At 39.2% G+C, this 126545-nt stretch overlaps 3 protein-coding genes across 4 annotated transcripts in view; 1 reads left to right on the forward strand and 2 right to left on the reverse strand.

Moving 5' to 3' along the window:
• crtc3 (CREB regulated transcription coactivator 3) overlaps positions 1 to 31007 on the reverse strand; it is a 60339-nt gene extending 29332 nt beyond the window's left edge. The window contains exons 1-4 of the mRNA XM_084724242.1: positions 29745 to 31007; positions 24967 to 25077; positions 20082 to 20210; positions 11615 to 11676 (exon numbers count right to left, since the gene is read on the reverse strand). Coding sequence (XP_084580368.1) covers positions 11615 to 11676; positions 20082 to 20210; positions 24967 to 25077; positions 29745 to 29876 — 434 coding nt within the window. The 5' untranslated portion in view covers positions 29877 to 31007. The remainder of the gene's footprint in view (positions 1 to 11614; positions 11677 to 20081; positions 20211 to 24966; positions 25078 to 29744) is intronic.
• Positions 31008 to 36039: 5032 nt separating this feature from the next.
• Positions 36040 to 102797, reverse strand: iqgap1 (IQ motif containing GTPase activating protein 1). Its single transcript, XM_084724369.1, has 37 exons — positions 102534 to 102797; positions 100108 to 100210; positions 74224 to 74380; positions 73008 to 73085; positions 71340 to 71416; positions 68299 to 68366; positions 67710 to 67823; positions 65994 to 66172; positions 64925 to 65012; positions 64667 to 64824; positions 64496 to 64580; positions 63675 to 63838; positions 60892 to 61052; positions 60667 to 60791; positions 60123 to 60286; positions 50934 to 51024; positions 50651 to 50818; positions 49071 to 49213; positions 48820 to 48990; positions 48145 to 48228; positions 47977 to 48048; positions 47557 to 47626; positions 47114 to 47478; positions 46244 to 46407; positions 45912 to 46136; positions 45542 to 45682; positions 45348 to 45432; positions 43806 to 44038; positions 43555 to 43687; positions 43316 to 43418; positions 42091 to 42226; positions 41921 to 42008; positions 40383 to 40592; positions 40104 to 40270; positions 38474 to 38596; positions 37265 to 37373; positions 36040 to 36620 (listed from the first exon to the last, which is right to left on the reverse strand). The coding sequence occupies exons 1-37, from the start codon at positions 102577 to 102579 to the stop codon at positions 36507 to 36509; spliced, it is 4962 nt and encodes a 1653-aa protein (XP_084580495.1). The 5' UTR covers positions 102580 to 102797; the 3' UTR covers positions 36040 to 36506.
• Positions 102798 to 105350: 2553 nt separating this feature from the next.
• On the forward strand, positions 105351 to 109782 carry cartl (cocaine- and amphetamine-regulated transcript-like). 2 transcript variants are annotated; one of them, XM_084723230.1, is made up of 4 exons: positions 105351 to 105491; positions 105670 to 106215; positions 107694 to 107771; positions 109426 to 109782. In XM_084723230.1, the coding sequence occupies exons 2-4, from the start codon at positions 106078 to 106080 to the stop codon at positions 109531 to 109533; spliced, it is 324 nt and encodes a 107-aa protein (XP_084579356.1). In that variant the 5' UTR covers positions 105351 to 105491; positions 105670 to 106077; the 3' UTR covers positions 109534 to 109782. The 2 variants fall into 2 exon arrangements, with proteins under 2 accessions (XP_084579356.1, XP_084579364.1); XM_084723238.1 differs by having other exon boundaries at positions 105366 to 105491; positions 105686 to 106215.
• Positions 109783 to 126545: the final 16763 nt, after the last annotated feature.

The following is a 126545-nucleotide window of genomic DNA, read 5'->3' on the forward strand; positions in this document are numbered from 1 at the left end:
TAGGCTGAAAGTACATAGAAGAAGCAACCACCGCTTTTTAAACCAGTACAACTAGTCTTCTACAGATACAAATGGTGCACAAAGAGCTTTCCTATTAGTACTAGACCATCAGTCTTCTCAGCCATAATGGTGGTCATATTCTTTGCCAGTAAGTAATTTTTTTTAAATTCAGCTTTAATTCAAGAATTGTATGGCGGTTCCTTCATTCAAAAAGTTGCATGACACTTATGTTTAAAGAATCATTTCAGCTGGGGTCTTACGTGATAGCACTGGTTATCATTTCTTTTGGTCGGGATAACGTTGTGCTCAAAATAATTGCTGAGATCTAGGAACACTGTGACATCTCTAGAATGAAGTCAGATGAGTCAAGAAACGCAAGATGTCAAATGATCAGACAAGTTGTTAAAAAAAAGACAAGAGTGATGTTACCGCAACTCCACATCTCTGCAGTTAACTTGGTGACTACAATGTTATTATGACTGAGAGAAATGTAGGACAACAGGGCTGGTTAACCAGCTAGAGGAGCCTGAAACCAAAATTAGTCCTTTCCTCACTCTCTGTGCATTAGTGTTTATGTATCATGTTGCCTTCAATTACCCATCAGCTACATACTCATTTCATTTTGTCACTGTGCCCTAGAAAGAGTAACGCCCCAGTGCAGCATAATAACCACCGAACCAGCGGCCATTAATGCATTGTATGTTCATGGAACCTTAAACAACCTGGGCAGCAGGAATCCATGAAACAGACAAGTGAATGTTATAAAACATCAGTGTGATGTGTTGCATTTTATGGTGTGTGAAGTGGTGATTCAGCATTGTTTCCTCACAGCATGATGGTCCTGGATTCAAATCCAAGTGTGCATGTTCTCCCCTTGTTTGCGAGTGTTTCCTCTGGGTGCCCTGTTTTCCCCCTCCATCATAACATGTATGTTAGTCCAATTATCTTGTCAGTGCCCTTGACCAAGACTGACCAAGAGGCTTAGAACTGGAGTTGTTCCCTGGGCACTGCACAATTTTCCTACAGGGACCAACAGAGGATAACTTAGCTTAAAGTACAGAAAGTTTTGCGTAACTCAACAAATCACTTAAACTGTAAGATTTTTGAAGGGGGACTTTCTACCTGTGTGAAATGACTCTCTTTTATCCTTTACTATTTTTGGAAAATAGCCTTTTATTAATCAGTAGTTCCCTTTACATGTTTACTGTTAATAAATTATACAAACCAGTGTAGGAGTTTGTTAAATATCTCTAACCATCACACAATAGCAGGGACGATATGTGCGGCGCCAACTGCCTTGCGACAACAAAGTGGTGGAAAATAGATGATTCACTACTGTTGTGCGTAACAGACTTCACAAACCAGCTTCATTGTCCTGTATCTTGCCTCAAGCCCCAGAAACCAACCAGGAGTCCTATGCTACCTGACCCCATGTTTTCTGTGTCAGTTTGTTTAAACATAAATATACTTGCAAAGGACCAGGCAAGATACCATAAAAATGAAATGATTAAGGAATTGAAACTAGATTTTGACACAAGGCTCCTCTAAAAAACATAAGAACACACATTATTCAAATTAAGAGTTTAATTAATTAAGCAGTAAATCATACCTTTTCCAGGGTCACTATATTCAGGATTTTGGTGCTATTGCCTCACTTGATCTGGTATAACCAGTAGCTTATTGTGGCAAACTTCAGATAGACACAGCTGTGCAGCTGACATCAGTTCACTCTTCTCTGCTTATGCTACACTTACAGCACTTTCTTCACATTTACCATTATTGTTGCTCATAGTCACAGTTGCTGTTAATCAGTAAACAGTTATGCTTTCTGAAAAGCTTTGAAACACTTTTGTATAATTGTACACATGCTGGATGGTTACAATAAAAACAAGACTTAAACTAAGGCTTTAATATGATTCAACATTAAAGCCTGTAGGCCTGCAGTCATACTACAGGGGGCCATCTCTGACATAGAAGTGTCTTTTCATGCACAGTGACAATCAATGAGCAGTGTAAAAACAAAAGTAAACAAACCACAAAACCTCCATGTGTGTCACATCACCTGGTTTAGCCTCTATGCTTGTGGCTGTAGGGTGTAATGGATCATATTTATTTTTAGATAAATTGTATGATGTAGGCAATGGAATGCAGATGAGCCCTGGCACTCCACCCATCCAAATAGTCTGACACAGGCATGTTGATTTTATTTTTCTTTGTTACTGCCATGATTTTTCAAACTGGATCCTGAACACATTACACTGCTAAGATGTTGGCAAACAGGCATACAGTCTAAAATCTAGAAATAAGGCCAGGCTTCTTTTATCAGCCAAAATAGTACAACATTAAAAATTAAACACAAACAGACAGACTGATGGTCAACTGGGGTGAACCAGCCGAGTATTATGCAAAGATGATGAATACGTGGCTTTGTAAATCTGATGCAGACCAATGCTTTTGATCAACAGTCTGTGCCTCACTTGTAAGGGCACCGAATTTGTGATGTAATTTTAGGGTGAGAAAGAAGTTTGTGTTTACGAGCAGAAACACTGGTCTTTTTAATTTAAGTGCAGCAATCAGACCACCTAGGTGGAGGATAAAAGCCCTTGAGAATTGTCTTCCAAAGAGGACATTTTAAGATCCCTACTCTGGAAAGCCTTTCTACAGAGCAATCTACAGGGAGCTGGGTCTGAGATTTCATCCCGAGAGAGGCTGGTACAGGAATAGCCGGCCAAAGATGGGTGAATGGAAGAGGAGGAGGGCGTGGGACTGGATCAAGGCTCTGACCCTGAAACAGATGGTCTCCGAAGGGACGCATCAAGGGCTGTACTCAGGTCTGATGCCTGAAGACCCCAGGAACCAATCCCAGATAAGAAATGCTCATCCAAGACACCAGCGGACAGCAATATTCTTTGACACAACACATTTATGAATAATGCTGTCCCTATACGAGAATTTTAAACTTTGATTCAATATTTGTTAAGAAAACTCATCATGGCAAAATGTGATCCTGGAGACACTTACTGTTTGTGAACAACCATAGAAAAGGTTTTGAGTACTTTGCCAGCTGCTTATCTGTTTGTCAATGTGATAACATCACAACTGAGCAAGATTCAGTCATGAAACTTCAGATATGTGTAGCTGAGATTAAAATTAACACCAAGTTTGAACATGGGTGCGGTCTGAGCAAGAGTGCCAGAAGTAGGGGCGTATGAATCATAGTCATTGCCACCTACTGGCAACAGGAAATTACAAGGCTTAAATTCTTATAGAATTATTCCTAGCAGAGTCTTAAGACCTTAATGATGCTAGATGCTGAAGCTTTTCAGTTTTCATCAAATGCCATTTTCATGATGATGCATTACTCGCCATGAAACAGGAAGTTGTTGTAATTTAAGTGTATGGTTTTGCTGTTTTGTTTTTTTTTAACCTTGTACGTCTGTTTGTCTGTGTCATCATGGCAGAATGTGGCCCTGGAGACACTCTAGTGGAATCGATGACAGAAGCAGTTTGGAGTTTGGCAGGTGTTTCTGTGTCTGTCTGTGGACAGATTTCATCAACGTGAGAATCACAACCATGCAAGACAACTACTCATGTAATAATGTAGTAATGACTACTAAGAACTCATTGCAGCTCATGTGACCATAGATGTATAAAAGAACCTAGCAAGGGCACTGTCACTCAGTCTTGCCTCCAATTTTTCCCAGTGGCCGCTGGCAATATTGCAGTAAAAAAGCAAAAGGTATTTTAGCCACAAGTCACCATTATAAAAGAGACGTCTTTAAAACTGGTGACATGACACATCAGACTGCAAAAAACGCCAATTATGCTTCTATCTATTAAGCAATTTTGATCCATCAAGGTTTTATATTTGTAAAACTTTCCTCAAGCCAAGAGGCAATTTAAAAATCTGTGACAACATCACAATGTGAAGTCTATGGGCTGAGAGGGGAATTTGTGGGTGGGGACAGCAGGGAAACACTACAATGCATATTCAAGTAAACACGGAAGGTAAAAAAAATTTTTTGGCATATGCACCAGGCCAGCAATTCTCATTAGACAGAATTGGCACCATCTCTGCAGCTGGTAAACAGTTCTAAACAGTACATCGATGGGTGTGATCCTAACATAAGATGCAAGCCAAATTTCAGGCAGGACAATAAAGATGAAAAATGAATGAGCTCTTCAATATTTTTTTATAGCCTTGGTACTTTCTATTAGGGCTGGACAATAGGCCTATATTGATATTATATCAATATTGTGATATGAGACTAGATATTAAAGGCTGAATTACAGTAAAGTGATGTCATTGTCTCTGTTCTTCTATGTTCTATTATTTGCTTTTAACCACTTAGTCATTATATCCAGATTCCTGATGGCTATTTATCAAAAATCTCATTGTGTTAATATTTTGTGAAATTACCAACAGTCATCTCTACAATACTGTCACAATATGGATAAATATTGACAGAAGAAAAAAAAATTAGTGATATTTTATTTTGTCCATGATGCCCAGCCTTACTTTTGATACTACTGAATGGATTAATCAAGAGATTGTATTGTTTATCACATATTATATTGAGTGTGTTGAACTTTCCAATACGTTTGACAACCTTATTTCCGAACAAGCACTAAACTCTGAGTAAACTCTATAGGACAGATGGTAGACATAAAAAGTCATGGCCTGACTCGCTACAGATGGACAAAGTTGGGAAATCGCTACTTGAAAAAAACTGCCTCAGAGAGATGATAAAATCTGTTGGCCAGACTGCTGGTCATAGAGCGGTTAAAGGCTATGTGAACAGCTCTGTTCCCCAGCATTTCTGTCATGCCGGACGATCCCTTAGCACTGGCCCACTGCTTCCAAGTCTTGATCTAAAAGAGGCTGGGAAGCTTGGCATGAGTAATCTCAATACAAACACACAGCAGTAAAAATATAATCTAACTGCAACTGAGACAAATGGCACTTTTCAAAATGTACATGCACATCTCTCTGTCCCCTTGTTGTCAGGCATCAGTGCTCGGGAGGCTGGGTGTACTGCAGATAGCTCCGATCAATGTTGCAGTAGTTAAAGCACTGAAACAGTTAAAGAGCTCTGTGGCTCTTCTCCATAGCTGACTGGCGGTAATGCAGTGCAGATGTGGTTGGCGTTGTAAACACTTACCGCCCCACTCTCCCCTGAGACGGACAAGCAGGGAATCTGCCTCTCACAGCAACAACATAAGAGCCTAAGACCATTACCATGGATGGATATTAAGTTAATGCACTGATTTGTTTTTTGGACAAGAGGAAAATGGTTTTAACTTTTAATCAGAGTATATTAACAGTAAGGGAGTGCAACAAAAGAGAATTTTCTTCAATGAGATTTCCCAACAGGCTACTGCAAGAAGAGCCTCCCTAATCTGGATAGACTTCAATCCAGACTCTGATTTCCCATTTCCCTTCCAATAGATTGTTATGTCTTTAGTTAAACACAACACTGATTGTTAAAACAAAGTTTATGTACCATTATTTCACTTTGGCCACATATACAGCTTACAGGACAAGGACACTCTTGCGAAATAGTGATGAAATGACAGTAATCGTGATATAATTTGTGAAACATCTGTTTTGAGTATAACCCTGACAAGTGGTGAAATTATTCTCCTGAGTCCAAGACTTTAATAAAAATCCTACATGACAATTCACAATTAGTGCAAACAACAAAAATTAGATCATTAAATTACAGAGTTTGAATCCAGTGGTCTACTCAGGAATTTTACAGCTATCATACTCTGATGAGGTTATGCTACCATATTATGTATGCTAAAATTGGATGTGAATATCCACAGACATCCTATTTTAGAAGTATAATGATTGTGCTGCAATGGTGCGGTACCGCTGTCTAATGAAATGTGCGCACCTCTGATGTGCACAGATCACTCTGCATGGTTTGGCAGATGAAAATACAGCAGTACTGCTGCTGTTACTTTTTAAAGTAACAATTCCTTAAATCTCTGAGTGCCATGTGGCATCAGCTGATGTCAAAGCGGCTGCTTTCACCTGTGAAATCCTGTAGAGCTGTGTCTCTGAGATATCACTTAGAAACTGGGCTATTCATGGTTTTCAGTCACAAGACATGCACGGTGACCTAGAGGGCAAAAACAATGGGCCAACAAGGCAGCTCACACTGGACTGTCCGTAGAGACGCAGCACAAGGCACTAACATTTCCCTCTGTTTCACATCACAAATATTTGGATCACCTCATAAACTAAAGAAAAACAAAGATATGACAACAAACTACAAGTTTTGGGCACTTGCGATCCATAAATAGCACCCGCTGCTAAATATGAGTCACTTAAGTACCAGCTAGAGCTCCACTTCGGCGATGTTTACATCTGTCTTGTGGAGAATCCCTCACCTTACACTGCTGATGTGGATGAAAACGTACAAAAGTACAGACAATTATGTGTATTTTTGATCTGAATGGGTCAATAATGCTGCCATTTAAGCAAAGGTGAGTACTAATTAACTAACATTAACTATCTAATATGAACTCATGGGTTTTACTTAGTTTCAGGGTCATTGTGGTCAGTATTGTGGGGCAGTAATGACAAAGCAGTATCATTTCATAAGGTTAACATATCTTATCTTGTGATATAAATCTAATTAACACTTTGGTAAAGTGTTCGTTGTAAATATGTGTGTACTCTGACAGCTGCCACCATTTGTCCTCCCCGGGGACAGAGACACATTTAATGGCACAAATCCACAATCTCCTCCTTTGTCTGTTTTCTTTGTCGGACAGGATTCTGTAGAAACACAGCCCAGGTTTGTCTCATCATCGGTTAGTGCATCTGATCGCACAACAACTATCTGAAACAACAGAGACCATTCAGTTTATAAGCTGGTGGGCAGTGGAAGATGGCACCGTTTAGCCCTGCAAGGGGGCGTTCCTATACAGACGTGATGTCACATGAAAACTATGAATTACTTGTGACCTTTAACCAATCAGATAATGCTGTGGGCAGGACACTGAGCAAGACTACAGAGTGTAGTATTATGGATCAATGTATTAAAAAAAAAAAATCTAATTGCCATTACTTTGATATGATTTGGAATATTAGATGTAATTATTTTTACATCATACACCATATTGTGATTTTGAAAAAAAAAATCCATCAGTTGTTCAGCTCTACTGTATTGTACATAATTCTAATCTACAGAATAATAGCATAACTTAAGACAGTATAGTGGAGTGCCGTAATTAGGGCTGGGTAATATGGCCCTAAAATAATATCACAGTATTTTAGGGCATTCTGCCATAATGATACTCTTTTGTTTTTAATTTTGTTACACTACTTGCACATCTTACATATTACGGTGGTTTATTATCTGATCTTTTGTAACCAAACCATTTCAACAATACTGAAGTTGCCTCCCTTTTTGGAACTAACTCCTCTACTGTAATATTCCCATTATCACAATATATTTTTTACATGGTTAAAAACTAAAATTATATATTGTGAATGATACAATATGGCACACCCCTAACAGTATTATTAAATAATGTAGTATTATTATCATTACATTCACCATTACTGCAGTGGTGAGTACAGACAATGAGAAGCAGCTACATGAGAGCCAAGCATATTTTAAAGTTAATTTAACCTTCCCACTGATCTGAAAAATGATCTGATCTGTGACTCAAAACAAAGATTTAATCTGAACTATGAGTTTTGTGATCCGTTGCACCTCTAGTACAGTATGTGTAGCAGCATTGTCCAGTTTTTTAGGGGAAATCCAGGATTGTTTTTCTATGTGACCTTTCACTTCAAATGTCCTACAATGCTTTCTACAATGGTACTTGTTGTTAGAAATGTGGAATTCTTGTCTCATCTGTAAGGGTGTTCTGGTTTGATTTTCAGGAGATGAGGAACTTGTCTGCTGCATGAATCTAAAATTACACCTCAATTAAGACGTGCTCTTCAACTACATCTACCTGACATTCATCTCAATCTTCTTTTTTTATTCTACTCTTTCACAAGCTCCGGGAAAACCGGAGTCTGTAAATCAACCACAAATCAGAAAAATCTAATTCAGTCATAACATCCTGCCAGATCCTGATAGGCAAAGTTTCAGCAGGGTTTACTTGCCAGCTTTTTTACATAACAGTGAACACTGAACTACTAGAAATAAGAACAAGCAGCCAGGAGCACCGATGTTTGTCTTGGCTTAAAGACGCAGGCCAAATATGTGTATGAAACATCTAGATTAAATCAGAACATTGTTTTAAAAGTGAGCTGGTCATACGCCTAACTAAACCACGGTTAATACATTACAATACCAAAAGACAATTGAACAAAACTTAAAAGCAGATGGTTGTGGGGTTTCTCCAAGCTTTCAGATTCTTGCCTATTCAAACACAGTCAGTTTAGGCCAGTGCTAAGGGGAAACTTCTATTATCTCTGCCTGTGGCGGTGAAGTGGGCCAAAATCCACTGCTGAGGGGGAAGTTTATCCATGTTACACACTGTGACGACAATCTGCTGCAGGTTGGAGCAGGAGGCTCGACCTGGCCTGCAGAGACTTGACAGAGCTGATGCCAATCACGTATACAGGACTGTTGGTGGGGAATGATGGAAGAGAAGAAGAATCGAAGGGTAAGAAGAGCACGAGAAAAATAAAATAAGAGATACATTTTAGGCCATCTCACAAGGGCACATGAATGTATTTTTGTTCATGTAATCATGTTTGTTTAACATCTTTAAAAACAAGAACGTTGTGACTGTAACAGTTCAAAAATTCGATTTAACAGTCTGTAATGTCCACAGAGATCATGGTAATCAATATAAAATAATTTTTGCCCATCACTTGTTACAGCATGTAACAAACCGGTCTACTCTACAGAAAGATCCACTTCTCATAGAGCAGGTCTATCCAGCTGGTGGCCCGTGGTCCAAATCTGGGCCTTGACTGACCTCAATCCAACTCTTTGATGATTTATAAACTTGAAAAAATAAAATAAAATAAAAGATATAATTGTGATTTTATCTAAATAACCAGCAAATATTAAGAGTTATTAAAAGTTTATGGGGGTTTACATTGTTTATTAGAAGATAATCTTTTTATTAGTAAGCTAATTAGCTGATTCATTGGTTATACATGATGTTAAAGGGACAGTTATCCTCAAAATAAAAAATACATATTCTTCCCCTGGCCCGTAGTGCTATTTGTCCATTTCGTGTTTTCAGTGCGAGTTGCAGACTTTTGAAGATACTGGCTGTCAAGATGTCTTCATCATCTTAAAGACCAAATGACACCCAGTTTGTGCTGCTCAAAACACCAAAAAATACATTTCAAAACTTTAAAACCAGTGTCTCTTTCCAGAAATCATAAATCATGATGCAGTTACTCAAGATAATCTACAGACCTTGTGGCCAATTCCATGTCCGAACTATTTTCTTTTTCTTAAGATAGGTAGTTTCAGAAAGTAGTTTTTCACACACATGCACTGGCTTGGCTTGACTTGGTTTAACTCGGCATGTAAAGCCCAACATGGCAGGAATTTGCATCTCCATTACAATAGGGCTACCCACATATGTGTCTTTTAACTGATGATGATCTTAGCTTGAGTCGAGTGTCTGTAAATTGGCAAAGATTTTATTTTCTATAAATTCAGGAGATGTTCATTTTTCATCAGCAGTAACTTAACATGATTCCTATATGGCTGAAAGCCAACATGTACAATAAAGCAGACAGGATGTATAAACAGTCACGTTGGAAAGAAACTAAACTTCAAACCACAGAGATTCTGTGAGAAGCTCTTAGAGCTGAACACAGAGACTTTTAACAACCTGTTTCTCTTTGGTCTCCTGCACACACATGATTTCACTCTCAGGGGGTCAGGCTCACCTTGGTCTCACTCCAGAGAATCTCAGGTGTGACCCGTCACAGCTCGGCATGTTAAAAGTGGTAATGGAATTGCAAAGCAGTGCAGTACGGCTTAACTCGTAACAACGGCAAAGCCCCATAAAGAAGTTCCGGGTCATGACTTCTGCGGTGAGTTTTTCAAATATATTTTTAGCGGTTTAAGCACCAAAAGTAGACTGCCTTATGGTCCCATCATATTGAAGAAAAGGCAGACATCTCTACGGCTCCAAAACTCGAGCAATTGCAAAGCTCACCAAAAAAAAACAAAAAAACAAACTAGATAGATAGAAGGAATGTAGGAGAGTCGAGCTGAATGAAAAAGATGTTAAATGCAACATGTTTGTTCTAATCTAGAATTTACCAAGGTGCATTTTTCTATCACATTTGTACATAAGATTTCTTTTCCAATAGGCAAAAATAATAACGTGAGAAGGTGCACCGTTTTATTTATTGTTGTTCATTTGAATTCCTAAATTTGCAGATAAGACAAGGGAAAAGTAAACATCTGGCCTCTTGGCACTTTACGTTTTTCCAATCTGGTCCTTGTTTAAAAAAAAAACATAAATAAATAATTGAATAGGCCTGATGACTGATAGGTCTACTAGCCAAACCTGCATGTGCCATCCTGACAGATAATGTATTTTTTTTATTAAATGAAAATTGGTTGTCATTTTAATACTCTTAACTTTAGATGACATGATGCTCAACATTTCATTGAGAAAAAATGTGGAACAAAACAGCGCTGCGTAAAATCAAACATGATCTGTGTTCAGTGGTTTGTGCCACATGGCTCTCCCACAAACACACCCACTCTGAGAGCACTGACGTCTGGCTACTCCGTGAGGACGTTTGTCAGCCAACCTGTTTTGTGCTGTCAACAATGACGAGAGGGCGTGGGCCTTATTCATTTCTACAGTACAAGCTGTTATAGTACGTTCAGCACGCAGCCTGGTGAATGTCTGTGTCGGCGCTGTGGAAGAGGACGAGGCAGGGTGACTGGCAGGCGGCCAAACCAGCATACAAAACACAAGTGTGGAGACAGAGCAAGAGTGAAAGAGAGTGAGTGGGGAGGAGCTTGGCTGAGCTTTTTTATCACAGGGCCATAATTCACTGCCTTGTAAACACTGAGGAAAAGCTGTCGACCAATACACCGCCTGCTGTACGTGGGCACAACCAGAGCTGGAAAAAGGGATCTTGCAGCTCACATCGAGGCCAGCCAGTGTGGCATAGTTTTCCAGCAGGTATTGTTCCTGAATTTCTGTTAAGGTGGAGATTCTGCACCACAGGGCAGTGGTGCTGTGACAACATAAAATCCCTAAACAGTAGGACGACAGCTGTTGGGCATGACCTTTAAAGCAAAAGGCTACCTGTCAAACACCTTTAGGTAGACACAGCCTTCCCAGGGCTAACAGCATCGTGACACTTGAAACGTGTGCAGAAACAATGAAGGCCAACAACTCCACCCTGCTTCAGTTCTGATCTGAACATCCATTAATTATATACATTTCTGATTATGATTTGTGTTTGATAGAGGCGACTGGTGGCCGGTTATACAAAAACAACACTAGCAGGCAGGCGCAGAGAGGCTTGATACAGGAAACAGACTGGCAAGAGGAAACAGTTCCTGTTGTAAAATAATCTAGTTAGAGGAAGAAGAGAACACAATAACCATTCTTTCAGCAACTCAACAGATGTGCTACTCACCTTCTCCAGTTGTTGTCCAGAGGTGGGGACAGGTACACAGCTCCATATGGTGAGCTCTCTATGTAGGTTTTAGTTAAGAAAATTACTGGCACAGAAACAAAAACATCATCACTCATACTTAGTGAATCTTATGTCATATTACGACCCAGAAAAATAAGTAAGGCAAGTAGAATACAACACATTTCCAATATGACTTTAACTCCAAAGTACAGAGGGAACAATTACAGGTGTCACGAGAAAACTAATTTCTGATAATTAGTGTTATATCTCAAATTTTAATTTTTAATTTTTCAATTTTCATTAAAACAGTGTTTGCGGGGCTCAACAATAAGGATTGCCTGCTTGTCTCATGCTAGTAAATCAAGCAGCTCACTTAAAAAATAATAATAATAATTAAGCAAATAAACTTTGAATTTCAGTGAATTGTTAAAGTAATTTTTCATGAAAAGGGGCAGGAAATGACACTCTTAGCCTCTCAAATATGGAAATTTCCAATTTTTTTGTTTATTATCATATTAAACTGAATATCTTTGGTTTTGGACTGACAAAATACGACATTTAAAGACATCACCTTGGACTTTGAGAGGCTGGGATGGACATTTTTCGCAATTTTCTGACAGTTTGACAGATTAACTGATTATAAAATAATGGGCAGATTAATCAATATTCAAAATAACTGTTAGTTGCAGCACTAGATTAAACACTACGGTCAACTTTAGTCTTTGTTGTTATTTGTTAACTGGTAATAAGAAAGCCAATTTGTACAGGGTACACAAGTGTAAACTGACTTCGGGCAAGTAGATTTCTGACCCACTTGCCCAACTGTGCAAGTGAAAAAAATCATTAACATTGAACCCTGGTTTGACTACTGCACTTTGAAAACTCACAGTAAATACTGTCCAGCATCAACCAGCATTAGCGACAGTCGCACAGATGCAGGCGCAGCAGCAAAATAGGTTGGTTTCCATCAACAAAGATACTGACATAGCAAAGGACACAATGTTATTTCAAAGACTCAGTGGAATGACTTCAGTGCCCTTCCTAATTTTGGTCACTGTACTTGTAAAAATCTACAAATTTTCATACCCTTTCATCTCTGCTCCCAAGTATAACAGAGTCTCCTTCCCTCTGACTTTTTGATTTAAAAATGAAAACAAGGATCAGATCCGACTATAGCTCCCAGCTCAAATGATGACGTAAAATCTTAGAGGATGACAGTTTCACATGTTCAAAGAGAAAAGAAAGCATTCATGTTGTGAGCACATTCTCATCAAAGTGTTACTGTGCTGAAAGACAAGTGTGAACAATAGAGCTGCCTTTTTCAAATACTTAATGAAACAATGACAGCCTTATTTGATTTACTACGAAAGGCAGAGTCAGAGTTCCTGGCATTGTCTGTGAAAGGGCAGGACTGCAGAAGGGTGGTGTTTTGTCTTGCCGACAGTCACTGTTTTAGTGTTTGCAAGTCAAGCTCTTCTAAAACAGCCCGGGTTGTTGTTCAGAAAGGGGTGTCCAAAATGCGGACTGATCAGATCAACAAAAACAAATTAAAGCAGAGACTTGGTGCCACACAAGGACAACCACTGCTCTGCACAGCATCTGTTTTGGCCTTGGACAAATTATTATCAGTATTGGGACAGATTTACACAGGCTGGAGCCCTGCTATCGCTCATCACCCCTTACACACAATATGGGATAAGCCCCTTTTCAAAACATACACAAATACAACTAACTGGAAAGGACACTACTGCGGTTTCTCCAGACCTAGAAGAGGGAAGGGAACAATCTCGTCAAACTGGTTATTTGACTGGTTCATGTGCTCTTACTTAACACCTTTCAACAACTATAATGTAACTGTAGATGGCACGCTTACGTTACATGTCCAGTATGTACAAACTACACACTACTACTCTACACACTACTATGAGACAACCACTGACTATAAAATTAGGATATAATTCAGAAATGGCCCTTCATTTATTGAACCAATTGGAGCCACAAACCACTTTTCCATTTTCAGAATATGACACCATGATTGGATAAACCAGACCCACAAACCACACTACACAGTTTACTAGTTTTCAAGATGCTGCGCTGCTCACAGTCGCCATCATTTAAACCACTCTCCAGAGCAGATGATGGTGTAGTCTGCGGCTGCCAGGCTCAACTCATTCTCAGTGGAGGCAATATTTCCTAACCAATACTTTTTTCAATACCTTACTTTGTGGAAGATGTGTTGTTTTTCTACAGATTTTTTTTAAATCATTTAAGATGAGATGTCAAACTTTTCAACATACATAAAATCTGTTATATTATGTTCCAATCAGTAAATATCTAAATTGGACGATGGCAGTGAAACACTGCAATGGATGCTGATTTCATTGTTGTATTACTGTTACATGCTTCAACGATAAAGCCATAAAAAGATAGATATAAAAATAATTTTGATTTGTCTATATTAACATGTGATTTCACTGGCTAGTAAATAGTGTGATTATATAAGCTTTTTTTCCTTTAACAAGTCAGGTGCAAGGAGCTATAGCCAAATAATCATTTGAATAATAAACCTTAATTTTTGTGTTCTCTGGCTGACACTCCTTATTCATTTCATTGCATTCTCAGCAAAAAGATTTCACTCAACAAATGGAAATTTTTCCCACATTTGGCTTTTGCTGGGTTTTAATTTTGGACGCTGTTTTTCCTGACCTTGTGTGGCTTCTAAATGACGAAGTTAGGACAGTCATCGATCTCAGTGGTCATAGACAATAGATAGACAATGGCATCATCCACCAGCCCAACCCTAATCTGCATAAAGAATAATTAAACCATAAGCTAAATGTGACCAGATATTTGCTGACACATTATGACGGTCTCTATGGTAACAAAAGAAACATTTTGAGCTCTACTTGACAATACATACTAGGGCTGGGACGATCACAGATTAAATCATATATTGGCGATTGGAAGGTTGCCAGGCGATTTGCTGTTTATCAAGGCGATTTTGAAAAAAAAAAAAAAAAACGGCGCTCTACTGTGCATTAAGAGATGTTTCTGGAGGAAATACATGACTGTTAGAGAAGCCCCATTTACAAACAGACCTACAATCCACATTCTCTCTTCTCTTCTCTCCTCTCCTCTCAGCGCAGGGTACACCGTCAGCCAGCCCTGTGACAGCGACAGGGCGCATCTCTTTGATTCGAACTGACACAGCCCGTTTGCTCATGCTTCGGGGTCGTTCAACAGAGTAGGCTAATTGCAAATAAATATTGTTTTAATGTGTAACTACTGAAATGTTCACACAAGGGCTTTCATAAATTCCTACAGTGTTGCGGCACTGCCGCCTTTGCAGGTTAAAATTAATGACAGCGACTTGAAGCGAGGAGGAGCAACACATCTCCGGCTTGTCAGCACAGCGGTGTCACTCACTTTTGCATGTGATGCAAAACATTAAAAATAACGTCATTATAACAAAAAATATAAACCTGCAGTGCTTGAAGTGCTAGCTTGGGGGATCGGGAGTTTTGTGGCTTCAGCAGGATGATGAAGACGAAGGTGCGCAAATAAATTGGTTGTCTGAACATTTTTCACGGACACACACTTGTTGCATATTTTGCAGATAGGCTTTGTTGTGTCCGTCGGCTCACCTCTGGCATCTGGGATAAACCCAAACTCCCACCAAAGCCACAGCGGTGTCAGTGTTGGCAGTGTTGCTGACTGGTAGCGATCAACATAAGACACGTGCCGCCCCTGCCCCCTTGCCAATTTAATCGTGTATTGGCAATCTAGAGCAATGACAATCTACAATTGGAAATTTAGAGGCAATCGCACAGCCCTAATACATACATATAGATACATATTTACTGCCCTTTGAGTGGTTTCAATGTTGAAAATATGAGCAATAATAGGATGATCACAAAAATTTAGCAAAAGAGCAAACAATTTGGCATCTATGATAAAATAAAACAAAACACTTTGTTTTGAATCATGCATTGTACATTTGTTGTGATATTAATGTTACAAAAGCGGAGAAACAAGGAAAGTGGTTCAGACGTAAATATGAGCCCTAAAGCTTAAAATTACCCAGGGTCCCAAAAAAACCTACATGCGTCACTACATCAGTACAGAATCACATTGTTTTTACTGGGCAGCCTTGAAGTATTTATAGCCTACTAAGGAAAGTGAATGAAGGATTGTGGAAGTGGACCCTTTCTTCTTACAACGGGCTGTCAAGCTTAAGTTCCAGGATCTGTATTTAGAAACTCCTTGATACTTACAGTATGGATTACATCAAGATAGACGTAGAGAACATGAACCTGTTCTTTAGTCTACTTCGGTGGGAAAAGTTACAGAGAAATTGAATACTTAAATACTATCATATTTTCACCAAACAAGAAATCATTTCATGTAGGGTATAACTGATCAAATGATGTGTTTATTAAATTGGGTTTGGTGGTTGGCTGCAACTGAAGGGGGAAATAAATAAAGTAATTAATTAAAATGAAAGAAATTATAAACAAATACATATTATATAGAGTAAAAATACATTTTTGACTGTCAGTCTGTGTTTGTGTAAAACAGAAAAAGTTAAAGACCAACAACTGTCCCATATGACCTACAGACTAGACCTCTTCAGGTCTTGTACTGGTTTTCTGTGTCAGATTTTGCTCTGGCCATTTTACTACCGTGACTCCTGACCTCTTCTGTAACGCAAACACCTGCTCAAACAAATGCACTGTTTTCTATAAGAACACAAAGACACTAACAGAAGGCCCAGAAGGTCGAGATTAATGGGTTAGTGAGGTATGTTGAGTCTAGAGATGTCACGAAAAACAACATTTTGGTACCAAGTCACTGCCAGCATTTTTAAAATGTGTCGGTACTGTTTTGTTTACAGTAACAGAGGCACAAGAGATGCAATTCTTCAGGACAGAAAAGGGACAGCATAAATGATTACAAGTGCTGTAGTCTGCTGTTAAATGCCAGCGGAAAGAGAAGGACGCCTACCATCACTGAAGAACAACAACTACACATTAGAGATAACAGCATGTGCTGCTGCAGCAACAGCTCCGCTTTGACTTGAAAGTAATAAGTTATAAGTATTAATAACTTCCAGAAATATTGTGTGTCAGTCCTTCTTCCACCTTCCATTGCCTCTCTCTGTCCCCCTCTCAGTCAAACACACACACACGCTGGCTGAAGCGGTGCACACAGCGGCGCATCCAGTGCATCCTGTTAGCTCAGCTGATTGGTGTTCAAAGTACGACAAAATCCTGAAACTGTGGCCTCCGTTATTTTTCAACACGATCCAGCCAAACACCAGCCTGCAAAATACAGTATAGAGCTACAGATGTGTACTACTATTCTGTTAAAATTCACTGTTAAAAGAAGATGTGAAAAAGAGCGAGAGGATGAGACTGAAAAAGCAACAGGTTTATCTGCCTGTCTGAGCAGAAATCACTTTTGCATTACTTTCCAGACATGGCAGCGTACTCCCCTGGCAGTAATCTGTGGAAGGTTCAGTAAATCTCCCCCTCAGTCTTGTGCTCTAGAAACTCAGAAGAGTTTTCATTTCAGTTGGCAAAAAACAACAACAATGGCTGAATTTTATTCTTGTGGAAACTGACTTGTATTAGTATCAACTACTAAATTTCTGGTACTGTGACATCCCTGGTTGAATCTAAAGTTGAGCTGAGTTTTCAATGTCACAAAGGTGGCTCACGTTTAACCTGGCTGGATCAAGATGGTAACCAACCTGCTCCAGAGAAGGTTATGTTCAGAGTTTCAGATTAAATCAGATGGAAAAAAGTGCCAGTTCTTTTCCTGATGATATTCTTTCGGAGTGTTACAGACTCTCAGCTGAGTTGCTGAGCTGTACATTTGTAATGACACAGAACACAGCTGTGTAATTTAATTACAAACTCTATGCATCGCATTGCCAAAGATAATTGAGCTGGTGACACAGAAATTTGCTTTATGTCATATTAACATAATTTTGCTCAGCGTATAATTTATACACTATCAGAATAATTAGGCTACAGACAGTCTGAATGATGTTTTTATTCTTGATCCTGATTCACTGCCAAGTCTGCTGATATTGAGTGATTGTGTGATTTGTACTTCTCTTTCATGACCAGCCCATTTTGTGCAGAAGCAGAGTCAAATGATGTACCAAGCATCTCCTTTTATGGGAAGGTGCACACAGCCTAATGTTAGGGTTAGGGTTATGGTTAGGTTATGGTTACTAAAGTTAGCCAAGAAGGTTGATAACCACAACTGTGATACCAGTTATCTCTGAGCGGAGCTTTAGGTTTTGTCAAGCCAGCTAATGCAAAGAAATCCTGACTATGTTAAGCTTCCTTCTTAGTACAGCCCTTAGCTTCAGCGCTCATCAGTCCCCTCTGCTGAGATTTTAAGACTGATGAATATGTCTATTTTGGCAACAACAACAATCTCTTTCACCAGCAACCTACAACATTTTGAGCAGACAATCCCTACACATTCAGGACACATGCATGCACAGTATGTAGATGTGCGGAATCAACACAACACCACCCACCAAATACAAACGGGCCAACTGCTTCTTTTTTGATACTAACAAGAGCAGACGTCTATAGGAGGGCCTACACACAGGCTGTATACATTACAACACATATTCATAATAAACAAGAAAATTGAAGACCACAGAGCTTTCTTATAGTGTATAAATTAGTCTAAATTACACTATTGATCCATCAAGAACACTTTGAAACAGTCCCTGCCCACATAATGGAAAATATGCATAACTATACACACTGTAATGCTGTACTGACAATGACAGAAAAACTAACATGGATCTGTTGAATGTTTTCCTCAATGTACTGAATACATCCAAATGACCACTACGTTATGTATCGGTTCTGATTGTTCTACGTGGAAATATACACTGGTATGACATCACATGCTGGGACACAAGATAAACTCCTCTCCAACTATCACACACCATAGTGACAGGCCACTGAATCATCTCTGTCCCCAGGCAGGAAATAAACAGATCCGCTTACCAAAACACTATGAGGAGGGGGTGTGCTGATGGATCAGCGGGCTAAGTGGTGTTTCATGTAAATGCGACATATTGGGTGTGAATCCAGATCAGGAAATTTAATTCATGTCCTGTATCGCTTCACTACAAATATCCCATTAACTATATATCATCTTTTAAACAAAATCTTCTTAATTTTTTGCTCATTATTTTGCTTTTTATTTTGCCATTCTTCTGGACGTTTGTGGGCATCAACCTTCAGGCCGAGCTGTGTGGGACCCAGAGATTAACAGATTAACACAAGGTTTGAGGTTGCGACTGTATGAAAACATAGCAACTGACGGTTACTTTGCTGTCTCTGTCTCTCTTTTCCCAGCTCTCTGTCTGCAAGAGCTGCAGAGAGAGATACACACACCTACACACACGCAGACAAAACAAACTGAGGACACAGCAACAGGATGAAAAATCGCTTTGGCTGCAGGAATTCAAAATCCAGTGTTGTGTGGGTTTGTCTATTTGCGTTTTAAAACACAACTGCTGAGAAAAAAAATCTGAAAATAACATTTTATTTTTATTTTTATGTAGCGCTAGTGCACAGTGGCTGATTTAATTAATCTGGAGATATGATGCCTTTCCTTTTCCCATTGACCAACTGACTGGTTGAAGACTTGGTAGCATTTCAGTTGTCCAAGATTTTCTTTGGTTGACCACAGCCCTACTAATTTCATGTGTCTATTCTGTACGATATGAGAGACCACCACAGCTTGGATGAATTCTGACACACACGCTGCACATGTAATAGCTGACTGGTGACGACATTAATGGTGATTAGCTGTGCATTGTAAATGGGAGCAGCTAATATAATGCAATCTGATGACTACAAATGAAGGAATCTGTTATCAAAATAGCAGCAAAATCATGCAGAAATAAACAGATTTTTCTGCTCTTTCTCCCTCAAAGACGATGGAAACTGATTTTAAAGAGTGTTGGTCAAAGTTTAAATGCAACACTCACTCCTCTGTTCCTCATTCTTAGTACTGTCACGATTACAAACGGACAGCAGTTTCCTTGTAAAAATCCCATCTGCTGCTACACTCGTGTCCACGTGTGCAAAACACACACATGGACATACATCCTGAGTGGGCATTCATAGTACGCTGAGTATTTCCTACTGTCAATGTCCATTAGGCATAAGTAAAGCGCACTGTCTCTGCGTCACATTTCAAATTAGCATAATGACTAATTCAGTTCCTGAGGCTGCAAAACAGCTGCCTACACTGGTAAGTGTCGTCACGCTTGAAACCACACCACAAACACAAACCGCCATAAAGAAAAAAAAAAAAAAACAACAACAATGAAGACCAACCACCTGGAAGCCACAACACTTCCACATCACTGATTTACCCTTTGAGATCTCCTACTGTCAATGATTTAGGCTTGGAAGGATATCTGCCGTCCGTGCTTGTCGATGGGTCGGCGGTGGGGAGAGTTGATGCGGTTGCGGTCCCTGTGGACACGCTCGACCAGCCCATGGTGACGGGTCCCTCTGACTGAGTCCAAACCTGACTGGAAGCCACCCTGAGAAAGAGACATCAGACACATCACATGATGGACAAGGGGCATCTGACAATCACTTTGACAAATGTGATTTTGATCTATGTTCAGTTGAATCTGGATGCAGTGTTTTGCTCCATTTTTGTTCACTAAGCAAATGCAAAGATATTGTTTGTATTCACACCTAAACAAAAGTCTAAATCCATTTTGCTAAACTGTATTGAAACAATCATTCAATCAACTCAGTCATATGGTGACTAGTAGCAGGGTTCATACACATATTCCATTTCAAAATTCCATACTTTCATTGACACCAATTTCCAGACTTCTCAGTAGATTTTTCAGACCATATTCGACATTTATCCTTTTTTCCAATCTGGAATCCTTGGGAATGTCAAACCAGCTGTTATAAATAAGAACCAAAGGAGTTGAGAAAGAGAGAACTATTCACTGTCTCCATGGAAACAACAACAAATATAATAATTAATTAATTCGTTCATTGATTACGTCCATAAGCTTCTGTGCGACATGCAACATACTGGATGGATCAATGCAGCACTTTCAGTGGATTTTCACGGGTATTTTCCATTTTCTGAAGTAGTCTGTCTGATGAGGATGTCCTCATTAGTCCTGTGACGTATATCCAGTGAAGTCTGCACACAATGCCACTGCAGGGCATGGCTGACGGTTAATTTGGGAAGCACATGATTTGATGGGCAGCAGAATTTTTTATGAACAGGGCATGCATTTCAAACATCCACACTGCTGTTGATCACATTCATTCAATTTTGAGAAACCAAAATCGTGATGGGGATTAATGCTACATTAATTGTCCCACGCTAATTAGAATAAAACACTTTACTCGGATTCAACCCTCAAACATAGTCACTTTAAGGACACGGCACCAGTCAGAGTAAATAGGAGAATGCAGAGGGACGAATTACATAAATTTCTTGGCTTTTATTGTTTAAACAAGTGTACATTGAAAAGGAAAACTAACTCACACTTATATTGCGAGTTTAAAGCACCCGTCCTTTGATGCCCTGCTAATACCAACTGTCAGAGACCATATGGTTCACATGTTTTGCTGCTGATAAAATCAGCAACATCTGAATTTTAATATATGATCAACATTTGAATGTTGGTTTTACTTGGACCACACACCAATGCAGATTGGGGATTAAATTGAATTTTTTCTGTGAGTTTTAGTGAGCTCAGAGCCAGCTACATTACATTCTCTTCATTCATTTAATTTAAGTAGGGCTAAAATACACGGTTATCATCAAGTGGAATCTAGAAGCACTAATCTAGTAGAGGTTTTGTTCTCAGAATAGAGGGTGAATGGACTCCATAAGTGAGAGGGGCTTTCTCACTCTGTGTGGGGATTGATTTCTGGACCTGGCCGCAGTGTTGCAATTACTGCTCTACCTCAAAGGGCCATTCTTTCAACTAACAAGGGCACTTTCACCTGGACCCTCTGTATCCCAGCATAACCCGTTCCTTGGAGAGCTGACACAGATACAGGTCCAGTGCTGCAGAGAAGCACGGCTGTATCATATACAGCTCTGAACCAGGAACTGAGCAACTACTGCACAGATCTTCTATTCTGTATTTCATCAAGCAAGCAGCTAAATTATTTAATGCTCTCAAGAGAAGCTTGTTTGTACCTCTGAAGGTCCACCACAGTGTTTTTCTGTTTTTGCAGTTGAACTAGACCATTGCCTTTAGAAAGAGCCAAGGGTGGTTGAGGATTCATCACACCATTGCTCATTTAGAAGGGGAAAAAAGATAATTAATATCCAAATCACCGTATTAAAAACTGCTTCATATGATAACTCACAGTTTCTGGTTGTTGTAGTTACACAGTACGCTTCCCAGAGGACCTCAGCAGTCACAAAAATAGTGACCATTTGAGAAGTGATGGGAAGATTTCACATGGTAAAAAGAGCTCAAAGAACTGCTGATACAACTCAGCTGGAGTTCTGAGCCAACCAAGAAAACTAAAATCAGACTTAACACTACTTGGCTAACGGACAAGTTTTGGCTGCTTGCGGGAAACGGATATCCACTATTGTCCAGCACATTTATTGCGGTAGTGTGCTTTCCCATCATCATGTACAGGACCTTACAAAAAATCAATAGGGATTTTAAACGGGACAAGCAGATAAACTCGTTGGTAAAATCTAGATTGTTCCAGCTGAGGCTTTTTATCTAAGGTCAAGTCCTTTTTATCTTTTAGTGATTTTGATATGGGTGGAACAGATCATTGCTGGTCTGTGGTCCATATGGTTCACCCCCCATGGTTTGGCCTGCATGTGATCGCGGGACTAAATGAAACCATCATAGTATCAAACACATTTATACGGCCGCTGTTACTTTTTACAGCAATAATTCCCTGAATCTCAATGCGGAGTTGCAGTAAAAAGACAAAACAGATGTGTTCTGTGTTTTCCTCTGCAGAGTCTAAAACAGAAAAAGATTTAAAAGCCATCAGATTGCCTCTATCAAGTGAAATCCTGACCATGACTTCACTTGTGTGACTGGGAACCTTGGCATACTTAGAAATAGGTCATAAGATTGTGATGTTTATTGTAACTCTGGCAATATCTGCTGTCTTTACTTCTATACACAGCTCTGCTCAGCTCACCGGTGCAGCTCTGTGTCTGTCTGTCTGTGACACAAGCGTCAATGTTGATTGACTATTACTAGTGACCTCTAACCAACCAGATAGTGCTGTGGGTGGGACACTGAGCCAGACTACAGAGCATAGCATGTGTACTATAGTATAATACAGTATAGCATAGAATATGAGTGCTATTATGATTTTTACATCATTATTATTATTGCTGTTGTTACTTTTCTGTGGTGATGACTGCTGACAGAGAGAGATCTAAGGATGTGCCAACCTTTTTTCCCCTTTTCTGACGATCCGAAAAATTATCTGATCTGTGACTCAGAACTGTGATACGATCTGAACCAATCTGCTTTTGTGGTTTTTATATTTTTATTGGGTTATTTTACAGTGTTGTGTTTATAGCTTTCACCCTATTTGATTGTACAGCACTTTGGCCAACTGTTGTTGTTTTTAAATGTCCTCTTAAAATAAATTTGGACTGGATGTGTGTGATCTGGCTCCCTCATCCCTTGTATACATGAAACTAAGACTGGAAACCACCTATTCATAGAATTAGACCTGTGGCTTGTGATCTCTCTCCCAACATCATCAAGAGTAAGCAACAGCAGTCGCTTATTTACCATTAAAATACCTGAAAACTTCTCTTAATATTAACATTATCTCATGTTAATTTGGAAGAAAATTACAGAAATATATTAACATATTACTATATTCAATTGTATTCACTGTTCATTTTAAGTGATATATCTATCTGTATATTGCATAGCAGTTGTTGGCTTTTAATCTTAATGGCTGAGAATGGTTCTATATTATTCAACTTAATATTGAGAACACGAATGTAATAGTAATATATGACATTGTTAACACTGATAACCATCAGTGTACATATGTGCATGTCATATTGCGTGTTGGGTGGCTCAGGGTGCCATGACAGAGCACTTCCTTTGAAGAGGTGCTGTAGTGTAAAAAAATTTTGGGAACCACTGGAGAAGCCAACATGAGAATCAGGGATGTTCTTGGTCAGGCCTTGAAAACCTCAGCATGTGAACAAGACCTTGACTTTGGTAGACGGTAATCCCAAGGTAAGCTGGGTTTCAAGAAAATATTCATGTTTAGTTTTATACAAAACATCTTTTGAGAACATTGGAGTACAGTCACACAAAATAAATTCAATTAATTTAAAACACCTGTACATCTGAAATCCTGTTCAGAGTGACACACTATCTTTGTGAAAATATGACGCATCCTCATTCATTGGAAACAGACTGTTGTATTGGCACAGCTGGGGTGCTCCTGCAGAGACAAAAAAATACCCTCGCAGCCAGCCAAAAAGTTGATCCTGGATCAATTTAGCTACATGGCAATGGGCAGGAGTGGTGCAATATCACGATATATAGTGTGTGACACTCGAGAAAAATCATTTCATATTAAGCTCTACTGTTTATTTCATTGTGTCACATGTTGCACACTTTAAGACAATAGTATTCATCATTTAGACGACACTTTACGCTCTTCCGCACAGCAGCAGGGATGCAGGCAGGATATTTGAAGAGTGAGAGTGATAGAGTGAATGTAACAAAGAACAGAGTGATTCTGATGAGGAGAAAGAATGTGACCAAACAAGACAAAAGGAGGAACAACTTTTCCTTTACAACTATCGTTAAAAATATTTTCTGTTTGCCGTTGTATAGTTAATACATTAATTCTTTATTTTGTGTGACATGGTCAATTGAAATTTGCACAAAAGTTCTACGTTTAAGGAGAAAAACTGTCAAATATGGAAAATCCCCTTTATTTGTCGAGTATGCAGTAAAATTCAAAATATAAAACTAAGCCTTTCCATGTGTTCATTTTATATAAACTATTTATTCATGGAATTTGCAGAAAATTTCATGATATGTATGATTATCTAGATATGAAATTACGTGTATCAGGATAGGGGAGTTATTTTATATAAATGGATATACTGTTGTTAAACCAAAATCAGTGAGTTGCTACCTGAGATCTAAATCCTGAGGATTTAATGTGACATGCGCATGTGTTTGAGAAATGTTTAATTTTACCAACTGTCTCAGAGAGATACACTCTGAATAAGTATTTTGTGGTGCTGTGGTGTTGTATATTTAGATTGTTGTGACCTCTTACCTGAAATTCAGTGCTGGTGTTGCCAATCTGATTGACGTTTGGCAGAGAGCCTCCATAGTACGGCGCCCGTGACTGAGACAAACGAAGCTGCTGGATCTTCTGAAACTGCACCTGTCAGACAAAAGGGCAACAAAAACAAAACACAACTGTCAGGGTTTATGAATTCTGGACATGTAAAGAACATATTGCTTCAGGGTGAAAATTACAACCTGTGCAGATTGGGGCTTTGATCTGTCACTACTGTCATGGTTAAAACCAGAGATCAGCTCTCTGGTTCTTTTCCTTTCTCTTCAACATACTTTTCAGTGCTCTTAAAATTGCCATTTTCATTTTTCTGTGTATACTTCTTCACACAAAACTGTAGATGTCATATTTTGACGTAAGCAGCTACTCCGTAACTCCATATTCCATTATAACTACTATTTGGGTAGCCTACATTTAGGCCTGCGTGCAAAACAAACCAATGACTCAAACGCTTTTACTCTTTGATGGAGCACAGAAGTACAATTGCATCCAGAATACATGATAAAAAATGCAGTAATATTTGCAATTTATGGGACACAAGTACACACACTCTAGGAAATGGGCAGCTTGGCCTCCAAACCAGCACCCTACCAAGAGACGCCACAACGATTACCTCGCAGAAAACAGAAGGCAGCTTGTTCTGCCAAGGTAAGGTAAACAGATCCAATCATCAACTGTGATCAGGAATAGGCAAATCAGAGGGGCATTTCTTCCTTAGACTGCTGAAAGGGCAAAATTTGAATCTCAAAGACTGACCTTGCTTGATTTTATCAATACATTTACACAGAATGGAGAGAGATTTCTCAAAGAGATTCTGAATATGACAAGATATTAGGGAAGGGCTTGGAAAATGTGACCAAAAACCTTATGATGCACTATTTGTCAGTTTGTGTGTGTCAACTACATCATGTTCATTTTAACAGTGGTGGGTGGATTTATCATTTTTCATCATTTCAGCTCATCATCATTCATGGCAGGGAAGGTAATTAACTTTTGAAAATGTGAACAGCCACTGAACAGCCACTCAATAGTTAATCATTATTTTTTGCCAGAAATCTACCAGCCACTTAGATGTTACCACCATTTAGCTGGTGCTAACATTCCAGTCTGATTCATGGACATCAATGGCCAGTCAGCAGAAACAAAAAGTAGCTGAATGAACTTAAACAATAGTGTCTTACCCTGAAAGATGCTAAAACAACCCTTCCAGCTGTTGAAGTAAAAGCAAAATACTGATAAAACATAGGCCTGGGCCTACTGATGTTTAGTGAAGTTTAGTTAAGTTTCGCATCAGTTGATGTTGATAATTATTGATCATGTAGGTTGGGAATGACAACATGTTGTGTACTCCAAGGGGTGGAAGCGGCTAAGGTGATCAAATGAGTTGGTCGTAATTTTACTGGGTGATGTAGACGAAATCAAATATCTGTTGGTGCTTTCAAAAAATATTAATGAGATTTGAGAAGTGGGTAAGCCTTTAAAACCATGAAAAGACGTCACTCATCACACTCATAATTACAACAATAGCTTTGAATATTGGCGGGTAATATTCACTGAAGCTTTAAAGACCCAAAAATTGTATTTGGGACAGCCCTAGCAGTAACTGTGGTCAATGAACGTTAGATTACAACTGTTCCAGCTGTCCAAAGCAGACAACCATATTACAGACATTATTGTGATTAACTTGGATTACCCACAAGTAACATTTAATTTTCAATCTGGGACAAATGGGGAAAAAAATGAAATATTTAAAAAATAAATCCTCATTTAAACCTCTTACTCCTGTGTTGGTGTCAGCTGTTATATAACATCAAACATGGAGACTTTACACATATATGATTCACAGAGATGTCAAGTCCTTGCAGCACAACAGCTGAGAGAAGCCTGCAGTCTGTCTGTGCACTCAGGTACCATGTACAGTTCCTCAGAGCGCCTCGGGAGGTTTATATTCAGTCATTTGGTCACTGGTGTAAATGTTGAAGCAGCTACTTCTTCTAATTCCAGCTGTTTGCTGGCAGTGTGTCCTGTGCTCTGGCCAGCCGCAGGCTCGCTGACTGGGCTTTTCTGTCTCACAGGGGTCAGCGACAGTTCATACCTTATGGCAAACTTCATTCAGTGCCGCCTCAAAACCACATCCTCTTTGACTGGCCATTCAGGACTCTCCCACTCATAGAAAGAGCGCATTATGGACCAATGAGAATAACGTGAAAAGAGGCTTTATATCCTCTCAGGGGTCACTATTTTTAATATGTGCAGTGTACAGTATATACTCGAAATTATCATGAGATGGAGAAAAAAAAGCATGTGACTAATTAAGATAAGATAATCCTCTGTCTACTCTGAGTCCATCAATGACATCTAGAACACTAAGTACAAGGCAGCTGGAGACCTGAGGAAGCATCTTGAATGAGTGGTGCCCAAATGTCCTCAGTAAGCCTTGTGGCTCTGACATCGTAAATCCAAGTCACACCTACCAAGGATCAGTACAGTTAGAAGGCAACTAAGACTGTTGGCATCAATATTCATTTTTCCTTATAATTATCAGCTGCTTTTTAATAAACACTGCTATGTTACTTTTTCTAGTCATAATTTAACTTTTCTATCTTACACACGGCCATCAGATGCGTCACTCCTTTTTATGTCTGCAACTGATGATCAAGCCAATTTTTTATTGTTGATACTTAATATTTGTGTGCTTCTCCATCACAATTTCACTGTATCTAAGGTGATATTTTGTGTTTACAAGAATATACAGTGTGACAAAGAAGAACAGCAAATACTTAAATTAAGATGCTAGAGCCAAAGCATTTTTTTTAAACATACTGCCTTAAAAATTATTTAGAAATGACCAAAATAGCTGCAGATGCTTTTAATGCTTTGTCGAGTCAAGAAAAATAAAACAAGTCATCTGTCAACACATATGGGTTTTTTGTTATACTGTAAAGTGGAGCTGAAGTGATTACTAATGGATAAATCAACCAAAAATTAATTGGTAGCTATTTTGCTTCATGATCAATAGTTTCAGTCATTTGTCACCTTTGCATTTTGGATGACTGGTTAAACAAAACAAGGCATCTGAAGATGTTAGCTTGGACTATAGGAACTTGTGATGGACAGTTATGAATATTTTCTGGCATTTAAAAGTCTATTGATGATTATGATAATTAAAAATGATTAAGATATTATTGTTGTACAGCACTAAGGCTTTTCATGTTACACTGCTGCTGAGAAAAAAAACTCCAACACCCACTGCAGATATAAACAGCTCATTCTAAGGCAACAACAATAACAACAATTCCTATTTTCTTCCAGGGACTGCAGGTGAAAAATAGCCTCTTGGCCAACTCCGGCACATTAACAGCAATATTTATGAATCTACACTGTCCCCATTTAATGAATCAATCAATAAAGAAATACATTTTCAGGTAATTATACACTAATGAAAACATATTTATGAATGTTACTTTTCTGCCATATTCTACCAATAAATCACAGTAAATATTACACACTGGAGCTTAAAGTCTGACATACAATTTCATTGAGCTAAATGTTATAATAAATTGGAAATGCAAATATAAAGCACAGTTTTACTTACAAAAGTACATAAGCATATATATTATATATACCTTTATACCACAGATGAATAGAAGCACTGTCAGATACAAAAAAAATAGTGTATATGACCGATGTAGCCAAATTATAAACCAACCTCTTTGCCTGAGTCTGTCCACAGTGCCCAGGATGCAGGATGCACTTCAGGTTTTACCCGTAGGAACACATTAAATATTAAGGATGCACAATATAGATATTTATTCAAAAAAGGCTCAGATGTAATCAGCAAAGATGAATGATTTAAGATTCCACAGCTCTGACTAAACCAAACCTAACAGACATCATTATTACAATTATTTTTCTAGACATTGCAGCCACGGATTAAGCATGACAGTTAACTTTAGTCTTTGTTGTTATTTGATTACCACTAAAAATAAAAGAATTTGCACCAGGGCAAGTAAAAATTGACTTTGGGTGAGTAGATTTCTGACCCACTTCCCTGACTGGGCAAGTGCAAAAAAAGAAATTAAAGTTGAATCCATAAAAGTACATCAAAAACCTTCAGATATATTTTGTTTATATGGAGCTTTTGTCTCCTAAGAATTCAAATAAAATAGTTTGACATAATCAAATATTATAGCCGATATTTACCTGAATATTTATTGTGCATCCCTATTAAATATGATAGAGTGACATTATGCAAACAGCAGTCTGAAGACATGCACACTGTATCTTATCAGGCAACACTGCTGCCTTTGGGTGCTGTACTTGTAGTGCAAGCAGGGAAACTTTTGGCGGGTGGTGCAGATGGAGAGGAGCCACTTTCCCATTTCCTGTTTCACTGCTGATTACAATCAAAAACAGGACTTGTACGGTTTATGTAAATGATCGCACCCCGGATGGCCAATTTGTAATGTACTGTTCCAATTTATTGCATTGGTACACTTAGGATTTGAATTTTTATTGTTTGTTGTTTTTTTCTATTGCAACAAATATGGTTTACCACAGCTGAATGAATGCATGTAAAAAAAACGAGACGTACTTGTTGAATACCAGAAATCTCAGTCAATCAGGCAGCCAGCAGACAGCTCATTCCAGCCCGAGTGTGAAAAGAGGGAGCTTTGTCCTTGATTACAATGAACGCATTCGTGCAAAAGAGACCCCTGATCAAAGATAATTAGCTGAAAATGAAGCGCACTTACTCTTGAGACAGTGAGGTCTGTCATCAGCTGTTCAAAGGCCCGCGTCTCCTCTGCTTGCTTCTGGTTGTGCAGCGCTATCTTCTCGCTGAACTTCCTGGGGTTGGAGCCACCTGTACCCGGGGAGCCGGACATTGTGCGGGCCGCAGTTTCACAACTTCAGCTACTTGGAAAAAGTGGAAGACGGTGCTGGGAGTTTATAAGTCTGCAAAGTCTCTCAGTGAGCGCTGCAGTGAACCCATCAGTGTTTTAAAAACATGGCACACATTACTGGTTGAGCAAAAGTTAATTCAGAGTTGCTGGCTGCAGTGTCAGAGCTCAGTCTCGTACGTTACTGTAAGCCGAGTTAGCAGCTAACGTAGCTAAGCTAACGATAAAGCTCCCGTTAATAAAAGTTGTCTTGTTATGCCTACAGAGAAAATATATTAAAGCTTTTATGTATTATGTATGTTTGCAAGTTGACTGTAATAACTTCCAAAAAGAATCGCGTGTATTACAAGAAGTTAACAGTAAAGTATAACTTCATATTGACACATTTCCAGCGAACCACTTGTTTGAATCTAACGTTAACATAACGTTAGCTGTCATTGCTAACATAACAGCTGCAGCTAGCCGAGTTAGCTAAGCTGCTGTCAGTGACATCTCAACGGTTTTGACCAACGCACTTTGTCAACTTGTCGACACTCGGTCAACACCTAACAGACTCGCATCAGAAGCAGTTTGTACCAAAAGATTCAGCGCTGCTGGTGACAGAGAAAGTTGTTAGCCTCGTTAGCTAAATGTCGCTAGCACAGCTCAGGAACGGTTGGGCAAAGGTTTTGCTCGGTAAATTGTTATTTCAACAAGTGTCCGCTGGGTCCTCTCCCGGACTTCACTGAATTTTGAGTTTATGATACCCCGCAAACTGTTGAACAGGCAACCTCCAAAAAAACGCAAATATTCACACGTGATGCAGGAGCATAATCCACAGTTTGACACTTAGATTGATATCAGAGCGCTCCTGAGTCGAGTCTTGTGTTAATCCACGGACAGCAGAGAGATTTCAGACAAACTCCAGTCCGACGACTCCATGAAAGATAAACAAACAACGGCGACAGAAAAAGGCTCGTTTCTTCGTCGCTGCTGAACCAGAAGTCTTATGACGAATTTGGTGCAAATGTTTTCAGTTTATTAGCCGTCGGTTTACAGGGCTTGTAACCGCAACTCAGATCCGCTGGCTTGTTATCCTCCTCACACTACTGCGAGACAAACATTACCTCGTTAAACACCGTCAATACTCACAGTGTCCACAGGGCGGCGACAAACTCACCACTTCACCCTGGATATTCAACTGACTATGACCAGGAGCCCAGGGGCCAGTTCATGAACAAACATACTAAAATATATAACATGAATAAACATTAAAATACCCATAACTCTGTCCAGTAATTAAACTGTGCACTACTGACCTAGAATTACAATAATTTATGCAATAATTGAACAGTGCAATACAAACATTGTTATGTATGTCATAGTATATTGAAGTGTGGTTCACATTTTTGTGCACAATTCTTATAGTTATCGTTTTATTATTTAATATTTCCTCTAAAATCCAGTACCATCAGACCCTCATAAAAAAATATTTATTCATTCATACATCCTACTATAATATAATAAAACTATATATCTATATAAATAACGAGAGTGCTACATTGACCAATATTCTTTATACAGATCATATTATATAAAATATAGAATATATGCATAGAAACATATTTTGCAATGATTCCTCAAAAGTGGTTTTGACAAAGATGGAGGCAGGATATTTTATATATAAGGTTATTATTATTAAAATAGTTTATTATTATATATTGTAAAAATAAGGCACTTTGTTTTACCTAGTTCTTATTTATATACTTTTTTGTTATATATTTTTTTTTATTGTATTGTATTAGAATGTATGAATGAATTTATATTTTTATTAGGGTCCGACAGACACTAGATTTTGGGGGGCTGATAACAATATTAAGGTGAAAAAAAATATTGAGACTGATATATCGGCCGATGTTGTTTATACAGAAAATAATATATAGAATATAGGATATATATACATAGAAACACGTGTTTTACAATGATTACTCAGAGTGATTAACATATCTTACAAGTTAACATGAAACTTAACTGTCCAAAATAACATCAGGTCACTGGAATAATACATTTTTACAAGTATTTTAAAAATATATTAAGAACCATAAATAAAAGAGCAAACAAAAACTTGTTTATATTGAACCTAGATTAAGAAAAAAGATCAAATATACATGATGCCGCCTATAGAGATAAAAAAAAAAAAAACGGTTCTGTTAAAAAAAGCTTTATATATAATTTGTCTATGGTTATATATTTTCTGCTCTGGTGTGGGACCATCCTGTAACATGACCAATATCCCCCCGAGTATCAATAAAGTGTTTCTGATTCTGAACTCATCTTTCTTTGAAATTCTTTATTTTCAAATGAACTTTACTCTACCAGCTGAGGTGCCTGCAGTCCTTTGTCATAACTCACAGGTGTTTTATTCCATTATTCCATTTTTTTCATGACTTTGAAAATCAAGCATCAAATTCTGCCCATGCAGTTTTAATAGATAGAACCTTTCATTGATTTGCTCATCTTTTATTGATTAGTTCATGTTTGCAGTTGGTCCAGATTTAAAGTATCACACACTATCAGGGGACAGGAGCACGTCAGTCACTTTGAAGGAGACGGACAGAATTCATCATGTGTTCTGTCTATTTTCATTTTAGACAACGTGCAAACTAACTGTGACTTTCCTAAAATAACAGATGTTTTTCACAGCAGCCATCTTGACATGAAATCTTGATTTAAACACAGGTGTTATCGATTATATTAATTAAGGTTCCCTTCCGTTCAGGTCAAACAGAGTCAGGGTTGTTAATGCGCATTCTGGCTCACTGGAGAGGCTCTGATTCACTAAATGGAATGAGACCTTAATTAGTGTAATTGGTAACACCTGTATTTACCGTATTGTTTCATATCAAAATGCCTGCAGTGACAACAGTATTAATTACATAATTAATGGTTTGAGAGAAAAAAGAGAAGAATTAAGTTCACATTTTGCTATGATGGTTGTTTCCTACAGCAGATTATTGTTGGTGTCACTGGAGCCCACGAGAGAAATGACTTCATTTATTAACTAAATTAACTTGGTACAAGGATTGACACAAGGCCTGAAGATAAGATAAGATATTTTACTGCATATGTATATATATACAGATTAAACATAGCTGGATGTTCTTCCATCATGGATCATTCAAATATTCGAAAGAGTCATAAACATAAACCAAACACAGGAATGACTCCTACCAGGAACAGAATGAGGAACATATTTAAGTTCTTGTTATGTGTGTTGGCTAATATGCAACTTTCCAAGTAACAGCCAAGAGACATTTATGAACAGTTACTAATTCATGTAAACAAACAAACAAAAATCCCAGTGCAAATCAAATGTTTTTCATTGTGAGAATAAAGTGAAGGAGGATGCAGCGATTAATCATTTCTGTCATCTCTGGGTTCAAATCACATCCTGGATCTGACACGTAGAGGCCCTGCCAGCTCTGTGGTTTTCCTCCCAGTGGAGGAAGTCAAATCGAATCGGGTTAAGTAAAATATCCTTATTCATTTTAGACATTATGAAAACCTGCTCATGCACTACTGGATTGTTTTGCACTGTAGTGGCTTACATGTGTCAGCTTTATTTTTGAAGCAACCTTTATAAACTTTTATGGAAGAATTCCATAAAGTATTCAATTCCATTACATTAAGTACACAAAAGTAAAACTGAAGTATTACCAGCAAAACATACTTTATCAAAAGTATTTGTTATGCAGCAATGTGCCTCCTGTGAATGTTTTGTTTTATATTTATGTATTTTTAACCATTCAATTATTAATATGTAAGCAATATTTGAATGTTTGTCTTTAATTCTTGAGCATTTCTATATAATTTCCCATAAACCAGTCCCACAGATGAATTTCTGTTTTATATGAATAATAAACACTGAAGAAATCTGAATCTGAACATGTTAGCTGGTTGAGAAGGAGCTGCTTTTAACTAACTACTGTTGAGTAATTAAATTATTTTACAGAGTAATCATGTGTTTTGAATGTAAAATCTTCTGTAACTAGTCTTCAAATAAGGTTCAGTAAAAGTGAAATATTTCCCTGTGCTGTAGAAGTACAGAGCAGCATAAAATAGAAATTCTCAGATTAAGACCCTCCAAAGTACTTGAGTCGATGGCCTCTGTAGATCTTTATTCTAAAACAGATAAAATACATTTAATGGACTGTGAAAGAGAGAAAATAATGTACACAGAGAGAGAGAGAGAGAGAGTCTCCTCCATTTCAAATAACAGTGTCAACCTCTGATCACGGCGACTTTACATGAGACAGAAAATCAACATCTAGTTCAATCAGGTCTGCATGAAATCTCAATTTAAGGCTTCTTGTTATGAGTCGATCTCTGATACAATAAACACTAAAAACTGGATGTAGAGTGACCTCTACTGGACCCACGCGTCTAGTTACTGTAATACTGCACATTCTCAGGCTCACTTGCATGATCTGTCAAATACAGTATGATGTGGACAACATAAAGTATAAATAAAGGCGATTTTGTTGGATTATTTTCAACAAAACATTATAAAAATCTCTGTATTCAATGTCCAGCTTACACTTGCATGTGTTACAGACTGACTTGCATAATGTTGTGTTCACTGAATTATTTTTTAATCTGTGTTTCAGTTATAGATAAACAGCCCATGACACATATAAAGATACTTTTCCAGTAAGTCATCTTAGAGGCCAATGAGTGAGCACATCTGCACACAGCTGTGTGTGCGCCACGTCTCTCCTGCTCACGAAAGCCGGAGCCAAAAGCAGAAAACGCGCTGCGGGTCAGGTCTGAGCACCGGGGGCTGCAGTCACGGCCAGCTCAGCTCTGTCCAGTCCAACACAAACCAACATCCTGACATGTTGAGAAAGATGTGAAATACTACAGAGCCTGCTTGCTGCCAGCACACACTGGATCCAAGTGTTATAATGTAACAAATTCAACACTTTTTGTGTTCAACAGCTCAATATGAGCATGGCGTTTTTTTGTTTTCTGTAATTATTGTCAAATACCACGTGTGACTCCACCTTCTCTTTGCAGAGATATCAGAATATTTACATGTCTAGGATGGGCTGAGGTGGGTCAAATCAAAAGAGTCAGGAGAGAGTTTAATCATATTACTTGTAAAGGGACAGTTCACCCCAAAATCTCTTACCTGTAGTGGCATTTATCCATCTAGACAGTTTTGGTGTGAGTTGCAGGGTTTTGGAGAGTTTTCTGTCCTCTCTCCAATATAATGGAGATGTCACTTGGCTTGTGGTGCTCAAAAAGACGAAAAAAAAAAAATGCATTTGAAAAACAGCAATGTCTCTTTACAGATCGTGTTGAGAGCATTTTCATGCAGGACCTATTTTTCTACTTAACTACACTTGTCAAACCGAATCACCGGGGCAGCAGTGCCTACATTTACCAGGATGGTAACTATAGCTACTACTTTGTTAACCAGAAGATGCCTTTAGGTGACCAAAATACGCATCTAGCACGTCCCCTGACAGAGACTAAAAAAACCCAAGATGAAATAGCCTGCAGTTCTTCAGGTTCACCTGAATCTGTTCTTGCAGAACTCTCTTACTTTAATTTACTGTCTGCTCATTTTGTTCAAAATCAATCTGTTATCTTAAATCAATAACGGCTCACATTTAAAGCAAAAAACACATTCCACAGATTTTCATTTCAGATCAACACAGAAAACGGTACAATAACATTAACGAGCTTCTCCTCCATGACTAGATGCACACGGCGGGTGTAGTTCAGTAGAAAGACAATAGTTTCCACATGAAACTGCTCATAAGCCACTTGAATTATCTTCAGTAACTGGGTGGTGATTTCTGTAAAGAGAGTTTTGCAAAAACTGTTTTGGGCTTTTTGAGCCACACAAGCAGAACACCATCTAGTTCCATTATATTTGAGAGAGAGAAGACGTCTCTGAAACTCAGCAACCAAAAATAGCACTACAGGTTAGGAGAAAAATGTATTTTTGATTATGGTGTGAAATGTCCCTTTAACTACAGTGTTTTCAAAAATAAAATATGGTTGAAGAAGGAGGGAGGAGGGCATTTTGTTTCATTCCCCCACAACTATTTCAGTTTTTCCTACATGTCCTACAGCCCTGCTGAGAAATACGCTGGCACTTTGGTGTTGGCAGAGATGTTTATCAGTCAGGTGAGTAAATAAACTAACAGCTAAGAAAGACACAAAAAACGTGATCTCTTTACATAAAACATACATTTTTTTATAATTAATCAAAGCCCATGCACAAGATATTCATAATATAAAGCAAAACATACAAATCTTAAACCTCTGACCGAGCTGCAGTAACACACGATAAAGACAGTAAGAAAAAAAGACTCCAGCAAGTTCCTGCAGTGTGCTGGCTCGAGTCGCACAATGGAGTGTTCCATTAAGAATAAAGCACTTATGGTGATCCACATAATAAAAAATAATGCACATTAATTGCATAGGCACATGAGAGAAGTGCAGTAGGGAATGTGTATGAAAGCCGGGATAGTTCAGGTCAGGGCTTTCTGCAACCCTCACAGTGGGTTTTGTGGTTTACATCAGTGTCTGTAGCCCTTTTATCCTTTTCTTTGTTTTTTTTTTCTATTTCCCATAAAATTTCTTGTTGAGCAGGAAAATGAGCAGGTTGACGTTGATGGTCGCCCGATCGAAGAGCTTCATCACCGCCACGCCTTCATACTGCAGCTGGAGGAGATCCTGTCACACAAACAGAGAAAACATCAGAAACAATAAATCAGTGATGGAGGAAGTACTCAAAAAATACTCCACTACAAGTAAAAGTACTGCACTGACACCTTAAGTAAAATTTGAAAATATTATCAGCAAAATTTACTTAAAGTCTCAAAAGTAAAAGAAGTCGAGTAATAAAATGTTCCCTGTTAGTGTTTTACTTTTGTTTTTGGATTAATATCACTGCTGCGTTTATGTGTATGTTGCATTTTACAGCTGAAGATGTTTAAGGTTGAGCTCATTTTAAGTACTTTATTACTTTACTTTATTTAGCTTAAGAAGTAGGAGGATTTTCTCAACCCATAAAGGAATGCTAAGGTTTTCACTGAACAGAAAGGGTATGAAAATTGTAATCTGAAAAGTAACTAGTAACTAAAGTTGTCAGACAAATGTAGTGGAATAAAAAGTACATTTACCTCTAAAAGGTTAAGTTACATAAAAATGAAATAATCCGGAAAAGTACAATTACCTCGACTTTGTACTGAAGTACAGTACTTGAGTAAAAGTACTTGGTCACATTCCACCACTGGAATAAATCAATCATAGCTAACTGCCTCTATGTCAACCAATATTTCTGTGTAATGTATGAAAAAAAAAAAAAAAATCCATACCTGATATTCTAACTGTAACGTCTCCAAGTGCACGCCCATTAACTTGGCCTTCACTTCGAAAACTCCAACAGCCTCAGCAGGAGAAATCTCAAAAATAACATTCTTGAACCTGTGAAGAGAGAAGAGTGAAAAGGAGGGACAAGCTCATTAATGTGGAGGAACTGTACGACAAGAAACTGGTCAATAAAAGCCGACTGGTTCTTAAAATATCATGAACTAATTTAAGATGAAGGTGGATATGTCATGCTTTGGTATTTAAAGCTACCACATGGAGTTTTAACTGGTTATGAAGCCGTGTCGAGTTATTACTGATGTGTCTATATGACCTACGTAAGCAAACGAGACCATCACTGAGTAGATCATCTGTTTCTGTCTGGGTATTTTTAGTGCCTGCCTCCAGGTTGCACTCTCCTTAAAATCAGATGAAACAAGACTGTTGTTACATTTTTCCGGGCTTTTTAGTGACGTTGTATGTTAGCCAGCTAATAAGGAGCAGTAGATTTTTATTCAGATAATTAGATTTTTGCAATTTTATTTTGGACAGAGTTGCCGCTTTTGTCCACAGGGGTCTCCAAAATCAACAAAATATGAAAGTTCCTTACAGCAGCTTTAACTTTGCATAAAATAAGAGGGTTGAGCAGCTTAACAGGCAGCTAAACAACAGCTCAGTTTCATTACAGCAGCCAGTTCAACTACAACAACAGTTAAAAACAGCAGAAATCTGAAGCATTCACAGTTACTGCCTCTAAAATACACTGGCCAGAATGTCAGGAAAGAACCAAGCCTGGGCAATAAAACAATAACAAGACAGTAGTTTGAGAAAATGTTCAATAGTTTCACTAAAATGCATTAAATGCAAACCACCATGAAAGTACATACAGTACACTGGGTCATAAAGAGCCTGTCCTGTCCCATACAACTGACACACAATCAGCAAATTATTTAACAGGTAATGTTGTTTGGTGGCACCATCGACATGTGACACAAATTGTTAATAAAAAAGGACCGGTGTGCCTTGATAAATAAAGTGGTTAAATTTAAAGTAAGGCAAAATAAATTAGTTGCATTTTTCTCCTGTATCTTTTATCACTCAGGCCTGGTAAGAAATATTGATCTTTCTGGAAAATAAACACTTTTAATCCAGACTTCAGTGTCCGGCAGGTGTGAATTTTGAACCTTGGTTTCTAGTTTAATTAAAGCTGAACTCACTGGTTGGGCTGCAGATCCTCTATGGCGATCAGCACGCCCTTCTCATGCAGGCGAGAGGCGGTGTATTTCTGTGAAACCTGTTTACTCTTCTTGGCCTTGTTGTCACCTGGTTTCTTTGACAGCCTGAGAGGAGAGAGAGACAAAGACAGCATTTCATATTATTCTTAGAAAGACTTCTGTGTAGCTTTGTTGGCAAGAGTTAACGTCCATCATGTGGGTGGAGGAGATTCATTCGTATTCATCAATATGTTTGGGAAATGAAGGTGCATTTGACACTAAGGAAATAAACAAATCATTTTTTTTCTGGTGTTTGTTCACTGCATGCATAAACCTGTTTCAAATTTATGTGATTCGATGACACAGAATAATTTTCCCCTCTGACTAACAAACACCTCACATTAAATGGAGGAGGATCTCTGCTCTGGTGGTTTGGATCCTGGTCCTCGGGACCCTCAGTTTTCTCCCTGACCAGGCAGCATCTGTGCTGAACCGCATTCTGCTCTCCCGGAGTAAAACAGCTCCTGATTTTAAGTCCTAAATGAAAACCAGCAGGAGTCTGAGGATCAACGCTGTGACCCACTGCCTGCTACAAGTGACCCACTTCTGATTTTTGCACACGTGAGGCACAATTCAGAGATGTGCTCTGAACACGTGAAGAGGGAGACGAGACAGGATGTGAGATCTGGTGCTCAGTTTTGAGGCTCATTCATACTAAAGCTGCAATTAAAGATTATTTTCATTGTTGATTGAGCTGACGATTATTTTCACACAGCAAGTCGGGCCGATGAACGTCCATCATGATCCTCATGTTTAAGAAGCTGGAACCAGCAAATGTGAAAAATGACTGAAACTGAAAGAGCTGGCAACTAATTTTTCTTCTCCAAACTTAAAAATTCGTTTCATTGCAGGGATCAGGGTCTAAATTAAGTTTCTGGGACGTCATTTTACTCCCTAAGAAGTCCCCAGGAACTTTGGGGGTGGGGCTTAGTGTGCTGAACATTTCTGATTGGTCGAGTAATCAAGCATTTTATTTCACCCACTTTAAACAAAACCTGCATTCACAAACCACTTTGTTTTTTGTTCATTGTGCTTCGACACATAAATCACTTTCTCACACGTCGGCAGACTAATTCATCTTATCTCTGTGGGTCTCCACACCAGTGTTTCCCAAACTTTTATTCTTAGGATCCACTTTTTGAAAATGATAAACCTAAAAGGTCCAGGTACTTTAGGGTGAAAATGCAAACTAGGGGGACTACAGGTCCCTCCCACTGCCTCGGCCCAGTCTGTCCAGCCCTAAACCTGGGATGTAAACGCTTACCCCAACCCCCGCTAAACCCTCCACCTTGAAACATAATTCCTGTCTTGAATGAACAGAGCGCCATACAGACGGCAGAGTAACTTTGTTACCAGGTAAGGCTTCTGTCTGCAGTTTAATCATGTGCACATGTGGGTTGTTTGGTGTGTAAACAGAAATCCTATATGACTTACCTTTGAAGATACATGTCAACAAAATAAAATCTGATATAGGTTCAAGCTTCAGTGCACTACAGAGCATCTGTAAGTGATGACTGATATGAGAGGACAGAAAAGAGAAATGTGAATATTAAAAAATGAAAAGGTCACTCACTTGCCCTTGCTGGCCAGGTTGTCCATGCACGTTTTGATATACTGATTGTAAGAATCAATCTGAACGTTGTAAAAATTGGTCTTTGAATTCAGGGCGGCATTGGTCTGCTGGAGTCTGACCAGCTCGGCTTTCCGACGCTGACGATACCGCCTCTGATTTCTGATGTCCTGTAACACACACACGTCACGTTTAAATAAAACACTGAGCAGACTGTTGTTTTAATTTTCCACTTCCAGAGATACTCTGGTCTGTTTTTTTGTTGTTGTTGTTTTTTTTTACCTTGGCGATGTCGTTGATGAGGTCCTGGTAGCGGTTCTGGGGGTCAACCTTCCCCAGCTCTGCCAGCCTCTGCAGGTTGCTCTTGATCTTGTCCTTCTTGCCCTGCAGCGTCAGGCTGTCGTCCACCACCGGTTTCACCTGCTTCATCTTCTCTGGGGTCTTGGCGTCCCTGATGGCTCTCCTCTGCATGGCTCGCTGGTATTCTGCCTCCTGTCAGCCACCAAAACAAGATGCATCATGGAAATTATAGTTTTGCTTAAACATTTTGTCTGAAGAAAGCTCCAAGCCTCTATTCAACTACATAAGCCATATTTGTTATCTGTTTTAAAGACTAAGTTTAATTTTTTTTACATAGGTGTCACATTTAGAAAAAATAACCTCTTCCACACAGCAGGGGATCTTGAGGATATAGCAGGTCAACAGAATGAGCAGATAGAAGTGGTATAGATGATGTGAAACACAGGCATAAATTTAAGATGCAGCTCAGCACCCTGTGTAAAGTTATTCTAGTCATACATCTGTAATAAACACTGTGTTTTGGGTAAGTGCTTATTCAAATTTTGAATGGTTCGAGTGTATAAGGGCTTCTAACCTTATGGTGGAAATAAATGACGGAAATTCCCATGATGCTTTATTATGTCTCATAAGTTGTTGCAGCAGTTTTTGGGTTGATAACATTTGTTACACAGATCTAATGCAAAATTTAACCATTTTTGACAGCTGGAGAACTGATAAAAAGTGTCAAAAAACCTCCAAAATATTACATTGAGACATCGAGACCTTGAGGAACATCTTAGAAAAATTCATGCTGCGATTTGATAGAAGGATTTCTGTAAGAATTTTATTTTTTAGCAACTGTTCTGGGAATTGCTCCCCTTATTATCACGACACGTGGGAAAGCCACACATCCCAACCAGACAAAATTTTGTCTGAAAGACAGCACTGCTGGCCGGAGACATAAACACTCCTGCAGAATTGAAGAATTTAATTCTGAGGTGTGATTTTGAAAAGATACTGAATTTTTTCTTCCTTCAGTGTCACATCTGTTATGATTTTTTAACTGTCTGCTGAAACAGTTAATAAATAAGACAGTGATGAAGAGAAATGTTACACCTCCAGTATCTGCAGCTTTAAAGGTTCAGTTATTTACTGTTCAGCATTTTGCTGCTGCTTCTGTTGCAAAGAGGATGTTGTGAGAGAGAAGGCAGACACAAGTTGTCACTTTTTTAAAAAATCAGTTAGCAGCCCACAAGATAAAGGTAAGCCTCTTTGAAAAGGAAGTACGCCACCCTCTTCCTGTTTTGTATCATAAAGCAGTCCAGCAGCGCTTTACCCAGATGAAATCTGCAGCCGACATAAACCTACTGGCTGACTGTCTTGTAATGAGGGTCTCATTTGTTTACTGTAATTACAGCTACAAATTACTGATGCTCAGAGCATAAACATACAGTAGCACCTTTAACTGTTTTTAGATTGTGAGTACAAATCATAAGCAGTGTTCTGGATCAGCTTTGTTGGCTCTAAATCTTATTCCTGACCTGTTCTGTGCTTGCTGTTGAGTCCAGGATCTCAGTCAGAGTCTCTCCAGGCTGGAACCTGATCACATCCACAATGAGCCTCTTGGTGCTGAAAAGAAACAATAAAGAACATTAAGAAACCATAACATTTTCTGAAACGCCCATATTAACGAATAATTAAAATTACTTACTTGAGCAGGAGAGTCTTGGCGTCCATCTCGGCGTTGGCCTCGCCGGGGACGTCAAACTTGTTGGTGAGAGTGAGTGAAACTTCAGTTTTCCCCATCAGCTCTTTGTTGGGGTCGTCAGGAGGAAGAGGATTCTCACCTGAATGAGACAGAGAGCCAATCAGATGAGGGAACGCTGCATTCAAAGGATCAGATGATAATATGATCGAATTCTTTTGATGATGGCTGAAATCTGTAGAATAAATAGTGGACGGGTCTGAAAAGTGAAGCCGGTGCGGAAATACGCTGGTTTATAAAAAGAGGTCTGTGAAGTCTATGAGAAAATGTCCCCACTTCTCACTTGTTTTATGAACTCAGTAAAAAGTTTTCTAATGGGTTTATGGCCTCAATCACTAGTTTAGAGTCTTCCTCTATCCAGCATGATGTCCATTTTGTTAATTATGGTCCCGTTTAGCGTAAAACAGACAATAAAGCAGTGTATGTTTTATGGCAGGGCGATTCTGTGATTGAGGTTATCTCAGTGAGTCTGTCCAGTGCAACACACGGGGCTCAAAAAACTGTCAAAACAGTTTTTCTCATCTAAAATGTAATGTAACATATTTTGGTAGCTGTTTAGTTGTAACACAAGAAACTTTGTGGCGAGGCAGGCCGCCATTATTTTCTGCTGCATTATTCTGCATTATTTATTTTTCTGCTGAACAGACGAGCCAAAACCAGCCACCTGCTCCACTGCTCTCGTCCAAATCCAGTCACTTCTGGTTCCAAAAAAAAAAAAACTACGATGGCGACGGCCTGAATGCCAAACTCAGGCTTCATAATGGCAGTCCAGGTCCACAATCCAAAAAGATAGACTCTGCAAGTGACAGACTCAGCCTGTTTTCCAATTTTTTTGAATTTGTTTAATTCTTATGATAGTGAAGGACAGTCATTCCCAGAGACTGGATCGTGACCCCACAGGTGGATCACAGGGAAAAAAACAAGTCTGTTAATTCCACATAAATGCAATTATCCTGCGTCATTTGTCAAGCAGGCTAAAATGTCCTATACTGTAAAAATGAAAAAGCTGAGAAAACTCAAAGTCTTAAGTTTGAGTTGGGCTTTTACCAACTAATAAGTTTTGTTAAGATAATTTACTTTTCTTCTTTAGATAAACTTGAATCTTTGACTTTCAGAAAAGAAGTTTGTGAAACACTGGTATAATAAGCCCTCCATGTCTCCCTCCACTCACCGATGAGAGACTCTACTGTAGGAACCTCTCCCAGGTCCTCCAGCAGCTCATGGATGGGGTCATTGTGCTCCGGAGCGATGGCGTCCTGATGGTCCAGCAGCAGCTGACGGGACAGAAGTACAGCACGTTAGTCACACCGCAGAAGACAACAACTGGACAACTGGGGTACCGACTGACAGGAAAAGGCAGGAGGAGTGATATGAGACACTAAAAGCAAACATGAGGTGGTCCAAACTCACTGTGTGAGTGTTGATGATTTCTCCAATGGAGATGTAGATGACAGGTTTGGTGACGGTGACCAAGTCAGAGTACTGATCCACGTTGAACTTATCTTCCAGTGAGGGAACGTCACACGCTGCCAGGAAGAAACGCCTGTGATGGAAGACGAAAGCAACGACAAAGAGCTTTAAACAACAAATACTGAAAAATTATTAACATGTCCCTCAAGTAACTGACTTCTCCTTTTGACAAGTCAAAGACGGCGTCAGACCTGAACTTCTGGTAGGAGGCACTGAGATATTCATTGATGGGGTTGAGGTGGGCGTTGTCTCCCAGGAACATCTTGTTGGAGGCGGCGTGCTGCAGCATCTTGGCGACAGAGCCCAGGTTTCGTCGCTGCTCGGTGGTCAGCTGGCCCCCAGCCGACACCTCGATGATGTCAAAGGCATCGGGCGCCACGATGGCCGGGTTCATGTAGCGGTAATACAAGAGATTCCCCACGATCTGAGTCAAGTCAAAGTTAAATGACTCAGTTAGTTACGATTATTATGATTGAAATTATGTGTTTTGAGCCCTTTTTTTAAGCAGGAAAAATATTAACATAAGTCACACTAATATATTGAAGCTCTTAGAATTGGCGATCATTAAAGGGATAGTGAACTTTTACTGCAAAATACATGAACATGTACTACTTAAAGCTACTACAAAGAGTTTTTAACAGTTATTCTCTCTGTATGACTTACAGAAGTTAAAAAGACCATCTGCAGAAGACTGGCTATTTCAATATTATTCTTAATGTCTGCCACCAGGTTGAATTCTTCTTGAAATCAGATAAAATAAGCCAGTGTTGTGCAGAGTTACGGTGAGTTGTATGTTAACCAGTTAAAAAAGAAGCAGGAGGACATTTTTATTTAGATAATATCATTTTTGACTAAATATTTTGTGGTTATTACTGTGGAAACACTACTGCTTTTGTCCACAGGCAGCCTTCAAAAATAACACAATATGATACTTCCATGTAGTAGCTTTAAACGTTTGCTTTAACTGTTCAGACAGAAATTAAGTTATACTCAAAGGTGCTGTGGGATTTAGCCCTTAACATAAATACTAGTATTTTCAGCGCTGAACTGAAACAACAAACTACGAGGGGCAGACTTCAATCTTTCTGGAGAATGTATTTTGATATCATACAAGAAGAAGCTGCCAATTGCATCTTAATTAGCATCGTGAGGTGATATTTAAGAGGTCTGATAGGTGTTACTGCAAAATGAAGAAAGATCCTTAAACACACAGCTCATGCAGGAAGAGAAGGAGAGCAGCACAACTCGCCTTGATGTCAGCAGACAGAGAGAAAGAGGACACCTCCACCCTGACAGAGAGGCTGCTGCTGGATGGAAAGGTGGGAAAAGCAGCAGAAGAAAGAGAAGCAAGAAAGATGAATGTAAGAAACAGGGAAATGAGAGCAAGGTAGAAGATGAGAAGAAAGAAAGTGCTTTCAATGAGGAGGCCAGAGAAGAAGAGCTCCGGTTATCCAACTCACCAGCATGAAAGGGTCAGTTTTCAAAAGAAATTTCTATCACAGCATGAGTGCAAAACTATCTATGTGCAGAAACATGAGGTGGTCAAAGGCTGTGGCTGACACAATACAATGTGCCACAAATCAAAAGCCTTTTATCTCGGTTGTGTTGGGGTTGTAGCACAAGTGTCAATGTCAGAAATCTTAGTTATCTGCATGGTTAGATACCACTGTGGAAAATGGGAAAATGTTTTGTGTGAACTGACCCTTTAAAGACAGTGTCAAACAGATACGAACCTTGAGCAGCTCATCCTCTGTAGCATCTGGGAACTTCTCATGGAGGGTGTCCTTCAGCACTTTGGAGATGAAACGCATCCCGTACCTGACAGACGGCATGAGACAGACAGACAGACAGACAGACAGACGAGGTTAGACAGGGGAAATAAAAAAGTGACCCACGCAGACGGAAATGTTTTAAGTGAAGGACGTACGGGATTTTGTCCACTGAGACAATAATGGCGGACAGGAATTTGTCGGTGATCGTCTTCATGTTCTTGATGGAAGCTTCCAGTCTGGTCCTCACCTCCTCGTGGGCCATCGCCTGCTCAGGAGTCACGTCATAAGGAAGCTTACTGTTGAGGACAGGACAGAAAAAGATGGAGAAAAGGAGGAACCATCAGTGTTAATCATAACCTCTGAAGCTTAAACTTCGTGTGCAGTTCTGCAGCCATGCTGTCATCGCCTGAATCTGTTTTTTTTTTGGTTTTTTTGTTTTTTTATATAAGATGATACTTAAGCTCTCAGAGGGAGCTGACATCACTGTCGTAACGCAGGTATAAGACACCCTCACGTCCAGCTCACCTGGCCTCTCCAGTCTGCGTCTCCATCTGGTTCACCCAGCTCTTATAAATGTCCACCGGGTCCGTCTTGATGTTTAGCGTCTTGTCATCCATGATCTCCTTGACGACCGGTGCCAGGATCTGCCGCAGCGCGTTCTGCCCCCGCGCGCCTCGGTGGAAACTCACCACCATCTTGATGACTGTTGGGTTCCCTGTGACGATCTCCTTCATCTGGTCCACTTTTGACCTGTGGACGGGTGTTAAAGGAAACGTGTTACCGTGTAGTCATGAACGAGGCCTCATCTGATTTGCTCATAAATGACTGTCAACTGGGTTTCAGCGTCTGTTTCTCACTTGATCTCCTCCTGCAGGGCTGTTTTGAAGAGCTTGAGCAGCAGGTACTCCTCTCTCTGGTTGGAGGCGTAGTTATACAGGGTGAAGATCACAGAGTCCATGAATTTTGTGGATTTATTCTGGGGCATCTGGAAGATCAGCTTGGCCAGATACGTGGGGTTGGTCTGAAAGGAAGCAGAAATTTGGTTAAATATTATTATCGACTGGTAAGACCACTGCACCTGCCAGGATCTTAAACCTCGACCCCATTTACACCTGATATTAAAATGTTATCTGTATCTGGACACATTATCTGGATGAGGAAAAATGCCTGTTAATGCATAACGTGGATACAGATATGTGTTTTTAGCTAACATAAAACATAGGTTGCTCAAACTTTGAGAGCAAACAAGCAAGAAGGCTGGAAGAGACACGTCTTCAATTACTGATTATATATCTTTCTTTTCTGTGCCATGAGAGTGACACAAGATGCATTATTTAACAGAACTACATGAAAAATTAAAACAATATGCATGAGAAATGAATGATGCACAGTAAGAAATAAGTGTGTGCGATGGTATGCAAGCATTCGTCATAGATAAAGATGCACCAATTCATCGGCGGGTGTCCGGAATTAGCCGGTTTCAGCTCGATCAGCCATGTTTCCTCAAACTCAACAACTCACAAAACTGTTTTCAAAATCCTCATAGACCTCAATTAGGATGAAGAACATTAAAAACACCAGGTGTAAAATCAAAGGCACGTATCTGGATTCAGATCCCGTTTTAATACCAGGTGTAAATGGACTGTAAGATTCTGTTGTACGTTAAGTCACCAGCATCAGAATATGACAGATCAGTCAAAGAACAGAGCTATGAACTGTGACGTTACCTGTAACAGGTAGAAGAGGAACTGGTATGCCTCCAGTTTGACCCTCTTCTCCTTGCTGAGGGCCTTCAGGCCTCCCCTCTGCTTGTTCATCATCATCATGTCAGACAGCTGACCCTTGTTCTTCTTGGTCAGCTTCTTGCTGTGGGACACCACCTCCTGCAGCGTGATCTTGTTCTTCACCAGCAGGCCGATCTTGATGTCCATCAGGTTCAGGTCATTCTCCAGCTGCTGGTTGGAGCGGATGTTGGTGACCACCTCCTCGCGGAGCCGCATCAGCTCCAGCTCCTCCTGGAAGTCCTGGTCGCTGTGGTCCAGCAGGTGGACGAACTTCCTCACCACCGCCATCGGAGGGTTGTCTGCGCTGACTGTGAGTGAAGGGAAGAGTCAAACGACTGCAAAAACCAATTCATAGCACAAAAAATGTCTGTTGGGATGCTACTCACTCAGCGTCTTGTAGTCATCTCTGGCCTTGTTGGCTCTAATGAAAGCCTGAATCTTCACCACATCATTGATCTGCAGTAAAAAAAAAACAGCAATCAGTTGGCTGATCAATATCCTTCATTATGAATGAACCACAGGAATCTGCAGTGAGTCAGAGTGGAAATGACTTCACACATGTCAGAGTGTTAAATGAGCCATCTGCCTCGCTCAAACCCCACAGGACACGGAGTAAATGTCAGCGGATGTGTCAGGGGACATTTATGCAGAGTGATTTAAAGCTTTTATTAGAGAACACTGTCATTTGTTTACTTTAAACCCTAATCTTTGCGACAGAAAATTTACACTGCCTTATCTTGGTTCTGTCAAATTGTCCAATTTGCAGCTAATTTTATGTAACGAGGTTACAGACTCCCAATACTCACGTGATCTTTGAAGTACTTCAGACGATCCCTGTACTTCTTGCGAGCTTGGTGCATCCGGACCATGGACTGAATCTGAGAAAGACAAACACAAATCATTTCGTCTTAACTGCATTTACACCCCTGGCAACGGTACAGAAAATATACGTAGACATCGCACGGTTATTTTACCTTGACAGCCTCCTCAGTGTGGTCTTTGAGATACTGCTTACGATCCTTGAACTTCCTCCTCTGTTTGTAGCCTTTCCAATGAGCCTGAAAACAAATATTGTGAATCAGTGATTCCAAGGAGAATCCAACTCAGTGGCAGCTTCAAGAACAACTACATAGAAACAGCCAATCTCAGCAGATGGTCTTGTTTACTTATATTTTTATAACCAGTTAAAAACTTCTTCTAAGATGCATAGAATAGTGTAATATTGTTGTGTTCTGAGTTCACCTTACTATATAATAAGAAAACAATAATAATTGGATCATAAAAATGAACGAGGTAAGTGTTTTTTTTAGCCTCGCCGTCATCGATGTCTCGTGGTCTTTATCAGCTGGTTTTGTTTGGCGTTCAGAGTGGAAGGCAAAAGAGGAATTTCATTGTACAGGGGAGCTTGTTTTTAACTGTGCATATGAAAAGAAACGCTTCGAACTTGAAGAGGAGAGACGAGTCAACAGTCAGTATGAAACAGAAAGGTGAATACAATGCATTTGTCAAAGTTTTTCAAAAATTGTGAGCATAAAACCATAAATGTGCACAAAAAATATTATGCAAGGTGGACATAATAAGTCTTGATAGTAGATAAAAAAAATCTACATATAAACTCAGGATGATGCCTGTATATATGTCTGTCTCACCTGTATGCATGTAACAGCTGGGTCTTGGGATTTCAGGAAGTTGAGACGCTCCTTTAGGCCCTTTCTCACCAGGTAGCCACGGCAACGAGCTTGCAGCTTGCCAATGAGAGTCTCGTTGGCCAGCCAGAGCTGCTCCCGATTGTAGGCCGTGGTCACCCCAGAAACCACCGACTGACGGGGAGAGTGAAACCAGTTTAGTGTGGTGTTAAAAAGCCACGGTCATGCAGCGCTGCACAGTAACAGTCACCCACCTGGATGTCCTCTTTGTTGAGCTGGGTGCTGTTCTGTACGAAGCCCTCTGGCTCCACCCAGGTGCCCTCCTTGGAGTTCAGATTGTAGTAGTAGTTGTGTCCTCCCTTCACCCAGTGTTTCACCCAATCACTGCCATTATCACCTGGACAAACAGCATCGCATCATATTTTCATTCTAGATTTATTTCAGGGATGCAGTGCAGCAGGTAAAGACCTTCATATTTCATATTTGTTCATTTTTGCAGGGGCTGCGCACAATTATACAATAAATACAAGGCAATCACTGGTGGAGACACACTGATTTTCACCAAAGCTCAAGGCATGTCTCTAATGTCTGTGTGTGGACTTCCACTTCCTTGTTACGTTAATGGAGAAAGCAGGCATCCTCTAAGAGGACGGGGTGTGAGACTATGAAAAATTTTAAACATCAGGCATGCATCAAGCAAAATAAGAACGTGACAAAATTATATTTTTCACGACATCCTTTTTTGTGTTTTCTTTTGTTCACAGAGTGAGAGCACAGGTTTGCACGTCTGTGACCAGGTTGTTATGCAGTAAGACAGGCGGGGAAAAAAATCATCCTCATATTCATAGTTTGGAATATGATTTTTAATAACAATATTAATGGATGAAAAAGCAGGTAATTTCGGGTTACAAGTAGTTATATAGTAATAGTAGAAGTGCATGTTTGCAGGAGGTTTCACGTGTATCAGACACAAAGTGTTCCAACATTCAGAGTACCACATTTGTAAATTAAAATCTACTCACAAGGCCAAATAATGCAACCTTAAAAACACTTTAAACCTCTGAAAAGATGCATCATTCCTCTGAGAATTACTGACAAGTACAGTGATCTCATGAGAAAGTGTGGAAATTTAAAACCGCTTTAAGGACTTTTCCCGTGTCAAGTCTACATTTAAAGCTTTTTTACGTGTCATTGAAGGCAGTCATCTCTGCACAAGTCAGTGCAGACTGAATGGCAGAAAATGACATGCGAAAATCAAAAAAGGTGTTGTGATAGAGCGCGAAATGACTCGAGACCCCGGCCTGTTACTCATTCACCTTATGGTGAGACCGGGGGCCGGTTTCACAGAGACATCTGAGACTAGACTGTGGTGTAGATTAGTCTACTGCAAGTTAGACCATTTCACAGAAATAAAGACTAACTGTAAACCAAAAAAACATTAGACATCTTACCCCAAGGCTGACTCAGACTTAAGACCCATGTTACCATGGTAGTGATTAGTAACACCCAAAATAGCTGATAATTTGTGGTTTGCTGACATTTTCTCCATATCAGACTTTTCTTTTTTTCAATTTTGTTAAACTTTTCATCCCTGTAACTGTCGGGTTCCTCACATATATTCTGTTGGGGAAAAACGAGCTGGGCATCGGCCATTTTTTAATTGTGAAAAGGATCTTAATTTATCCAGAATTCATTGCATCATATCTGTTATTTCTAAGCCACAGTCAAAGTCCATCTTTGTGAAACTGTCCCCAGGTTGGATTGTCACTTCTTTGATGGCGTTACAGTAACTTCAAAGTGGTGATATATACATTCCTGTTCTTCATCAACTCACCTTCTTCCTTTTTCTTGGCTTTGACCTTGGACAGGTCGTCCTGGTAGGTCTGAGCACACTCAGAGGTGACACCGTACAGTCCTGCCCCGGGGTTACGCAGAGCACCCAACGTCTGAGCCGGATCGCCGCTGTCAACTGCCTCATTGATGGCCTGGATGGACTGAGAGACTGCGGACACAAACACAAACATCAGGCTTCACTGATCTTCATACCGTCCCAAATGTTTTACATGTTACATACAACATGTGTCCATTAAACTGTGTTAATGAGTGTGTGTTCTTACACTGTAAGGCCTCCTGTGTGTCCTGGTTGGCCTTCAGAATGGCATCCTGGATCTCATCCAGCCACAACACAGCAGACGGGTCTTGGGTCTCCTGGAAGGACGCAGGAAAATATGTTCAGACGCTAGCAGTGCACACACACTTACACACACACACATACACACCATCTGTCCTCTGACTGATCATCGCCAGTCTGTGTTTACGCCTCCAAATGCTGGAGCTTCATATCAAAACTGCACTGTTAAAATTCATGCAAAATAACAAGAGCAAGACAAAATATAAAACTAACAGAGTAAGAATACAACAAATGTCATTCTAAGAAAGAGCAGTAACTGCACAAACGCAGTGTTTGGTTTGGTTTATTACCAACAGTGTAATATATTCATAAAATACAACATATCAGACTTTGTTGGGAATAGAACAATAAAGTCCTGGATCCAAATATTCAGCTCAAGGAGGCAGAGACAATTCGTTCATTAATTGCCTTTTTGTTCTTGTGAATATGGTCAATTAAATAACAAATGCTCACATTTTCCTGGCAGGAAGCTTCAGTCTCATGTTGACTCATTTTAATTCTATTTTAAAAAATCAACAGTCGTGTGTTTCACAAATTATCCCTGCCAGTTCTTACAGAAACCACACTCCTATAACGTGTGATAACTACAGTATGTCTTTTTTTAAACTTTGTTTTGGATTAAGGATTTCAATATGTTCTAAAAAAGACAACACATCAGACTTTGTCAGGGATGGAAGAATTAAGTCCTGAACTTTATCATTCAAAGTCTGTTAATTCAGCTGTGGGTTATGAAGTTATGCACTGATCATCAGTAACAACAAGTTACAGAAACAGTGAGCATCACTTTTAATACGCTGTGAAAGAGTGAAAACACCAAAAAGGGGGAAAAGATCAAAGTATCACATGTGGAGGAAAATTTATGATAAGATCAAGTTACAAAAAATCTGGGATTTTACTTAAGGCTCTTGTCCGAGATAAGACAGTTTTGTCTTTGGCATCATCCATCCAAACCCCTGGAAGTTCAGCGCTAACAACACGGAGATAAACACTGAGATTTGGTGACAATACGTGGAACACTTAAACAAAATGCTAACTGACACATCGCTGACATATCTTGAGCAATGAACTGCTCCTGTTGCTGTTGTCATATGGGGTGCAACTAATTATATATTGTCAAATTTTTAATTAATTTTTTAGTTGATAAATTGTCAAAAAATTATGAAAAATGGTGATCACAATTCCCCACAGCCCAAAGCGCCGTCTAGCTTCTTTTGTCCAACCAAGTGTCCAAAATCGACTGATCAGTGCAGCTCGAAACTCAACCAGTGACTAAAAGAATAATGAAAACTGATCGTGGCCAAACACCAAAGGTAATGAGTGAGTCAATCCCATCATGTGAGTTACTGAAACAAAGTTATTAAGCCACATTTACTATGTAGGATGAAAAAAAGAAACTTCAATTGTGGACAATGGTTATAAAGTTTGGGACAGCTGCAGGACACTGAGGAGAAAAAAGTTCATTTCAAACCCTGACTTCATTATCAATTAATCTGCTGATTACTTTCCACGATTAATCGATTAATCATAAATCTATAAAATGCAATAAAATGTGAAAAATGCTCATCAAAATTTCACAGAATGCCTCTTTTGTCCACACTCTTCATTTACTTTCATCGACAAACACTTTTGCATGAAAATTGACTGAAAAAATTAATCAGTTATCAAAATATTTCATAATAAACTAATTATCAACTAATTAATCAATTAATTGACTAATCGCTGCAGCTCTACAATCACACCAAGTAAATTTGGTGCTGCCTTATCTAAGTTATGATTCTATTCTTACAGATTTATTTACTCTCTTTTATGTTGTGTACATGCATTTATTTTATGAATATTTCTCCTTTCTCATTTTAATTTGCTTAATTTTTTAGACTGTTCACAAAATATAGTCTCATGTTTATACCGTCAGTGAACGTAAATTAATATAATTTTCAAATTCTTTCATATATATTTTGCCGCATTTGAACAGAAGAATATCACAAACACACCTTAAAAAATGCAAGAAATATCACCAAGATGTTTTTTTTAAATGCTGAATTTCAGTGTGGATTTTTCCTTTATGTCACAGACCTCACCAAGACCCGAATACTGAATTCAACACCATGTCCTCATGAGCTGTACTTACACATATCTGCGTCCAGATGGCGCTCTCTGCCTCTGTGTAAAATTTGTTGCAGCTGGTTTCTACTTGCTGCTGCTGTCTAAAGCCCAGTAAAACAGGCAGCTCATTTGGGTACAGCCTCCCCCTCCATGTGTCCCGCCCCTTCATGTTGTGCTTCAGGGTACATGAGAGGAGGTGTGTGTGTCTGTGTGTGTCTGTGTGTGTCTGTGTGAAAGAGGTAGGCGGGTACGACTGATACTTGATCTTAAAGATTTCTTATGCAAGAGGCGGGTGGTGTGTGTGTGGGGGGGGGTTGGTAGAGCAGCTAACATCTGCAGCGGCGTGCAGCTGGAGTCAAATGAGCTCCATCTTTATAGTAAACAGAGTCGTACCTGAGCGAGCGCTGATTACTGTTTGGATGTTTGCACTTGGTGCTCTAATTGGTATTTGTAGGCGATGAGTCACTGCAGCTGGCAGGAGGTGCTAGACAGGGTGTGGTGCCAGAGTGGGCAGGAGGACTTGGGCGTAACTCGGTGTAGTTCATCACACGTTAGAAGTGCATCATGGAAATAGAGGAAGTGAAAGCTGAGGGGGCTGGGTGGTTGATATTTCATCTATCCAAAGTTTTACTCTGTACAATATCTTATTTTTCACTTCCTTAGAAACTATGAGCTCATTCATATGCATTTAGGCACATAGTGTTGGACGCTTGAAAACACACATACAGGAGTCCCAGTCTCAGTTACAGTGGTGTAAGAAACACTGGTAACACCTTATTTGAAGGAGTGTGTATAAGTTTGAACATGTCAACTCAAACAATGTCAACTTTCTTCTGCAGCAGCTGGAGGTTAGACTCCCACCTGCGGGACCCTCTCTCTCTCTCTCTCTCTCTCTCTCCTCTTTCCTGTCATATCTTCAGCTGTCCTATCAATAAACCTATAAAAAATGGCCCAAAAGTGACATAATGGATCGAACAGCGCTTAAAGACAACATTCATAAAGATTCCTTCATATTCATGAGTGGAGATTGTGATGATTAATCATTAATCAATTAATCACCATTAAGGATTTAAGCAATTAAAAGTGTATCAATAGTATAGAAATTATGCCTCATTTCACATTTTCTGTAAGAACTACAGATCTATTAAAGGTAGAACCTGACTGATGTTACCTACATCAGTCCACACTGGAATCAGCATGTTGTCTGACAGGCGCCTATATTTCTGTTGAAAATAATGTAGATTATTTTGACTTTTTATCCTTATAGGGAACATTTTGTGTACACTTGATCAGTTTCCTTAATTCAGGTTTAATATATACACGTTTTCAGTCCTGTTTTCGACTTTGTCTTTTCCAGCGAATCCAAGAATTTTTAAAGACTTTATTTAGAAAAAGGATCACTTAATCTTTCAATTTATCATAAAAGTTCAAAACTAAAAATCACCAAAATGGAGACGCATGGCTTTTGCAGATCAAGAAGGTTATGAAAAATTATAATCTGACAAGTAACTAGTAACTGAAGCTGTCAGACAAATGTAGTAGAGTAGAAGTATGTAGCTTCAAAAACTGCAAATACTAAAGTACAAGTACCTCAGATTTTTATTTAAATAGTTGAATTAATGGAGTTAATGTACTTAGTTACCTTCCACCACTGGAAACTATGAGCTCATTCACTTGTATTTAGGCACATACGTGTGGGAAGCTTGAGAACACACGTACAGAACAAAGCAGCTAACTTCACTGAGACGTGTACAGTCCCAGTCGGGATTGATGCAGTTACAAAGTGAAGCGATAAGCATCTGAAGAGACATGCTGTAGAGGACTATATTGAGCTTGTTAGTCAGTAGGGTCTGGGCAGGACTTCCTGCTGTTTATCTAGGCACAGCCCTCATCAGCCCACGGTCAAAGCTGACTTCTGCCTGACTGTCTTGCTGACTAACTGCTCTAATGCTGCAGAGTTAATGAGGCGACACCAAGAAGCCGGTCACAAATTGAACCGCAGGCAAAAAGACACAAGCTTTGTTGTTCCTCCTTCTCCAAACCGCCCTGGTCTCACCTCGCCCTCTGAATCGGACCCGACCTCTCGGCAGGGGAGCATCTCATCAACACTGACCCTTTAAAACCCAACAGGAAGCTCACGCTGCTCTGACAGCTTTCAGTACCTTGTTGCATAAACCACCACGTTTCAAAATTAAGTTTGTCCCTTGAGCAAAACATTTCCTTAAGAGGTTCACTGACAAGTGTTGCTTAAATCCTCTTAGTCTGCCTAAGTGTTAAGACTGAGGCTTTCACGGTAGTTGAGGTCATAATACAGCACATGTATGCATCAGTTACCATGGTTACGCTTCACTTACATCATTCTTTAATGTTACTAAATGCATAATTTTTTCTCCCATGACTTTTCTGCCTAGTCCTGCCCTACTGAGCTGTGATTGGCTAGTACTTGTTGCCTTGACGGTCACTGTCAGAAAGGCTTCCTAACATTGTTAAAGGTCGGGCTGAATGATTTTTAAACATTTTTTTTTTACTGACATCACAATTATAATATAATTTGCAATAATAGAAAACAAATGAAAATCATTTATTGTGATCATCCGTACTAAAAAAAAACATGATGTGTTACATCTCAGCACCATGACAATATGTCTCCTGTGATTTGAAAATTGTGATCTCAATAAAAATTTCGAAATTTCAATTCAATAAAATTTCGATTCACTTAACTGTTCAGCCCCAAATCATGATCTTTTCTCGAACTTACCAAAGTCGTTTTCTTGCTTTTTTTTTCATAACCAAGTACTTTTTTGCCTTGAAGTAAAGTTTAAAATTAAATTTTTAACACCAAATCTAAAAACAGTGACATTTAGCTGGGACATGAAAACGGTCTCCTGGCAACGAGTACTAGCCAATCGTAGCACAGTAGGGCAGGACCGGGCAGAACAGATGAGAGGGTTGTTCTCTTTGAAGAATATGGAAGAACAAGCACATAAGTAGAGAATAATGTACATCCTTGGCATCCTTAACACTTAGTCTATGTGCTCTTATGCAACCAGACACAAGCTTTTTTAGCTCACCACCTCAAACAGCCACGTTTGCCAATCAACAACCAGAGGAAGGTGTGTGTGTGTGTGTGTGTGTGTGTGTGTGTGTGTGTGTGTGTGCCCATGGGTCTGGCCCATTTAATATAGCGGTCAGCTTTCTGCCCTTTTATGGAGGCAAATGACTGAGGCCCGGCTTGTTATTTCCTATGGCTGTGAAATCGACAGGAAAATAGTTTTGCTTTTTTTTTCCCTCTCCTTTTTTCCCCCCTTGCTTCTATTTTTTTTCCCTGTGTCCCGTTGTTCTAGTGTGACGAGTTCCCACATTGATGTATTCAAGGGTTTAGATGTAACTGATGCCTGTTGACATTTGAAACAGTGTGGGAGGTGGCCAAGTATTGTCCAACCTTGATAAGAGACTTCCTTTATCTGTATTTACACAGAATAAAAACAGGCGCAGTACTAAAATGGACACACTGAGAACTGCTCTATTTACAGACGTTGTTCTGAAGAACAAGAACTGGAGCGAATATTTAAAGGGATAGTTCAAGTGTGGTAGTATCCTACAGTAGATGGCGAATGATACGCCCCCAGTTTGGAAATGCAGCAGGAGTACAGGTGTAGGAAACTAAAAAATGTACTCCTGTGGACAGGGTCAGCAGTAGGGTTGCAACAATAAATCAATTAACTGATTATTAAATTAATCACCAAATATTTATGATAATTGATTAAATGGTTTGAGCAATTTTCTTTAGGAAAATAAGTCAAAATTCTCTGATGACTATAGATTAATCGGCCATTAAAGCAGTCATTAGTTGCAGCAAATATTTAGCCATCTAAATTTTTTTATCAATTTAAGTGTATGCTATATTTAGAATATTTTCACTTCTTTACCTTGCCATCAGACTGCTTTCTCTGATGAGAAACTTGTTACATTAGCAAAATATCGCTCTCCCCAAAGCAACCAAACTCCATTGAAAAAAACATTAATTTTACTTGACAGAACATGGAAGTTGCTGGTTTACTGCTGCCTCCTTCAGTTAGTCAGTCTGTGTTATTGTGTCACTACGGTGAATCCAAACTAACCATCTAAAACACTGAAGTCACAGTAGTTGCAGTAGACCAGAACCTCTGTGTTCTGCCAGACAAAATTACAGATTTTTTCCAATGGAGTTTGGTTGGCTTCGAGGGGGCGATATTTGGCTTATATAACTGTGGTTTCCTGTTGGAAAAGGTCGTCTCATGGCAAGGTAAAGCAGTGAAAATCTTCTAAATATAGCGTACACTTGAACAGATATTCTTTTTTTTCTGGGTGGACCTTTTTAAGTGGCTACAATACATTTTAACTGTGTCCACAGCAGTACAGATAAGATAACTGCCTCACAGATAAGTGCCTCATACAACCCCTCTTGAAACAATATGAACTATCTTTTTAACTCTGAGGTTTTGAGTAACATGTTCATGCTTATTAGGGATTTTCACCTCCTCTTCACCTTTGCACACTGTGATAAATCCCCCAGCTCCTACAGTTTGACCTACGATAAGAAAGCAACCCAAACATGGTCATCTTCCTGTAACATCAAATGCAAATGTGCTGCACAGACACACACACACATACACACACACACACACGCACACAAGAGCCACATTCATCAGCTCGCCCCACTCAAGTTAACGATAACACAGGCAAATGAGTCAGAGAGAGCAGAGTGATGATGAAATGCTTTTGAGAAAAGATGGGAGCTGCTGTTCGATGTGCCTCGTCCGTCTCTGGACTCACAGGTGCGCGTGTGTGAAAACAGAAAAAGACAGGTCAATCCTCGGAAAACCGAAGAGCCGGAGAGAGAGACAGACAGGTCAGATAGAGACATACAGGACAGGAAGTGAGTGGGGGGAAAAGATGATCACACTCTGACATCAGCAGTCTGGTGGAGTCATGTGGTGCTCAGAGGCCTGAGTCACATGCAGACATCTGCAACCGCGATGGCTCTGGGATCCCAGTCAGCTCTGACCACACATCACAATAATACATCCATACAGCAGCTGGGTATTACACCGACTTAAGACATGAAATATAGTTTTTTCTTTTAGGTGAGGTCATGCACAATGATTGACTGATTGCCTCTGAAGTTAGGCAACTGGGGTCATATCACAGACAGTTCCTAACTTTCAGATCCTATCTTAACTGCTTGGTAACCATGACAACTGTGGTTAGGACCTGATTGAGGAAAAAAACAGTTCATAAGTCAGTGTTCCTGTCTGTATTACAGAAGCATCCCAACTTCCCAAAATCTTCAATGAACTCTCCTAACTTTAGGATTAGCTGTCCTAACTGTCACTTTCCCACCTGTGGTAGTAGCTAACTTACTAACTAGTTGCTAACAGTAGCTGACAGTAGTGGCAGCCAACATATTAATCTGTATGGCTGCTCTTTTATTTCTTTTACACGGTGGATGCCAGGTACAACTGTCCTCTCTTTTTTATCTACTGAGTTAGTATTGTAAATGTCCAAAACGGACACTTCTCTTACAGATGCTACCAAAACCTCTAATTCATCTGTCTTGACGTTAATGGTGCGTTCATTTACTTTGGAGAAAAGTTGGAGAAAAAAAAACTTTTGTGTTTTTTATATTGTAATAACAATGCATTATGGTCTGATATCAGGGGGTGAACCAGCTGAAAACTGGAAACTCAAATTCAAACAGAACGCAAAATAAGCTCCCATTTTTATTTTTCCTCCATTTTTGTAAGTTTAAGTATGTTTGAATGATTTAAAAAACACAATGGTTACAAAGTTGTGTAGTTCTGTGTGATGAGAAAAGTAGACTTGGTTGCTAGGTAACAGACATAAAAGCTGTTAAGCAAGTTGGATCGAGCAGTTAGGATTTTCTAACCTGAGATAAAATAGGAGGGTTTTATCTTACTTCATCCTGTCTTATCTCAGGTTAGGAAATCCTTTATACTCTATCTAACATCGCTTTATCAACTTTTATGTATGTTGCCTAGCAACCAACTCTACCTTTCTCATCTCACAGAGATAAATGACATAACTGATCGTTTTTCTCGTTAAAACTTACTTAAACATTCAAAAATACAGCAAAAACAATTACAGGCACTTAACTTTCAGACAGATGCAGTAGACGCTTTGATAACATCCAAAGATTTTTGTGAAATTTACAAAAATATTAACTCTGAAGATAAAGAAGAAAGTGGGCTAAGATATCAGACACTGTTCACCAGATTAAATAAGTTAGCTAACACTACCTGGTGGAAAATCAAAAGTTAGGACAGCTTAACAGTTATCCTAAAGTTAGGAGAGTTTATTTAAGATTTTTGTTGTTATTTAATGTCATAAACCACAGAGAGCAAAAGCAAATCATCACAGAAGAAGCTGCAACCACTTGACGACTTGACATTATTTCTTGAAACTGTTGCAGCAACTCAGGTGCATCAAGCCTAAGATAAATTCCCCTTATTTTTCCTTGCTTGATTTCAGCATTTTGCAGGCACAAGCAGAAATCTGAGCTCTCATCCAGCAGCTTACTGCCTGAACTAGACCAAATATTGAACCTCCAACAGCTGCACATTTTTTGCCCCTGACAGCTTGTTTAAGCAGGAAACAGGCCTCCAGTTACACTTACAATGACTACAGCTAAAGTAACTATATTCATTAGAAATGTTAAAATGCACCTATATGTATCATATGACCCATCTTACTGTAGCCCTGACAACTTTCAACTGGATGAGCTCATCCAAAGTCTGAATGTAACTGTAACCGGGCGCTGTTTGCATGGAGCGTTTGCATAATGCTCACCTGATACACATGAAAAAGCAAATCACAAAGGGAGAGACCAGGACTCTGTCGCAGTAGTCAGGGTAACTTTCAACAGATGATAACCGGAACATCTATTTTCTACATCCACATCTCCGCAGCAGCTGTGGTATGTTATGTTGTGTATGCTGTGTGTGTCTCTTACGTGAGCCTTCTCCCTGCGGGCCTCCAGCAGTTTGTCGTGGTAGTGCTGAGCCACAGACGGGTCCACGTCTGTGAGCTTGGCTGAGGGGTTCTGCAGCATGGCCAGGGTCTTCATGGGATCCCCTTCGTCCAGGGCCTCGTTGATCAGTCCGATGGCGGCGATACCTGCAGATACACAAACAGATGTAAAGATTAAAACTCCGAGTCTATAATCATGATATAATGTGGGAGGATGAGCAGGAAGATTTGAAAAGGAGGGACATTTGAGTCAAGATGTAGCATCGGTGCAATATATAAGAACTGGCCACATGTCAAAATCCAATACTCCACTCCATCACTTACTGCTGCTAACTGTAGCTGCTAACTGTAGCTGCCATTAGCTAGTTAGCTCAGTTAGCTTCTAGCTAGAAGCAGTAATGTTGACTAATTCTGCCTGAACTAGGTAATAAGGACATTTGGACGCAGTGAAGATCTAACTTGGATGGAAACACTGTCTGTTTAAATATATTTGTGGTTTCGAGTCAGTGTGTGGATTTGTTTCTTACGTTCGTGCTCCTCCTGCACAGCCAGGTTAACTTGGTCGATGCAGGCTTGAATGTCGTTCCAGGTCAGATAGTCGCAGCCCTCCTCTCTGGCCGCTGCCTTCAGACGCATCAGTTCATCCATGTACCTGAGGAACAAAGTATCACATCAACAACATGCCTCAATCCATTCAAGAAACACAAAAAAACCTCGCACATCTCTACATGACTCCTGGCGTGAGTGCTCACCTCTGTGCATATTCATCCTCCACGTTACTGAGGCCAGTGACGGCGCTGGACAGCTGTTTCCAGAGGGCGGCTCGGTCTCCAACATCCATCGCCTCGTTCATCAGCACCACCGATGACAGCATCTCCACGGCAACAAGCAGCTCAGGGTGGGACAGTGAACCCTGCAGGACACAGGCCACAAATTTACCTCATATGTCAAACTGCCAGGCTACCAGGGGCAAAACGATATGCTGATGTGTCTTCATTTGTTGTTCGATAGTCAAATCAGAGGAAACATGACCAGGGTGGAACACAAAACAGAGCCTTTCAAACTGCGGTACGTGTACCCCTGGTTTATGCAAGCTCATGCTAGTGGTACGCAGAGTAATGCATGAAATATTTTTCAAAGAATGAAATAAAATAGTTTTAAATCATATTAATATGAAATTACAACAAAATTTCAAATTAAATTGCATAAAATGTGAGCTCACTGACATGGAACTGATGCACATAATGCATGCATGTGTCAGTCATAGTAAGTAGCTAAACTGATGCTAAGATAGTTAACAGAGATAAAATGAAGAGACTGAAAATTAATGATTCAAAAACACTGCAACTGTGGCTCCAAATAGGTAGCAGTGGAAAAAAAAGTGTTAGTGGCTACTTAAGAAGCGCCAGCAAAGTGTCCACAGCTCCTGCTGGAACCAAACGGCACAAAACAGTAAAGTTGAACTTGAAGAGCTCAGTATTTTCCCGAAGTGGTATACAGTGTAAAAAGTCTGAGAAACACTGGTCTAAAGCAACTGGTGTGTGTGTGACGAAGCCATGACAGATGACAGATAAACTTTGTCTGGTTTTACAAGTGGTTGGAAATGTTATCTACTGTAAACCTTATCAGTGGAGTGTGTAGGAAGTTTTAATAACTAATAATTAGTAAAAAAAAAAATGCCTTTGAGGTTTGCAGCTAACAGTTTTTTCCACTGTATACTTGTCTGTTTGATCTATAAGTCATAAAATAGTAAAAAAAATAAACAAAAGAGCCCCAGGTCTTAAGATTGCTTGTTTTTGTCAAACCAAAAATCCAAATCTTGGGTCTAGACCCTTGAATCCACCCCCTTGATTTGACTGATTCGTCGGGCGTCATGACATAAAACAGCGGTTTCACAGTTGAAGAATGATTGGTCCGCTGAGTGCCGTGGGGGACTAATGATTAGTCAATCAGCATCCCAGACGGGACAAATGCTGCTCTCAAGCTGAGGAGGAAGGACGCTGGTACCAAGGCTGTTCTCGATGGCATGTCTTCTCAATATCGCCTGACATCGTAGTTTGTTTCTGCGCTCCACTCTTTAAACCCTGGCAGGACCAGCGAGTTGGCATGGCAACACATCAGCGCCAACTTAAAATGAGATCCGGGTTGATATGTTCGTCTCTACTGATTGGTTAGGGCAGCAGTTCCCAAACGTTTTAGGCAAGGTGATCCCATCAACTACACCTTCAAAAAATAAAGACAACATAGCCTATTTATAGCCGTTGCCACGGTGAAGGCAGCACATTCAGATGCTCTTTAAGACGGTGCAACAATTTGAATTGAATTTGAATAAAGTTACACACGATCTCCATATAAAGAACAAAGAGAATGACTCATGCACAGGCTCATAAACAGATACAGTAGGATCTCCTACTGATTACAGACAGAGAGAAGAACCAGTAACCTCATCGCAATAATAAGAACACCAAAATTATAACATCAAGGCAGCTGGCTGGTGACTTTGAGAAGCCCTGGTCAATCAAATGTCATAAAATAGTAAAAAAACAAAAAAATACCCATCAACGATTCACAGAACCCTGGGTGATGTCCTCAAATTGCTCTTTTTTTTGACCCACCAACAACCCAAATCTTGTCTGGGTCCAGACCTTTGGATCCCACTCCCACACACTCCACAAGCTGACTGATTCGTCAGGCATCGTGACATGAAACAGCGGTTTCACAGTTGAAAAATGATTAGTCTAATAAGCACCACGGGCAGGACTAACGCTGTCGAGCCAAGAAGGAGTAATAACAACAATTTCAAACGTTACAGACAAGACAGACGCTGCTGCTGAGGCTGTTCTAGACAGTATGTCTTGTTTCTTTTCACTTTGCTCCGCTCCTCTATTAAAACCCCAACAAAACCAGTTTGCTGACATGGCCACACATCAGTGTTGACTTAAAATGAGATCCAGGCGGATACATTGGTCTCTAGTAATTGGTTTGAGACAATCAAATCCCCCCCACTCACACCGAAATTGGTTAGAGACTGAACTAATCTCCGAGAGTCAGTGTAACGAGTTGACAATTCTGTTTGATACCAGGGAAATCCAAACCGCAAAGATATTTAATTTACAACAAAATAATTCTGTCAAAAAGAGGCAAATCCTTACATTTAAAAATCCTGACATCGATCAAATGTTTGTGTTTGAAAAAGAACAGATGACTCAAAATCAGACTGGTTCTATTGGCCAGCACCAGGATAGAAAGTAAAATCTGGTGCATTGAATATGGATTATCATTTAGAAAATAAGGAAAGATGTTGGTGAAAGTCTTTTTATTTCACCGTGTCTCACAGTCTTATCAGGTCAACATAAAATAAACTCTGTTATCACACCTGCAGTAATATAAACTGTACAAACGTCACTGTTCGCTGACCTCAAAAGCCACATGATCACATGCACTGTAACCAAGAATGATGCCAAAGTGCAGGTGTGGGTTCGACATGTGTATTTCTGTATATTTTATTGAGTGTGAGTGTGTTTCTCATGGGTACCTCGGGGCTCTGCTGCTGCAGGCTGAGCAGCTCTCTCTGGTACAGGTCTGCAGCACTCGGGTAGACTTCAGGCAGCTGAGCGTCCGGGTTCATCAGCTCCTCCACCGTCTTCTCTGGAACACCCGCCCTGATGGCGGCGTTGATCCGTTCCACTGCCTTCAGCACTGCACACACACACGGAAAATTAACAGTCAGGGGTGAATTTTAAAAAGCTGAGACACTAACTATGTTTACATGCACAAGATATTCTAGTTTTGCTCTTATTCCAAACAACACAATATTTTTACTGAGCTGTTTATATGAATAATGAAAATGAATATTCGACTAATATTCCCGTTCATACGCAGCCATGCAGACTGCAGTTAATACAAGGACATATGTCCTGTCTTTTAATTAAATAAAGCATGTTGCGTGTGTAATGTTACATTGCTCATTGATGATCTGTACATTATTCATTGTATTTTGCATGTTTCATTGTTTACATTTTTTCTTTTCTTTGCAAACCTTGCCTTGCAGTGTCCATGTCTGCCTTGCAAACTGTTTGCTGATTGGTTTGTTTACAGCACAGAGCTGACCAATAACAGACAAGAGACAGTGTGTCAGTACACTTGTGTCAGCGTCAAACCCCAATTGAGACGCTTGTTCTGAATTTGCTGTATACACGTCTAAGGCTGAACAGTTAATGAAAGCACAATATGGCCTGCTTTCAAATCGCAGGAGATGCAATAGTTATAAAAGCAATAATAGTGAGGACTTAGTGTGCATGTAAACGTAGTCATTGTGAGACAACTTGTTTTTAAATATATGTGTTATATGCATACTCTTCAGGTAGCCTGCTGCAATCTCATTGGCCACATCCACGCCGCTCTGCAGCTCATCCTTAGTCAGCGCTTCTCCTGGAGACCCCTGATAAGAAAGAAATCAAGTAGAGATTATAATGAGGAGACAGACAAGCAGACATTTCTCAGCTTCGTCTGCACACTGATCCCTACCTGCTCTTTATTCTCTCTGTCGGCCTGCAGCTGTTTGAGGTACCAGCCTTTGTTCTGGGCCTGCAGGTTCTGAATGCCCATGGCTTTGAGGGCCTCATATAACTTATCCTCATCTCCACTCAGCAGCGCCTGCTCAGCTGCACTCAAGGCGTTGCTCACTGCAGGAGAGAGGCTGACATTTAAACACTGTGCCATGGAAACCGAGACAAACGACCAAATCAGTAAATAAACCTGCCTGTGTGTGTTCGTGTGACTTACCGTTGACCTTGTTGACGTTGCCCTGGATTTCAGCCTGGGTGAGAAGCTCGTCGTAGATGTCTCTCTCTGCTTCGGCATTCTCCATTTGCTGTTGGAGCAAAGCAACAAAAAACTTATTTATAGGGTGCTTTAAAAACAGACCAGATTATCACAAAACTTAAAGGAACAATATGTAGCAATTCCACATGGAACACTATATGATGTCTGCTTTGTTTTTATATAAATATCATCTAGAAATTCAGTGAAGATAGCAGGTCAAATCTGGTGATCGGGTTGGACGGGGAGGTACAGCTGCATGTCATCTGCCTAACAGTGAAATGTGATACTGTCTTTCTGAATAATTTTCTTTTGCAAAAGCATATAGATGGAAAACAGGAGTGGACCAAAGAGTGACCCTTGAGGTACTCCACATGACAGATATACTGGGGTACAGGCAGTGACAATGAAGCTCCTATATATTCTATAAGAGTGAAGCCAGTTGAGAGCTGTGCCAAAAGACTCCAATCTCTAAACTCCAGTGTAGCCACCAGCAAGCAAAACACTGTGTAACAGCATAATGCATTAGCACTACTCATCATCACATCCCTCCTACAGGTCTCCTAAGACAAATATATTTCCGTCCAGGGGGCACTTTTGTTCTCTTGTTCTGATATTCAGGAGAATTTTGTTCATTTATTCGCTGTACATTTCAAACCACACATCATGACACATGCTTCATTTATCCCTCACTGATTATTCCATCCCAGAAGAGGAAGGAGTGATTTTATTCCCCTCTCTGTCCCCGTTCACTCCATCTTCCAGTCACCATTGTTTACTATTGCGGTTGTTTTAATGTCTGCTGCCTCACTGGTTTGTGTGAACTCAGCTTTTTGCTTCAGGCTCTATGTTCAATTATTTTCTAATCAAAATGTGGACAGTGACCTCCTCCCCTCCCCCCAACACATTTTTAATTATAGGGGGCCTTTTATAGTCTCTTAAAGACAATGTGCCCCAGGCCAACATTCTTCTTTGGCCGTCTGAAACTCCTCCACCTCACACTGCCTGTGATCTTTCGTTTAAAACTTCGTACCCGCTTCCGTGAGTTGGCCACCTTCTCTCCCTTGGCCTGGTACAGTGTGTCGTGGTACTGACGAGCTGAGTTGGCGTCCAGGTTGACCAGCATGGCGTTGGGATTCTGCATGGCAGCCATCGTGCCCTCTGGTATGCCGTGGTCGATGGCATCGTTGATGGCGATCACAGCAGCGTGTACTGAGGAGGGAGGAGGAGGTGGTGAGGAGCTGGCTCTGTATGAAGTTTAATCTCATTGATAGCTGATGTTAAATATTAATCAATCAATACTGTAACTCATTTTACTGTATCTTGTGTTACTGTGCCTACAGGTCTTGAACTTCAATATGTTTATTTGCCTTCTTGGCAGGAGACAGATTGATACCACTCCCATGCCTGTCCATAAAATATGAAGCGACAATGATGAAACGATTAGCTTAGCATGAACACTGTGGATGCAGGGCAGACAGCTGTGACAAATCTGCCTACTAACAGCACTAAAGCTCACTACTCTTATGTATGACTGGGTTGCACCAACAAAGATTAATTTAATCTAAGATTAGTTCTAATCAGAGTTCAGCAAGACCAGGTTTAAAATGAGTGAGTACAGATTTAAAGTTAAGCAGAGCGCTGTTGTACAGGACTAACCTGTTGATTAAATCCAACTTCATTGATGTAAATTGAAATATAGAGTTTAACCTCTTAAAGTGTAAGTTTAAAAATACTACTGGACCACATTTTAAAATAGAGTTTAAAGTTTTGGTGCAACAGAATTAAATGTAATCTACATGTTAGAGAGAGATTTGAACTTAATCGTTCTTCAATTAAAGCTAGTTTTGAAGTTTGGTGCAACATAACTTAAAGTTAAACCATGATTTAGTCAGGTTTAAAAATAATACTTGTTGGTGCAGCCCAATATCTTCATTCAACAAAAGCCATAGTGTAATAAAGACAATTTCTACTTCTTGATCTGATCGTTTGTTTTGTGTGAATTAAACAAATAATATGTTAGAGAGCTCAGACAGAGCCAGGCTAGCAGGTTCTTCCTTTTTCCAAACGTCATGCTAAGCTAAGCTAACAGTAGTTTTCTATCGAACAGTGGCATCCATCTTTTCATCTAATTCTTGGCAAGAATGCGAATAAACATATTTATCCAACTTTTCATCATCTATCAATATTTTATCTTGTGATGGAATTTGCACCAAAATACACTCAGATGGATTAAACCTCTGAAACTAGTAATGTCTGAGGATTTTGATGAATAAGAAAGAAATTGAGGCAAAAGTGAATTCTAATCCTGAAATCCATGTAACTTGAAAGTCTCTAGATGAAATAAAGGTGAAGAAATTAGCTTGGGAATTTGGGACAAATTAGTATTTGTGTGTGTTGCACAAAGACAAAAACAAATTCTGTCTTATCTTTTCAGTGAACGATATGAATAAAGCTGTCTTTATTGCAGACTTTGTAGATTTTCAACTGATTCAGAGGGAAGAACACTAACTGATCCTAAATGGAACTGTGAAAAAAAAAACAGACTTTCAGATGAATTTGTGCTTAGAAAATAAGGCAGGAAGGGTTTCTTGGGTAAACAACTGGCAAATGCAAAAAATGGCTGAATTCCAACGACTTCCCAAAGACATTTGTATCTGTTTCATGATGAAAGCATGAGTCAGCTACACTATACAATGTGCAGCTATCAGTTCCTGCCCTCTGCCCATGACATCCGAGCCCCTCTTACATGCAGCTTCATCCACTGAGAGCTCATTGGCCAGGATCCCGCCAATCTTGCTGAAGGCGGGCATCTGGATGCCATACTTCTCCAGCTCGCTCTTCATGTTGTTGATCTCCTCCTCTGGGAGAGAAGACAGAGCAGAAGGAACAGATCAATGGACTGAAGTGAAAAAAAAAAAAAAAGGAGGAGGAGGGGAGCGGGAGCCGACGGGGGCTGGGTTAGGGAAGTGGAGGGACCGCTGAGACAGATTGTTCCTGGCTCATGTGTGATAATCAGATTTCTGACTCTGGCTCTGGAACAGGGAGCCAAGCTTCCCGCTCAACTGACAGGAAAAGCTCTCACAATTACTAATGACTTTCACATTTCCAGCAGCTCCTCCACACTGCAGGCTGCTGAAAAACAAAGCCGTGTGCTCCTCCTCTCAGTGCAGTTTTCAGCTTGCTGACAATTTCAGCACAATTTAAACTTCATGTTAACTTTGGCAACATGGTGACGTTTGTACCGCTCCGGATTTAAAATGACATAATTGGGATAACGGGGGACAAAATGAGGAAAACAGATGCACGGACTCGTGTTCGAGCTCACACTCACTTACCAGTGAAATCCACTTTTCCATACAGATCCTGGATCTGAGGGGCCAGGCCAAGCTTGAACAGGTACAGGCTGTAAAAGAGGACAGAGACACGATAAATAAAGACACATGACGGAGTACGTCAGCAGCGGAGGTGGAACGCCACACGAGAACAGAAAGAGTTCGGAAAAAAATGTACAAAAAACAATTCCAAGCAGGGTTTTTTGCTCAGGGACACATAGTTGTCTTCTCCCCGGTTACATAAACGACTTTATGATTCAAGCTCAAGTTTGTCTCTTGTGCAAAATATTAGGTTTATTTAGAAGTGTTGCATAAAACCTGACAAGCTGAAGATAAGGGAAGAAGTAACTGACAACATCAACATCAGTGTGAGAAATCTTGTTGTTAAATGAACTGTAGATGAAGTGGTGAAGAAATATATAGCAGCAAGAAAGGAGACAAACATCAACAAAACTGGTGCGTTTAAAAAAAAAAGGTATAGCAGGTATAACATTTGGCTAGCTAGCTTTGAATCAGTTGCATATTGTTTCACTTTTAAGGGACTGCTTTGGGGTTTTTCTGAATAAAATAGTGACTAGGACTTTCAAGGGAGGCATAAAGGAATACTTATGTAGCTAAGAGTAAACATACAGAAATCCTCATGGTGATTCTATACAACTACTACACAACTCTTTTTAGCCATTTTTACATGAAAATTTAAGAGCAAGAGCTGAGTGGTCTCATGCAACTCGGCAATGAATACTAAAATTTCAGCACAACCTTATTACCACAATAAACTAAGGTTGACAGGTGAGATCAAACAAATACCAGAATGCTACCACGTCATTTTAGGACGAGGAAACAGATGTTTCTACATCGTACCATGCTGACACTTTGTTGTCAGAAAGCTGCAGATTCATGTGAGGCTGTTGGGAAATAATTCAAGAATACATGATGGAATTATTTGTTGTAATTTGTTTGCTCACTTGCTGGCATGTAGGACTATCAACTATCAAAACCACTTGTCGACACTGTGCATCGCTGAAGATTAATTGCTTCTGTGGTTTTAGCAGTACTGTACAGCGGTGCAGTATAAAGCAGCGGCAATGCATCTGCAGCAGATATGCAGCCGGGGACAATGTGAGTAGCTGCTGTTGACAAGTCATAGTTGACATGCAGGGCTTGAACACCGTGCAGTGTAGAGCAGCTACTTTGACACCTGTACACACAGCAGAATAAAACTTACCACCGTGCACTTTCGTTTCATTATGCAGGTTCAACGTTAATGGGTTTAGTTTGGTGAGAAATCTATTTGTCTGTGGGCAAACTTTACTTGCTCCTGCACAAATTGTTTTATTAACCATTATTAAATAACAGCGAAGATGTTAAATTAAGGTAAGTTAATTGTCATGTTTAATGTGGAGCTGCAGCATGTATAAAACGTAATAGCAAAAAAAAAAGGTCCATCACAGTTTTTCAAAGTCCAAAGTCTTTTGGTGTCTCGTTTTGTTTGACCAAAACTCAAAGTTATTGAGTTTGATATGATAATAAGTGAAGAAAAGCAGAAAATCTGAAAGGTTGAAAACAGCATTTTCTGCCATTTTGCATGAAAAATGACTTTGACCAGTAATTGATTATCAAGGTAGTTTAATTCTTTTTGACCACTTTTATCATGATAAAAAGCAGATTTACCAGATTTGCCAGATTTACTTGCCAGACATGACATGTTGGTTGTCCCGGGTAGGCAGGCAGTCCTTACTGTAGAGCCCTGCCACAGCGAGCGAGTTGTGCCTCTCTTTACACCGGCCATTTGTATTTTGTCTCTTTGCACTACCCGTTTTGGTTTGGACATGCTTCTCATTTAATCTTCTTCATTTTTCTTTATTTTTTTTAGAACAAATGTTTCAGATTATACCAACAGTGTGCAGAGCTGTCATCAAGCAAAAGGTGGTTTTTGCACACCTGTAGGTCAACAGGTACGTAGGAAAAGACCACAACGTTATTAAAATCAGAAAGACTCCCTGCAGTAAAACAGTTCAGTCAGATCTTGTCTCATTTGTAAAAAGCCTCTCAGAGCCAATCCTGAAAACTGATCATTATTATTGGGTGAAGAAACATTATATATCTAACACGACTATTCCACTACTTTTTGGGAAAGCAGCAAACCTGAATGCCTTAGTACACAGTGAGGTAAACCACTGTTTATTAGGGAGTAAAAGGATCCTCAGATTAAAAATTAAACACTAAAATGTGGTTGTGTTAATTGTTGGAAGTGAGTGGATGTAGGGAGCAAGTAGAAAAGGTAACTTCAGTTTGAAGAAGATGATGATGATGACGAAGAGGGCAGAGGAGAACAAGAAGCAGCTCAGGCTCTTGATAACACACTTGATTTGAAAAGTGCATCAAGTCTCGACCTGAATCTCATAACTTATGTCAATATGTTCTGCTCGATACACTGACGAGGCTACGGTCTTCTGTGCTGACGCTGCTGCGAGGCCGTCCAAGATAAACTGCATCTCGTAGTTCTGCAGCAGACTCCAGTTTTTAAAGAGATAAAATCTATGATTCTGCCAAATTATTCAGCAGAATCACAATAACAACAGATTATGTTGTTTGTTTCCTGTGGGTTTGTTTTTTTAAGTCTAACAGTTAATGAGCATGCTTCTGCAGCAGTACTGTGGTATCTGGAACTCCATGCCTCTGCTCTGCTCTGCTCTGCATCCATTTTACCTGAGGTGGAATGCTCCATTAAAACAAACGGCTCCATACCTTGTACCGCTGAATGCCTTTCTGCTGAAAACCTGCACTGCTCACCTCATAAAAACATCACACACTTGAAACACGCTCTGACTACAGACCACAGGGAATATACAGCTTGTCAAGTGAGTCGACTGAGCAAACACAATCCAATGAAAGGTGAATTCATGGTATAATTTCTACAGCAAACATTAAAACACGTTACCTGTTTATTTTTTATTGGTCTGCTTGTGTTTAACTGACAGCCTGAGGCCAGAGTGCACAATCAGTCACAGACAAAGAAAGAGAAGCAAAACCGGAGAGAGTACCTGAGTGCATGTATGCAGTAGATGCAGCGCGGCATGTTCTTTCTGTCATATATGTCTGTGGTTTCAGGGTAGAAGATCTGAAACACAGAGGCAGGGACAGTGAGTCAACCAGAGCAACATTTCCAGCAGCTCCATGAGAGCATGACAGCGTGTCGCAGCACGTACGCGGGAGTGATTCAGGATATTAGCCCAAATGGAGGGATTACACAATGAAAAAGTGCATTCACACGCCCCGGCATTGTCTTCGTCATGCAACTGAAATGGAAGTTTTGAAGGCAGTTACTTATATTTTCTGTTGCAGCTGCCAGCTGGTGATATTTTAGGCTGATACTCAATTTTTTTTTCATGCCAACATAATAACAAGTATTCAGAGTTTCCCCAGTGTTGACATGGTGGAAAGTTCTCAGAAAAGCACTCTTACTATAATAGGCCACTGTTTACAGTTCTTTTAGGGTAAGTACCCACTTAAAGGGATAGTTCGGGTTTTTTGAAGTGGGGTTGCATGAGTTACTTATGCACAGTCAGTGTAATACTTAAAGTAAATGCCAATGTACGGGATCTGCAGCAAAATATTTTTTAGACACCTAAAAAATTAGTATTACTATCAGTTAAGTGTACACTATATTGAGAATTATTACACTGCTTTACTTTGCGTTCAGACAGCCTTCATCTACAGGAAGCCGTGGTTTTGTTAGCTGTTGTATTTTTTCTCCAAAGCCACCAAACTCCTCACAGAACATGTGAGTTCCTGGTCTACCGCTGCCTCGATCTGTTTGTTTGTTTGTTATTGGGTGACTTCACTCTTTGAAAGATTCACAGAAGTCACATGATAACACAAACAATCGGACAGATCAGGACAGCGGCAGACCAGCAGCTCCAGTGTTCTGTGTGGCAACATGACTGGTTTTGCCAAATGAGTCCGGTGGATTAGGAGAGAGTGATATTTGCTTCACATAAAGGTGGTTTCCCATCAGAAAAGGCTGTTTGATGGCAAGGTAACGCTGTGAAAATATTCTAAATATAGCATACATTTATACTGATATTGATTGATTGATATTTTTAGGTGTATAAAATGCATTTTGCTGCAGACCCTGTCCACAGCAGGACATTGTTTATTTTTCGTACACCAGTACTCCTGCTGCTTCTCCAAACTGGAGGCGTGTCGACTGCCATCTACTGTAGATAAAACACTGACCTCTGACTATGGATAAGAACCTCATGCAACCACACTTCAAAAAAGCTGAAAAAATCATCATAAATATGCTGATCGTTCTCCTCTCCGCTGAGCCACTGGCTTCAGTTTGTTTGAAGGTAGGAAATCAATCTAAAACCACTATAAATCAATAATATCCAGCATTAATGTTACATAAACTGTGAATATTTGCAGTTAATGACCAAAACCATGAAAAAACCTAAAGATAAGGAGACCTGTATCAAATACATTTAGTGGCTAAAATTCATTTACACAAAAAAACACAGTTGAACGAATAAATAAATAGAAAAACCTCAAAGAAAAATATTTCTACATAAGACTTTTCATGTTTGTTTTAATGGCTGTTCAAAGAGAAATCGCTGGTTAATTAAATAAAGTCAACACTAATTTCAATTGCAGGTACATTTGTATGTGACAGATTAGTGTGTCTGTGTGTGTGACAGACATATGCTCACCTTTGGCAGGCCCTTCTCTGACATGGCGTTGAGCCACTGGATGACGTTATCTGTGTGTCTGAAATGGAGACCAGTTGCCTGTTTGAGAGAAAAAACAAACATGTTGTTCAGTCCAAACTCAAAGACTGAAATCCAGCCTCATTCACAACAAGAGCCGCAAAACTGAGTCCCCATTCAGCAGCGTCAGGTTACAACTCAGAGCGGGGAAACACACACCAACTGTCACACCATGTCAGTAAACATTAGAAGGTGGTTTGTCAGAACCACAAATATCTCACAGTTACACCTCAGACCAAAATAATGGAGATGTGTGAATTCTTGTTTTTATAGCTCCATAAAAGGCAGGAAAGTGTTTTGTGGTCAAGCAACACATCAATTCTAGACGCTTGGGGGACAAACTCTTCAGAGTATTTGATTGACTCTTCCTGCATTTACAAAAGCTATAAAAATGAAAACCCAGTCAACTAGATGGTCAGATTAGCACTACAGGGGTGTAACACAGTTTCATTTTACAGTGAACTTTCCCTTTAAGGGTCTTGACGCCCACAATTGTTGCCTTTTGATCCATCATGCGTTTTTTTAATATTAGTGATTCTCATTCACTGTCATTTTATCTCGATTGTTTTGCATTTCAAAGAACCTGCTGTGACATGATCAAAATGATTGTTGGTTTGTCTGACAGTCCAACTCTTTGGTCCAGAGAGAGAACACTGTTCATGGTTCCACCAGGAGGATCTTTTCAACAGGAGAACCTTCAGATTTGGTCTTTCACTGGAGAACGACAGCTTGGATTGCCAGGTGCATATGTAAAAATCTGTCACACATGTTGGCCAAACAAATGTGGGAGAGCATATCACCAGAGAAGCAGCTAATTGCTGCTAACTGTAGCGGCCACTGGCTAGTTAGCTCAGCTAGCCGTGCAGCTAACAGTCCTGCAAGCTGTCTTTGCCCGGCCTGGGAGCTTGGAGCTCACCAGGAGAGCGTTGATGCTTACAGTGCAGCACGGGAGCTTAGCTTAACATTGCAATATTTCTGTGATATACAATATTCATCTCAATATTCAGATTTTCTCTTCAATAACAGATTAATTTAATTTGATCATATTGTAGAGGTGACCATTAATCCCTTCACAGAATATTAACATAACTTCACTGTAATGCAGCCTTGATGATGAATGATGAAAATCAATTTTTATCTTTCCCTGATGTATAAATACCTTGTAACGCGTCTGCTCGCGGTCGTAGATCTTCTTGAGGGACACGGTGTGCGGGGCGAAGAAGTTGCCCAGTTTGGCCAGATAGACGCCGTTCCTGAGCCCCTCCTCCAGCTCTGTGGTGGGCGGCAACTCCTCATCCAGACAGGCCTCCATCCATCTGCAAAGAGGAGCGCATCACATATCACAGTCAGCACAGAGAGGAAACATACATCTATATTTAAATATACAGCTCAGTTTCCATATGGGGATAATTACTGATGTTGAAACGTCTACAGTACCATTTCTTTCTTTTTTTTTTAAACCACAAGATAGTCAAGACTTCCAGGGTGTTCTGTCACTTCAAACATTACAGCACAAAGATTCATGCACACAAATGTGTTGTGTTTAATCAGATAAGTTAAAGCAGTGTGGCTGCATGAAACTAAAACTGAAACTGTTTTGACTGATATAATGTCAGCTGAATATGGAGCAAAGAGTAAAGATATTGAGTTGTGCTCAGGTTAAAAAAGAAAGTTACTTTATAAAGTGATTAACAGCATCCTATTTAAAAACCATTTCTCCTGATCAAGTGAATGGATTATTAATTGGTGCGTGCATCCCATCGGTCAAATGTTAACAGGATGCCTCATCTTATTAAATACCATCCGATCAATGGTGTTTCTGATTCCACATATGATGGAGAAAACATGGGAAAAAAAGCAATTATTATGATCATCTGAATCTTCATAACTTTGGTGATACTCTGATAGTTTCATCAACAAATCAAAATATCCATTTATCCAACACTTCATGCCAGGACACCTCTAAAACAAACAACCAAATTCCTGTTAGCCTCAGCTGCACTTTGAGATGAATGCATCAATATCAGCATGCTAACATGTTACACATGTTAGTGTTAGCAAAGAGCAGCTTGGGCTGACAAACAGCAGTTCAGACTGATAAAACTCAGCCACATCAGAAAATGTTGAGCTGATCCTGGCAGATGATAAATCTGAATTATGATTTTTTTTTATTTTGGTAACAGTGTGGTTCTTTTTGACCTACTTAGCATCTAAAATCAGCAATGTCATCACTTCAGTTTTTAGCTTCAACAGGCAACAACACAAGCTCTCAAACTTTCCCTGAACTTGCAGTGATTTACTTGCATTCTTTGCTATTATTGTAATTATGAGTGTAATGAGAGGACAGGAGGGGCAGCATGTCTATTCAATCCCAAGCCTCCAAAGTCCCAAACTCGATGAGTAAACGAGTCCTGAGCAGTTGCGAGTGCGCAGGGAGGGTCAAGCTTGACTTCGTCACAGCCCCCGTGCTCGTGGGACCACATTTGTGCAGGCAGAGCTGTAACGCTCCCTCGCGAGGACACTTCCTCTCATGGATACAGTTCTGTCTCCACTGAATTCATCTGCGCAGTAAAATCACACTGGTTAAGAGGTAAACACAGACTTAGATCTCAGTGCCGCTCACTTCATGAATAATTCTGCACCAATAAAACTCGTCGGTCTGTCTGAGGCTGAAGGCTCTGCAGCTCCACAACAACAACAACAAACACCTAACGTGGCCTGTGGTAACCTTCCCTCCTGAACGCAGAGTTCCCAGCATTCCTCACGCGTGACATTTCATTTCTTTTAGGTCATACTGTGGAGTCACATTCCTGCTATGTGCCTGTGTCAAGCTCTGGGCCACAGAGGAGACATGCTGAGCTCTCATACTGGGACGGGCCTGGTGGACTGGATTCCACCTCTTCATGTCATCACCGTCCAGTAACTACAGACAAACAAAGTCCATTTCTGTCTCACTACACACCACAGGTTAATGAGGGAAAAAATTAAACTAATAGATTGGAATTCCCCAGCTGATTACTCACGGATTTAGACAATAACTTTCTGTATTACAAGTTTTCCTGAAATGCTATGTTTAGATATGTAAATGAGTATTATCTAATTAAATATGCACTGGTTTACATTTATTTTCGGAACAGAAATCTGATCATCGGACAAATCCAGGTTCAGAATTCTTGCTTCGTTTAGTTCCTGCCGGCAGAGCCTCCCCTCATCTCATTCACAGCAGGAAATAAATGACCCTGGTATCCTCCTCTGTTTGATATCGATCTGTTTAGAGTTCATTTATAAGGAGGAGTCGCAACTTTCTTCTTCACTGAACCAAGTTTGATTCAATCTGCTTCACTTATTTCCACTTCACTCACTGATTTACAAGAAAGATTTTAAAAGAGACGGGGGGCAGAACTTGTGGTTTTCTGTCACAAATGGTACATGAGATTATTACTGTGGCTTCATACTCAAAGTCTGGTCTTTGTAGCTGCACTCTGGTCTATTTCCTGCTGCTTAAGGTGTGAAAAGTGCCATCATCTACGGTGGGTTTCTGCCTGCATGTTCAGTTCCTGTCGGACTGTAAAGGGACTGACAAATAAACCTGACATTTACTTTAGAGGTATCGGATTGTTGAAATATTTCTGCTTTCAGACTCCGCAGCAGCGCTGAAAAGGGTTTTCCTTTAACACACAAGATGATATCAAGGCTCAGTTATATCCAGTTACGTCACTGCAGCAGAGGAGTTTTTCTCCCGGGGTTCACAAGAGAAAAATTCAAGCACTTTCAAGAAACCTAAAGCAAAAACTTCCATACTCTTAAAGCCTTTTTACTGCCACTTTGTTACTTTTACCAGCTGTTTTTAACTGTATTAACTTTGATTGTACGTTTAAAATCATAATTATCTAATGCTCCAGAGCAAGAGATCAACATTATGAATGACATGATGGGATGGTTTCATTTCAGATATTAAAATATGTTTGGTAACTGATGAAACAGGAGGTTAAAATCAACAGTATTCTTAACCAGGGCTGGATACTGAACTTTGACACTTTTATGGCACCGGCCAAAACAGTGGAATCGTACTGATCAATGCCTTGTCATTCAAAACCAAATTTAAAGTCCTAACGTGTAAATCTCCAAGTTGTGGTTGATTTTATAGATTTATATTTTTATTATGTCATGAAACTGCTTTGACTGTGTGAAAAGGAGCTGAAAAATGTAACTGAAGATTTCTAATATGCATTTTGTAAAACTGAATTTTATAAAATTGGTGATGAACCGGTATCAAAGTCACGCTATCCCTACTGGTACTGCTATCAAAAATTCTGAATGTCACCCGAGCCTATTGCTAACCCAGAAAACTGAGCATTTTCCAAACATTCAAGACAGTGTTCAAACTAGGGCTGCAGTTAAGGATTAATTTTCATTATCAGTTAATCTGCAGAATATTTTCACAATTAATTTATTCAATAAAATTTCAAAGAACTGTGAAAATGCTCAGCATAATTTCCCATAACCTGAAGTGATGTCTTCATCGTGCTTCTTTTGTCCAACCAACAGTCAAAGACTTTTCATTTACTGTCATAAATGACAAAGAAAAGCAGAAATTTAAGAAGCTGGAAGGAGCAAATGTTTAACATTTTTGCTTGAGAAATGATAAGCCAACTATTAAGCGATAATGCAAACAGTTGGACATTAATTTTTACATTAATTAATCAACTAATCATTGCAGCGCTAGAACAAACCCTGTTCCCCACAAGTAACTTTGTATGAAACGTGCAGAAAATCTACTTTAACTTTATACTATGTCTTCTTTATTCCACTTTATTTGCATAACATGTGAGCCTTGTCTTTTTTGTTTTTATTTGTCAAGAAGGTAGGGCTGCAGTGACCGTAAAACCTACAGCTAACTATACTGCAGTCACCTTCTCCACCTCAAAGCATCACTTCCTCTTCTATTAAAGAATAAGAGCTACGTTTCACAAAACAAACACCGTCTCCTCCCCACTAATGAACAGCCTTTATTAAGGCCTCCAAATATCAACTCTGATTCTGAAACCTTGAGTTTATCGCTGGCTGTGAGGAATTTCACAGTGTGAGGGCAGACGCAGTGAGGTCAAACATGGCCTTTTGAAAAAGGCAAACAGTCCCTCTCTTTTCATCTGCTAAGAAAACACTCCCACTCCTCTGTAACTGAGGTCTTTGTCAAGCAACAACAAGGTTAACTATATCCTGAGAGAGATTAAAAGATTCCTTTCCTCCTACAGACAGCCCCCCCCGACTCTTACACACATTTGTAATTCTAGAGCTGTGAGGACCTTCACTGACTGTATTCAATCAAATCTAAACTAATCCTAACACTAAACACAAGTCCTCTTCCTGAATTAGAGCCTCATTTTTCCTAACTTTTCAATTCTTAAGGCATTCAGTCCTCATACAAACACACTCACACCCACACTTTGCAGCTCACAGGCCAGCTAACCACCAGCTGAAACAACTTCCCTCCCAGGAAGTCGTGACATGGGGTCTCCAGACAGGCCTGCTATTGAGGCCGAGGTGACCGACCCATGGCGCAGGGCCTGGGCCTGCCAGCCAGGAACAACCCCCTCCTTTCACTCCACACTGGAGCAGTGAAAGGCTCCATAAAGACTGCTAACTAATGGCTCCTTTATCAGGCCTACACACCCTTCCCAGGCCGGCACAAACACGGACACACCCTCCACTTAACCAGTAAGGACATCGGCTATGAATGAGATTTTAGAGCGTCAACAGCTGGATTCCAACAACCATGGACGGCAGCCAAAAGAAATCAAGTCGAGTCGTGATTATGACACCCGACAGACATGTCTGCTTTTTAAAAAATAGCCACAAACATGACAGCGTTGTCTGGAATCTCCAGAATTACTTTAACTAAATAAGTAACACGTCAGAGACACATGAAGGTCCAAGAGCTGAGACAATCTATCTGAAGGCTACATTCATTTCATACCACAGAGATAATAATAAACTCCAGTTGTGTTATCGGAAATTTCTCACAACCATGATATCTCCCTCTTTAACAAAGATCTACAGGCAAAGACGTGGCAAAATAAAATCAAATATCAGCATTTAAAATAATGAAACTAGCAAATTAAAAAGGAGGTATACTGCTTGTATTTGTCTGTCATGGAATAATGCATGAACACCAGATACATTCACAGCCAGTTAGTCATAAAAATATTAATTTGGGCCCAGTTAATTTGGGTGCAGTTCCATTTAACACAGCAGAGCCTTTCCAGTGAGCCGATAGCAGCACTCTGACTGTGTTTGACCTGAATGGAACAGAACCTTATTTAACACCTGCTGTTTACCTTACTATTTCATGTCAAAATGGGGGCTGTGAAAAAGGTTTACTACTCACAACCCACTGAACATACAGTCAGGAAACAGGACGCTAACTGGGTAATTCCTGTGTGGTCCACTATACTGTAAATAAGGACTAAACGACTATGGTATTTTTTTCAGGAATCTGTACCAAATGAAGATTTTTTTTTAAGTCTGCAGAGTCTGATTTACAGGAAAGGACCTCTGTCTCATGACATTCATTAATTTTAAAGTTTCTTGACACACATTTTGCCTTAAACATTCCACCTCCTGCAATTTGAAAACTGCAAAAGGCCATAATGCGATTTTGATAAAATTTCGAGTGACTGTGCAGCCCTATGGTAAATTCATGTGAGTGTGGTTTCTATTGGAACTCAGGTATCAAGGCTTTTATCGTACGGAAGTGGGCTAAAGTACGTTGGAAAAATGGTAACTGCTAGACCTACCACACAGTACCCTATATATTAGCCAGCTAGTCAGGAGAGACAAATAATTTATACTACATTTACAAACCCTGGTTCAAAAATGTTCAGCATAACTGTAACCAGGGCGAGAACTAGCTAGCTAGCATAACTACACTGAAGAAACACAATGCTAACGTCAGAATATTTGAAATTCCTCACTAAAGACACACGTGTTTGTCAGCAGGCACTGAATACACGGATTTATGACTCACCAGAAATGATCCAAAACACCCACATTAATGGAAAACTTTTCATCACTTATCACTTCTTTAGTTAGCAAACTGGCTAACGGTACCAGTCTACTCTACACTGTAGCCATGGTAACACATCAGATATAGCTAGCACACCTACACTACAGCAGAACCATGCTGGTTAGCTAGCAGCCTCTGTAGATAGCATATCTGCAAACACTTATATTATACTTGTTGCATTCACGTCAGCTCATACAGACTAAATGTGCACAGACAAAAAGGAAGACATGTTTAGTGCAGCCTCATTCATTACTAGAAGAAAATCTAGAGAATTTCTAACAACTAGAAGCTCTGCAGAGCTCACACTGTCAGAAATTAAATGCAATATTAATTCAAGCAGAATCAATGAAGTTAATAAAAAGGGAACTGTAGCCTGTACCCTGCAGTTTTTTTATCAGCTTTAAATTTGTTAATGAACTGCTACAAATACTGTATGTAACACAAAAAATAGCAATAATCTGTGCAATATTTCCTCTTATCTGACATTCCACAATGGTGTGAATGCAGCAAAGGCAGTTTTCATTCTTAGTCTGTTCAGAAATAAATAAGAAGCTTCAACAACACAGAAATGATTTCAGAGGACTTTCAGTCAATTATACAGTCGACTGAAATTAAATAAAGGTGTGTAATAAAATCAGATGGATAATGTGGGACATAATACAATAGCTTGTGTTAGTTTTTTGCTGACTAAACAGGCCACACAGACTCTAGCTGGAGATGGATCAATAATGCATCTTGCTTATTAGTTCAAACATTTTTAATAACAGAAATCAAACAGCGCTAGAATACAGGAAAACATGGAAACACAGAGAGTGATTATCTCCTCCCTCCTGAGATGCTGCGTGCCGACAGGAAGCTGAAAGTCAGTGCTGAGTTCAGAGGTCAGTCTCATAGGAAGAGGTCCGCTACTGACCACTGTCTCTCCAGGAAGACACACACAGACACCTCGCTGGCAGGCCGTCTCCGGCTGCTGTCGAGGTACATCCTCTGTCCTCCTGCACAGCTTAAATCCACACATGACGACGCCTCGCCCTCAGCTACTGCAGCTCCTCCTGCAGCACGGCCTCACTGGGACAACGGCTGAGATTTTTTTTTGTCTGCAGGGGGTCTGTTAATAATGTTTAGTGCATGAATATGAAAAAACTTTGGACTTCAGTTACACACTTCCTCTTTCCCAGGTTTCACTCTGAGTTCCGCTGCAGTTAATGTTTAATAACTTCTAGGCAACATCAGTCTTGTACTAACAGACCACAGGCCTTGTTATTGTAATGCTGAGAGATATTGTTCTCTGGTCCCTCTCTGGGAGCGGCCTAATTGGTTTCATTGCCACATTGTTTAGAAGAGCTGGGTCAGGGCTGTAAAGAAACAATGACACTTTGTGTCTAATGTGCCGCTAGCTGACGTGTCTTATATTAAACCATCCAGCATATTTCAGTGATAGAAAAAGACCTACAAAGACCACTTTAATATAATCAGCCTGAGCTGAGAGTTGATTTAGTGATTTGCAGATAACAGAAGAGCAGATCTAAAACCGTCTGAATGTGTTTGAGAGGATATTTCAACAGCATTTAAAGGGACGGTTCAGATTATCTGAAGTGGGGTTGTTTGAGGTGCATAGCCGGTGTATTACTGCCCCAAATTTAGAGAAGCAGCAGGAGTACTGGTGTAGGAAGCTAAGCAATGTACTGCTGAGGACAGGGTCAGCAGCAAAATGTATTTTAGACATCTAAAATAATCAATATCAGTTGAAGTGTGCGATATATTTAGAATATTTTCACTGGTTTACTTTGCTGTAAGGCAGCTTTTTCTGCTGTTTTGTGAGACAAAGCGACCAGAGTCCTTTGGCTAAAACAATCATTTTACCGTTGACTTGATTGGTTAATTAGCAGCTGCTAGCTCCTTTAAACTTTGCTAATTTTCTCTTTTAAACTGTTAGTTTTTTCTGATTTATTGCTGAAACCAGTATCGTCTATGACAGGCACTGGAAAAGGAAGCAAGACCTTGAGACAATGAGACAACAATGCAGATCAGATCAGATCAGCAGGATGCACCACCGCAGACCACCGCAGGAGGAGGGGAGGAGGAGAGCAGGGATGAGAGCCAAGCTCCAGCAGGGACTTAAAGCAGCCTCTGGCTAATGTTCGGTCGGGAAAACGAAACAGAGACTGCCACATCCTACAGAGACCAGCTCCACAACATCACAGTTCAAGCTGTTGCGCTTAACAGGTGGATCCGAGCTGACAGGATGCAGCATGCAAGAGACCAATAGGAAGAGGGGAGGCAGACTTAGTGTTTTAAACAAAGAACAATTTTGAAGTATGCAAATAACTATATATATTTTAGATTTTATCCGACTCCATTCTGAATTTAATTAATTTTCTGTAGATATGTTGTATTATGTGTGTCCTGGAGGAACTACAACTCTAATTTAGTAGTTAATACAACCCTGTGTTGTGAAATGATAATAAATGACTTTAATTCCTTGACTGCAGAGAATCTGAGCTGACCCTTTAAAACACCCAGGTCACACCATAAACTAAATTTATCTAGATTTTAGCCTACAAGTATTTTGAGTTTCAAGTGACCAAAACCACCCTAACAAGAGAGTAATGCTGTGAATATGGAAATTGTCAAGTCAGCTTATTAGTCAGATGACCTTAAACCGCATTAAGCAAATAGCAGGCCATAGCAAAACTGGAATTACACACCCAGGATTCTGCTCAGTCATGCATTTTAATTAAACATCAACACAAAGTTTGATGTCATTCTGTTTGCTTAATTCACCATCAGAGAAACCAGATGGAAGGTGGCGTTTCACAAACAAACAGCAGACTGCGGCATCAAGAATAAAAATGCTGCAGACTATATTGCACATCATGCTGGACTACAGAAAACAATCCACTAAATCTACACTGCTGTTTAAATAAGTTTACGCAGAAACATATAAAGGCTTTAAGTGACTTTAATTAACTATTACCACTAATGTGTTCGTGCAATTACGATTCACTCAGCACTTCCTGTTGCTGTTTCACAATAAAAACCTTCCACCAATTATGTCTTTTATTGCAAAGGAGCTGGAGGTAGATAATTACAGTGCTGACACATTTAGTTGACTAACAGTTTTTTTGTACAAAATGTGAATTTGCTGCTTTTCTCTGTAGTTCGGTTGTCAGTTGAATTTCTTCTGGAGAGTTTATCAGACAAAACAAGAAATTTAAAGATGGCACCTTGAGTTTTGGGAAGCTGTGATGATTATTTTTCTGGTTTAGTCAGAAAATATTATTCTATGATGCAAATAACGGTCAATGTAAACCCTGGTTAGCTAGTTTTCTGTCAGAGATCAGTTTAACATGGTGAACCTTCAGGTGAGCAGCCTCATGCCTCAAACCTTCAACAGAGGCTCAGGCAACGCATGAACCCCACCCACCATGTAAGCCTTCAGTTAAACCCAGGAAAAACCCTGGTGTGACGTTCATGTAAACGGCCTTCATAATGTAAATCTGACCAGAAACACATAAAACAACAGGCCTCGCTGTACAAGGCCAAACATCGGGCTATTTTCAGACAACAGAGGGACTGAAGTGTCGTGGAAAATGAGAAAAGCTTTGAGTGATGACAACGTCGCTCCAACATGAACAATTATTCTGTACTTTTCAACAATGGCGTGTTCTGTACTGTCCCCGGCATTATAAATACATCTGTGACTGAAAAGCAGAGAGGAAGCACAGAAGAGCTGGAAAGGCAAATCATGTGTGGGAAGCCTTATCTGACATTAGCACGGTGTCAAGGAACAGAGATACTATTAACACACACACACACACAAACACACACACACAAACACACACACACACACACACACACACACACACACACCTCCCTGTGGAAGCACAGGAAGCTTTCATTATAATGAAAAACTTCATCAAAATAATGATGCACTTATCTTGAGAGAATAACTTATCGTAGTATCTTTAAAACTTTTTTAAAATCAAGACTTAATATCTCAAAAATAATTAACTTTTTTCAGATAGCAACTACTTTTATGGAGAAAGCTTCTCATTATTTCAAGATAAATAAGTCATTACTTTGAGGAAATTTCTCATTATTTTGAGGTATTAAGTCATTATTTATTACACAAAGTCATTATTTTGAGATACTAAATAATTATTTATGATGCTAAGTCATTATTAGGTGAAACTAAGTCATTATTTTGTTAAAGTAACTCATTATTATGTGTTATTAAGTCATTAATTTGATAAGTCTTCACATTATTTTGAAGTATCAAGTCATCATGTTGTGCTAATATTTTGAGATGGTCATTATTTTGCAAATCAAGTCATTATTTTGTGAAAGTTGCTCATTACCATTCAATACAAAGTCAGTATTTTGAGATACTAAGTCATCAAGTCTTTTTTTGTAAAAGTTTCTCATTATAATAACTTACAGAATCTTCTTTTTTTTTTTCCATCACTTTGTCTTTAACGTGTTTTCATTCCTCCCTGTTGTGTTTTCTGTTTCCTGTCAATCACCCACCTCTGCCATTGTGAAAACAGACTGGAGTCTAATTAAAGACTGAGCTTTAAGAAAAGTTTGTGTTGAATCATAAAGACAATCTCTGACATTATAGGAAGCAACAAGCCAGAATCCAGAATCACATCCTCAATCTAAACCGGCGCTTCACGACCACAGTGACACAGCACAAAGAAAGAATGGAAGAAAACAAGGAGAGAAAAAATGACAGGAGGGAACACAAAAAAAAAAAGATGAGCGAGAGCCAAAATGTCCATTACATGCTTTGCTGCAACGCTGGAATCTGTGCACCAACTGACCTCGTCCTCTCAGCACCGGCACTCAAAACAAGCTGATAGCAGCTGGACGGACACTGTCCTCACTGTGTCACTGTGTGAGATCCCGGCTTACTGGGTTAAAGTGGGGGAAATAAACAACCGGGCCTGGACTGTACACTGCCACACACTTCACAGCTCATCACACTGACCTCTTTGTGTACGTTTATTGAAAGCTTGTGAGAAAAACTAACATTATGAGCTCACGTTTAGTTCATCAACTGTACAGAATCTTAATGTACATCTGCATCATTAAGCCTTTCTGACCACAGCTGCTGGGAATTAACGAAAGTTAGTGCTGAAAAAATTAGCTGATTATAAATTACCTCACTGAAAAAATGTCTAGTAGGGCTGGACAATTTTTGCTGCAACTTTTTTTTTAAATAAAAAGGTCAAATGTGCGACAGAACGGTATCATAATTAAGTACATTCTCATAATACAGAAACACTGATCTAAAATCTTCTTCTCCAGATGTAAGAACATTTATTTGTTTGTGATTTTTTTTTCACCATGTTACACACCCCTACATGTCACTCAACAATTTTGCTAATCAAATAAAAGTTTAAATCAGTCAGACCGGGGCTGCAACTAACAACATTTTCATTATCAATTAATCTATGGATGATTTTCTTGATTAATCGATTAGTTGTTTGGTCCATCCCTGATTCCCAAATCCCAGGGTGACGTCCTCACATGTCTTGTTTTGTCCACATCCCAAAGATACTCAGTTTACTGTCATGGAGACTAAAGAAACAAGAATATATTCACATTCTAATAAATAATCAGGACATTTTTTCTTAAAAAAAAAAAAAGACTTAAAACAATCAACTGATTATCAAAATAGTTGGCAATTAATAATCGATTAACTGTTGCATTTTGAGAGGACTGACAGGACACGAATTTAAAAACTCTCTTATGATTTACCTCTTAAGGCTTTAAAATTACTCAAACAACACTGGGGGAAAAAGTCATTTCTGTATTTTATGGGTTCACAAAAGGGAATTTATCAATTAAAAATGTCTGACATTGACAGACACCAGCTCCTCAAAATTTGAATATTTGCTGATTTTGTCCGTTTCATGTGGGTCAAACTGAACATCTTGTGATCATTTTTAGACTCCTGGTCAGACAAAAACAAAACAAAAATAGATAAATGAGGATGTGAAATCGGATTAGATCACGTCTTGCTTCAATAAACATGAAGCAAAAATAAGCAGGGTACCAGTACAGGAAATGCCTAAAATGCTGGACTGGGTATTGATGAGCACACAAGTGTCTGCTCAAATCCAATATCATGGTTCATAAAAGTTAAGGTATGAATGGAATCTGGATCAGGAAGGAAAAAATGTTATCAGAAAATCTCAAGAAAAATGAAGAGAGTTAAATGTCAGTGCTAACAAGAAAGCTGCTTCCATCATAAAAGAAAAATGGAAATTAAGTCATAAATTGAAATATAACCAGGCTGTTGAACATGCATATTTAAAATATGACCATTTAGATCATTTTCCATCAAAAATATTACACTAATGGTTGATATATAATGTATGAAAGAGTATAGAAATTTTTTAGTTATTGTCAGAAAATGTAATATATCATATTTTAATATTTTAATCCATGTTCTAGTTTCTATAAGGTTCCATTTCCCTGAAATAAAAGCAGCAGCACAGCAGTATTAATAGTTGTGACCTTTGACCCGTTGTGGAGCTGGGAGCCTCCTTCTGAGGTCAATTACCCGTCACATCTGACCCGAGCGTCTGAGACATGACTGTCCACAGAGCCGAGGTTATCTGAGTGCAAATACCAGCTGAGGGCTGACGTAGAAAGTTGTAATAACAGAAAACCCTGCAGGGCTGAGGTGACCATGAGGAGGAGGCGGGGGTGGGGTGAGGGTGAGGATGGGGGGGGGGGGGGGGGGTGATAGTCAGTCAGATGAAACTGCTGCGTCAGCTTAGCTCTCCACGACTGACAGGTTCCATCACCGTGCAGGACTCACAGACCGTTCCCGGGCTGGGACGGATACCCAAAGCCAGAAGAGTAACTTGCCGCCTCGGGTTTCACAGACGGCCAGGTGAGAGGAGGGGTGGAGGAGGGGAGGAGGGGGGGAGGAGGAGGGGTGGGACTGGGACGGTTCCTGCAGGGCCTTTATGGAGCGCTGATCCCTCTCCCTTTCATTCCCTTTTCATTCCCACATTCTCAACCGCTCGCTGCTGGGCGGTGACTCAGGCCTGTTTTCTGGGAAAGCCTCAGCAGGTAACATTTACACAGCAACAAAACCTGCATTCAGCAGTGAGGACGCGGACCTCAAAGGTGCATTCAGAGCATAATAATGGCGACTTAAACACAGTCCACAAGATTACAGTTTCTCTACAGTATGTTAGTAATTTCTGAGTGATTATGACTGTGTTGCTCCCTGTCAGTGAGGGTGAGAATCAGACCTTTAACCCACTTTATATCCATGTTGTTTCTGTCTGCTGGTCCAGAAATATCTTGACAAATACTGGATGAACTAGGGTTCAGTTCTAGTACACAAGCACCTTTAACATATTGACTGAAAAAACCTAGTGCCAAGCAGCATCGAAACCTCTCCTATCAAACAATTTGATCTTTTTTTGTAACCAGATCTAGAAAAATAATATTATTTGTATGGTTTTGCATGCAGCCAATCATCACCAGCATTCTTCGACTCATTGAAACATTTGATTGGTCCACTGCTGCAGCAGCTACAACCCATACAGTCTGTTTGTAGAGGTGAGGTCGAGGGCGGTTTATTTGACAGAGTTGGCAGTTCATACATTCAGAAGTATGACTACACCACGCCCATTAGGGATTATTTCATGAATGCTTCCATTCATATGACGGGTATCAAATAAAGTAGGAAAAAAAAAAAAGGTAGAAAATGAAGTACTTTATTGGTATCAGTATCACTTTAAGAGTACTGGTATTGGTGCTGGTATGGTAATTTGGTTATTCATTTGTTATCACAGATGACAAAGAAGGGCAGCAAATTCTCAGACTTAAGAAGCTGGAGCTAACAGATGCTTGACATCTCTGATTGGACAATGTTTGATCAATCAATTGTCAAGGTGGTTGGCAATTTTTTCGTAATCAACTGTTTGATTAAGTAACTAATACTGGCAGCTCCACTGCTGTGGTTCACCATGCCAGGATTAGAGGATGGGGGTGTGGTGGGCTGGGTGGAAAGGAAACTATGGAACTGTTAGATTTTGATTAAACAATCAGAAAGAGATTAGATTTTAAATAAACAATAAATAACTGATCACAAAAACTGTTAATAAATGTAGTGTACAGTCATGGTCACCAACGACTGACTTCATGTCATGATACACTACTTTTAAAAGTAATGACCAAGTTCCCGTTAGCATGCTAATGCTAATGCATATTGATATGCAAATGTAGAATGGTGTCATGCCATTGTTTCAACAGGCCATTATTTGAAAAAATGCCCCACTGAACTGAGAGCCCATTTGTCCAACAGCCCGTTATGAGTTTGCATATTGGGACTTATGGTTCTCTCATCTCAAAGGGATTTTTTTAAAATGGTTTTTCCTCATCTAACATAAAACAAGGTCTGTGATTAACACACACTTCAGAGATTTTCACGTTTTGATGTACGACATAAAATATGTAATTAAATACTCCATTCATGAGTTTTGAAGCTTTTATGAGTCTAACAAAAGGTGGTTGCTACCAAGTGACTAAATGAGACTACAGAAGTCATGACTACATCATCACGCTGAATATGAGTCACTTCGTCATGGTGACATGAAATCATGCAGCTGTGGTATAGTTAGATTATATCCTAATATTTTACTTCTAGCGAACGCATTTCTGTTTTAAAAATCATAAAGATTATGTAGATTATCTTACTAAACAAAAGTTTCTTTCACCACAGAGTTTTTTTCTGCACTGATCCAAAATCCAACAGAAAAATCCAACTGGCTTATTTGTGTAGCGATCCAGAATGATGCTGACTTCCGGGTTGGCCAAAAAAAAAATTCAGTATGTCAAGATATTAAGGGTAAAAAACTCGAGGTAGAATGTGTATTTTCAGAACAACAGGCCTTCAGAGCAGTGGGCTTTTGTTTTCAGGATAATGGTCCATCGGACAAATGGGTTTTCAGACCTATGGGTAATTTTTTGGACTACAGAATAATGGGCCGTCGGGACGTTGTCAGAATGAAGCTCAAACTGCAACCAAGACTGGCTTAGTTTAACATTTAGTCACAATCTTAGACTGATCTTTCATTATTTGTTTAATTTGTATAAGCTACACAGTCAACTGATTGTTTTTGTAAACAAAATAATTGATTAATCAGTTCAGCTCTTATGAAAATAAACAGAAATGTTTACAGGAAGTCAGAGGGTGAGTGCAGCCATCAGGATCAGTCATCTGAGGACGGACGTATCGCCATGAAAAGGTCTGAACACATCACTCTTGTGCCATTGTTCTCCTCGTAGCAACACTATGTCCGGGTGCGACATTACATAATATTCATTGCAGCAGCGGCTATACACAAGAGTGTTTGGAAACTATTTGAAAACAGGAAATTACAGACGATTGGCCAAAGCTTCAGGAGGAACTGGGCCGGTCCTTCGGTGGATGGTGAGACTGAGAAGAAGTTTAAAGTGATGTAGAAAGACATTTTGCACCTTAAAAAAAACTGCTGCGACAGTAAAGTTCATAAAGTGACAGGGATTATTTCTTGGAAGATGTCGTTTGGTTTTGGTGGGTGTCAGATGACAGACTTGAAGCAGGGCTGGAGCCGTGTATTCTAATGCAGAAGCACTGATGTGACAACACTCGACTCTGCACGATGGATTAAAGATAAAACAGAGATTATCTCTCTGTTTGCTGTGATGGATTATCTCTCCTTCTCTACACAAACAGCTTCTCTCGAGGGAGGATTAAAACATGGAGACGCTGCACAATCCAGGGAGCTCCTGTACTTGAAAAAAAAAAAGCAGTGATGCAAGTTTAGTGTTGAAACTTTGGTTATCATGTCACAACTTATTTAATGGTGATAAGTTTGCACAGCTTTTCTGTGTCTGTCTCCAGCTGGCAGAACTAGCAAAAAAACTTGATGTTTGGAGAAGCTGTCTTCGATTTAGGATTTACAATAGTCTCCAAGACACAAACACACAGGCACAAATGTTAAAAAGTGTCTGCAGGTATTTTTCCAAAGAAAACAGAGGAGAGTATGGTGATAATTCTCAGTAAAAGCTGGGACTGAGCCTGCCAAGATAACTACTTTTGTTGGACAATGATAAATGATATTACTGCAATTTTAAAACCATTTTATGCCTAACATAATAAAAGCGTAATAATGCAAGTGCACTCTTTCACAGAGCAACAAGCTTTTGATTCTTAAGAATATTCAGCAGTGTGATCAGAAATGAGAGCAAAATGTGTCTCAGCATATTTTTTTCTGTGTATTCAGTTTAGGCACTATAACAAAATGCATAGATGCTGCACTCAGGTCTTATAATGGTGAGGAAACCAGCTGCTGTTTGCATCATCACCCACCGTAATAATTCACTGTATAAATCGTCCTGTGGCTGCAAATAATGTGCATTTTCCTTAATTGATATTTGAAAACACTAGCAATTGATTAATTATTAAATATTAATAAGATTAAAAAAAAAAGCTTTTCCTCTTTTTTAATTTTTCACTCTTTTGGTTCCATCTGCAGCACCATGGATTTATCAACACACAGTTTAGCTCAGTAACTGAAATTTCAGAGCCACAGTCGGGGCCACAGATTCGTAGGTGGATAAACGATCAATGAGTCAGACAAACTAGACTGACACATTCAACTAAACGAACCCTCTGTCCCTGAACTCTCTCTGCTACTCGGGGATGAAGACAGGGGACGGCAGGTTAATGAGGGGGATGTCTTCTGGTCATTATAATAACAAAAAGACGAGATCTTCCCTCTGATCACCTACTGATTACCAGTAATTCAACTCTACTGCTTGTAACGGTAAAGGAGAAGCTAAATTAATCTAACTAGTCTGATCTTGAATGCATTCTGGAAAATGTGACCCAAAGAACTCGAATGACTTTGAGATACATAAAAAACAAAGCAGGTGCAGTTTGTCATCTCACTCTCAACTGTCAACTGTCAGTGATGTAACCCAATAAAAATACCTCTGTGATTTGTCTTTTGTCCAACCGTAACAACCTCGTCTCAGAGTGAATGCCGATCATTCTTCAGTGTCAGCTGAGGATCGCAACCTCTTAAAAAAATGTTTTGTTTTGTAATTCTACGTTTTGTCTCCATTAACCCTTAAACCTTTAAAATGTCTGAAAATGTGTTGATCACTGTTTAGAATATTATTATAGAGGAGTAAAGAAAATATTCCTGAAAAGAGGCTGGAAGGAGAATTTTGATTTTTTTCTTTTAAAAAAATACTCAAACCAATTAATCAAGTACTAAAATGGTTGCCTATTAATTTAATAATCAATTATAAAAATCGATTATTTGATTAATCACTGCAGCTCTGTTTCAGACATGACCTCTGAAAAAGCCCTTGTTGTGCACAAGACAGGAAAATAAAATGTTCTTGAAACCTTTTGCATTACTATGAAAGTTAAATCTCTGCAGAGACATTTAACAAAAGTTATACATCACAAATACAGAAAAAATTGTTTTTTTCTCATCTTTTTGCAGAATGAGCAAAAACCAAACAACTAGATTCCCAAATAGCATCACAAACCCGCCTCCAGGCTTCTGTTTCCTTCTTAATCAAACTACAACTCTGCTTTAGAGTCATCGTCCAATTCTTTTCAACACATAAACAAAGAGTTAAGTGGCGTCAAAATGAATGAAGTCAAGTCACAGCATCTCTGACAAAGAGGCACACAGCTGCCCACAAACATACCACGGTTGTGATCAGGTTTGAGGTTAAATACCGCCACTGTGAAAGAAATGTTTCCAGTAATTTACCCGTCTGCTCAGTGGCATGAAAATAAGAATTTGAATAAAAGCATTATGCAAAAGCTAAATGCAATCACCTCGATCTCACTACGGTTTTTACTTAGAACAAACAGTCCGACAGCCCCAGAAAAAAAACATCTGAGTCCTAAACATGGAAATCAGTGCAGAGGCTGTAAAACACAACAGAGAAAGACAGTTTTTAAGTTGTGTCTGTTCATATGTTGGATTCACACATGTAAAGAGAGAGAACCATCTATTACTTTCAGGACTAGGCTAGAAATGAGAACTTCTGTTTAGTCTGTGACAAATTATCTGCCATCCATGTTTTATAGAGTTTAAACTATTTAATGACGTGACATTTTCATGCTTTAAGAACTTTCATCTGGGTTCAACAGCACAGCTGGACACAAAACTCAATGAAACAGAAAAACTGTAAAAGCAGCAGCAACTTGTAACTTGATTAATCGATTAATAATTTTGTTTACAAATGTCAGAAAATGGTGAAAAATGTCAATTAGTGTGACCCAAAGACCAAGATGACGTCCTTAAATGTCTTGTTTTACTCACAACCCAAAGATATTCAGTTTACTGTCATAGAGGAGTAAAGAAACCAAAAAATATTCACATTTGAGAGGCTGAAATCATAGAATTTTGTTCTAAAAATATACACTAAAAGTAGTTGGTGATTAATGTAATGATTGATTAAAAATTGATAAAGAGCTGCAGCTTTAAACAGCATTTTAAAGCTGCAACAGTTGTACCAAATAAGAAAAAGTTTCAAGAGAGAGTCATGGTATATTTTAGTCATTTTGTTTAAAAAAAAAAAAAAAAAGTGAAGTACTTCCAAGACCATTCATTTTCAAAAGTGCCCATTTTTCTCAAATCCTTAAACTTTCATGAGAACCCTGTCATTTCAAAAAAATTACACAAAACACTAATTAGACACCAATCTAACTCTAAAACATCTGTGTGTGTGTGTGTGTGTGTGTGTGTGTGTGTGTGTGTGTGCATGTGCGTGTGCGTGTGTGTGTGTGCACGTGTGTGCGCTGTAAATAGACCCAAGTGTGAACCGCCCTCTGAGAAAAAAAAAAGAAGTCACTACTTCTCTGTTTATTTTCTCACCACAGTGACAGAGGGAGGACGAGTCTGACAGATGTGCAGTGATGTGGTGAGTGAAGAGTGTGTGCAGGAACAGGAGGGAGGATCGTGATGCTGCAGCAGGCCGGTACTCGTGCAGGAGTAAATCCTTCTGCTTTAACATTCAGCTCTCCCGTCATTACGTTACCTCACACTGTTTACTGCTGTCTAAACAAGGACTCCTACAGAAATACTGCTGCGGGCAGGACAGAGGGAAACGCGACACACACAAACACACAAACACACACACAAACACACAACGTCTGCTGATATTACTTTGTACAGGTCAGTGTTTTGATGCTGCAGATCAGAAAATGTCTGCACTGACTTTTTTTTTCTCTGTTATATTTTCTGTGGGGTTATATATATATATATATATATATATATATATATACATACATATACATATACATATACATATATAGCAGTTGTATATAGTGATTAATTGTGCAGCCCTTCAGTAAAATTATACTCTATTCTAATCTAATCCAGTTAAATAGTTAACTCAAGTTTGGGGAGCAGGGCCTCTCTTCAACCACACCTCTAACTACTCATACCTGGTCAACTCATCCAACACACCTGAGACAGGACCCCCGCCTGGTCTTCAGTTCATCCTCCCAGACCAGCCTAACTGCTGCTGCTCCCCTTTACATCCAATGATCACTCCTCAACACCCAAGACCTCCTGAATTTCAGTTAAACCTTCAAATTAAATGGTTGTGCTGAGGTCACAGTGAAATACAAAAAATAGCAAGAGAATAAAACTAACATAATGTTTTGTTTTGATCATGTTTGATCATATCCAATGACAGGACAGTTTTATTGCATTGCTCTTAAAGGATTAATCAGTAACTTTTTAAAGTAAAATTATTGTCAAGATACTGAACTTTCAAAGTTGTCGTCGTCCCTCCAAACACTTTTGACAACGTTTTAACTTCTAGATCAGCTAATTATCATGCTAATAGCTGAGATTATGAGAATCACTGGAACCAGTGGGTCTGGTAGGGCAGCAACATGAGACACACAAGCTCAAACAATCACACACAGGTTGTATACAATCCCACCCCCCCATTTCAACTAATCACCTCTTGAAACTGAAAGCAAGCACACCCGAAATATCCGTTACAATCCTCCACAGCAGAGCAGAGAAGCTCAGCCAGGATCAGTTGTCTTTTTTTAATTTCATTTGCTTTCCAATAAGTCTGAAAAAACCTGTCCAATCAAACTACAGAGATAAGAATTAATTTGCAACGGTTCATTTCTCAAAGATTAAATGCATTGAAGGTTTTCTTTGTCTGTTCAGGGAGACAGATATCTAATAATTTGTAATTGGTTCAATATCAGCCTGAAATATGAATCTAACACCACAGTGCCATCACTGACACTCTCCTCTCCTCCCAAAAAGACAAATCAAACGCTCCTCTTCCACTTTCACTCAGCAGTTGGACTTTGGAGGAATCTGGTTCACCTGTGGAAACAAGCTACGCCCAAAAACAACTACATCACCCACTGAAACATCTGCTGAGTGAGTGATTTACAACCAGCTGCACTTTGCTGCACGTAGTGAAGGGACAGGAAGCGAGGACGAGACAAATGTGGACGGCGTGTTTGAGCAGTCACGACATCCTGACTTCAAACGTTCAACTCTGTGTCATTTATCATGAGCGAATCCACGGTGAAACTACCTGAAACGGTTCAGCTGCGCACTGATGTGTTGAGGAGGGAATGTACAGTTCAGTTAGCAGCGAGCACGGATCAATAAGTCTCGTCCCAAAAACACGTCCAACTGCATTCTCAGAGAGACTGAAGCAGCCAGTGTAAGAGTGAAAGCAGGAAAGAAACACTGTCAAACATATAAAGAGAAAGCAGTTCAATTTGTTGAAAGAAATGCAGAGGTTTAGGGCTCATTTTATAATTATTTTGACAGATATTCTAATACAATTAACAATTAGTAGCAACACCATGACCTGGAAGTGAGAATCTTCACAAACTAGTAGCAATGATCATTTTTGCATCATAATTTTCAAATAAATAAATTTGATTACATTTGGAGAACAAGATTTGAAGACCAGGACATCTCTGCAGCACTACAGTACTTCATTATAACGCCGTCTGCAGCTCCTGCAATTTGGATATCGCACTTTGCCATGTTGCAATCTTGACAATATTTCGATGAATTGCGCAGGCTCACAGAGAATGATGATCATTTTCTTTTGAACAGTGATTCCCACAGCACAAGATGACGTCCTCAAATGTCTTTTTTTGTCCACAATCCAAAGATATTCAGTTTACTGTCATAGAAGAGTCAAGAAACTAGAAAATATTCACATTTAAATATCAATAGATTAAACAAACTATCCAGAAATGATAACTAACAGATTAATCAATAAAGTAAACAGTAATAATTGTGGCTCTAAAACCAAGTAGAGCTGCAACTAATGATTATTTTCATTCATTCATTTTCTTGATTAAATCAATTAGTTGTCAGAAAATTATGAAAATTGTTGATCATCACTTTCCAAAGCCCAGGATAACGTCCTCAAATGTCTTGTTTTGTCCACAACCCAAAGATATTCAGTTTAATGTCAGTCGGACAAAAGAAACCTGAAAAAAACTTTTGTCTCTTAAAAAATTACTCAAACCGATTAAGCGATCAAGTAGTTGTAGCTGTTGTTCAATTTGTTGCAGAGAATGTCACCTAATCCAAAAGAAAATGATAATCGATGTGTCAATTATCAAGTAGAAATGACCAAAATTAGCTCATTGAAGCTCCTTTACTATGAGAATTTGCTGCTTTTCTCTGTTTTTTTAGTCGTTGTAAACTGATTAATCTTTTGGTTTTGGACTTTTGGTTTGTCAAAACCAGCAATCTGAAGATTTAATTGATTAAACAAATTGTCCAATAATCCAAAAAATTTAAAAACGGCTTAATCGGTGAACAAAATAGTGTCAGTTTTAACCACAGCGAGCTTCACAAGCACAAGACATCTACCACACATCTACTATTTGAGAAGTCAAAAGGGACGGACAGGTCACTGTGCATTCAAATATGGCGTGATAACGTGCACACAGCATTCGATGGGAACATGAAAATAAGAGTGATAATAGCACATAGTTTGCATCTGCGCTGAGAGGCTTCTGTACGCTCAAACACCCTCCTGACAGACAGTAGTAGTGTTATAACAGTGACAGAGCCACAATGCATTCCTGCAGCTGTCCCCACAAGGCGCACAGGTCGACTCTCACACCCTGCTGTGCGCCTGTCAGAGGCATTCCCATCATACCACACACAGCATCAACGCTCTCCCTGCGTTCCCCTGCAGGCTCAGGTGTTCCCCACATGGAGCTCGGCCTACCTGAAACTCTGCCTGATGGAGAAACGACAAACAGGCCTGTTAGCCAATGGGGAGGCTAACAGTGACAGGATGGGACCTCGTCAGCCAATCGGGAGGCTCACAGCGAGGAGGTGCAGCAGTTTAGGGAACGAGAACTGCAGCAGCAACGCAAACAAATAATTAACACGATTACATAACAGGTAATCTACCTGATAATGAATGATGGTTGAAAACTAAACCACACTGCTGGCATTAAAAGTTGAACAACAGCAAGAATGTGTTGAAAAAACTGCACTGCTGGTCACATTATCTGATTTTATTTCATACAACACATCTATAAAAGAGATTTAATTGTTTTAAAAGTTGTAGGTCAAAATTAAACTAGAAAAAGTCATGTCTGAAGAAACTGCTGTGTGAATGCTGGATGCTGAAAAGCTGACGATAAATGGCACTGCAGGCTTTAAAGTTGAATAATACCAATAATGTATGAAATATTTTAGGGTTTATTGAAACAGTGACGCTGAACTGAATTGCTGGTCACACTGTCGGATTTTTATTTCATGCTTGACGCAATTTCATTTAATAAAACTTATTTATGAAACAGATTTTACCATCTAAGCTGCATTGCTGGCTTTAAAAGTTGAATCATACTGAAGGAAATAATGGGAAAAATATGGAAGATTTTACGGCTCTGTTCAAAAGCCAACACAAAACTGCAGTTCTGGCTTGAATTTGTTGGAAGAAGCAGGTGAAGGACTATGAATAGTTGGAAAGACAGGAAAGCATCTAATCAGTATGAATGGAATTTAAAAGTTGAATAAAAGTCATGTATTAAAGATTAGTATAGTAGTAGACACTTGCCCACTTATTAGCCAAAACGTGTTAACTCAATAGTGATTAGCTTCTCAGTAATTATAATAACTCCATAATCCATTCAGAAAAGAAAAATCAGGACTGTACTAGTTTCAGACATGAAAATATTCAACGTGTCCCGTCACAGTGACTGGGTAAAAGACCATGTTTGGTCATTAAGCACATAGAAAGCTGCAGACGCAAACTCTTCCTTTGAACTCTTCTACCCTGACATGCAAATTTCTTTGGGGAAACCCGGTCATGAAACTGCCTGAGACCGGTGATGTGGTGGAATTGGACAGAAAAAGTCGAGCCATGAGCATAAAGAACCTACAGGAGGAGAATAACGAAAACCCAGCAAGTGAAGGTCAGCTTTACATCAGAATTCTGTGGTATATTTTTCTGCGAGACACAGATATTTGCAGAAGATCAACCTGACTACAGCCACACTGTACAAATAAAAAGTTCAGGGACATTTCCTGAAGTTCATCTGGGGACTAAAGGGGAGCCCAAACTGAGGCAGAGGTGTCAGGTGGAGGAACAATGCATTCAGACAAAACATAAATCCTTCCAGGAACTTCCTGAACATCACAGACGAAAGACGAACTGAGCAGGGTGAGGGATGTAGGACAACAAACACACGCGCCGCCGTCACACAGCCACTCAGCTTTTTTATCATGGTGCACAACCTCGCAGCAGCACGAACTCATACCGGAACCTGTTGCTATGACAACTGTGGGTTTCTGTGGCAACAGCGGGAGATACTAAAATCAACAGGGACTGAGTCACTTCCTGTCTCGCACAATCCTTCCTCTTTTGAATCTGCAAGCCCAGAGCGAGGTCGACTCCAGAGTCACTAAACACGCTCGCATCTAGCTGTTAACATGCTCAAACAACTGCCAGCGCGTGCGCACACACACACACACACACACACACACACACACACACACGCACACACACACACAAAGATACATGTGAGTAAGACAGACATCACACACTTCTTGAACTTACACCCTAAATTTCCAGTATCAACTAACAGCAGAAGTTAGAAGTTTGCTGATGCACTAATGTACAATCAAATATCGACTCTTTATATCTGCTGTACAATGAGCTCAGCAAATCTAGTTACATGCATCACATGCATGCATCATCATTACACGCCACATGAATGTTTTTGTTGATATTATATTGTCTTGTTCAGGGAAAAAAGTTATCTCATAAACCTTTCAGGAAATAGTTCTCCATAGTTACTCCATTTTATCCAGAAGACCAGTGTTACCAGTACGATACCTGAGTGTCGACATCACACTGACACCACACTATTTTTCTACAAAAATCCTAATTTCATTTACAAAAAGCCAAAGAAGCAGAATGCCTGTTATATTTTACCACACTACATCACACACCACCAACTCATGGTCTTCAGCTCAGAAAAAGTTAGCTTGGTATTTGCTTTGTGTGCTAATCAATTTTAAAAGCTACTTGTGCAGGTCTAGCAGTAAATAACAGCTACAGTAGTTTGGACTTGCTGTTTATCAGAGCAGATATGAGGCAGAATTAGCACCACTTTCTTTACTGATTTGGGTGAAACTGCATAATATTTTCTGAATAAAATAAGTCAGTCATTCATGGAGTTTCCTGATGAACAGACAGCTTCACTTATTGCGAGAGTAACAGCTAACTGCTGCTAACTGTAGCTGACATTAGCTAGTTAGCTGTGCAGCTTATGTTGCAAGAACTGAGAGCTTGGAGCAGCAGGTGAGGGTTGGTGTTTACACCGCTAGCCGAGGCACAGAGGCCTTGACACTGAAAACCTTGTCCTTCCAGTAGCCCAAAGCTCCTGTGCAAGCGGTATAAAGACCAAAACTCCCATGGTGCTCCAAACTCCCAGTCCAAGCAGAGTCAGCTATTAGGACCATTGGCTGCACACATAACTGAGCTAACTAGCTAATGGCAGCTACGGTTAGCCCAGTTAGCATTTACTTTGGCAACTAGTAAACTGTCCATCAAGACTCAAACCACCAAGAGTTCAGGCAGAGCAGAGGGACAACCAGAAAATACTTTCTTCATAAAATATGATAAAGATCAGAGCCGTGATCTCAGCTGCTGTAAATTATTTCAGTACAACACTGGTGTGAAAGTGAACTGCATTCCAAAACTAGAGGCGCAGAGCTGCAAAAAAAAACAAAACAGTCCTGACAGAGAGCTTTTTTAAATGTTGTATAAGCAAACACAGCTCTAAAAATGGCAGAGTTGTTTTTTTAAATGTGGAACCATCAGATCAAAGAACAAATCAACAAGATGAATCTGACCCGATGTTTGATGCCAACTTTCAATACTTTAAAGTTTTTGACGCTCTGTGTTACAGTCGGCACCAAAAAACACTGAGGCTTAACAACCAGCCCAAACAAAGAGCTCACAGAATCTTATCACAGAGGAGTAAAACAAGCCTTCAACTGCAGCTAAAACCTGATTAGGATTTAAATAACCACACTGATGTCAACTGCACTTAACTGGAGAGTAAAAGCAAGACAAAGTGGACTAAAATCCCAAACTTTGGTGCAGATTTCAGTCACCATCAACTGACCAAACCCGCAAGACAGGTGGAAAATTGCTCTGCATCAATTTTGTTAACCTTTTACGTAATTTTTCAAGTAAAAACTCATAGTTCCAACTTCTTACTTGTTGAGGATTTGTAAATAGTCAGTAAATAATCTGCAGATTGACTGATAACGAATCCACTGCAGTGTGAGAAAATCTGACATGAATCGGAGCCACTGTCCGCACACACGGCCTCTTTCGCCCCTGCAGAGGTTCAGCCAGCTTGCAGGTGAACCGTCTTCCAGCTCTTACCTTTTGGCTTCCTCCAGGTGACACAGGTACTCGTAGGCCATGTTCTGCTGCCGCCGCTCATCCATCTCCTCCGCTGTGAGCCGCTCCACGCCATCCAGGACAGCTGGAGCCAAAAACGTACACACAATGAGACTTTGAAAACTCTTGATCTCTTGCTGAATTTACACTTTAATATATGAATGTTATTTTGTTCTTTAGATTTAGCTGTTTAAAACTTTTTCCTGGTTGCATAAGCAGGAAAAGTTTCCATCCAGCTCCCTGGACTCTCCTCAGCTCCATACTCTGACTAAGGTGTTTCACAAAGGAAACCGCCTCATTTATTAGTCATCTGTTTCACCGGTGAACACATGAGCTCAATGTGGCTCAGGCCTGTCGGACTGTATGATGTGGGCTTGCCTTTGTCTGTAAATGGCAGGCTTATTCATACACTGAAAACAAAAAACAATGCAGGCGACTTCATGGGGCGATTCCCCTGAGATTACACAGAGTGCAGGAGCCGGCCGTGATTCTGCCTGCAGAGCAATGTTCCCCATAGAAGTGCCCCCCCCAAAACCCAAATTAAGGAGAGGGGGGGATGGGGGGTGGGAAGGCGCGCAATACAAAGAGGCTCCATTTGAGCCTCCTGTCACATCTGAGGAGGGAAAAGTGAGCCTGTACAGGATCAAAGGAAACATCGACAGGTAAATCCTGATTCCAACAAAAACTGAGCACATGTACCATGAAAACTGGAAAAATGTATTCTTAATCATAAGTTTTAAATTTGTCTTATACATGTATTATATATTAGTGCACAGAGATGTTGTTATTTGTATCTGCTCAACCAACAAAATAGTCTGTATCTGTATTGGGATAGAAGAGCAGAAGTGGGTGTGGTTTACACCAAAGTCACATTAAAATAAAGCATTTTTTTAACCCTCCATAATGTAACTGTTGTGCCTACAAATCATCAAAATTATGTAATTTTCCTTATAATTACATATTTCTACATACATATTTCCTCACACTATACTTTTCAGCAATCACACAGCAATCTTTCTTTTTTTTTTATTTTTGGCTAAAATAAGATTTATGAACTGAAGCCCACCACTTCCTCCTCTTTAAAAATCAGAAATCTCAGAATCCTTCAGTTGAAGGGAATAATCTTGCATTAAATCAGTGATTGATTACTGCAAATTTAAACTTTTATTTTAAACTTTGCTGAGTTAACCACGGAGAAAACTTTTTCCAAACAACAATAAGCAACTTTGGAAAGAAAAATGTTTCCATCGACAGCGATACTTATGAACACTTTTATTGATACCATTCAACAGAATTAGGTGCAAGAAATAAAGACATAAAAAGATGTGAAAAGACTCAGCAGTCGTTTTATTATTGCCTTTTTTTTTGCATTTATTGCATTTAGTTGCATTGTAGTAAATTTAGTAAAGTAAGATCACACTTATGAACATTTTGTCCTGTCAGACTTTTTTTTTGTAACTTTACATGAATAATACTTTGTCCAGGAGCTTATCAACATTTCAGTGCTGACCAGTCAGGAAGCAGTGAGGCTGTAGTATCTGATACTCATCCCCAGTCATGTCTGCTGTTAAGCACAGAGATATTAATTTCATTAAAAAGTTTTAAGCAGAGGGAATTTCAGAGTACAAAACTTTCTGTGCTTTTGTACATAATGTTTCTTCTCCAATTGTGAAAACTAAGAAAATGTACCAAATAAATTAAAAGGTGCATAGTTTTCCACATTTAAATACCTAAATTTAAGGTCAGACTCAGCCTCTCTGCACTGCATGTCCCCTCCAAAAAAGTAACTGAATCGGCCTCCATCAGGATGTGTCAGCTCAGCAAACTACTTCTTGTTTTCCATATTTGATAATGTTGATATTTTATTAGTAAAAAAAAGAGTAAAAAAGTTAGCTTGTACAATCCAGGTCTAATTCATACATTTACTTTAGTATTTGCTCCCATATGATTCAGAGAGTCATTGTAAAGCATCTATGGGCGGTGGTTGTTGGGTAATTTCATGTTTGTGAAGAACTCAAACATGAAACTTTTAATATTCTGTCCTGTTTTTAACGTGTGGCATAAATAACTAACTGTATGGAAAAACTTTGATTGGACAAACTCACTTGTACGCACTGTGTGTAAAAAGTTGTGTGAACTCTAAAGGCAGCAGGCCTCCCTCCCTCTCCACTCTGCGATACATTATTATAAAAACGCGGAAGTCATAATTAGGCTGTAAGCATGCTGTCAGAAATAAAACCTGACTGGGAGGCTTCTCTCTACAAGTAAAAGAGACTTTTCTGAAGTTTTGGGGGCGTTTGCATGGTCAGATTGTGAGCTGAGGTCCGGAGCAGCCTCTCCTCTCTGGGCAGTGAGGGGAAGCACGAACCGCCTGCATCTCAAGGTGAGCAGAAAAAGTCTGAACTTACAGCCATATCTCGGCCGGAGCCCGTCCGCCTCGTCTGAAGTTGACATCCTCCTCCTCTGGTGAGAAACGCGACTCTCTGCGCTCCGCTGCAGTTAAAACTTTACGCACAGTCCGGACGCGTTGGTTCCAGAACTTTTCCGGAGTTAAAAAAGAGTCTCAGAAGCGAAAGAAAAGCGTGACGGACCTTTCGGCCCTCCTGTTCCTCCTCTGCACAGTTTGGCTTCAGACTTTTTCTTCTTCTTCAAACCTCACTGATGTCACTGGGTGTGTTCTTCCTAATCCTGAAGTATGCGTTTCAGGAAACGGAGCTCAGATGCCTCCAGGCGGACAAACTGCGACCGCAGCGACCCCTGCTGTCCGCTGCACGCAGGTGTCCAAGCTGGGGTCCGGGGACCTTCAGTGGGTCACTGTGCTTGCTCCAAAATTACAAAAGTACAAGAATAAAAACAATAGAATATTAAATATAAAGTGAAATATTAAAATACAATATTCAAGTCCTCATGCTAGGAGACTCATTGTAATTATATCTGAATATGGTTTGGTCTGTCCACTTTTTTTTTATAGCACATTAGCTTCATATAACTTAATTTAATTGTATTTACTTTGTTATCTTTAAGATAATATAAGATAAAATGAGATTATTTTATGAATCCTGAAGGAAATTATTTGGCCGGAGATTGGTCAAAAATTAACATGAGAATAAAAAACAACAGAGTATTAAATATAAAGTGAAATATAAAATATAAAGTGTACAAGGAGTAAATAGAAAGTAGTAGTACTTAATAGAATAACAAGTAAGATGTTACATTAAAAAGTAAATTATAACAGAAAAATGTAAGTGAATGTGCTGCAGAGGGTAAAAACTGTGGAGTGCAATAAAAAAAGAATAATCTGTGACAGAAATAAAACAATGAAATTAAAAGAGAAAAATATAAAAGAAAGAATAGAATAAAGGCGGAAATATTTAAACAAATAAAATGTAAAAGAATATTTTTTAGCATTTTCATTTATTCCTGTATATATTTATTTCTATTTTTAAAATATATTTATTTATCAGATTTGTGTTTGTTTTTATATAATGTCATTTATTGATTTTGTCCCTTTATTTTTAGTTATTATTTATTATTTTTCCTGTTGCTTTTGGTTTTCCCTGAAGTGCTGAGCTGTCAATCGATCAGCTTTGGGCGCTGAGTAACCCAACTGAAAGTGAAAAACAGTAAAAAATAAAAGGATTAAAATAAGTAATGACATAATAAATGATGATATTATATTCAAATTAAATAAATTAATATAAAAAAATGAAAAATAGAATGATATGTAATAAATAAATATGTATTTGAAATGGATAATTATGAAATTAATGAGAAAATAAATTATCAAAATAAATTAAAATGATCTGTTATTCTTTCTTAAATTTCCATATTTTTCATTATTGCATTTTTCTCTTTAAATTTCCACATTTTATGCACTTATTTGTTTTATTAATTCCTTTTAGATTTTCCAAATTTACTTTGTTTTACAGATTTATTTGTTTTTATGGTGCTCCTACGACACCAAATGAATTATAAAACAGAAAGACTCAAGTAAAGTTTATCGAATGGTAACTGTGTTGAGTGTTTGAGCGGTGCTTCACATCTGTTTTCATGCTTATTCAGTGCAGTGATAACCTTGTTTTTGTGAACTGTGCTTGTAAAAGATTGATGTTAGCAATTATCACAGCGGCTCGTTTGATTAGTCAAGTCTGCAGCAGTGAGGAGGTTTAAACCTCAGCGAGCCCAAAGGCAAAAACACAATCCTGCAAAATCAATTTCACTTTTATTAGTTTGTTTCTTTGCACACGAGAGCATTTGAGTTAGTGTGACTCAACACAATAAAGCCATCAACTTAATATTTTTATATTTTGCAGCTTTTGATGACTATAGAAGCAGCACCAGACTGCAACAGCAGGGCTATGCTGCATTGATGCTCCCCTGCAGACAAACACACAAACCGGAGACACACTCACACGCACACACACACACACACACACACACACACACACACACACACACACAATGGAGAGAGCAGCCTCTCTGAGCCACTAGCATTAGCTCAGCTAGCATTACACAGATACAACACACTTTTTCAAAAATGTTCAAACATGCTTCTGCTGCCTGTCAAACTCCAGTGCTTCTCTGTTTCCAGTGTTTCTCTCTGACCATGTGCTCATGGTTGGTATTAACTCAGACTACTAGCCAAGCGGTGATCCCTCTCTGTCATGACCACGCCCCTTAAAGTGGAGCCACGCCCCTTACAGTGGTTGTCCTGTGCTCTCTGACCCAGCCCACATCCTCAACATCTTGCACTCTTTTTAGCATTTTTCAAAACTATGCCATGGGTGGAGTCACTTTCAGACCAGGATGCAGCTTTTGATATTATGAAAATACACCAATTGTATTATTACTTAATGGACACATATATGTTCCTTATTTCAAAAGAAGACTAATATATGTCAAATAATCTGCAAGTTATGAAGGAAACTGTAAAAAAAAAAAAAAAGTAAAAATTTTAGTGGGATTTTGAGCAGATAAGAAAGCAAGTGTTTTAATTTGTTTTTGTTTGTTTTTTTGTAGTTTAAGGGTTTTTCTAAGGAGTAAAAACCTGTTTTAAAAAAGCATTTAAGTCCTCCCTAATTCAGGGTGTACTGGGGACAGTTGTGACAAAGAACAGTTGCAACAAGTCTTATTCTTCGAATCAGAAACGTGTTAGAGTGATGACATTCATGCTGCACATGCTCAGTTAGACCTTCCCTCCACCAGGAAGACAGAACACTATCCCAACATTTTTTAAAATTAATTAATCCAAACTTTGTTTTGTTGATTAAGTGACATGGTTAGCATGTGTCAGGGTCAGTGTTTAATGTACTGTTAATATGTTGCAGCTGTTCCCTGATTGTGCTGCAGCTGTTGCCAGGGTTGGGGTAAGTTGCAACATCTGACTTCTTCCTCATGTAATCATCTTTACATGGTTAATTATAAAACACACGTAAGATTAATATATACAGATTTGGTTGCTGTAGTCCAAACAGTCTCTGAGTAATAGAGATAAACGCAAAAAAAAAAGTGTTGCAACCGCCCCCACTCTCCCCTACGTGACAGAATATCATGTGACCAGGTCGCTTCTGTGTGTGATGTGGACTTGTGGAGGACAGATGTTTCCTGATGTGACTTCATACGTTTTGTGGAGAGTTGGAAATCACGCAGTTTATATGTTTGTGGACTTTTTGTAAGTTATAACAACAACAACAACAAAGACGTGAGGAGTTTCGGTTGGATTTATTCTTCATCCCTCCACCCGTGACATCTCTGCCCACATCCCCTCCTGCGTGTTGATCCCGCAGTGGCCTCTCGGGCGGGGCTACAGGAGTCGGTATAAGAGAGGAGAAGGTCCGGCGGGTGGAGGGAGAAGCTCCTGTGTGGACCTGCTGCTGCGACCCTCTGCTCCTCATCTGCTGCCTCCTCCTCCTCCTCTTCCTCCTCCTCCTCCTCCTCACCGGGACCAGCACCATGGAGAGCTCCGGGATGCTCCGCGGGCTGCTGTTTGTCGGCCTGCTGTCCGTCATGTGTCACGGCCAGACGTCCCAGGAAGTCTCCGCAGAGGACTTTGAAGTGGACAAACCCGAGCCAGCCGCAGACAGAGACCTGGTCAGTACCTGCAGAACTCCAGACATAAAACTTTTTTTCCTAGAATAATTTAACTGTTTAGAGCTGCAGGATTTAGTTCTCACTAACAGACAGACTGTAAGCTGCAGATAAATGTGTGACAGGGTGAAGTCAGGTCATCATGGACATCAACTCAACTCAACAAACAATTTATACGAAGAAAAATGACAACATTAAAACAATAAAATGTTTTTTTTTAAAATGCAAAATTCAGTAGAATAAAGTAAAGGAAACACCAAGGATGAAAATAATCTAAAAACCAATGACTGAAGCTTAAAAGACTAATGATATAATTTGTTTAAAAAATAATTAAAAATTAAAAGCCAGATTAAAAAGATCAGTCCAGGCAGGTATTTACTTTACTTTAATACTCAGATCAAATTGATTTTTTTCAGGTAAGATGATTTATGTCATCACAGTGACAGAGTTTGAGTTCTTGATGTGTTTGAAGGTCCAAAGTTTTTTCAAATTATTTTTCTTGGTAGCGTAGATTCTGCATCGAGATATGGTACAAATCCTTAACAAGTTCTAAATGTAACACTGATCATCAGACTTTTAGGTGGTTTTCTTGGTAATCTACCAAAAAGTGCCCCAAAATACCTGACTTCATCCTTTGTTTGCAGGCCAATCCAGTTCTCTTGTTCTTTTATTTGGATTTCATGAAATAAGCAAATGTTAACCTCTTAAAGTCAGGACACTATATTGCATTATACAATCACTTTAAGAGATGCACAACAAACGTAACAGAGTCAAACTTTGGCTTTGTTTGGTCTTTATAAGAATGATACATGGATTTTTTTTGTGAAAACATTTTGTATTGTTAGATAAAAATCACATTTCAAACAATTTAAAGGCTCTTATTATCACAGCGTGGTCATGTTACTCCTTAAAACACTAAAACAACTCTGACGCATTTCAGCAGCAAGCTTTTGTCAGGGAGTCCAGTTTGTTTGTTTTCACATCCAACATAACCATGGCGTGACAATACGGAGCTCTTACCCAATTATTTTTGGATATACTTTTGATTATTGTTGTTTCATAAGTGTGTGATGGTTGTTAAAAGTGAGCTCAGAGTTTATTAACCTTATTTGCGACACGGTTTCACCTCCTAAACTCTAACAAGCCCTCACGCTGTGCAGCTGATCCATGTTCAGACCCACAGAACTCTACTGGAGACATTTCTAAATTTACCAAATATATCAGGCTGAATTTTCTGTATAAGCTGTGTATAAAATGATGCTCTAGACACGCAGAAAATTTCCATATGATTGAATGATGCTGCTCTAAAGAGCACAGCATCTTGGGTAATTAAGCTTTAATGCAGACTTTATAAATTGAAAGAATCCTTTCGGGGGATATTTAAGAGTTTCAGAGGTTGAGATGCAGAGAGCTCTGACGTTCTCCTCAGGCCTCATGTTTCTGTCTTGTTTTGTTTTTGTGATCCAACCTTTGCTGAACAGATCGAAGCACTGGAGGCTCTGCTGGGCAGGACGCACAATCGTGTCTCCTCCACTGAGAAAAGAGGAAGCATCCCAGTGGTAACTTCAACTTTATTCACTGTATTTATGCACATTTACCTCATTCTCAGTAAAAATGATGGGAGAAGTATTCAGTTGTTTTACTTGAGTAAAAAACACCAAACCACAGTGTAGAATTACTCTGTTATAAGTAAAAGGCCTTCTTTTACTTAAGTAAAAGAATAAGTATTAAAATTTGCTCAGAATACAAAAATGTTAAAGTCCTTATTATGCAGAATGGTCCATTTCAGAATCATGTTTATTATGTTACTGGACTATTAAAAGATTGATGTACGTATTATTTCATTTGTTGATAATAGTTTACAGTTTTGGAATAAAAAGTACAATATTTCTCTCTGAAATTACAGCTCTATTTTTACTACAGCTTAATTTATCCTGATATTATGTACTATAACACTGGTTTAGCCACATTTTGGTCCCAGTTACCTCAGTAAGATTTTGCTAATCCAAAAGAAATGTTTGAGAATGTTTAGCTTTACTATAAAAATGTGACTCATCTGCTCCACTGTTCAGAAATGACAACTTTTATCAGTTTTTTTATGTTAAGATATACCTGACTTGTATGTTTATATAAAAATATGTTTAAGTACTCATGAGCTGCCAAACTTTCCAGGATTTTTAAAGTCTTCCTCAGACATTCATTCATATTTCAAAAGACACTCTAATGACTTTAATCTGACATATTGTGAAATTTAAAGGACCATGTCCATGAAAAAAATCTACATTCATCACATAAATATTATAAAACAGGAAAAAAGTCTCTAATTAGCAAATATTTATAGCACCTCTTGGATATACCTCATTGTAATACAGCTCAACAACATGTAGATTGTTAAATCTAATCAATATTATGTAACTGCTTAGTCCTGACACTTTGATGAAGTATGATTATTGTGATTAATTTAGGGGAATTATCTTGATATGACATTTTTAGCCTACAACCTGTCCTGCACAGGGTCCACAATTCTTATTGTCGCTTATATTTATATATTATTTCATATTCTGAAATGTAGTGGTGTAGAATTATAAAGTCACATCAGAGGACCCCATTGCACGAGAAATGTACTTAAGTCCAGTTCTTGAGTAAATGTACTCAGTTACTTTCTCCACTGGCCTGTAACGGACAGCTGAGTGTAATTTAGTGATTAGTGTGACAACGCTCAGCCATGTGTCCTCTGTACATCACTCACTGCTGTTTAATTAAACCAGTTTAGCAAAAGAAACCTGCCAGTAATTAAAAGATAACAAGAAAATGCCAACAACAGTCTTTTATTCAGTGCAATTACAGACTAATTAAGATTGCTGCTCGACTCAAATTAGCTGAAAAGCTACAAAAACCCTTTCAATCCTCCCGTCCCCTCAGTGGATCAGCTAATGAACATTTTAATTATTTTTTCACTGAAAAATGCTGGAATGATTAAAATCTCAGTCTTTTCTGTGTGTGGATTAAATCAGAAGAATTAACAGACGATGAAAACAATTAATCAAAGCAAATTAATTAATTGAAAAGCCTGTGAAAGTGTTTGCTCCATATATTTCTATATTTTTTAATATAAATTGATGAATCATTCCTAACATGGTTGTAATTTCTAGATTTTAACAAGCGTATTGCAGAGCATGTGACCGTGTGTCTCTGTGTCCTTCCTCCCATCAGTGTGGGATGGGCGCCCGCTGTGCCATGAAGTTCGGACCTCGCATCGGGAAGCTCTGCGACTGCGGCAGAGGAGCCAACTGCAACTCCTACCTGCTCAAGTGCATCTGAAGACACTCTGAGGATTTTTATTTCACTTTTCCACAAACACAGAGTCACTTCTGCAGGGTCAAACATCATTTTACAAACTCAGCAGGCTCCACAAACTGTCTCAAACCATGACTCTACGTCGCTAACATCATCATTTATATCCATTATGCAGTGTTGTTGTTTTGGCAGCCGTTGCCTGAGGATAAGCATGGGTTTTGTATTGCTGACAGCATGTAAATGTTTCATGTTCAATAAACACATTTATCAACATATCCTCGTTATTTTGCTTATTCAAAGTTTACTCATAGTTTGGCAGGATTTCTTGCTCCATGTCGCTGCTATTTCTGCTCACAGAGACATAGATTTTTGGGGTGATGGAGGGAACAGATCCCCCTCAATATTTACAACATCTGTGTTTGTCCCCTCTAATAAAAACCTGAAAGTAGCAGAGGACTGTGGATTTTGACCAGTTGCCTCAGATCCTACTGCAGTACACTCCATTATAATTTGAATTGTCACCTGGTGCCTGAATTTGTGTTTTCCTTTAGATAAATAAAGGCATTTATGGTATAAATAATGCAGAAAATCCATACAAATGCATAAAAAATGAACCAGAATGGAGGAAATTAAGTGCTTGATGCACAAAATCATGCCTCCTCCCCAGTGTTGAAATGAATGGAATTTTGCAGCTGTAAATTCACATAAATAAATCAGTGTATTAATGCAGGCTTCGAGTGATTAACCGCAATTTTATTATTATTATTTGTCCTTGTTGCCTTTGCCTATTTGGAGGGAGGATAATTTAAAAAACAAAATGAATGCTTGGATGACCAAAGAGTTCATTTTTAATTTCAGAGGGAAGAAAGAGGAAGTCTTCAGGATAAAGATAGCTGATTGTTGAATATAATTTCCAGGTTTTTAAATGCTGACGTTTTGGGAATGAGACTCAGCAATCAATTATCTGCTGATCTGTGATTGGCCAAAGTCAAAGAGGAGGAGGAGCAGTCTTTTTTTCTCGGACCACTTGAATTACATCGTGATTAAAGGGCATTAAACTGCGTACCCCAGCTTTAAAGGTCAGCAGATACAGATTGTCCAGTCTCGATATCTTTGGGTCTAACTGGACTGTAAATTCAGCTGGAAGAAAGAACACTGAGGTCGTGTTAAAGAAGGCTCAATCAAGAAAAGGAAATGTAGATCCTCTGATATCAGAAAGAAGCTTCTTCTTCTTTTTTTTCTTATTTAATTGAGGGAATCTTAGCTGAGGCCTTGTTTATTCTTTGCTCTGCTCGGTGGGTAACTGGATCAATAAGATGATTAGAAACGCTGGCTCAGTGATTGGCCCTTAGCCCAGACTGACTTGAGGTCACTGTTGAAAAGAGAAGAAGGGCCAAATGGATCTGTATTTTGAAGGCCACATCCATTACACAGTGTTTTTAACACAGTCAGAAGCGACCAGTGAATATTCTACTGAAATACTCAGAAGGCTTTTGTTCCAGGAGCAGTGGATTTTTTTTTATGAAGACTTCATCTGTTAATCAAGAATGGATTAACTGAACAAGACTGCTGGGCACAGACCCAAAGACCCAGACCTCTACAGACCAAAGTTACTGGTAATATACAATTTTATATAAAAGATGAAAAGCAACTAGAAAGACAAAATAGAATATAAAAAAATAGAATAACTGCAAAGAGACTCAAAACAGCCACAAAGAAACTGAAAATTACCACAAAGAGATGCAAAATGACCACAAGGAGATGGAAAATAACCACAGAGACTTAAAACAACCACAGAGAGACTCAAAAAACCCCAAACAGATGCAAAACAACCACAAAGACCAAATAACCAGAAGAACAAACACAACAAGCACAAAGAGATGCTTTTGCGTGTCTGTCCCCAGGCCAGGGTCCCACCGTGTCACTATCTGTCCATACTCTTAGTCATGTTTCAAATGGCTTTTTATGGTGTTATTTTTTATTTATTTATCGTTTCAGCTGGTTTTAAACTACCATTAACATTTTCACCTGCCACCAACAAGAATTTACTTGTTCAAGTATAATTCCACATTCAAACACACAATATTAAATAAATCCTATTTTTTAAATTGTAATTGGGGCGTTTCAGCTGGTACACTTTGACTTGTTATGCAAAGGTTGTTTGTGTAACTCTTTGTATAACTTTTTTGTTTGTCCAGCACCATGTCAGTATGCATGAAGTGTACTCAGCTGGAAGGACAGTACTGTGCAAATGAGAGCTTTTCGGAGCGACCAGAGTTTGTCAGTGCTCCTGCACACACACGTCTGTCACAAGGTCAGCTGGTGTGGTTTCAGATGACTGTTAGGCCGGTGAAGACAGCTACTGCTGTCACTTACACTGTGGATTCATTCAGTTTGGATCTGATGTGTTTTATGAGGGCGAGAGAAGTCAGAATGTTAGTATTTATAAACTGAAAAATGTGCACTGTGTTTGTATATGTCTATCATGTAATGCTGCATCCTCGATATCGTGATTAATAAAGTTTCAAGTTGTAAAAAGTTGTTTTTATTAACACAAACATTCAACAATGCATAATTGTTACTGACTGAGAGCTGTTTTATTTTTGAGAAACTTGTCTAGGGAATTACTACAGTGAGTCCTGTTTAAAGTCGCATTAATCACCTTATAACATGTTAGCAAACAGCTGCATATTTACACATCCAGCAGAAACAGAGGAGCTTTATCATTCATTTGGAATTGTGTCTCTGTTGACTTGATCAATAATTTGGTCTCCACCAACGCCTGAGAAAAATATCTGTCTCTTTAGCTGCTGGATGTTTTACTGTCTTCATGAGCGAGTCCTTATCTTCTGTCTGCTGTTTATTGCACACTGCACACCACAAAGAGTTCATCAGAGCTTCGTTGTCTGTTGTGGCTGAAACTGGAGTTGATGAGAGCACAGAGACTGAACCAAACAGTAGACTTTTATCTGAGTTCTTTTCAGATCCACACTTTGAAATCATCCTCAGGTCAGAAAGCTGCTGCTGCTGCACCAAACTGATGTCATGGCAGATATTTTGCTTTTGATAGTTGATGGAAAATCACAGCTGGGTCATCAGCCAAGTAAAACATGCTTATAAAGCCCAACAGCACAGTATGAATTTGCCTTTTAAAAGCTAAAACATACAAACAAACAAAACACTCTTGCCAGCGTGACAGCTACAGTATACTGCAGGTGCATTTTAATCCACAACGTTGCATGAAAATGTTTTGCACTTAAGAAAACCGAGCATGAATTAATGTAGAAACTCTTTTACAGACTGACCTTTCTTAAAGTTTTGCTCCTGCCTCCGTCTGAGTCTGTGCCCCCCGCTGCTGCACTCATTTAACCACAGCTTGTAGTAAATATAGTTCATTCAGTGTTTTTGCTGGATTTCACCGCAAACTGTGACAAATGAAAGCAGAGCATCCAGCTGTGACAAAAGCCACGCTCCAAATAAAAAAAAAAAAATGCTGAAAAGCAGAGCAGATCTGGTTCGCCGACGCATGTGGCCTGCAGCCAGCAGATACATGCTTTTCATTTGTCCCAGGAGTCTTAATCCGCAAAACCATAAAAGACTGAAGAGCTCATTTAAAGGTCCTTTGGCTCCTTTTTGCTTTGGGGAACAGATAGGAGACAAACAGCAGTGTAATGTTTCTCCAGTTCACTGCCTGAAGCAATTTAGCCTATAATAAAAACAAGTCAATAGTGAATGAAAAGTGTCTTCATTGTTGAATTCTGCTTCGTTCGAGTTTTTTTGTTTTGGCCTGTTGCAGAAAAGAAGACAGCATGGGATCATATTCAATAATTCACCACATTCATGCACTGATGAGCACATTCTATGGATATGACACTCCTGCTGTTCTGTATAATACCTAATGTATAATAGTATATGAAACATCCAATAAAATATATTGCTATATGTATCTAATAATGGCAAATTATTTATATTTATACACTACAGATGGAAAGATTTGTTGTCCTTTAGTTAATGGGGAAAATGCTACCTATGTAGCTCAGTATCACAGCAGCTTATACAATAATCATGAAATCTAATCTATACATTCTTGTGCATAGACTCAAACTGCACATTTTTTCATTACAGCCAGCACAACTTTCAAAGCAACGAGACCAAACGTACAAAGAGCGACAAAATCCATGCAGGGAGGAAGTTTGGGTAGACGGATGGGTCAAACACAGCAATAAATGCGACGAGATGTTTCTCACCTAACTTTATGTTAAAAGTCTGACTGGACGTTGCATATTTATTATTGCTAACTTGGCCACAGGAAAAACAAACAATCAAACAAAAACAAACGGCTAATACATCACTTCAAAAGTCATGCTGAGTGTAATAAAAAATGTTTTGAAAATTTGTGTCCATGTACACTAATCTATAGATTAAATTTCATTACTATTTCACAAACTGCTGTTAAGACTGTGTTGCAGTCTGACTTATATTTTAAGTGGAATATAGACAGACAGCTTGTTGTCTTTTGTGTGTCATGTGTTTTGCTAGCTTCCCCAGCTAGCAAAGTCACTTATTTTTTGTGTATTCTGAGTCTTGCTAGCCTCCACAGTTAGCCAGGACACTCGTTGGTGCCTCATGTACTTTGTAAACTTCCCTGGCTAGCAAAGATACTTGTTGTCTTTCATGCATAAATTAGCCTTTTATGTTTTTACTTAATTTGAATTTGTTAATAAAAAGAATCTTTGTTTACACTTTTGTCTCAGTTTTCCCATTTTCGTTTTTCCCTGGTTACTTTTGATGATTGTCATCCCCCAGCTCAAACTCAGGGGTCGTAACAGTCATATGTATTCCATGTATTCGTCTTCCTTATTGCTACATTACCCATGATGCAACAGTTCAATGGGTGATTCTGGTCTGTTTTTTATTTTGTATTTGTAGCAGCTAATGTATCTTCAAGTAGAGATGAGGGGCAGCAACAGAGGTCTGGTAAAGTCACTTCTTCCTAAATCCACAACCCCAGATTTTTCTCTGCAGCACCCACTGACACTGACTCAAGTGACATCACTCAAGGCAATATAGATTCTAGATATAATTAGATTTTGTGCAGCTCCCTCTGGAGCCAGAAAAGGCTTAATTCAGCATACATAATATTCCACAGTGTTCCTCAAGACCTGTGAACACACATCTTAAGCTAAATAGCGCCCCACAATGTTTGCAACTTTAGTTACAACTTTTTTCCACTAAAGTGAGAATAAACTAAACTCATAACTTGCAGGATAATTCCAAATGCTACAACATTGTGTAACAACAGCACAAGTAGACAAAAGTCAGGAGGTCAGGAAACTGACTCAGTGATGGCAGTTACACAGTTACACAACTCTTATGTGAAGTTTGCTAACAGAAACCACCATCAGCTACCAGTCAGACGAGACGAAAGCAATGCAAGGCTTTATTAGCAAAACCCCTGAGTGTATTCAATTCATTAATGGAGCATTTTATTGCTTATGATTTAACTTTTTATTTGCAAGAGGAAGAAAGTGTTTTGAAGAATGAGTCATTTTTTAATTTGCATCTTGGCATTATGTAATAATTTTTTTTAGCTAGAGCTAAAGTTCAGTGAAGAAGACTGAAGATCTTTTGTTGCCTGCTTTGGCCTATAGTTTGTTTCTCATTCATTCTGCCTGTCACTCCTCTCACACATTCTCACTCATAATGTCCTTGTCATCATTGACTGGAGCTGTTTGTTGTGTTATCAGCTGTTCTCATCAGCTGGTCACATCTGCCCAATAGCAAAGTGACACACCTTCATTGTTAGCCTATCGTCTCTATGCAGTCTTTTTTAAATATGATTTCCTCTCCATCTTTAGGTTCCTTCATGATGCTGGCACGCGAGCCCCTCCACCTCCCAAACACCGTACAGTCAGTGCAGTGCAGATTCATCAGCCTCCCAGTCTCAGCAGAGACTACAAATCTCCCCACAAAGTCTGTCAAGACTTTATTATCACACATCATCAGTTATAATAGTCTTTATTTCACTCACTTGTCTCTCCTGATCGAACTGTCTGCTCAACTGTATTGTCTCCATCTACAGTATTTTAGTTAACAAATTGAATCTGGTTTCATTTAAAGCCTTCATCTGTCAAACCAAATGGACCCTTTCTTCATTCTTCCGACTCCACATGCAGACGCAGTCGCTCACCTGAGCTCTGTGCCTTTATTGGTGCCAGCCGGCTGAAAGCCACAAAGAGCTCCTGTGTTTGTACAAACAGCTGTCACACAGAGCATAGAGCTCTGTTCAGGCAGCTGAAACACACTGTTGTTTACTGGGTACAGCAAGGTAATGTGATCTATCTGCAAGGATAATGCACCAAACTACATGCCAGATGTGTTTAAAAGATAGTAAACCAATGAATAGATCTATTTAATTCCTGTAAAGTTACAAATTAGGACTCAAAAGCATGACTTGAAGACCAAACAAATAAGGATAAAATATTGTCTTCAGAGTCAGAAGGCTGACAGGAGTCAGGAAATCAGGCAGGCAAACAAAGAAAGGCAAACGTAACAGGCCAGGGGACGAGTAAAAAGTCTGAGGTACACACATAAGATCATGCAAATAGTGGCTGGAACGCGCTTTAAGGAACATACAGAATAAGTCAAGAGGCAACAGGTGAACATGGGCAGGAACATATACTGCAGGTATAATGAGGGCAGTGAGAAGAGGTGAGCTGGTGGGAGGGGCAGTCAGGTGACGGGGAATGGCGGGAACAGTCGTTACAGCAGGTCAGGAGGGCGTGGCAGGATCAGATCATGTCTAAATGTACTTATGGAGTTATCTTCCACCACTGCTGCATTCTGATCTTACCGTCCTACAGTTTGATACCAGACCAACTGTAGCTATGAATCAGAGCAGATGTTTCTGTGTGCAAGATGAAACTGCTTTTTTCATTTTTAAAGGCCGACTCCATCTGTGTTCTTTTCTGGGTTTTTCAAATGGAATCTTCCACTCAGCTGTTGGCAAAAAGATGATAAAGCTGACAGGGATTTAAAAGCAGCAGCATCATCAGGCAGGAACTTACATCAGATCATGCGGGAAATTGTAAGAAGAGCTTGGAAAAAGTTTGACTCTGAAACACACGTAAGATCAAAATGTGATCATTCAGATGTCAATACGTAAGGAAGAAGAAATGTTTAGCATCAAATTTCATTTCTTTACTCATCGAGAGTTGCCTCTAACGGTGGAAAGCAACGCCAGTGTTGTTTTGCTTCTATTTCTATCACTTCAATCTGCCACTGGGACTTCTGGGAGCACGGCTGCTTCTCCATCCGCTCGTGCTGGACTAAAGGCAGACTGGACGCCGTTATCGCCTCTTGAAGTGCAAAGTGTCATTACGAGAAAGGACAGGCAGAGGCTAGCTGGTTAGCATGCTAACTTCAGCAGATATCTCTGCAACACAAAACATACACCTCTTGGACATAACATCAAAACTGTTATTTTTTCACATTCTGCTGATGATTTTAGTTTATTTTTGAATGTTTTAAACTAAAATTCTTACATATAGCTCCTTTAAACTACCCAGTATATAAAGTACTTTAAGCAGTGAGTTCAACCTTAAAGCTACTACAAGGAGTAACTTTAACTGGTGATGAAACAGTTTCAGTTTATTACTGATGCCTCTATACAACCTACATAAGTTAACAAGAACATCCCTGAGAAGATTGAATATTTCTGTATAGTTGCTCTTGCTGTGAAATTTAAATTTTAAATTAATTAAATTAAGTTTAAATTTAAACAGACAGGGATACTGCGAGTCGTGCATTAGCCAGTTAAAAAGAAATGGCTGGAGATTTTTATTTTGATAATTTCATTTTTGACATTATATGTTGTGGTTTTTATGGCGGAAACACTACCGCGTTTGTCCACAGGGGGCTCCAAAACCAACAAAATGCCAAAATGTGAAAGTTATTTGTTGCAACTTTAAATCTACAGCAATAAAATGCAACATACACATTCACAGCAAGAATATTAATCCATAAACATCATATGCAGTATAACAGCCTAGTAAAACACAGACAAGAAACATTTTACTGCACAACTGGTACTTTTACTTTTGATAGTCAATCTTGCTGATAATAATACAATAATACCCACTTTTTGTTAGTAAGGCTTTGAAAGCAGGACTTTTATTTGGAGTTTGGAGCCACAGCGACATTAGTTTACTAAGTAAAGGATCCGAATACTTATTCCACAACTGCAGTAGTGTAAGAGCTTAATCTAATGGTGGAAGGTAAATTATAAAACTTTAAAAACACAATGAGTGGATGATAATGTTGTTTGGACAATGTTTTTTTCCCACACTGCTGAATATTTGAGTTTCACTGAATCTTTCTGATCACTTTTTAGGTGAATATTGATCATTGGATGTTTCCTTTGTCACTGCTACAGCACATTTTTATGTTTCCCCAGAGATGTATGGAGCAATTACTGGAACACACCTCACATTACTTTGTTCTGCTCTTTAATGTGAGGACCAGCAGAGACAGACAGTGAGAGAGAAAGTCATTTAGTGACCGCCAGGGGAGATGTTTACTGGGTCAGCTGTTAACCTTTAACCCTGTGATGAAATGCAGCTGTATATCTGATGCTCCCTGCTGCTGCCCTCCAGTCTGACTCTATTACTGCACTCTTATTATTGATTCGGGATTCAGTAAATCTCCAAATGAGCTGCACTCTCATATTAAAAGCATAATCAAGGCCTCTTACCTGATGATGACGCGTTTACAGTGAGTCAGTGCTGAACAAATATTGATTAAAAAGTAAAAAGCATCTCCCCATTTGATTTTCAGCATTAAATATTAATATGAACTGAGAGTTATGTTTGACATAATTGATCAAACAAGCAAAGGCTTTGTGTTTAATTGACATCTATTTTAATGTTTGAATTGAATGGTTTGTTAGTCTGAAAGAAGCAGAGTGGATTTGTTACACACACAAAGGAAAAAGTTAATTTCACTTGCTATTTTTAAGTTAGTAGACTTTCTAGACAAAATTCAAAGTTTTCACTACATATTAAGATCAGTTAATTTGACCATTCAGTTTTAGAGTGCAGATAACGACTATATAAGCTTCACAAAACATTTAAGACAAAAATTGCCTTATTTTACTTTTTATTTTATTTTGTTTTATTCTTACCATTTGGTGGCACATATTATCAACTCATAGAGCTGTTGCCTATTTACACATGCAGCAGCTTCAGAGCAACATTGGCATTAAGTTGAAGTCATGTTTGTGTCCATGTGATGAATGTAAATCCAATATTGACTCTCCCTTTAGCTCCATTTATATGTGTCCATCAGCTCCTGAGGGAAATATCTGCTCTTTAGTTGCTTAATGCTCCACCACTGTCACCAAATAACAGTGTCTGCTGTTTGGTGTAGTGTGCGGTGGACTTATCAGAGCTTTATGGTGAAAACAGCTGCAGCTGGAAACAAGGTTAAGAGTGAACCAAAGTAAAACTGCAAATAAGACAAAACAGAATGAAGTCCAAACTTCTTGTTAGGCTAAACATTGTCACCATATTTTACACTGAAGTAGTCCAGGTAACAGGTAATCATTGACTGTATTGGAATATATTTTTTAATGTAACCTTCCCAACCCTGCAAGTATAACCACTATCATATTCAAGTTTTAAGAAGTGGTCTCGTTGTATTTAAACAGAATGGGTACTAACATCATCAAACATTGTGCACAGTTGTGCTTATTGAATCCACAAGTCTCCGTTTTCCAGTCGTATCCAATTTATGCAACAATTCCAGTACTGTTTTGGGACCCCAGCATGCATGAATATTAAAATACATCTACATACATTTTTTAGTATAGATTGAAATAACACATTTATAATGCATACACAAAAACGGCATTACATTTGCCCAAACCTGCATGGGATTAACAACAAGTGTGCATGCCTGTAGGGAGAGAACCCACAGAAGCTATTTTCATTCTTGACTTTAGAGCCCGTTACAGCCTATGAAAGACAGATAGATTTAATACTGACACATGCACACACAATCAAACATATGATCCCTCAGGCATATGCTTGTTGGACATAATAAAGATATTGATCAGCGCAGGTTTAAGAGAAAACTCCATTTCAGGATAAGAAATTGGGCCTCTTGTAATAAACATGGTTTTGTTTGTCTAACCGTTTTATACATAAACATGATGTTAACTGAAACTATATACATGTATTTACAATGGACCGACTGTCATGACATGTAAATCAACTAACTTAAAGGGATAGTTCACCCAAAAATTTAATTTCAGTCATTATCTACTCACCCTCATGCCAACTGAAGGTCGGGTTTATTTTTTATTTATTAGTCTGCATAACACTGCAGGAGTTTCACAGGAAAATGGTGCTGCAGAGTCTCCCAAAGAACAGAAGTGAATCGTGACCAGTTTTCAATGGAAAATACAATCAAAAATAAATCATGAAGTGCCTCCATAATGCTCGTCTGGCGTAATCCAAGTCTCATTAATTCCCGACATGCCGTTCGCCCGCTGTCAGACACACGATTTTCACCTGTGACTGTAACGTTTGTGTGGAGCTGAACTGTAAAATGTGATTAATGTGTTTTAGTACTGTGTCATTCTATGTAGGAGCCCATACAACGTCCACAACATGCAATGATTTAATTACACTGTGGTACCAATTACCACACTCTGTGATAAGGTTCTGCTGTGTTAATGTTGTACAGGGATTAGTGACACACCAGTGCTACGGTACATCAAACTAATTATTTTACTCAACACATTTTCAAAGAATACTGTTCGATTTCTCCCCAGTGAAAGGAACTGTTCAATAAAATGGATCTTCTCTAATGGACTGAATATAAATTATACAGACAGATGCTAATGAATGTTTACATTTAATGTATAAACAACACTGATGGTATTATCCTCTTTGATTGATTTTATTGCCAAACACTAGATAATGAGGCAGAAGAGATGAGAAATGACTGGCCACCATGATGTGTTTCTATTATAATAAAAATTAAAGTGTTCTGCAGATCTCATAATCAACCTGCACATGTTACAGCATACAATTTATTAATTTTAAAAAAGTCAGTGTGATGCAGCTGATAACATACCAGAGTTTTCAACTACCTCAGTCTCAGTGGAGAATTTTCACTGCTCCATGCAAAGAGTGAAGTCAGACCAAAAATAAACTGGTTATTGTCTCTGTAATAATAGTAATCAAACAAAAGAGATGTAATGTAAAAAGCTGTATTATAAGAAACATTGAATTTAACTGACAGCACTATATGTACTAATGATGCTTGATTGCTATTGATATTACATCTTTTAATTTAGGTCTGAACGATTTTGAAAAATATCCAGTTGTGATTTTTTTGATTGGTATTGCGATTGCAATATGATTTGCGATATTAGAAGGAAATATAACACATATCATTATGGTGTGACTTTTGCAAGAATCAAACATGTTTTCTTAAGCATGTAAAATATGATGTGCAGGCCAGGACATTTCTGCAGCACGAAATTTAATTTAAAATGGTAGTTTGTCACACATTTTGCATTTAACACATATTACACCTCCTGCAATTAGAAAATTGCTGTGGGCCATAGTGCCATTTTGATAAAATTTCAATTAATTGTTCAGCCCTACTTTTAATGCACTGCTAAAGTTTCAGATGCAAATGAAAATATAAATTAAATAACAGTTCTGTACAAAAAAAAAGTATCTAGTGGGACCACAACTTGCCTCATGCAGCTTGACACATCTTCACATAGAGCTGATTGTGACCTGTGGGATGTTGTCCCATTCCTCTTCAGTGACTGCGTGAAGCTGCTGGATGTTGACATTTGGAAGCGACAGGAACGTGCCGTCACTGATGCCCATGAAGGGCATGTAAGTACTGGGATGCTTTCTGCCTCCAAGGATAAACCCTTTTCACAGCAGCCAGTTTGACATGAACTGTGTAAACACAGGTGTTACCAGTGATGCTAATCAAGGTTCTGCTTGACCTGAATGGACCAAACAGAGTCAGGCTGCTGCTGTTGTGCATGCTGGCTCACTGGAACAGCTCTGCTTCACTAAATGAACCAAGACTTAATCAGTGCTATTGGTAACACCTGTGTTTACAATTTCATTTCAGTATGGCTGCAGTGAAATCATTCTATTGTGTACAGACCATTGCATCATGGGGCTTTGCTTTATCATGCTGCAACATGAGGTGATGGCAGCAGATCAGTGGCACAACATCAGGCCTCAGGATCTCGTCACAGTGTGCATTCAAACTGCCATCAGTATAATACACCTGTGTTTGTTGTGCATACCATAACCCCACAGACACCATGAGGCTGTGTTCACAATTCAGATTTTAGCAAACCGCTCCTACACAACACATCATGTGTGCTGTCTGCCGTCTGCCCAGTACAGTGTAAACAGACCCCTTAGCCGATAGGGAGAGGGGGAGCAAGAACCCCTTACTGCATATATTGCAGTGAATATTTTTGTTCATCTCTCGTTTGTGTTTACCTGTAGCAGCCTGTTAGCATGGCTAATGTCAACTGCATTAGTCTTCTGCACTTTAGCTGAGATGAAGAGTATGTCAGAGTCTCTTCCTTGATGGAGTTTCAAAACAACCTTTTGTGGCTCACAAGATAATAATACATAATAATACTACTAGCTCACATGACTGCATGAGGATTCTTTTGTCAAGTTTGTGTAAATTTAGTGATGTGGTTTAAACCAGGATTCATCCATGAAGAGAACGCTTCTCCTAAGTTCAGAATGCCGTCGAATGAAAGCATTTGCCCCCCTCAGGATGGCTATAATGACAAACTGTAGCCAGGTCAAGACCCTGATGAGGATGAAGAGCATTCAGATGAGCTTCTCTGAGATGGTTTCTGACAGAAATTCTTTGGTTTTGCAAACCGAGTGGTGCATCGGCTGTCTGGGTGGCTGGTCTCAGATGATCTTGCAAGTAAAGAAGCCAGATGTGAAGGTCCTGGGCTGACATGGTCACGCATCAGAAACGACATCGGAGGCAATTTATATAATTGAAATGAGCATTCAGTTTAGGGGTAACAGCTCTGGTGCACATTCAGCATGCTAACTGCACACTCTTTAGAAACCCATGGCATTATCTTGTTTCATCAAACCGCACATTTTAAAGTGACCATTTATTGTGACCAGTCCACAGCACACCTGTGCAATAATCCTGCTGTTTAATCAGCATCTCTTTACCTGTAAGGTGGATGGATCGTCTTAGCTAAGGTGAAATGTTCACTAACATGGATTTTAACACATTTGTGTGCACAGAAAAAGTGGCCTTTGATATTTTATTTCAACTCAATGAGAGCAAAACCAAAAGTGTTGAGTTTACATTTTTATTAATTTTTATAAGTTAAGTTCAGGAACATGACCACGCCACTTTCTACTAACCTCAGATAATTAAACCACCTGAGTCTCCTTTCGACCCCTTCATCACCTCAACCCCTTCTCTCCTTGCCCTCAAAGTTATTCTCCTTGAATGTGAAGATAGTCTGAATCTATATAATTTTTCAAATAATAGTGTCTACTTCACTGGATCTGCATTTTCTCAGCTGAATATAAAAATCAGTTGAACCTTTGTGTCACAGGTCCATTACACACTGAACCTTAAAATGCTTTTTTAAAAATGTGGCATCCTGTGTTTATAAATCATGGTAATGCTCCAGTGATTCCATTCAGACTCTGTGAGCTATAAACCTTATGAAAAGGATCCATCATGCATATCTCTGGGCAAGAGATGTAATTGGGTTCTGTATTTTCAATATGAATGACTTTGGTATTGAGTTAACACAGCAGCATAAATGGAAATCCATTAGACTGAAATGTAATTCAAATATAACTCAAGGCGTCTAACCTTCATTTTCATTTTTAGATCTTTACGAACACGTTTTGGTTTGTTCGTGTTCATGGATGCACACATCAGAGCCGTGAACAAGAGTGGAGATGCAATTATTCCAAATTCCCAAGTGCGCTTATCAGATTGCACATAATTTTATTGGGATGTCAATTACCTGAAGGAAGGAAAACACGCTCTGCAAGCCAGCAGCATCACTATGGGACTGATGTTAATGAGATTTCTCCAGACCAGGTTACTTTACAGAATAAAGTGACAGACAGAAATGTCCGTCCAAATACAAAAAGATAGATAATGTGTTCCCATTTAAACATAAGATAATATGATCCTGTTATATATTTTAGTCCATAATTTTATTGAAGGTAATGGTGCATTTCATTTGGTCACCTGTTGCTGTAATTTCAGAGAGTAAGGAAGAAACTCAGCAAACATGACTTAACGTTGTGTGAATAAAACTTTCATGTCGTGCAAGACAACTTCTTATCACAACTGGCAGTTGTTAAAAATGAAGACAACATTTCCTGTGATGTCACGTTCCTTCACAACATCATCAAATGACATCTTTTGTTATTGTTTCAATGTGAGAGCTGATGTTCTGTTCTGTGATGTTCACTGTTTTAAAAATTAAAATTGAAAGAATATATATGATGTCTCTCCAGATGATCCCCAGATCTTACTGTCAACACACTTCTGTTATGAATTGCATTTTTTTTAAAACACTAAGTACCAGTAAACTAAATCAATTTACCTCCAATTTTTTTTTTATTCTTTAAAGCTTACAGTAATAAGCAGCTTTCAAATATCCATCTGCCATTGCAAGACATGAATTATAATAAATAAAGATTCATATATTAAACAAGAATGTTGGCATGTTAGCACATGGTCACATGACAATGCTAATATGTCAGTGTTTTCACTGAACACAAGTACAGCTGAGGCTGATGGGAATGTTTTGCAGATATTTGGTCATAAATCAAAGAGATATATATAAAAAAAATCTCTGCACACCTGAACATGTGACAGGTGTGTCGGAGGAAGATGCAACTCAAAGACAACGAGAGAAACTCCTGCACACTTTCATGCTATCTGCTGACATATTTATTCAATATTGATGTTTCAGTCTAACTGATTGAATCTGATGAAGGTCGTTTAGACCGAAACATCAATATTGAATAAATATGTCAGCAGATAGCAAGAAAATGTGCAGGAGTTTCTCTCCTTGTCTTAGAGTCATCATAAAGTGTCACAAATCAAAGACAAATAAAAATTCTGAACTCATAATGGTGCTAGACAAACAGTCAGTTATTTTAGTGAATTGTTTTATATTATAAATATAAGTATTACAATCTAAGGGATATTTATGTATTTACCAAATTTAATGGCAATCCAATTATTTCATTGAAAAAGAAAATTGAGAACAAAATGCTGTACAAAATTTCATAACAATCTATACAGTAGACCTTTTTCAGTGCAGCCATATGAAATTAGAGGCATTACAGGCATTACTAGTGATACCATTTTAGGCCTCGTTCCATTTAGTGTAGCAGACCCTCACCAGTGAGTCAAAGCACACAAAAGCAGCACCCTGACTCTGTTCTACCTGACAGTCCAACGCTGCCATTCACACAGTCATTCCACTACTGTGCCCCAAACACCATGAATCTGTGAATGCAACAGTTTAAAAATATCTTAAATTAGAAACGAGATCCTCCACACACTCACACGGCTGTTTTCACCAGTTATGGATAATTGGACGTCTGCTCAGGTTGAAGTTGGAGTTATGGTGCCGTCACACATGCGTGTCACATTACAGCCTCAACAATAGCAAAAAGATGTGTGTGTCATTTAGAAGGCGATGGTCGCCTCCCCTTATTTGTGGCCTTAGGCTGGTAATAAACTGAGGTCACCAGTGCTGATAAAAAATAATTGGATTAGTTCTGGAAAAGATGCACCTTTAACCTCAGTGTCAGGATTTCCAAAGCTAACAGGTCCAACTTAACTGAGTGTGACACAGTTTGTCCGCGCTCACGCAGTCCTGAGACGAGGTCTAACCGGGGGACAATAAGTGAAAACACCTGTGTGGGTGGACCAAGGCTGTGCTGAGTCTGCCTTTACAGCCTGAACAATCTGACCCTGGGGCAGTCAGTGCATGGCACAAAATGGTCTCTTCACTTTTCTCTACTTAATCATCTCATTTATTCTCTCTACCTTTGCTGTTCTCGCATTTAGATTTTACTGTGATGAACATTTGATGCATCATTTAACACTCTGTAGCTATTTAGAGATAAGCTACCAGATTTTCATGAAAGCAATTTGATGTTAAAATCTGGAAATCTCCCTGCACCAGTGCTGCCTGGATGCTTGCCTGTTTTGGGTGAAAACAAATACTGTTAAAGCGGCCAGTCAGTGTGTGTGTGTGTGTGTGACAAACACCTCATCACAGGTTAGTTGATGATGTAACTGAGTAAATGACATGTGCCGATTGTGTCTGTCGATCAAATTGAATCAGAAAAGAGTCTTAGTGATGGTGTAACTAAAGATTTTACTATGAAATATACTACCCATAAAGCACCTGTTTTTAGAATGGAGTTTGGTTCAACAGAACCAAAACAGCAAAGTAAAGTGTCTTAATGATATAAAAACTGACAGATGTCTGAAATTACCTACCAGAAGATTCAGTAAGGTAGTTGTATGTCCGGTTTGTCCACTCTGATGGAAAGGACACCTGTTTCTTGATTTTTTTCCTGATAACAAGGGCAATCATTGATCAGCAAAAACATGACGGTTGTTCATGTGACTGACCAGAGGATTAAGGATCCTAATAGCTAAGCAGCAATCAGGGGTGAAAATAATTAATTACAAATACTCAAATTACTGTAATTAAGTAGTTTTTTGGGGTACTTGTACTTTTATGAGTAGATTTTCAAGTCTGTACTTTTACTTGTATTTAAGTATTTATTATACCATGTAATCTACTTAGTTACTTTTAAAATCATAGTTGAGTACTGAGTACAATTTGAATTAAAATCCAGACCTTTTATCTGCATTTTTGTAGACGATAAAGTGATTTGGTAGCAAAAAAAGCCATTGAAAACCAGGACATACAGACAAAAAAC

The sequence above is a fragment of the Lutjanus erythropterus genome, chromosome 1 (assembly GCF_056507025.1).
Source record: "Lutjanus erythropterus isolate fLutEry1 chromosome 1, fLutEry1.hap2, whole genome shotgun sequence".
Classification (NCBI taxonomy): domain Eukaryota; kingdom Metazoa; phylum Chordata; class Actinopteri; order Lutjaniformes; family Lutjanidae; genus Lutjanus; species Lutjanus erythropterus.

What these genes read in the sequence shown, in the direction of transcription:
- cartl (XM_084723230.1), top strand. Translation starts at nt 106,078, where the DNA reads ATGGAGAGCTCCGGGATGCTCCGCGGGCTGCTGTTTGTCGGCCTGCTG. An exon ending in CAGCCGCAGACAGAGACCTG is followed by an intron (nt 106,216 to 107,693) that starts GTCAGTACCTGC and finishes TTTGCTGAACAG; the next exon opens with ATCGAAGCACTGGAGGCTCT. An exon ending in AAAGAGGAAGCATCCCAGTG is followed by an intron (nt 107,772 to 109,425) that starts GTAACTTCAACT and finishes TCCTCCCATCAG; the next exon opens with TGTGGGATGGGCGCCCGCTG.
- iqgap1 (XM_084724369.1), bottom strand. Translation starts at nt 102,579, where the DNA reads ATGTCAACTTCAGACGAGGCGGACGGGCTCCGGCCGAGATATGGCT. An exon ending in GCGAGCAGACGCGTTACAAG is followed by an intron (nt 73,086 to 74,223) that starts GTATTTATACAT and finishes TCTCTCAAACAG; the next exon opens with GCAACTGGTCTCCATTTCAG. An exon ending in TGCAGCAGCAGAGCCCCGAG is followed by an intron (nt 61,053 to 63,674) that starts GTACCCATGAGA and finishes TGTGTCCTGCAG; the next exon opens with GGTTCACTGTCCCACCCTGA.